General features: G+C 43.8%; 1 protein-coding gene across 1 annotated transcript; it reads left to right on the top strand.

The window, feature by feature from the left end:
- The first annotated feature begins 33,168 nt into the window (after window positions 1-33,168).
- Window positions 33,169-116,696, top strand: HS3ST3A1 (heparan sulfate-glucosamine 3-sulfotransferase 3A1). The gene is made up of 2 exons (XM_070479132.1): window positions 33,169-34,007; window positions 113,954-116,696. Exons 1-2 carry the CDS (start codon window positions 33,409-33,411, stop codon window positions 114,573-114,575), a joined length of 1,221 nt encoding a protein of 406 aa, XP_070335233.1. The 5' UTR covers window positions 33,169-33,408; the 3' UTR covers window positions 114,576-116,696.
- Window positions 116,697-144,179: the final 27,483 nt, after the last annotated feature.

The raw sequence follows: 144,179 nt of genomic DNA, 5'->3' as shown, positions 1-144,179 counted from the left end.
GAAATAAGATTTATCTTTTAGAATTAAACTTTTAATGAATTTTACAGGACTCAAGTAGAAATGAAAAGTCACAAGAAAAAGATAGAATAGTGTTTAGACCAGCACAACATGCAATCGTGTTAATGTTAATTAACATTCTTACTAAAGAACAGTGTCCTTGGATAAAGGTACAGATCAGCCACGGAAGTTCAGACCAAAGAGGGACCCAGGGATAAAACAAGAGCTGTCAGGGGAAAAGAAAAACCTCGACCAATGAATCTGGAGGAGTCTTGGTCCATTGCCAGGTTCTCCACTTTGTGGAAATGTATACCTGAGGCTATATTAGCACGATTCCATCAAACACCCAACCAGCTTCTCTTTTTCTGATTTCATGCTCAACAAACAAACCCCTGGTTGTAATTTGACTTCCACGTAGGTTTGCCTACAGGAAAACAAAGTTGCTGACAAAGCATCTGCGAGGACTCTGGTCCAAGTCTTATTTATCTTGGGAGATTAATAAAATGGCTTTCTGATTTTTTATGTTAGTCTTGTGATTGGTTACTATAAATAGATCCTCCTGGCATAATCAAGTTTCTGAATCTACCAAGGAGAGACCCCCATCGTGGATGGGAGAGTATTTATCAGGTAGTTCATGCCAACTTGTAAGATCTCATTGGAATTAACTACTCTAACTGACACATACTACTTCAGCCAGGTGATAAGACTTGGCATCAATATTGATGACATATTGATACTATGTAGGCTTTTGACAGTGTGATGGAATTGCACTTTATCTCTGTGGTCTTCCTTCCAAATAGCTAAAATCTCTGTCCAATCATGAGGAAAAGATCAAACATTCTACATAATACCTAATCCAAACTCACTGAACTGTCATGGTTGTCAAAAACAATATCTTGAGAAGCTGTCATAGCCAAGAGGACCTAAGACAACACACAACTAAATGCAATGTGATATTTTGGGTGGATGAGATCGTGGAACAGAAAAAGAATGTTAACTAAAAGCCAAAGAAATCTGCATAAAATATGTGTTTTAACATCGAAGTATTGATATTGGTTCACTAATTGTAATAAATGTACCACATCTTTCTGGTGGCCCAAGAAATCTGTTTAGATTATGCTGCATTTAGGAAAAAAGTACTTCCTATAGACCATATGTCCTATTTTAAAAATTGTTTGTTTTGGAAGTTGTGTGTAAATCTTCAGCCTTATTATAGTTAAGAAAGCCACATGAAGAATGGAGAAGGCTTACCTAGACCTCACAGGCTTTGAATAGAAAGGGACTTGAAGGGTCAAAGCTCACCCTGAATTTGTCTGATATGTTTTGGAGACTTGTAACTGAATTGCTTGGATGAAACAATCTGTGATGTGATGCTCTGCTTAGTAACTCAGACATTTGGGAAAGACATTGCTGTGGGTCCGTGTGACATGCTGTTTGCCTGGAGGAGGAAGGTGATGAAATCTAAGCTAAGATCAATGCTTGTGGACTGCAGATGTGGTTTTCTGAAAGGCAAGTAGAGATTATTTGAAATAAGAATAAAAGAATATACTTCTCTCAGAGAGAGGGAAAGGAGGCTCTCAAGATAGAAAACAAGATTATGAACTGAGAGATACTGTCTAAGGATACAGCAAAGACCTCCCCTTCATCATCCATCCACCCATCCATCCCTCTATCCATCTATCCATCCACTCATCCATCCATTTATCCACCCACCCATTCATCTGGCTTCTCTTCATTCGTTGTCTTATTTGGGGCTCTGGGCAAAATCCTATTTCATATCCCACTCTAAGTTATTGTTTCCTCTGTTGGATAAGAATAGTTATTCCCAATGCTGTCATCATATCTGCTATAAGATTTGTATGGTTGCGCTGGAGGAATTAAGAAATACTAGAGGAAAGGGAAGTACCACTCCACATTTTCCAATCCCTTGATGCCAGTATAGCAGCAGCAGAACCACCTGCAGGAGGATGACAGTCTGAGTTTCAGGTAGCAGCTGGCAGTGCAGTGAGAGTTGCCCAAGGGGCAGCAGAGAGCCGCAGAGAGGAATGCGCAACCCAGAGAAGCAGCTGCCCGTTGGAGCAAGAAACCATTTTAAGACAAATCCCCCTCTCCCAAAATATGGAGGAAGGTAAGCCCAGTACTTGGGTTACACATGGATTATGTCAGATAATATATATTCTGCACATAGTAAGCACTGGATATATGGTAGCTATTAAAATAATAATAATAAATCTAAACGAATTCCACCTGGGACTATTTATCTGCGGAGGAATCTGGAGAGAGCTATGGCAGATCTGGGGCCTCTGGGAGTGGAGTAACATTATTTAAAACATCAACAAATACTGGAAACATTGAATGCCAGAGCTGGGAAACCTGCAGAAGCATTTTAGGTCAACACTCTCATTTTACCAATGTAGAAACTGAGTCCCTGAGAAGTCAAGGGACTGGCTTGAAACCACCCAACATCTGTAGCAACTGAGCTGGACGCTGACTTCTAATTGACTGGACTTTTTAAAAATTATTTTTCAAGAAATCCTCCAAATCTAAGGTCCATAAATAAATAAAGAAAATTCTGGATAATGGCTCTCCTAGATTTAGCTTAGTGGGGAAGTTATTGGCAGACATCGTCCCAGAAAAATGGAACCATTCAGTGGGAAAGAAAGTGCATTAGGGTTTCAGTGACAGACATGAATTCTTAAAGGAATGAAAATTCTTCCCCAGAAAATGCTGTAAAGGATGCCCATTCTGTGGGTGTCCTGAAAACTCAACTTTCTGTGTTCCATGTTCATACAGTGAGGAAATCTTGCTGAGATGGCAACAAGGGTCTGTAGATCTTCTCCATTCTACAGAGGTGGGGTCCTTTGGGAGCATGCGCAAGGAAAATGGACAGAAGCCCAGCGTCACCAGGCTCGTGGCCCAGGGGATAAGGAGGGAGCCCCAGGCCAGCAGGTTCTGAGATCAGCTCCAGGGAGAGCAGTGTGTCCATCAAAATCCTCTATCTCCACTTGGAATCTTTCAACTAGGACCATCTTTTGTCAATAAACATTCATCCTGGGAAGCAACCTTACAAACAGAGAAACACCATCACTGTCTGGAAGTCGTTGACCTCAAGTTTCAGAACCAAGACTAGGACATAATTTTTTTATTTCTAGATCTTCCTGGACTTCCCCGGTGGCTCAGACGGTAAAGCGTCTGCCTACAATGCGGGAGACCTGGGTTCGATCCCTGGGCCGGGAAGATCCCCTGGAGAAGGAAATGGCAACCCAATCCAGTACTCTTGCCCGGAAAATCACATAGAGGGGGGAGCGTGGTGGGCTACAGTCCATGGGGTCGCAGAGTCGGACACGACTGAGTGACTTCACTTTCACTTTCAGATCTTCCTGGAAGGTCATGATGTTATAGCATCATTGTCAATCCCAAATGAAGGGACCAAATTGAAGATCAAGATGTTATAGCATCCCAATCCCATTACACAAAGGTCATTGTTATGTCTGTGGTCCACTGGTATATTTGCCCTTTAGGTCTGGTTCACGGAATCAATTCTTTCTGAAGTAGTGGAACTGAGTAGCTTAACATGTTCTCTCATTACTCTAAATCCTGGTCAAACTCTTAATGACCCAAACTAGCCTATCTCCTAAAGCTTATTATCCTAACCTACAAGTTCCCTTGAAAATCACGTAGGGCGGAGCTCATACAGCCTACCTGAGCTTCTAGGTATGCAAGCCTTGCCTTCCCTCATCTCCTAACTCTTTTTTTTTTTTCCTTTGGTTGTTACCACACGGGTGTTAGTTCCCTGACCAGGGGTCAAACCTGGGCCCCCTGCGTTGGAAGTCTTAACCACTAGACTGCCAGTGAAGTCCTTAGGTTTTTTTCTATTAAATGTCTTGCCAGGTCAGGGCCCCTCAACAGGGATCCTTACTTCAAGTGCTGCCTGGAAACTATTAATTGATGCCAAAGTTTTTTTTATTATTGCTGTTGTTAGTTTTGTTTTTAAGGAAAACGTCCTCCTACAACAGGTGCTAAACAGATTATACGGCCTTGGGAGGGATGTGTGTGGCATCCTTGGGCATTTTTACAACTGTAACAGCTATTTATGACATCCCCTGATTAACATCTAAGTTGGGTATGAGATCTGGTGCTAGCCAGAAATTCCCAACTTGGCAGATTTCATTGCTGCTTTAAGTTACCAAGGATTTTGAGGCTGCTGAGTGTGGAGGGGAGTCTAAGTGATGCATGTCTTTTCATCCCATCTCTGTTGTTTATTCAAAAAATATATACTGAGTTTATAGCATGTGTACAAGGCCATGAAAATGCAACATGGGGTCAGATAGTCTGGAATCCCCCCACAATGACACTCATGAGAGTCTATAAGAGTATTTGAGGCAGGCCACAGAGCCTTAGAAAAAAATAAAGTGATTGCTCGTCAAAGAACACGTGGAATTTCAAATGCAACTCACTCAGCTATTAGGCATGCTGACGTATTTACTGAGGAGTCAAAATTTTAGTTGTAAATAACATGACTCTCGCCATCTTGGAAAGTCTTATGAAACCCGTTGAATGAATGTTTGGTGAGTATCTGGACCAAAGGAAGCCATCTTAGGACATAAGAAGAACCTTATAGTGGACCCAGACAGGAAAGAGGCCATGCATGTGAAGGCCAGGTTCAGAGAGCTGCCCCATGGAAACTGTGCAGGCTCAGGGAAGTCCTGAAAGACTTATCTGGGATGGCCTTGGGAATCAAGTGAGCTATGAGGTAGGAATGAGCTAGTGATGAGACAGTTCTGAGCAGAGAAATCAATGAAAAGCAATGGAGACCAGTTTTGGTCATGGAGTGAAGAAACCCTGAGCATATTTGCTTTGTACAAAAGGAGACCATACGGTCTGAAGTTCTGCTTCGAACACCATGATGGGCTTTTCTATATGCGATATCAGGTTTGGCTACAGTATTGCAAGCTAGTCCTCCCAGGAGGCTCAGTGGTAAAGAATCTGCCTACCAATGCAGGAGACACAGCTTCGATCCTTGAGTTAGGAAGATCCCCTGGAGAAGGAAATGGCAACTGACTCTAGTATTCTTGCCTGGGAAATCCCACGGACAGAGTAGCTTATAGTCCATGGGGTCGCAAAGAGTTGGACACAACTGGGTGTATACTCTGTTTAAAAATATTTCAGTTTTATTATATTTCTCTAGGGACCAGCAGAAGCATTGATTACATGAATGACTATCTTGTGCTTTGTTCTGAACAGAGTATAACTTACAAAGTCTTTAAATTTTATTTACCATCAGTTTGGAACAGCAGCCTGAATAGCCATTTCCTTAATATGCAAAAGCTTACACAGATCAGTTCAGTCACTCAGTCATGTTCGACTCTTTGCAACCCCATGGACTGCAGCATGCCAGGCCTCCCTGTCCATCACCAACTCCTGGAGATTACAGAAACTCACGTCCGTTGAGTTGGTGATGCCATCCAACCATCTCATCCTCTGTCGTCCCCTTCTCCTCCCACCTTCAACCTTTCCCAGCATCAGGGTCTTTTCAAATGAGCCAGTTCTTCGCATCAGATGGCCAAAGTATTGGAGTTTCAGCTTCAGCATCAGTCCTTCCAATGAATATTCAGGACTGATTTCCTTTAGGATGGACTGGTTGGATCTCCTTTCAGTCCAAGGGACCCTCAAGAGTCTTCTCCAAGACCACAATTCAAAAGCATCAGTTCTTCGGCACTCAGCTTTCTTTATAGTCCAACTCTCACAACCATACATGACTACTGGAAAAAACCATAGCTTTGACTGGATGGACCTTTGTTGGCGAAGTAATGTCTCTGCTTTTTAACATGCTGTCTATGTTGGTCATAACTTTTCTTCCAAGGAGCAAGCATCTTTTAATTTCATAGCTGTAGTCACCATCTGCAGTACTCTGGAGCTCAAAAAAAAAAAAAAGCCTCTCACTGTTTCCACTGTTTTTCCATCTATTTGCCATGAAGTGATGTGTAAAGTTCACAGATGAAAACACAGTTTAAATGGATTGCTTTCCATATATCTTAGTGTATTTTTTTTATCATGTCCAATTTGACTTTTGTTGTTGTTCAGTCACTAAGTTGTGCCTGACTCTTCAACCCCATGGACTGCAGCACGGTAGGCTTCCCTGTCCTTCACTGCTCCCAGAGATCTGGCTTTAGAATGACGTTTTTCACATGATGAGGGTCGTGTGGGAATTACTTTATTTATGCAATACAGATTTAAGGGGGAAAATGTCTTTGTATTTTTTACAGCAGAATCATACAAACATCCATTGTAGAAAAGAGGTTTCCACAGATAGCCTGCATATCAGAACTTTGTCAACAAAGATCCATCTAGTCAAAGTTATGGTTTTTCCAGTAGTCATGTATGGGTGTGATAGTTGGACTATAAAGAAAGCTGACCACTAAAGAATTGATGCTTTTGAGTTGCTGGAGAAGACTCTTGAGAGTCCCTTGGACAGCAAGGAGATCCAACCAGTCCATCCTAAAGGAAATCAGTCCTGAATATTCATTGGAAGGACTGATGCTGAAGCTGAAACTCCAATACTTTGGCCACCTGATGCAAAGAACTGGCTCATTTGAAAAGACCCTGATGCTGGGAAAGGTTGAAGGTGGGAGGAGAAGGGGGATGATAGAGGATGAGATTGTTGGATGTCATAACCAACTCAATGGACATGAGTTTGAGTAAGCTCTGGGAGTTGGTGATGGACAGGGAGGCCTGGCATGCTGCAGTCCATGGGGTCGCAAAGAGTCAGATACGACTGAGTGACTGAACTGTGCTGATACCCAGACCTTGTGTTAGCAGAAGGTGCTATGGACTCAATTGTGTCTTCCCACCAAATTCATATACTAAAACCTTAACTCCCAAGGTAACCATATTTGGAGCCAGGGCCATTTTGAAATTAATTAAGGTTAAATAAGTTCATAAGTATAGAAAGCTGACCAGATAGGGTTAATGTCTTTATAAGAAGAGGAAGTCAAGACTAGAGCTCTCTCATGCTCCACATACCTGCACAGGTGAAGGAAGGACCATTTGAGGATACAGCATTAAAGTGGTTATCTTCAAGCCAAGAAGAGAAATTTCATCAGGAACTGAATCATGATGGCTTGTTCTCAGACTTGCCCCCAGATTTGTTCTCACCTGCCGAACTCTAAACAATTAATTCTGTTACTTAAGCCACCCAGGCGAAGGTATTTTGTTATGGCAGCCCAAGCTAAGACAGAAGGCATTTTAATAAATAAGAATTTCCAATTTAAGGATAATCAATAACTGATAACAGTGATTCAGAAACCTGTGCCTGTTCATAAGGGCTATAAGTGCAAATATACCATGTGATGTTGCTAACATATTTATTGGTAACATAATAATATTAATGTATATTCCTATTTACATCTTTATGAACATAAAATAGGAAATAGCTTTTCACACATAGAATATATGGAATCTTTTTGTAAAAAGAAGGAATCATTTGTGTAACTGAATGATGAGGTTCCAGTGGTTGATTTTGGAAGCATGGTTCTTTGGGGGAAATTCTTTCATTTTGTGATTTCTGCATCACTTATCTAGACCAGATCTCTTGAGTGCCATCTTAAGAGCTCTCCATAACATAAATCATGCCAAATGGGTAGTAAAAAATGGTAGAAGGTAATAGGCTGATTTGAATCATTCTTCTTTCTGACAGCTCACTATGATACCTGCTCTGTGATGGTTGTAAGTCACAGAGCTCTGGTCTGCTCATCAAAGTTCTCTGCACACACTCCCATGTAAACTAAAGTGCTCATCAAGACTCACACAGAGCAGCAGAACTCTAGCCAAAATTCAGCCTCTATACACGGGTACCCAGTGAAATCTCGGAGACAGAGTTTTGGGTGAAGTAGAAAAGAATAGCTTTACCCATAGTGGTTTAATGTCCTCAAAACTGTGTGTCCCAACCTGGAAAGGGTACTGAGAAGCTTTACATCAATAGTAACGGCTCAAAGAGGAGGACGTGATCAGCTCGTGGACATTCTTCTGACTGGTTGATGTGAGGTCAGCATCATCAACCTTCTTGTTCCAGCCAGTCTGATGTCTCTGTGTTTGTGGGCTGCACACAGTCAACTTCTTCCTCCTGGAGAGGGTTTCTCTGCAAAAGGGCTCTGTGCATGTCTTGAAGTGGAACCAGGACCTGCCTCAGGGCTTCACTATTGTTTCTTGACCACTCCTCCCGTCTCCACTTCCCCTCCCTTCCCTGATTAGCAACTGTTTAGACCTGCTCTTTGGGGAGGTGTGGAGGCTGTAATCTAGATGAGACTCACCTGGTTCACACATCTAGTTAGTGGCAGGGCCAGAATTGGACCCCAGGACTCCTTCTTCTTCTTGTTTGGTTGCTCAGTGGTGTCTGACTCTTTGCAACCCCATGGATTGCACCATGCCAGCCTTCCCAGTCCTTCATTATTTCCCAGAGTTTGCTCAGACTCATGTCCATTGAGTTGATGATGCCATCCAATCATCTCATCCTCTGCCATCCCCTTCTCCTCCTGCCCTCAATCTTTCCCAGCATCAGGGTCTTTTCCATTAAGTTGGCTCTTTGCATCAGGTGGCCGAAGGATTGGAGCTTCAGCTTCAGCATCAGTCCTTCCAATGAATATTCAGGGTTGATTTCCTCTAGGCTTGACTGGCTTGATCTCCTTGTTGTCCAAGGGACTCTCAAGACTCCTACCCTCCTGTTTACAGATCCTTCCCACATCTCACAGCCTCCTGGAAAATGCAGAGGAGGGTTTCAAAGAACCCACCTGAGTTTCAGCCATGAGACTCTTTTACTGTTGGACTCAACATGTAAGCAGAAAAGTTATGTGGTTCTTATTTTCCTCTGTTGAATTATTAATACCAAGAGCCAACCAGCATGATGTTGGAACAATGTAAACTTGGGGTCAGAGTGGATGGGGCAGGTGCAGAGAACAGAGAGGAAGAGAAAAATCACTGACTTTAGGCAACACTGCCTTGGCTTCAGGGCTTGTGGGCTTAGGACCAATTTTGGAAAGGGCATTTTATTCCTTCCAATTAGCTCTTGAGAGTCTTGGAGAAGATGCTGAAGCTAAAGCTCTAATACTTTGGCCACCTGATGCAAAGAACCAACTCATTAGAAAAGACACTGATGCTGGGAAAGACTGAAGGCAGGAGGAGAGAAGGGGATGACAAGAAGATGAGATGGTTGGATGGCATCACTGACTCAATGGACATGAGCTTGAACAAGCTCTAGGAGGTGGTGAAGGACAGGGAACCCTGGCATGTTGTAGTCCATGGGGTCGCAAAGAGTCGGACACGACTAAGCGACTGAAAACAACAACAACCTTAGCTCACTCTTGTGCCTACTGCTCCCATTGCCTCCAGGCATAAGAAGACTCCATGAATATCAACAAAACACTTGCTTTATCACTTCTTCAAGCAGAAACATTGTTTAAGATGAGAGGTCAAATTGTAATGGGATGAGGGCTTCCCTGGTGGCTCAGAGGGTAAAGCGTCTGCCTGCAATTTGGGCGATCTGGGTTCCATCCTCGGGTGGAGAAGATTCCCCTGGAAGAGGAAATGGCCACCCACTCCAGTATTCTTGCCTGGAAAATGCCATGGACAGAGGAGCCTGGCAGGCTACAGTTAATGGGATCGCAAAAGTCATACATGACTGAGCAACTTCACTTTGAGGTCTATAGATGGGATGGTAGGTATATGTGTTTAATGATTAAGCCAATTAAAGAGAAGAAGTTTCACACTGGAAAAAAAAAAGAGAGCATCCAGGTTTTTCTGAGAAATGAACATATACAGCTCTACAGGTCTTGCATTGTGAATTGATGACAGCTGAATTAACTCAGTTTCTTTCCTCCACTGCTTCACTCACTCACATTACTCGTCTCCTTGGTGGACAATTGACCTGGTGGCCCTTGTTTTAAAAAATGACATGAATTACATAATATTATTTTCTGCTTACAACTACAGCATGCCCTGAAATTAAAAAAACAAACAACAAACTTTAAAATTAGATTTCTTTATTACCAGCTGATGCTAGTATTTGCTCCACTGGACCTGGTCATAGTAGAACTCATATATATATATATATATATATATATATATACACACACACGCACACATGCACACATACACACACCCTCATACAGGCACTAGTGGTTAGATCTCTTCAGCCCTTTTTTTCTGCACTTGAGTATCACTGATTCTATAGTATTTCAGCTTTTAGTCCATTGCCAGTTGGAATATAGGCGTTAAATACCTCACTGACATCTTCCTGCTACTCATTCTGAACACTAAATACCTTCAAGGGGATTTAAAATTCTGTGGGCATCACCCTTTCCCTAACAGAGCCAGTGGCTTCATGAGTGTAACTCTCAGCCTCTACTGGACCCAGCTTTCAGCTCTAACATCAACACCAATTTCCAAAAACAACTGAAAAGACTCTTGAAGCACAGTGTTGACCTCAGTTGTCTCCAGTTCCCTCTCTCTCTGTGCAGTGAGAGTCACCAAGAATAAGATGCACCTTGGGTTAAAACAAACTGCCACAGAAATAAAGATCAGACTCTTTTACTACAATCTGAAAGTAAAACATTCCTCTACCATACAATCTGAAAGGTCCCGAAGTTTCATCATTTGAAAACAGACAAACATGTTTTTCTTTTAAGAGAAGGCAGCGGTGACCTAAGTGTTTTATATTCATTCTCACCCTGGGGAAAAATATATTCTTGGAAAGTTTTTACTTTTTTGAGCTCATTCCAAGGATGCGATGAACACGGCTCGATTCTGCGGCTGTATTTCATGAAGTGTCATTATCCTTCTGCCAGAGCAACTAATGGATGGCTGGAAGGAAAGACACAATTTGGAGGCAATTAATTCTGCTTCAAGTCCCAATTCACTGATGCTAAATAGCATTTGAAACGCGATTCAAGATTTAGAGGCCAGTGGAAGTCTGCCTGAGCTTCTCCTCTTCTGGGCTTGTTCTGCAAGGAGCCTGCCTTTTGTTCCACTTCCTCTTGGTCCTGTGCTTGGGGCAATTAGATGGGTGATGGGGCCCCGGGCTTCTTTATGCCCTGGTTTGCAGTGGGGAGGGAGCCCCAGGTGAGCCAGTGCTAAAGATCACTCCACTGGACCCATCCACTTCAGGACACATGCTGCCATCTGCTTGCAACACTGCAATAAAAACACAACATTTTGTTTCCCTCAGTGAGGCTGCTGGGTCCACTCTGCCCTGGAGATGCACCCAGCAAGCCGAAGAGGCTTCACACCAGCTGGCCAGCATTATCCTGAACCCAGGCAGAGCCAGAGGCTGGCCCGAAGATATCACTGCTGGGAATACAAAGGCATCAACTTCCGTTCATGATTTATGAACAAGCGGAAATAGTCATAAAGCAACCTCTGCTGAGAGAGCAGCCATCAGCCCACCTCTTTCCTTCTTCCTCTTCCAGGACAAAGGTGCTGCTAGCAGCCCTGGGGAGCAGGGAGTCTGCTAGGAAACCAGCTCTAGTCAAGTGGCCTCCCCTCCCATCAATGCTCTCTAGAAAAGCCACTGGGTAACCCCTCACTCGCCCTGCCTCTAGGGTCTCACGTCAGACTCGGCCACTTCCTTGTCACCACGGACTCCTCACTCAGCATCCTGTGCCTCTGTTTCCTTGACTTTGCACTGCACCTATTGTGGTTGTGCCCAGAATGATGGACTGCATTAAACCATTCACACATAGCAGAAGCAGGAAGTGTTAGTTATCATCCCCAGGTGGGGCTCCACTCTGACACAGTGAGCAAGCCAGATTGGAACAGTGGGGTCAAGCAAATCCAGGGCATAAAGTCCCAGGGATGAGCTTAAAGCCAGAGGTTGTGTTGCAGCCCCCAGTGAAATCAGTGCGAGGTGGACCCATGCCATGACAAGGGGACCCTGGCTAACACATGGTGGCCCTCAGTGCCTGGCGTGGCTCCATGCAGCTCACATATATTAACTGCTTGCCAATTTCACCACAACCCTGGGAGGTTGTAACTCTTTATACCATCTTCCTCATTTCTCTAATGAGGAGGTTGATGCCTGTGGACATTAAGAAAACTCCTTGGGTCACCTGGGATCCTGTGGCTGCCTGACTGGCTTGCAGTGCATGATCTCAACCACACCACTCTCCACCACTCAGAGTCAATGAGGCGGACCATCCTGGGGCCAGACGGTCTGAGCTGGGCTCAGCCTTCTAGAGCCTAGTTGCATTGAACTCCTTCATTTTGCAGAGGCAGGAACTGGGGGTGAAGAGATGGTTTTGGATGATGCCATGTAATAGGGCAGTCTGAATCAGAGAGGTTGCTGAGAGTTCCAATTGTGCCGCAAAATAGCCCCTGACTTCAGAGGGCTCACTAATTACTAAATCGCACCTGAGTTTAGATTCCTACACCTAGGTTCCTGCCTCCTGCCTGCCTCACAAGGTGCAGGGAAGACCCTCTGGGTGATGTGCTGGGCATGGTGAGTGCTACCTTGGCGGAGGTGGGGTAGCTGCTCTTGCCCAGTTTCATGCAGTTGAAGCGGTGGGGTCCAGAAGTCTGACCTGAAGACTAACTCCAACTCCAGGAAGCCTTCCCCTGCCGTCTGCTGTCTGGAGAACAAAAATGAAAAACAAAGCCAGAAGTCTAGTGAAGCCCCCAGCCTGGACTCCACCCAACATGGTTTCCAAACCCTCAGAGCCAGGGTGGGTCACAGAAATGGGGGCAACAAGAAGAGGAGCTGCTGATGTAACTTGGGGCAGCCACTATGGTAAACAGCAAGAAAGTTCCTCAAAAAACTAAAAATAGAACTATCATATGATCCAGCAGTCCCACTTCTGGGTATGTATCCAGACAAAACTATAATTCAAAAAGATCCATGAACCCCAATGTTCATAGCAATACTATTCACAATAGCCAAGACATGGAAGCAATTTAATGTCTGTTGACAGAGGATAGACAAAGACGCGGTACATGTATACAGCTGAATACTATTCAGCCATAAGAATGAACAAGATAATGCCATTTTTAGTAACATGGATGCAACTAAAGATTATAATACTCAGTGAAGTAAGCAGACAGAGAAAGAGAAATACCATAAATTATCACTTATCTGTGGATAGATGGATCTGAGGAAATGGCAACCCCTCCAGTATTCTTGCCTGGGAAATCTCATGGACAGAGGAGCTAGGTCATCCATAGGGTCACACAGTGCTAGACATGACTGAGACAACTTAGCATATGTATGCATGGAACAGAAATGGACTCACAGACATAGAGATCAGGCTTGTGGTTGCCAAGGGGATGAGGGTGGGAGAAGGATGGACAGGGAGTTTGGGATTAGCAGATGCAAACTAGTATATATAGGATGGGTAAACAATAAGGTCATACTGTATACCACAAGGAACTATATTCAATGTCCTGTGATAAAAGGAATATGAAATGAATACACACACACACACACCACACACACATACACACATATATATGTATAACTGAATCACTTTGCTGTACATCAGAAATTATCACAGCATTTTAAATCAACTATACTTCAATTAAAAAAAGAGAAAAGAGGGCCTGCCTATAGGAGGAGCATTGACAGGGCAGAGTCCTGAGTCCAAGCCCCGCCCCTCACCCATCGGCCTGTCTCTGTGCCAGAGAAGCCAGTGACCCTCTAGGCATGCCTTGACCTCCCCTTCCCAGATCCAGGGCTCAGGTTAAATTGGTCCTCTTCCTAGTTACTAGATGTCTATTCTCTAAGGCTCAGTTCATTTCAGAGTTCATTGCAGGGTGCCCTGCTGGAGATACACAGAAGTACACGGGGAACCTAGAAATGGGAAACCTGGAAAGTACCTGGTTACCATACGTGGTTGGGGGTGCAGTTTAAGCACACAACGTGGGAATTTTAAGGAGGATGTGGTTAATGCAGTTTGGGAAAGCAAAATGTTGAGCGCTTTGTGTACGCAAACGTGTTTCATCCTGAAAGCATTCTCAGAGATCAACATAGTTAATTTTGCAGATGAAGCTTCAGTGACAAAAGTCACGTACTCAAAAGGTCAGAGTTAGATGTTGGGATCTAACTACCGAAGCAAAAATCCAAATCCTTGCTACTATCTCACGTTGTTTCTCAGCGTTTATGGAGTATCTACTGTGGACCAGGTACTCTGCAAAACATGTTGCACACGTTAGCTTATTTAATCCTCACAGAACCCTTGGGAGACAGATAACATTAGTCTCAATTTCTAGCAAAAGGAAGCTTTAGTAACTTGCCCATGGCCACATCAGCAAGACAAAGAGCAAGATTTGAACTCGACAAGATTTGTGGAGCTCCAAAACCATGCTCCTTCAACTACACCCTCATTTTCTCCTCTCTCTCCTCTCTTTTTTTTCCCCTGTAAATTTTAAACAAAACACCCCCAGATTCCATCAGGAGTCTGATGATAGCCTGCCACTGCTGCAAGTGAGCATAGCCCTCACCATCCCCACCAGACCTTCTCTCCTTATTTCAGCGACCAAATATTACCTCGCGAGCCCTACATAGATAGCTGTCAGGTCCAATCACTTCCTGTGATGGAAGACTTCTAGGTCAAGCAGCAGGTTGGTGTTGCGACCTTTGCGTACTTAATCCATAAGCATGCCACCCCCCCCCCAATCCAAAGTGACCGCCTGCAACCCTTCCTTCTACCTGTGGCCCACATCCCATCAGTTGTCAGATCCCTGATGTTCAAAGCCAGGCTCCACCTTCCCATAGACTTCCTAAAACTCAGGGAACCCCTCAAGCTACATCTCTTTCCAATCTCTCCATTGACCTCGGATGCCAGACACATAACTTCCTAAAGAGCAGCAGGAGATAGCAGGACAAATAGCACAGCATCCTAACTGCAATAAAGAGTATGTAGAATGGGGAGTATAGAGAACTAACTGGTTTAATGATTTTCTGCCGAGATTATGGAAAGGTGACAAAAATATCCCTTCTCATTCTGAGTCCAGGAAGAAGCTTCTGAGTCTTTTCTCTGTAAAGGCAGCAAACCCTTATCTGTCAAAGGAGACTTTTTTTTCTGATACAAAATCCACAGCCTCTGCATCGTTGTCATCTTCGTGTGTGTGTGTGTGTGTGTAATTTTATTCATATGTTTATTTTTGGCTGTGCGGGATCTTCACTGCTGTGTGCAGGCTTTTCTCGGATTGTGGCGAGCGGCAGCTGCTTTCCAGTTGTGGCGCCATGGGCTTCTCATTGCAGTGGTTTTGCTCGTTGTGAATCACAGGCTCAGACCGTGAGTTCAGTAGTCACTGTGCACCGGCTTAGTTGCCTGCCCCTTGGCATGTGGGATCTCCCCGGACCAGAGATTGAATCCATGTCACCTACCTGGGCAGGGGAATTCTTTACCACCTTTTATTTTGAGCCCTCTGTTGTATTTGCATTATTAAAACTCTCTCTTTTGATCGGTCTCATTCTAGTATCTTTTTTGTCTCCTCCAACCCAAAAGGTGATGGAACAGCAGTGAAGCAGCAGTCAGGTGGAAAGGAAGGCAGGTCACTCCAGGAATCATCAGCCTGACTCTGCTCCTCAGGTGGGGAGACCGAATGTCCCAGTTTGCCTGGGGACTTTCTCAGTCTTAGAACTGAAAGTCCTACATAATGAGAAACCCCACAGTCATGGACAAATCAGGAGAGTCAGTCACTCTATCTTTCTAAGATGAGAATAAAGAGGGGTAAAGGTGTAAAATTAGTGTGAAAAAGCTAAACTTTTCCTAGAGTTTCTTTTCTTTGGAACTAAGAAGACTTTCTAAAGATGGCAATCCCCTGGAAGATGTGCTAAAAACACAGATTGATGCTTTCAAATTGTGATGTTGGAGAAGAATCTTGAATCCACTGGACTGCAAGGAGATCAAACCAGTCAATCCTAAAGGAAATCAACCCTGAATATTCTTTGGAAGGACTGATGCTAAAACTGAGGCTTTGGCCCCCTGATGTGAAGAGCTAATTCACTGGAAAATACCCTGATGCTGAGAAAGATTGAGGGCAGGAGGAGAAGGAGGCCACAGAGGATGAGATGGTTGGATGGCATCATCGACTTAACGGACATGAGTTTGAGCAAGCTTGGAGAGATGTTAAAGGACGGGGAAGCCTGGTGTGCTGCAGTCCATGGGGTTGCAAAGAGTCAGACAGGAGTTAGTGACTGAACAACAACCGCGCCTACCCCAGTTTCTGCTGTGGATGTCAGGATAGAGTGGAGTATCTGCATTCCTGGCAAGGTCCCATGTGATGCTGCGCCGTTGGTCCAGGGACCACACTTTGAGAACCACCACTCTCCAGTTTACAGATCTCCCCTCCAGAAAGTACAGGATTCCTCCGACTGTGATTACACTGGAACCATCTTGCCACTAGGTCTGACCTTGTGCTTGCCCACTGAGCCATTTTATTCTTGCTAACGTCTTTATTGTTCAGAGAGAGCGAGTGAGTGCCAGGCCAGTGACATGGTCACCACTGATTAATGAGCCTCCTGCAGCCCTTGCATCTTCGGGAGACCCTGGCATGCGGCTTTTGCCCTCAGAGCCCTGTGTTCGAGGGGGAAAGAAATGAGAGGTCTCTTTAGAAAGGCCAGAGGGTGAAGGCTGGAGGGGCCGGGTGAGGCTGCAGATCACTGGAGAAAGACCAACCTGACCCTCTCCAAACCCACAACAAAACCTTTTCTTGAGTGATTAGCCTCAGAGAAAGGTGATTTGTTAAAGCCCTGGGTTCACCGCCTTTGTGTCCTGGGCCTTGGACATCTGGCAGGAGCCAGCGAGTCCTCTGATAGCGGGCTTGAGCCCCCATTCTCACCCAGTGGACTGTGCATCATTGAAACACTGGCTACTTATTCTCATGCTAATCCGTGAACTCGAGAGCAGATGCGAGGCGTTTGGTTCTGTTCTTGCGCGCTTGTAAAGAACTAATGCAACTTTTTGAAAAGGGAAGGGCAGAGTTGGGCTGAGAGAAGGGTGAAGGTGAAGGGGGAGAGGGAAAAGGAGGGGACGGGGGTGAATTCCAGAAAGAAAGAAGAGTTTACTTGAACGACTTTCTCTCTTGGTGGGCAAAGCACCCTAGTTCATGCAAACTCCAGCCAAAGAAGTATAAGACAGGAAATGTGAATTAATATTAAAGCTGTGGGACACCTCCAACTTGCAAAGTGGACAATGTTCACAGAATGCAAAGGCAGAAAGGCATAGACCTTTCTCTCTCAATAAGCTCCCATGAGTCTTTTTCTCTCTGTCTTGTGCAAAAACTTTTATCTTCTGGGGCATGGAAACTTTTTTCCAGCCAGTAAAGATTACAGGTGGCGCAGTGGTAAAGAATCCACCAGCCAATGCCTGCCAACACAGGAAGATCCCCTGGAGGAGGGCATGGCAACCCACTCCAGTATTATTGCCTGGGAAATCCCATGGACAGAGAAGCCTGGTGGGCTACCGTCCATAGGGTCACAAAAGAGTCAGACATGACTGAGCGTGCACACACACACACACACACACACACACAGATTGCTTGACAAACTTATGGCACCCTTCATTTTATAGTTAGAATGCCATTTGAAAATTGAGATAAGTTAAAGGGAAAGCTGGTAGTTGTTCAAAGGACTATGTCTCTATTTTTATATGCATTTCCTTTTTTCTATTGATAAAAAGATATGTATAGATTTATAGAGAGAAGGACAGATAAATAACTTTCAAAGCTGTCAGGCATTTAATACTGTTATTCCTGTGTGGTTCATTTGACTAAAGGGCCTATATTATTGATTACATTGTAAATCTGTTAATGACAACATTGATTCTGTGGAATATCTAGATTTGTTTCCTACACTGTCATCAGGAAAATTCTTAAGGAGAAAGACTTATGATGCATTTGCTGATGGTGGACTGTCCCTCTTGCCCAGAATTTGTGACCTATTTAATGCAGGCCACGGACATAGGCTGACATCTGCAAAGCATGCCAACTCAAAATTGTTTACAACTCTCACCCAGATGTCCTCTCCGGGCCACCAGCTAGCATCATTCACTTTAACGGCTCTGCTGTGTCAATAGCCTCTTCGTGCTAAGTGACCAGACCGCCACCTTCCACTCTTGAATCTTTCAAGAAGTCTCTGAAGTCAGAGTTGTCCAGATTTCCCGAGGGGTGAGAAGAACCTGGATTGCTTGTTACACAAAGACCTCTCTGGGCCTCCACTAGAGACCCTTATTCGGTAGATGAGAGCAGGCAGGAGTTCTGACACACCTGCCAAGATTCCCAGGTGACTCTGAGCAGCAGAAATCTCTGGATCACATTGTCCAAAAGAGCGTGTTTGTGACAGTTGTGGGGTGAGCAGGGGTCTCGCATGTAACCTGAGCTTCACGCCCTCTGCCCCTTCTCAGCGAATGCTGTCCTCCTTTGTTGGGCAGGTGCTTGGGTGTATAGTATTTAGTTGTAATTTTTAGAATAGCACACCTGTTTCTCTCATGATCTAATTCTCCTTTAGTACACTTGTGTTTAGCCACCTGTGACTTCTGATACCTGGCATGCCTGTTTTCACTGTACTGCCATTACCTGGGGCTTCTGTCTCCTGGTACCTGATCCTCAGGTCTCTGTCTTGTAGAACGATGGGCACAGGGACATTTGATGATGAAATATATAGTGCAGTAAGTGTATGGGCTTCCCTGGGGGCTCGGAGAGTAAAGAAGCTGCCCATAATGCAGGAGACCCAGATTCAATCCTTGGGTCAGGAAGATCCCCCGGAGAAGGGTAGGGCAACCCACTCCAGCATCCTTGCCTGGGAAATCCCATGGACAGAGGAGCCTGGTGGGCTACAGTCCATGGGGTCATAAAGAGTCAGACACGACTGAGTGACTAACACACACACAGACAGTAAGTGTATAGTATTTAATTGTAATTTTTAAAATAGTGCACCTGTTTCTTTCATGATCTAATTCTTCTTTAGTACACTTGTGTTTAGCCTCCCTTCAGGGGATGCAGTGGTAAAGAATCCGCTTGCCAATGCGGGAGACACAGGTGGCGCAGTTTTGACCCCCGGGTCAGGAAGATGCCCTGGAGAAGGAAACGGCAACCCACTCCAGGATTCTTGCCTGGAGAATCCCGTGGACAGAGGAGCTTGGTGGGCTACAGTCTGTGGGGTTGCAAAGAGCTAGATACGACTGTGCATGAAAGAGCATTTTCTTTGAGTCAGTCACTCTATAAAACCTTTTATATGTATTAACTCATTTACTGCTCATGTCAACTCAGTCATCATAGATAATCATATTACTATCATCCTCCTGTCATAGATAAGGAAACTGAAGCCGGAAGAGATTAGGTAACTTGCCCAAGATCAGGCAGCTGACAGGAGGTGGACTCAGGGTTAAACCCAGGTAGTTCAACTCCAGAACTCAGCACAATATACACATCAGTTATCCTTTCATACAATCCCTTAGTTCTTCATCTGTAAAATGGGAGTGTTAGATTTGATCTGATGTAACCAAGGACTGTGAGGAAAGCTGAGCACCAAAAAATTGATGCTTTTGAACTATGGTGTTGGAGAAGACTCTTGAGAGTCCCTTGGACTGCAAGGAGATCCAACCAGTCCATCCTAAAGGAGGTCAGTCCTGGGTGTTCATTGGAAGGACTGATGCTGAAGCTGAAACTCCAATACTTTGACCACCTGATGTGAAGAGCTGACTCATTGGAAAAGACCCTGATGCTGGGAGGGATTGGGGGCAGGAGGAGAAGGGGATGACAGAGGATGAGATGGCTGGATGGCATTGATGACTCGATGGGCATGAGTTTGAGTAAACTCTGGGAGTTTGTGATGGACAGGGAGGCCTGGTGTGCTGCAATTCATGGGGTCGCAAAGAATCAGACACAACTGAGAGACTGAACTGAACTGAACCAAGTTTATTTCTATAATGGGTATATGATCAGAAATTCATCTGTGCATAAATTCCAAGGATTTTTAAATAACTTTTACTGAATGAGGAGTGTCTACATTTAGTGATTTTTAGATGTGACTCCACCATGATTCAAATGCACAGGGGGTATAATTTATACCTATTTTCTTTCTGTCAGCAGTCCTTCATTATGTCAGTTTGGTGATGTCAATTTAATGAAGTGAAAGTTCAGCAGTTCAAAACTGTGTGACTAACGACATTGCACTTTAGTCATAATTAGCACTTGATCCAAGGATGCTAGAGATACACCTGGCAAAGATAGTTCTGCAAAAGAACCAGCGAGACTGGTGGCAAATACTTGCTGCCCTGTGACGTCACGTGTGTTGGCCCAAGTGATAGAGAACATTTGGTAACAAGCCTCTGGGACACACGGTTGGCCCCCAGGTCACACAAGAGCAGTGGGGTAGAGGAGCGCACAGCCAGGCAGATCAGCTGTGCATCCTTGCCACACCTGCTCGGCATTCAGAGCCTGGTCCAGCATCGAAGATGCTGTAGGAGACCTGTAAGCTTTAGAGTGCATACAGATAAAGCATCTTGCTAGTATTTGGTGAGGGGCTGTTTGTTTGTTTTAAAATACCTATTTATTTACTTGGCTGCACTGGGTCTCAGCTGTGACACATGGGATCTTTAGTTATGGCATGTGAGCTCTTAGTTGCAGAATGTAGGATCTAGTTCCCTGACCAGGGATCTGTCCTGGGTCCCCAGCATTGGGAGGGTGGAGTCTTAGCCACTGGACCACCAGGGAAGTCTCATATAGCTAGTATTTTAGACTTGCCAATCGGTAAAGAGTCTGCCTGCAATGCAGGAGACCCGGGTTCAATCCCTGGGTCAGGAAGATCCCCTGGGGAAGGAAATGGCATCCCACTCCAGTATTCCTGCCTGGAGAATCCCATGGACAGAGGAGCCTGGAGGGCTACAGACCATGGGGTCTCAAAGAGTCAGACTCGACTGAGTGACTAAAACAAACAGTACAAAAAAGCAGCCTCTAATTGAGAGCCAATTCCTTTAAATAATTAAATAAATGAATAAACAAAATATATGGGGAGAAAAATGGATGTAAAGATGCATCTATGCATATGTGTATGGGGTTGTGACTTATAAAAATTTATTTTTTACTCTAGGCCAAGGTCAAAACCAGTTTTAAAAGTACTCTTTAGGTCTTCATGTGACCGATAATTGCACCATCTCCAAAAGCTCTGTACCAGCACATTCTATTTTTCTAGTCACTCACCTCAAATTCACTGGTTTTTACCATTTCTCACTGTTTGACGCCCACTCATACCTTCCCTTTTATCCCACTCAGCTTAGATTCTACAGTTTTCCATGGAATGGTTTTCCTACAATCCCTCCCTTAACTCCCTTTTCTTCTTTGACTTCAGAGTATTGTTTGACAACCTCCACTTCGGGGTCCCTAATCTTGATGCATTTCAGCTGTGCCCAGGCAACTGACTGAACACAACTCAAGAAAACACAACTATGCCAATTTGTTGTTCATGACCACAGTGCCAAGTGGGCTGCTGTGCTTGCTATATTTCTGGATAAACTCATTCTCCTACTCTTAGATGACACAGTTTCACACCTTTGTGTTTGTTTTCAATCTCAGGCAAATTCTCTCCACAAGGAGGCTAAGGTACCTGTCTTCATTTTGTTGTATAGCTAAAGACTCCATGATAAACACTGTATATTTTTCTGACACTTAGTAAAGGTCTCATGAAAGACTTTAAATAACTGGGTTTGGGTCCTTTGCCTGTTCATGAGCCAATTACTATGGCCAAGTTCCGACTTTTGTTCCCACCCCGCTAAATCAGGCTGGATCCACGCTTTCCAGGCCATATGGATGAAGAATGAGGGGGTGCTCACTTCCAAAGACATATTTGGGGTACCTCCAATGTAATATGAGACAGAGAGTTCTTGCTTTGCATATGAGATTCATAGCACAATGCCTAGCACCCAGCAAAGAAACACTGAAAGTGAAAGTGAAGTCGCTCAGTCGTGTCCGACTCTTTGCGACCCGTGGACTAATGTAGCCTACCAGGCTCCTCCGTCCATGGGATTCTCCAGACAAGAACACTGGAGTGGGGTACCATTTCCTTCTCCAGGGGATCTTCCCGACCCAGGGATCGAACCCAGGTCTCCTGCATTGCTCGATGCAAACAGCACATAGAAGAGCTTTGGGATGTAGACAAAGTTCTACTTAGATAAAAAGCTAAACCCTAAAAACTTGCATCACTGAACAACAAAAAAATGAAAATAAATAAAATATGCTCTCTATTCTTGCTCAAGATTCTAGGACAACAAAATACATTTAAGGAAAGAAGAAAAAAGGAAACAATAGAGTTACAAGCAAAAATCAATTAATCAGAAAATAGAAAACAGTAGTTTTGCTCGTCAGTTGTTTTCTCTTTTTTTAGATATAAAATAAATAAATGTATATAACTCTGGCAAGCATAATTAAAAGTGATGTGTGTGTGTTGAGTCATGTCCAGCTCTTTGGGATCCCCTGGACTGTAGCCCACCAGACTCCTCTGTCCATGGAAATTTCCAGTCAGGAATACTGGAGTGGGTTGGCATTCCCTACTCCAGGGGGTCTTCCTCACCCAGACATCAAACCCAGGGGTCCAGTCCGCATCACCTGCATCTCCTGCACTGGTAGGCAGGTTCTTTACCAATGGGCCACCTGAAAGGAGGCTAAACTCAGTGTACTAAATAAGAATTCAAATCGTGAAATAAACAGGTACAATATTTTAAAAATTATTGACTCGATCCATCATTTGAATACTTTGATGAAGAGAATGATTTTAGCATGTTTTTAATGTTCATTGAGCAAATATTATACAAAGGAAACATAAGCATATTGTCATAGAAAGAAATCAATTACATACAGCAAAAACCAAGAACATCCCCTTTTCCTTCTCTCTTGCACTCTTCGTAAAAATAAGCACCGTCAAGAGTCGAGAGTTCATTTTTTTTCTTCCAATGATGCATTTACATATGTATGTGTTTATGTCTTCGGTGTCATATGGGAAAATCTACCTGTGAGATAATATCATCCACACTGTTCTGGGACTTAGTTTTTCACTTAAGCAAATGAGTTGATGATAAATCTAATGCTTATATGTAGATTTATCTCATATGATTTTATAGCTTCAGCATGTTCCTTAGGAAGGTAGCCTTTTATATGACTTAACCACTTCTCTGTTGATGGACATTTAGGATGTTAGCAACTTTCCTCTTATGAACATGAAAAATGAGCGTCTCTGAATCTTCTGGCTCAAGGGCAAGTATTTCTTTGGAATAAATTCCTGGAAGATTTCTATTTCGATAGAGGGTGGCAACTTGTCTTCCTAAAGGTCGACACCTAACTCTTTTTTAATCTTCTTTTTGTTTATTCTTGAGAATATTCTGTCATCAATGTTTTTACTCTGCCAATGGGATGAGGCCACCCAGTAATTTATCTCAGGCTTTCACTGCTCCCCAGCGGTAATTTCTATTACTTATTGATCAGAAGAGTCAAAAGATAAAGCTGCTTCTTCAGTTTTCATCTCTCCAGACTTGGGAGAGACTTAATAAAATTTCTCAGGCTTATGTCCATTCACTAGAATGGTCTCTAAGGATTGAAACAAACATAGGCGCAGAATCAAACATTACTGCCCAGCTCTATTCCAATTAGTTTTCCTCTCTTTTTCTTTCTTTTCTTTCCTTCTGGTAAATTTTGTAATGGGAGAAAAGTAGCTTGTTTCTCAATTTTTATTCATTTCTTTAGGTAATGAGTAAAAGAAATCACTGTGAAGATTTTCTGGGAAAGAGATTTTCTGTGAAGAATTTTCCATCACAAGGGAGAGATGGAGTTGAATCTTTTTTATGAATACAATATTCTCTTGATCCTTACTGATGATATTAATTTTGTTACTGAAAAGTGTTTTTGCTGTTGTTGTTTGTTCTTTTTTACAATTTACCTGAAGATATCATTTCTTCTTTTCATGCAGTTGAGTATCAATCTTTCCTGGTGGTTCAAAGGTTAATCAAATGTCATCACTGATTGGCTATTTTGTAACCTATAAAAACAGTGAATTCATATCTTTCAAGTCTTGTAAGATCCTCTGTTTCTCTGCCTATGCTTTTCTATGGGCACTGATAGGGTTACCAGGTGAGGTGGGCTGACCCCTTGAGACCCAGAGCCTCTGGCGGCTTCCCCTTGCTGGACCAGATGGCAAGCAGTGTGGGTGGGAAGGGCCGAGGAGGAAGGTTGAGCATCTCTTCCTGTCTCATCACCCTGAGGAATTACTCCTCCACTTTAAACCCACCTGTGGCTATGCCTTGGGACCACAGGGCGGCATACTCATCTCACAGCATGTTGGGGAGCACTTGGCTCCCTGTGTCTACTCCATTCTCCTGGCTTGCTTTCATGCACTCAGCAACATTTCTGGTCCACTCATTACACTTTTTCCTTTCCCCTCAAAGGTAATGAGTGCTCAGATTACCACATTGATCTAAATTTTCATGAATAATTTTAAGGAATAATTACTGATTCAAGAAATGGTGGAAAATCTGAATATAGCAACCACGATTTTTTTTAAATTGTCAATGCATACCCTTCCCCATTAGGGCTCCAGATCCAAGTTGCTTTATGAATAATTTTTATATTACTCTCATATAAAGTATTTCTACTGTTGCAGAGTGTGGGAAAAAATATAGACTATTTGGAAAAATATAGATTTTTTGGGGATCATTTTAGAAATCCAAATTAATCATAATAAAAAATGACAAAATTGAATACAATAAAAGTTTAGCCTTTTGAATGAATATTAAAATTTTAGCAAAACACATACAATAGCAAAATAAAATAATAATAATAACAATACTACATTACCACGAAGGTGAATGTGCACACATTTCAACATTGACACACATTAATGTAACATGAAATACTATAGAAAACAAATAAAAAAGAACAGGTATCTCAGTATCTGTAAACTATATTAAACAAAATCCCAGTTAATATGTATTTCTACATTTGAAATGAAGTTATCTAGTTCTTTAATAAGATTAAAAAAATCCATAATGGAAAAAGAACAAACATTACATTTTAACAGTCAAAATACAGAAGTATTCCAAAAATAACATGAAACAGAAGGACATCTGATATTTTATTATTATTTTGCATTATTTTTGTATGTAGTTCTAACCAATTCAATGTGGCAAGAAAAATGAATGAGGTAGATGAGTTGGAAAGCAGATTTAAAATTTTTGTCTACTAGAGATTAAATGATTGTCAACTGAAAAAACAATGAAACTAGTAGGAGTGTCTACTACGGGTGCTAGTTGCTGAACATATGTGGAAAAGGCAATAGCTTGCTTATATACCAGGGGAAAATCCTGAAAATATCTTGAGGAAAGATTTATTTACAAAAAGATCATACATCTAACTCACATAGGAATAACCATAACAAAAGATGCAGGAATGTTATGAAGACAATGAAAAATTCATCCTGTGGCCATGCAATATAATTCAATAGAACAGAATAACTGGTGCTCTAGAATAAGGCATACCATGTTTTTGGAAGGGATTACATTTATATGTATGTGTATATATATGTCTGTGTTTGGGTGTGTGAATTTCCTCTCAAGTTCAGTAAATTGAATTAAAGTGCAGTAAAATATGAACAGCATATGGGGGATGGTAATTGATATAACAGACTGCAAATTTCTAGAAAAATAAAGATGCCAGAATAGTCAACACATTTTGAAATGCTAGTTTGGGTTTAGAGTCACAAAGTGATAGTTCACAAGTAATACTGTAATGATAGTATGTGATCCTCATGGGAATAACAGTTGCGTGTGTGTGTGTGTGTGTGTGTGTGTGTGTGTGTGTGACATAGTCGTGTCTGACTTTTTGCGACCCTTTGGACTGTAACCCACCTGTAGCCCTGCCTGTAGCCCAGGCTCCTTTGTCCATGAGATTCTCTAGGCAAGAATGCTGAAGTGGGATGCCATGACTTCCTCCAGGAGATTTTTCCAACCCAGGAATCGAACCAGCATCTCTTCTGCTGCCTGCATTGCAAGTGGATTCTTTGCCCACTGAGCCATCATAGAACAAAATAAAATGTTCCAGGACAGATTTGAATATGGATCAAGTTAAATGGGGCTTTCCAGCTGGCTCAGACGATAAAGAATCCGCCTGCAATGCAGGAGACCTGGGTTCGATCCTAGGGTTGGGAAGATCCCCTGAAGAAGGAAATGGCAATCCACTCCGTTATTCTTGCCTGGAGAATTCCATGGACAGAGAAGCCTGGCGGGCTATACTCCATGGGGTCACAAAGAGTTGGACAGGACTGAGAGACTAACACTTTTCAATTTGAATATAGGAGAAATGTCATTTCAAGTCAGCAAGGAAAGAATAGTTATTAGGAAAACTAGTTCATCATTTAAGAAGGTAAAGTTTGAAGGTTAACTTGCAATAAGTAGAGAAATTGCTTAGGTAAGAAACATACTCAGAACACCCCTTTCCTGGTGATATTTCCTGGTCTTGCTCATGATCTCTTAGGATATTTAGTATACTAGATTGAATTTTCCTGTTTATAAAGGAAAAAAAGAGATCTAATGATATACAAAGAAGAAACTACTTTTTTAAATCACTGTATAGCCATGTCTAGAAATTTTTTTTTTCCTGGGCAAATGGGTCTATAAAAACCACATTCTTATACAGTCCAGAATTTGAATTATCCCACTTCCTTTTAAAGGGTGAGAACTGTGTCAGAGGCTAAGCTCTAAAAAGCTCAGACATGAGCTTGGGCTTTTAGTGTTTAATTAGTAAAGATAAGCTTTATCTTTGCAGCCCCAGCTAATATTATGCCAGAAGCTGAAAGGCAGAATGCTAAAGAGATGGGGTGTGATCAGATGGATAAAATGACCAAGTCCATGTGCAGAAACTATCAGCAGGAATGAATCTTGCACTCAGTTGCTTAATAATATGTCTGGAAAAGGTATACTATAGTATAATATAGTGTAGTGTAGAAACAACATTTGGAACTAAGAAGTAAAATAAAAGTTGTTTGTTGAAAGAAGTACTTTGCTTCGGTATGTCAAGGCATGTTCTGATGAGTTAACTAAGCCTAGTGGTCCATACCTACTTCAGAGAGTGTGTTGTTTAGTCGCTCAGTTGTGTCCAACTCTTTGCGACCCCAAGGACCATAGCCTGCCAGGCTCCTCTGCCCAGGCAAGAATACTGGAGTGGTTTGCCATTTTCTCTTCCAAGGAATCTTCCAGACCCAGGGATTGAACCTGAAACTCCTGTATTGGTGGGTGGATTCTTTACCACTGCGCCACCAGGGAAGTCCTCAGTGTCCAGTTCAGTTCAGTCAATCAGCCGTGTCCGACTCTTTGAGACCCCATGGACTGCAGCACGCCAGGTTTCCATCCCCATCACCAACTCCCGGAGCTTGCTCAAGCTCATGTCCATCACCGAGTCAGTGATGCCATCCAACCATCTCATCCTCTGTTGTCCCCTTCCCCTCCTGCCTTCAATCTTTCCCAGCATCAGGGTCTTTTCCAATGAGTCAATTCTTCTATCAGGTGGCCAAAGTATTAAGAGTTTCAGCTTCAGCATCAGTCCTTCCAATGAATATTCAGGACTGATATCCTTTAGGACTGATCGGTTTGTAGTAGTTAAGAGAATGTAGTAGGCACAAAAAAATCTCAAGTTGGAAATCAAATATTTACAAAGTAAATTTTTCATACTTTTGAAAGCTGAACTTTCATTTTTAGTGCCTGTTTTAACAAGTGGCAAAAATGTAATCATAGTCCATTCTGGGTACCCTTGGGGTCTCCTTCTGTCTCCCCTGCTCCCATCCCCTTATCAATCCCTCTGCTCCCACTCTGTCATCTCTTGTTTGGTCTTAGAGATGCTAAGACATCACAGAGAATCTGAACTTGGGCCACTGTCACCATCCACTGGGCATCTGACGAGCTGTCCTTTGTCCTCCCTGTCCTTGGTCACCAGCGCATGCCTATCGCAGTTGCATCATGCCTTGTTCCTGACCTCCAGACTTCTCCAGACCCTGCATCCTTATCTGGATCCCACTGCCTCCTGGTTGTTGCTTCTCCCATGACGCTGGCGTTTTGAGGGTGCCCCTGGGGAGTTGTTGCTGGCGCTTCCTACTAAGGAATCCCACAGCCCTTCTCCTCCTTTGCTCTGAAGTGGGGGATTTCTTTGAGACTTGCTGTTTCTCTGGGTTTCCCTGGAGGCAGTTGGACAAGTCTCCTTTGCTCTCAGATTCCCTCGGCTCATCTAGAGGGTCTAGCTCCTGCCAGACATAATCTCTGGAGGAGGGTGGACAGGAAGCATCAGCCTGTCTCTCTCCTACTTTTCTTCTGATTCATATCTCCTTCTCCTGCAACACGGAAAGGTTAAAAATCTTCTCTAGACGTGGAGAACTAAGGGAACTCACTCAGAATCACCAATCATTCAGGTCTATTGTTTATGCCTCACATCCTTCTAAAGTTCACCTAAAAGATTAACTCAGTTTGGATCTTCTATTATAAAAAACTATGTGATTTCTTTAAACTTTTGTTTTAGATGGACCAGTTTTAAAATCTTTATTGAACTTGTTACAGTATTGCTTCTGTTGTTTTATGTTTTGTTTTTTTTGGCTGAGAGGGATCTAAGCTCCTCCATCAGGGATCGAACACACACTCCCTGCAGTGGAAAGAGAGGTTTTAACCACTGGACCACCAGGGAAGTCCCTATGATATCTTTTAAATAAAGGAAATGCCAATATTATAATGAAACAGAAAAAAATATGGACTAAGCATCCTCTACTTTAAGAAAAGAAACACAGAACAAATTTTAAAAAACCCATATAACCCACCTTGAATCAACTTTTATCTCCCTGTTGTTTATGTAAATAGGTACCATTTTTTCAAGTTACAGTTCTTAATTCTTCTGATGCTTAGCTTTTATTGTATTCAGGAGATTTTGAGAACCTGAGAGATTAGTCTACTGGAAATGTTCCTTGATCCTTTTGCATGTTAATTCACCTCTTGATAAGGTGTATTTCCAAACCTGCACCCATTTATTTCATATGTCACAGAATCGGAAAGAATTGACTCAGGACAGAAGCAAGATGCATGAGTAATTATCAACCTTTCCAATTATTTTTTTTTGCCAATTATTCTTTTTGCCAAATCAATAATTCATGAAAATGACCATTTGTCAAGACCTTAGTTAAAGTCCTATCCCTCAGGGGAGGTGCGTCCCTGGAGAAATAATAGAACAAAGAAAATTCCAGATACATGGGTGGAACGTCTCCCACCTGGTCTCAAAGTAAAGCCAGCCCTCACTATCTGCAGCTGAGGCCCCTGTCTGTTCAGAAAACATTTGTCCTCTGAGGTTTCTGACAATAGCGAGCCTTTATAAAGTTTAGGATTACATTTCTTGAGGCGTGTTCTGAGAACAATGAATGTTATTGGATAGGACGTGGGTAAGAGGAGTTCATGGTCCAAGAGGCTTGGAATACATTGGATGAAGCAAATTTAACTGGTATCTTTACTAAAAAGTCATCTCAGAGACTGTAGAATGCTAATGTCTATTGGGAATACTCAAGAGGGTACAGTCTTTTGGATTTATTCAACTGTAGAATACTTTGCTATGGAACACCCGCCAGGGTTCGGGATGTAGCTGGGGAAACTCTGGCCTCTTTCAACACTGGAAATGGCAAGAAAAGACTTGAGCATCCACTCAGAGTAGGATGCTAGGAGCAAGCCCCAGCTCCTACCTGGCCTTTAGTAAATATCATTAGTCTCTCTCCCTCATCATCCTTTCTTTTCCAAACTTCAGAGACTAATGCTGGCCACTAACAGCAGTAAGACAGCTTCCCTGGTGGCTCAGCAGTGAAGAATTCACCTGCCAATGCAGGAGAAACAGGTTCGGTTCATGGGTCAGAAAGATCCCCTGGAGAAGGAAACAGCAATCCACTCCAGTATTCTTGCCTGGGAAATCCCGTGGTTAGAAAAGCACGGTAGTCTACAGACCACAGGGTCACAAACAAGTCAGGCACGACTTATTGACTAAGCAACAACAAAAACAGTGGTAAAAGCACTTCTTAATATGGTCCTGTAATAATTTTGCTCGTTTCTCAGTCTGGAAATACCACTATGCTCAACTCCACCTGCAACAATCTTACTCCATCTTCAACAAGGTCCTTCTTTAATTCCACTTACTTTGGGAAATCTTGGCCATCTTTCAGGGCACATCCAGGAGCTGGATGTGAATCTGGTGAGTGGGTAGCACTGTCAGTCATTTGCTGGAACACGGTGCACTGTTGCATTCTAAAGAATGTGTGCATGTTTTGTCTCATCGAGATTACAAGCCCCTAAGACCTGTGTTTCCCCTCATGCAGGACATCGGCTGCTTGCTCATCCAGATCCATGTCACCCCCTGTTTCTGCTCCAGGAGGCTCATCTGGAGAGCTGACATCAACAGGCTCCCAAGCTCTCTGGCTTCCATGATGGTTTGGCCACTGTGGGGCCAAACACAAGCTGGATTTTTAAGACTTGGTATGAAAAGAAAGAACATAAATGACCTCAGTCATATTTATATTGACATGTTAAAATCACATTTCTAGGTAGGTAGGATATATTACTAAAATTAACTTCACCTGTTTCTTTTTACCATGTTTAAGGTGGCTACTAGACATTTAAAATGACCTATGGGGCTTGTATTCACGGCTTATATTTTATTTCTAAGGTACAGGGCTGCCCTAGAGCTAGATATGGTGTGAGTGGTTCTGAGAACCCTAGTCTCCTACATAGTGTGGGTGTTTAATACCCACGGAAAGGAAATACCTGTACTTGGAATGTGAAAGTCATGATATTCCGCCATGTTGGAGCTGAAGCTAGAAGGAAACTTGGCCACCACCATTTCCAGATGGGAAAACCCAACTGGGTTTGTAAACATTTATGGGATTGCACATGTTTTCAGAATAACTTTAAAATTATCTTCTCTCTCTTTTTTTTTTGGTCTTACTTCTGCAAGTCATACTGAAATACCTAGAGATAAACTAAAATATATTAAAGCTCAACTAGATAGTTGACATCCAGTATTAGGACACAATGAGGCATTAATGCTTGGCAGGACTTATTGCTCATCCTTGTAAATGCTCATTGCTTTGTGGCAGCAGAACCTAACAAACTCTTCACCAGTGGACAGAAAAGGCCGGGATTGGCACTTCATAAACAGAAAACCACGTCCAGCCCTGAGTATTTACCCAGCTGGCACACATACAGCGATTCCACCCAGGCACCCAGAGTCAGAAACCGCCAGATCACCCTGGAAAGGTTATAAAGACTTCACTTCCATGTCAGATGGAGCGCAGGAAGGCGGGCGGGCCAAGTCCCCACACTGGGCAGCAGGAGCTCCCCGCACCCCGCACCCCGGCTCCGCGGCCGCGGCCAGCCTTCGGCAGCACCCACCCGGCGCCGAAAGACGCCCGCGCGGCCTGCAAAGGTGAGTGTGAGGCGGCCAGGCTACCGCCCACATTGCGGGGCGTCCTGCTGAGGCCAGGAAACCAAGAAATCAGGAACAAATCGGATTGGAATTAAAAACCACCTCATGCAGGTTCCACGGGCCACCTCCCTCCATTAAACAGCAAGGCGATTTGTAGGCCTTTCTGACCCGCTCTCTGAGGAGGGCGGGGAGAGGATGTAGGGTCATGGGGGGCAAGCGAACCAGGAAACCGCTGCTCAGGAGAAGACATTTAACTCCACACTGGGGCGCGCGCACGCTCGCGCACGAAAGCAAGTAGGCGCGCGCACACACACACACACACACACACACACACACACACAGCACTAAAAGAATTCCCATCAAAAACTAGGTCTGTGGATTTGGAATCGGAGTTGATTTCTTAAAAAAAAAAAAAAAAAAAATCTGAATTTCTCCATTTGATTCAGTTATTGGCTCATTTCCTAAGAGGTTGGTCCTTTCCAGGTCCAGCGAAACTTTGATCATCCTAAACTAACATAGGGAAACAATGAAATGAAAAACAAAAACAACAAAACACCAAAAGCGGCTGCGAGCAGAAGGCTTCGCCCGGGAGTCCGTAGTGGACAGCAGGGTAGGTGGGAGGCGAAGCCGCAGCGAAGGAGTCCAGTTCGCCCCGGACAGCCAGGGGCGTGGCGCCCGGCGCGGTCCCGGGAACCGCCACCAACGAAGCTTCCGAAGGTTCGCGGAGGTGGGGAGCTGGCGGCTCCAGGGTCAGGACGGAGCGACCCTGGAGGGAGGGACCCCGAGCACAGGATCGGAGGGGTCGAGGCTGCGCTGGGCTGAGCGGCGTCGGAGCGGTTTGGGAGCCCCTGATGGAGCGCGTGCCTCGCGGGGTGGAAGTCAGGCCCCGGGGATCCGGCCCCCGCGCCTGCCGGTCAGAGGTCCCCGTAGCCGCCGCAGACCCGGCCCGGCTCCGAGGGGGTGAGGCAGCCGGCTGGGGTGGAGGGGGCGGGGTGGGCGGAGTAGGGGAGGGGCGTCGCCTTGGTCGCCCCCGCCCTCTCTGCGGTCATTGGGCGGCCGCCGCGGGGTCCGCGCCACCGTCTCCCCCGTGCCCCCGCCCGCCCTCCCTGCGCTCCTCTGGGGGCTGGTCCGGCCCCGGCCGCTGACGTCACCGGCAAGTTTGCTGCCCTCGGAGCTCCACGTGTGGCGGCGGCGACGGCCCGGGAGGCGGCGGGGAGGCGGGGAGCTCAGTGGCCGCGGCTGCAGACGGGTCCCGCGCAGCCCGGTTCAGCCGCGCCGCTCCCAGGTGGGGCCGAGAGCCGCCGGAGCGGCCGGGTGCGCACGGAGAGGGGCGGACGACCGGGCGCGGCCCCTCTGGCTCCCGCTCCGGCAGAGGGACTCGGGGGACCTCGCCCCAGGGCCGGGAGCGCGCACCCAGGCGGGCCGGGGACCGAGCAAGCGGCGGCTTGGAGGCGCTGTCCCCTCCGCGGTCTGGAGCTCGCGGAGCCCAGCGGCCCGGGAGCCGCGCGTCCGCTCTCCGGGACTGAGCGAGGGATGCGCGATCGCTGAGCTGGGACGCGCACTGAGAGGCTGCTCCGGCCGGGGGCTGAGACGCACTCCTTCGCCACCAGCCGCCGAGATCCCCGTTCCGGCAACTCTCGGGGACCTGGGGCGCCGAACGAGGCCCCGGGCTGAGGACTTGGGCGAGTCTAAGACGATGGTTTCTTAAGCACGGCATCACGTCCCCCTTCCCGCCCCCTCGACCGACCGGAGGCTGGGATCCCGCACACGGCTCCGGGGTCTCCTCCCGGCGGAGCCCCGGCTGCTGCCGCCCGGGCAGCTTGCACGGCCACAGGGGCGCAGGGCGATGTGGCCTCGGTCCAGCGCGCAGGAGCCCCTGGAGGATGTCCCGGCACCTGGCGGAGTCCCGGCCTAGAATGGCCCGCGCGCTGCCCGACGTCGCCTCCGGCTAGGATGGCCCCTCCGGGCCCGGCCGGCGCCCACCCCACCTCGGCCGAGCCGCTGTCCCGCAGCGTCTTCCGCAAGTTCTTGCTGATGCTCTGCTCTCTGCTCACATCCCTCTACGTCTTCTACTGCCTGGCCGAGCGCTGCCAGACCCTATCGGGCCCTGTCGTGGGGCGGTCGGGCGGCGGCGAGGAGGCGGGGACCCCGGGCCGCGGCGTCTCGGCCGGAGGCCCGGGGGAGCTGGCCGCGTGGCCGGTGGCCGCGCGAAGGAAGCGCCTCCTGCAAGTGCGGCCGCGGCCGAGGCGTCGGCCGCCCGCCCCGAGAGACGACGGCGAGGAGGCGGCCGGGGAAGAGGAGCCCGCCGGGCTGGCGGGGAGTCTCGGCGGTTCCGGGGCCGGGAGCAGCGTGGCCGAGACCCCGCCGGGGACCTTGGCCCTGCTCCTGGACGAGGGGAGCAAGCAGCTGCCGCAGGCCATCATCATCGGCGTGAAGAAGGGCGGAACGCGGGCGCTGCTGGAGTTCCTGCGCGTGCACCCCGACGTGCGCGCCGTCGGCGCAGAGCCCCACTTTTTCGACCGCAGCTACGACAAGGGCCTCGCCTGGTACCGGTGAGCGGGCGCGGGGCAGGGCGGGGACGGCCGGAGCGCGCGGTGGGGTCCCCAAGAGCCCGTGGCGACCCTCACCCAGTGCACTCCCTCCCGGATATCATCAGAGGGGACAGGGTCACCAGTCGCGGTCCTTAAGACGAGGGCTTTTCCCCACCCTGCCTCTGTCTAAATATGGCGAAATATTTAGTACTAAACCCCTGTATTTTCTATTTGCCGTATAGACTTTATTTCCACAATAAAGCGGATGGGGGCGGGTGGGATATTTTGGCCTTGGAGATATTTTTCTTTAGTTTTTCGGGTTCCTTTCCCCCCAAATAGCCCATCTCTTCATTTTCTCCTTCTCTGTGGAAGTAGAGAGAGAGAAAATGTCCCTGCTGAGTTAGAAACCTGCTCCCCAATTACTAGATAAGTAACCTAGTGCATCCTTTCCCCAAGGAAACCTGTTTCTATTTCTCCTATATCTTCTGGGCTGTTCCCTAGGGTTAATGCAGTCTTTGCCATCGCCTATTTATTTACTTATCTTAACTCTTTGCCAGAGAATTGTCCTGGGTGGTAAGTAATATAGATAATTGTTCTGAGTGGTAAGTAATACAGACACTTAAAAGTGTCAAGAACTAGACTCTAGGTTTGGGGGTATGTATGTAAGAGTGGTTTTTAAAAGGCTTTGTTAGTAATAACTTTTGTTTAGGGCAAGGAAATTCTACAAAATGCCCTCTGTATTTGTGGGAAGGAGTACCTTTTGTCTTTGGACTGGCAGAAACTTTTCTAAAGATCTTCAAACAATTCTCTTTGTAAATGAGGTAGCCGAAATTTTTGTTAAAGAAGAAAAGTGGGGGAAAAAATAGGAATCTTGGTAATGCTGTGAAAAAACCCTCCTAATGCAGTGTAGGAAACAAGGCTGATTTAGATCTTAATCTTAAATTTGCCAGTCTTCTCAAATTCAGACCACCTTTAATAACAGAATAAGCCAAACTCTAATAAATCTTAGTGTCACCTGGGTTTTGTTTGTCATAAAATATTGGTGTTTTTTCTCTTCTCGGAGCATAAGGAAAAATATGCTGGAATTTTCCATTTTCTAAAGTTTTATCTTGTTCATTAAAGGTGCCTTCTCCTTGTTATTTTAACTGAAATGATAGTACAAAAGTTACACCACCATTTAAGTATATTTCAAAAGCCCACTCAATTAGCCATTCATCCCCCAAAGAGAAATGAACGTGATTTGACAAGTTTATTTACTTGAGAGTCAAGCACAGGAAGCAAATTTACAGTAACCCAACTCAGGAGAAAACGGTTTCGTCCTAAAAGTCAAACTTGAACATTAAACATGTTTCAAACAGTAACTTTCCATTTGTTGGAAAGAAAAACAAACAGCCTTCCCGTGCTATGGGATATATATCATTTAAAATCATCAGCCACTTAAAAAAATCCCCTTGTGTTTCTGTCATTTCTGTTGTATCCTCTGGGAAGTTCTTATAAAAATGACCTGTTGAATCTGGAAACAACAGGTCCTTCTTCTTAGCACAAAGGCAGCTCTGTTTTTTCCATCAAGGACACAAGAAAGAAGTGATTAAAGACCCCCTAAAACTCTTATCTAAAGCAGTTTGCATTGAATGCGGCCCGGTCCACGGCTGTAAGTGAACACATTTCAAGCCGACTGCCCCAAAACATCTAAGACCATGTTGGACTCTGAGGTGCTGTTAAGTATGGTGAAATATTTAGTGCTAACCCCCTGTATTTTCGTTTTGCCACATAGACTTTATTTCCACAAAGTAGGATTGTTTCTTCCCGTTTCAGAGATGAGTATCTGAGGGTACAGTATATCCAGAGAGCTGGATCTTATTTTCCATGGACCTTTCTGAGCTAGTGTAAGAGAAGGAAGGTTTCAAGGTAACTAGAAACACAAGTTTTTTGGTTTTTTTTTTTTTTTAAGAAGGGAGAGGCAATTTAAAAAAGAAAAAGTCATAAACTTTCAGGCTGCTCTCTTGCTTGGAAACTGGATGCATGCTGTAAAGTAAATATCTCCTTGGATTGTTTACTTGGGTAGAGGAGTTTTATAAAGCAATTTATGGTGGTTACAAAAATAACTGCACAGTAGACTTCATGGTTTGGTGAATTTAATTTTCTAAGTGTTAGAGCAATGTCTTTGTTTTACCATTTGCAATGGTCTTTTATGGGATGCATAAATTTAAGTTTAACTCAATTACATGGAAAACTCTTATTAAAGAAGTCCAACCTATGGAGCCTGGATTATGCGATTATTTAATGAAATTTTGCCACAGTTCTCTTTCATCTTGGCTCTGAACTTGGAGTTAGATATTTGTGGAAAAGACTGAAGACTTAAACAAGAAAAAGAAAATCACACACAGCACCATCTATTAGGCACGTTTTAGCTCTTGTGTTTAGCCACTATTTTAGGTAAAGGGATTCCTTTTAGACCTTCTTGATTCAGTCCCCAAATTGTAATATAGGATTTCTAACACACACTTATGAAATGCCATCCCCCCGCCGCCCCCCTCTGACACACACAGAGGAACAGAAAGAAAACCCTAGTTATTTGAGCCCTGATGTGAGTTATTTCAAGAGGAAAAAATCTGTACAATAAATATTTTTTAGATGCTCATTGACATGGGAGAATCATACAAGTTTAGCCTTGTTTTTTCTCCCAGTGAAGTTTCTCTCCATTTGCCACAATAGTTTGTTGTGGCAGCGCCCCCTACCGTCCTGATGATGGCACAAATCTGTTGCTGATGGGAAGTTGGGAGAAAAATCTCTTGGAAATTGAGTTTGATAGTTTAAAACGCCTCTTGCTAGGATGTGTCAATACATTTCTCTCCCCGGGGAAGAAAATTAATGGTACTTTTTAAACTACATCCCAGAAATAGTGTAATCAATGGTTTCTTCGTTTGGACAAGTGTGTAGCAAAGCTTAAGAAAACAAGTTTATTCAAAATCTCAAAAAAGGAAATTATTCATATTGATTTTAAATGTCCGAATAGTACTCTCAAATCAGTGAAACACAGGGACATTTTAGTATGCCAGGGAATTTGTTAATGATAACTTAGGAAGCTTCAGTGGGGTTTTCTGGATATGAAACTCTGCCCTGATGGGGTTTAGAAAACATTCCACGTGACAATTTAGCCGACATGCTATCAGGACGACGACAAATGTCTGGCTCACACATCACGGGAAAGCAGTCCTTCACCATGCTGTCTCCACGTCCATCGGATGTGTGGCGGGTTCCTCGAGAAAAGTGGGGAATTGTTTTATTAATTTCAAAACTTTAAGATTTCTTCTGAAAGTTAAGACCAGATACCTCTGCTGTAGTTCAAGACCAGGTGAACTTGGAATTCAGTAAGAACCCCCCTTCCCCACTCTGCTTGTATGTTTGCACCAATTATAATGTATGGTTATTTTTCCCCTAAAAGATACCTTAGCTTTTATCTTACCTCCTAAGATAAAAAATACCTATTTATAAAGTATTTAAAGATACATGTGTGTGCTTATACATACTATGTATTTATATATGTATGTATATGTTTGCATTCTGTAACACTTCAGTCTTTTATTTTGGGACAAGATAGTTAAGTGTTCCTTGTCTAATCTCTTATGCTAGCATATCTCATTCCTATATTTTGATTCAGTTTTTTTAGTGAGACCAGATGATTTCCACAGAGAAAAATGTTTCCAATATTATTTTACTCTGGAGCAGTGGTCCCTAGCCTTTTTGGCACCAGGGACGGGTTTTGTAGAAGACAATTTTTCCACGGACTTGGGGTGGGGAAGGGTTTCAGAATTATTCAAGCGTATTACATTTATTGTGTACTTTATTTCTGTCATGGTTACGTCAGCTCCACCTCTGATCATCAGGCTTTAGGTCCCGGAGTTTGGGGACCCCCGTGTAGTAACCAGGAAGATCAGAGGTGACTCAGCTTGGAGTTCAGGAGATGGTTCTTTCCATGGCTTCAGAATGTGAAGCTCTCTGGCCCTTCCCGATCACGGCCTTGTTTATCAGCCACGGGAGAGGCAGGCTGAGCAGAGGCACTTTCGGTTCCTATCGGGGGTGATGGGCGTCTCAGAGCAGCTGGGAGCAGCTGCGGAGCACCCCCGTGTTCGCTTTCCCACCCTTGTGAGCCACCAGCCCTTCTGCAGGAAGGGTGGGGGTGAAATTTGAGCCACAGGAGTCTGGCCACCCATGCAAGGTCCTGGGGACTGCCGTCCAAAGAGGCCCTGTGTCCTCAGAGGGGAATGAAGGACCTTGGAAGGGATGAAAGGTGGGGTGGGGGGAAAGTGGGGAGAAGCAGCTTTGGGCCCTGAGTCCTGTGTATTTGGAGGGGGAAAGGGCATCATGTCTTTCATTCATTTGCTCCCAGGAGTCCTCAGTGACTGGACATTTCCTTCGAGTGGGAGGTTGCAAGCAGTGCCTTCAAGAAGCCTTATGCTGCCATTTTGTTTGCCCTGGGTTCATGCCCTGGTAGACCTCCCTGGCAAGACAGGGTCAACAGTCTTGTGTGTGTGTGTGTGTGTGTGTGTGTGTGTGTGCGTGCACTCAGTTTGTGCATGAACCCACCTTCGAGAGCAGGCACCCAGTAGGTGGAGAAAGTGATAGAACTGATAACAGGAATGTTACTTGGTGGTTAGGGAACTTCTGGGCAGTATCGAGTCCAGCCATTAAAAACAACAGCAGCAACAGCAACACCATGCTTGGTACAGCCTGGAGTGGGAATACCTGGTGAGTGATTATTCCCTTAGAGCGATGAGATTCATCACATGCCGATAGAGCGTGAGATGGCTGGATGGCATCACCGACTCAATGGACATGAGTTTGAGTAAACTCCGGGAGTTGGTGATGGACAGGGAGGCCTGGCGTGCTGCGATTCATGGGGTCGCAAAGAGTCGGACACGATTGAGCGACTGAACTGAGCTGAACTGACAGAGCGTATGTGAAACGCAGAGCCTTCTAGGAGCGAAAATCCTATGGTCATCTCCTGCCTTCCCTTTAAAAAAAAACCTAAAAATGCTCTGGCCCAAATATTTGTCTCATGGAAGTGTCTGTGGATGGGCCCAGAAAGAGGACATGCCAAATCTGTGTTCTGGAGGGGTCATGAGAACAAAATAAGCTTGTGCAGTTAATGACAAGAGGGAGTGACCTTACATAGGCCAGAAGCTCCCGTCTTAGGAGAGTGTCACAGAGCAAACAAACCCACTTGATATAAAGAACTAAGGCCTGCCTGTCTCCACGGGATGCGTTTGAACAACTGCGCATCACACTTACCATCACTCAGGGGTGTGATGGGTCGGAAACTTCATAGATGTAGCGCTTTTCCTTAGGGAAAAGCTTTCCCTTTCTCCACCAAGGAACAGGAACTTAGCTGATAAAGCGCGTCATTTTTACGTGTGCTTCCTAGTGATACTGGACTTGAAGCTTTGAGAAAGTTTGTTTCTCCTTAAGTGATGAATCCTTATTGTGGAAATGAGGTTTCTTATTAAGGCATATGCCTTTAATATTATAACCAGAGGAAATTGCACCTCAGTAATATTTTGGCTCCCTAGTCTTTGCATTTGTAAGAGTGTCTTTAAAATGTTTGCCAGCACTTTAAAATCTTTGCTAATTTGATACAGTTAAAATGTCTCTATGGGCATAGGGATATTGATACAGTTAATAAATAAGCCTATGTGAAATAAACTTAGGTGAAACCAGAACCTAGAAATTGAGGAAATGCCGAGTTCAGAGACCTGAAGCATATTCCCAGCTGCTTGCCTCCAGTGATGCAACTTCTGATTTTTTTATATCACTCATGTGGTCATGTCTGTTACATTTAATCTGTGATCCTTTGAAAGCTATATTACAGAAGTTCAGATTTGCTGTCAGACGGCTGTAAATGTGGGCTTCCCAGGTGGCTCAGTGGTAAAGAATCCACATGCCAATGCAGGAGACCCAGGTTCCGTCCCTGGGTTGGGAAGATCCCCTGGAGAAGGGAATGGGAATGCACTCCAGTATTGTTGCCTGAAAAATCCCGTGGACAGAGGAGCCTGGCTGTTTATAGTCAATGAAGTCCTAAACAGTGGGACATGGCTTAGTGACCGAACACGCACGCAAGGCGGTAAATGTTAAAAAAAAGAAAAGAGGGAATATTTAGTAAGAAGGAAACTTAGTACTTGGCATTAGGCTTGTGATATTCTTGCAAATTTTAAAAAAAGAAAAAAAAAGTCCTGTTCAGGGTACTCGTTGAGAGCCGCCCACTTTGAATGTGACATTTAGCGCCACCTAGTGGGAGGGAGAGTCGGCAAGGAACCCAAAGGGCTGAACTTCATGAAAACTTCATGATCAGAGTATATGTGGTCCCCCCATTTTTTTAAAACAAAAAACAAGGAGGGAAAATCATGTTGGGTAGCACTTACAGCCTCTCTGCCTGAGCCCGCTCTTTCAGGCAGGGAGGTTATCCTTTAGAGAGAAATAAAAAAGACCTGCCTTGACAATAAACCTGAACAGCAAGGTAGAAGTGATTAGGAGATTTGTATTAGAAATGTGCATGCCTGAAAGAAATACCATATGCCCCAGATTAGTTTTGTTAGTGGGTTTTGCCTCTGTTTCTGAAAACCAGCTTCACAGGAAAATACTTCCAGATGATTTTTATTTCAACATCAGTCATGCAGTCTTATTTCTTCCACCCCGTTGGACAGGCTCTTGAGGAGGGTCCCAGGATTCCTAAGGGGTGGCACCCAGAAGCCGGTTTAACCCTTGACATGCCTGAGATACACTTTGCAAGATCTATCCGTGTGGGACAGTCTTATAGGAAGGTCTTTTCAGAGTTTCCAGCAAGAGACGGCTTCCTGTGAAGCTGTCCAGGGCCTGGGGAGCGGGGTGGGCAGGTACGCAATACTATATATAAAATAGATAACCAACAATGGACCTACTGTATAGCACAGAGAACTCTACTCAGTATTTTGTAATAACCTATATGGGAAAAATATCTGAAAAATAGATATGTATATGTATCTGAATTACTTTGTTCTGGATGTGAAATTAATGCAACATTGTAAATCAACTCAACTCTAGTTTTGTTTTTTTTTTTAAGTAAGCGTGGGTGGTAAGGGGCTTATAGGAATGTTACAGTGGAGGAACCTGGCAGACCCCACCCAATCCAGGTGATGTGAGTGACATCCCCTTGTTTTCCTATTGAGATCTTGTGTATGTGTTTGAGTCAGTCATGTCCAACTCTTTTCGACCTCATAGACTGTAGTGCACCAGGCTCCTCTGTCCTTGGGAATTCTCCAGGCAAGAATACTGGAGTGGGTTGCCATTTTCTTCTCCAGGGAATCTTCCAGACCCAGGGATCGAACCGGAGTCTCCCACACTGCAGGCAGATCCCTTACCATCTGAACTACCAGGGAAGCCCCTGAGATCTTGTATCCCCTGATGTAGCGCAGGAAGGAAGGCTTCACATGCGGAGTTTTCAGCCCCCGTCTGGTCTTGAGAAAACATGAACGGATGGGGCAGCCAGAAAATACCTGAGCAGCATTCATCACAAATGTCGAGATCGAGACTAGCAAAGCTGAGACACTTGCCACCGCTGGGAGGGGACAAAAGAAACTAATTACTAATGAGTAAATAGAATCTGGTACCGTCCACTGGGTCCCGGAATAGAAAAAGGGCGTTGATGAAAAACTGAGGCTATGTGACTGGCGTCTGTGGTTTAGTTCATGGTGTCATAGCAAGGTTAGTTTCCTGGTTTGATCTTTTTCCAGGGAAGATGATAACCTTGAGGGAAGCTGTCTGGATTTCTGAGAATTTTCTGTACTGTTTCGTTTACAGTTTTGTTGTCTGGAATGATCCCAAAACCAAGGGGGGAAGAGCATCATTAACAAAGAAGGCAGAGGGGTGGGATGAGGGTTCGAGAGGGAGGGGCTATATGTGTACTTACAGCTGATTCACCGTGTTCTACAGCGGGAACTAGCCCAACACTGTAAAGCAGTTATACTCCAATTAAAAAAGAACAGAAAAACAAAAACAAAGAAGGCAGAGGGCTCGAGGGCTCATTCGGAAACCCTCTGCCAAGCGAACCCCTTTCCTCCTCTCCTCCCAGCTCCCCCCACCCCATCCCGTCCCGCCTTCCAACATGGGCTAGCCAGCTCCCCTCCGCGCCAGCACCTGTTGCTCTAGACATGCTGATCTTTCCCTCAGCTTATTTCATAATAAAGTTGGCTCGGGGCTCCCCTTCCTGCTCTCTTGTCTCTGAAACATGGGCAGAGACAGTTTTGTGTTCCTTTTCTGTTCTTTGTGGCTGGCAAGTGTCACGTCACGAAGGTATAAAGTCACTGAAGCCCTCTCAGGCTGGAAAGTAAAAGCTTTGATGTCAGTGATGGGTTTTTGAGGACACAAAGGACTGAAGTGGAAGTCAGAGGAAAGTCTGACATGGGCATCTGGCTTTGTCTGTTGTTGCTTCCAACCAAGGAGGAGGAGTTTTCAGGGGCGGGGAAGCTGGCGATGTAGGTTACAGGGATGGACGGACCCGTGCCTGTGGATGTGCATGACAATACAGTCTAGATTTTAGGGGTGAGCTTAAATATTCTTTTTTTAAAAAAATATTTATTTATTTGGCTGCACCAGCTCTTAGTTGGGGCATATAGGCTCTTTAATTGCAGCATGTAGGATCTAGTTCCTTGACCAGGGATCAACCCTGGCCCCCTGCATTGGGAGCGTGGCGTCTTAGCCACTGGACCACCAGGGAAGTCCCCTCAGTTTAAATAGTCTGTCTCCTTACTTGACCTATGCTTTCACCTTTGGTTTAGACCCTGGCTTGTGAGACCCGCTGCAGCAGCAATGCAGGTCTGGAACAATTGCAGATGTGAAGGAGAGAGAGGAAAGGAGAAAGCCCAACTTCCATAGTGCTGGAGGGCTGGACCTGGGCATTCTGGGTGGTTCTTCCTGCTGGAACGACTAAGCCTGGGATGCCAATGTTATCAGACTCCAAGTTCCCGTCCGGGCAGCACACTGGCATTTTCTGCTTCTGTTTTTAAGCACACACTTGTGCATTGGAGGCTCTGGCTTAACAGAATTATGAAAATCTGCCTCAAAACATCTCCTTTGATATTTTTAATGACTGTCAAAATAAAAATTACATTTTTACTAAAGCAAAACAAGAAAACAACTCTGGCTACATCTCGAGACTCTAAGAAGATAACAGTATTTCCTCTTAATGCTTGACTCACCTTGATTGAATCTGTTTTATGAACCTGTGTCATGCCAAGGACAAGCTACTAAATGCTTGTGTAGATAAAAATAATTTCTATGATTTAATGCTATTCTGGGCTTGTTTGGCATTTTTCCACCTTAGACGGCATACACTTTTCTTCATGCAGTTTGGAACTTTATAAATATAGCAAAATATTTGAACCTGCAACATACATTTGACGAAATGTCATTTTAGTTTCTATTTCACTTATTTTCACTCTAATTTTTGTTATTTTCTTCCTTCTGATAACTGTGAGCTTAGGTGGTTCTTCTTTTTCTGATTCCTTGAGGGGTAAAGTTAGGTTGTTTATTTGATTTTCTTGAATGCAGGCATTTATCACTATGAACCTCCCTCTTAGAACTACTTTTACTACTTCCCCTAAGGTTTTGGTGTGTTTCCTTTCCACTTTTATTTGTCTCAAGTTATTTTTAAAATTTACTTTTTGATGTCTTCTCTGACTCATTGGTTGTTCTCTGACTCATTGTGTCCTTCAATCTCTACATAATGTGAATTTTCTAGTTTCTTCTTGTCACTGATTTCTACCTTCATGCTATTGTGTTCCGAAAAGACACATATCATGATCTCAAGCTTCTTAAATGTGTTAAGACTAGATTCGTGGTCCAGCCAGTGACCCACCCGGGAAAATGTTCTGTGATGTTCACAGAGTTCATCTGTAAACATATCAGAAATCCTGAGCCATCCAATTGATTTATCACCCATCCATTAAAAAATAACAATTAGCATGGGAAAAAAAAATCCTCTTTGTTTAGTGGTCCAGATGAGCAAGTTTCCTCCCTCTAAATGGCTGCATGGGGATGCCAAAATATTGTCAGGAATATAATGAGAAGGCGACTGGCTGCTCCGAGAAGTGGGGGGCAGGGTGAGTTGGTGGTTGTACTCATTCCTTAGGATCTTCAACCGTGTGCTCTCTTTTGACTGTGGGAAACCCCCAACCACCTCGCCCTGAACATGGCTGAGTCACTGCCAAAGTCCATCTTTCTTACTCTGAAGTATTTGCACTTCAGATTGACACTTTTATTCTTTAGAAGTGTTAATACTCCCAGTCAGGCCATAGCCCAATTTTTACCCCCCAGCACTTTTCTGTTGGTCTTCATTATTATTGTTGTTAATAACTTTTATCTAATTATTCTGCCAGTTGGTCATTAGTAATACCAGGCTCCATACTATAATGGTCAGCTCATTGCCAAGTAAGACATGACTGTCTATATGCATTTCTTTGGTTCTAACAGTCAGAAACTGTAAAGAAAATTGGAATTAGAAGGTATCTTAGAGATTGTCTTCTGCCTATGAAAAAACAGGGTGCCTTGCCTAAAATTAAACCAAAGACAAGAGCTCAGAGCTTCTATTTTTCATGGTAAAATTCTGGAGACTACAACTGGGAAACCATTGCTTGCTCTGAATTACGTAAATTTTATTTTGGAGGATTTATGTCAATGGCAAAAATATTCCAGAGAATGGAACAATTGATAGCATTATTTTATCTCTTTCCAAGACTGGTGAATTAAAACACTGAATCAAATTGAGTCAGTGATCAATTCATCTTTGCATTTCTGGCTTTCATCTCAGATGTTCTTACCAATATTTTGATGCTTATAGATTTTGGAACCCAGCTAGCACTATTGGCCTATGGATCCTCGTAAGTAATTTGTTTTATGGTTGTTACCTGTTTGTAAAAGATTACTGGGAGAAATCCAAGTACAGACAGGAGAACTTTTTTCTTTTTCTCTCTTGAGCGTTTGGAGTAGGAAGTAATCAATCAAATTATAGGAATAAAATTCCTTTCCCTTTTTCAGAGTTCTCATTTGGATTAGAGCTCTCCTTTCAATAGGAAATATCAAAGTTGCCAGGCTGGTTTGAGTGACAAAGTCAAAACTGGTATGTTTGTTACGGTCATAAATCTTTGCAGATACTCATTACACTCAGGTATTTTAAAAAGGGAACTGGATTAAGCTGCAGTGAAAGTTACATTCCCAGGGCTAAGTGCTCCCCTCCCCTCGTCACCTTCCTTAACTGAAGTCATGTTTGCTCCCAGTGGATGCTTTGAAAAGTTCTGGCCCTACAAACAGGCTGCAGCGATGAAGTGATTTCGTTTTACAAACAAAGCTGTTGAGTAAACAAATCTGGCATCTGGATCTTTTTCTCAATTTTCTGCTGGACTTTAATTATTCTTGTAGTTTTCTTTCATCAAATGTTGTGGGCTTGCTTTCTTTTTTAAGAAATAAAGGCGGCTTGTTTTTTCTTTTTACTGAGGTCTTTCTCTTTCTTCTTGCTGTAGGAGGACTTGAGATTACAACAGTATCTGTTAAAAAGGCTTTCCCCAAATCCAGAGGGTCTGCTAAAATGCCCTGCTAAGGTTTAATGATGGAAAGAAAATACATTTAATGTATTTCATATTTATACAGGGAAAGGTCATGGGGAGCTAATGCTTGTGATGAAAATTCTTGGGGTTTTCAGGTGCACTTGCTCTGTGGCAAAGGGTGGCAAGCTGGAAGCAAACATTGGAGAAACCGCTTCTCGGCTCCAGTTGACAGTTGACAGGAAAGTAGACTTCTAATTGCCATGCCCTCTGATTTCTCTCAAGAATCTTGGGATATTGATTTTTTAGAAACCATAGTGAGAAATAATTAACATATTCAAAACAAAAACTAAAAAAAAACAAAATTCTGCAAAGAATGGAGTAAATCAATCTCTGACCCAGAGTGGCTGCTAGTTTTTAACCTTTGGCTTGCAGTGAAGATCCGCATCAGCAGTAAAAATCTGGTGTGTACTAAGAGTTTTTCAAACTCTGAATTGCAAGACATTGGTGTATAATAAAGCCAATTATTATTTTTTAATAGAAGGGGTTATAATAGCATAAAATAGGAGAGTGAATCCCAGGTAGTAACCCAGGCAAATATTACCTTGACAAACTTGCTTCAGGTACGAACACAGATAAGTAGATCAGGTGTGTGCAGGAAGATTGGAGATAAAATGTACTTGTCAGTAGTGGATCTCATTAGAAAAAACTTTGAAAAACCCTGGCCAGTGTATGCAGAGGTCTTGTGTGAAAAAACTACAATGAACATGCCAGGGGTGTCCCTCCAGAAACTCACCTCAGTGTGTTTCCACCTTCTATCTCCGGGCCCTGGAACTTTACCTGTCACAGGAGAGATTCACTATTTGTTTAGTGAAACAAAAATAATGCCTTAGGTCCTGGGCCAGCAGTTTTTTTCTGGAAAGGGCCGGTAGTAGATGTTTTAGATTTTGTTAGTCAGACGGGCTCCATCACAAGTATTCAAGTCTGTTTCTCAGCAGGAGAGCAGCCTTCTTGTTTTTCAGTCCCTCAGTCATGTCTGGCTCTCTGCGACCCGATGGATGGCAGCACGCCAGGCTTCCCTGTCCTCCACTGTCGCCTGGACTTTGCTCAGATTCCCGTCCATTGAGTTGGTGATGCTAGCCATCTCATCCTCTGCCGCCCTCCTTTTGCCTTCAGTCTTTCTCAGCATCACGGTCTTTTCCAATGAGTGGGCTCTTGGCATCGGGTGGCCGAAGTATTGGAACTTCCTTATGTAAATGATGGATGTGGCTACCTCCCAATACGTAAATGAATGGGCTTGGCTATGTCCCAGTAAAATTTTATTGACCAAAACAAGCCTTTGGCTCACTGGACATGCTTCTCAGACGTCTAGGACAGGCTAAAAACTTCATGTATGTCCCTGGACCTTCCCTGACTTTACTTATCAGGTAGCTCTCAGGTGAGTATCCATCATGAACACCCACGGGAGGTGTTGAGGATGCATGACATAGCTGATGGACCCCCCACAAGGTATCACTCAGAAATTACAGCTCCTCTTGGCCAGATGAGGCTAGAAGAGTCCATCCTGGGAGTGACCTGTGGGAACTTTTTGAAATATGCAGACTTGTGCAGGACGATGGCATTTCATGTAAAGGTGATTCGTGTGCTCAATGACAAACATTTTACTTTGGAAAAGACATCATATAAACACATCTAAGCAGTCTTTGGTCTTTTTCTTTTATATAAAAAAAGTTTAATAATGCATTTTGCTGTTACCTTGACTTTGTACTTGAGTATGTGTTTAATTTACATACATCTTCCTCCGCTTCTCCAGTTTTCCTTCAGTCTTCTGGATGCCTGGGCATCCTGTGATGGGGTCACTTGACCTCTGTCCTGAAATGCAGTCCCAGCCTGTGGTTTCAGCCAGTAGTCTGAGTTTGCAGGTGAGGAGTGAGATGTCAAACTAGGATCAAAGTGTCGGGAAGGATTTTTGAGGCTATTCCATGGCATGTGTAAGGAGACTAATAATATTTTGATAGAAGCCAATACAACTGAAATATTACAATTTCAATGCATAATCAACAGTAAAACATTATCAATGAGATATTTTGCATTTTTCATACAAAATCTTCCAACTCTCAGATGCAACTCTCAGATGCATTTTATTTTTTAACACTTTATTTTTTAGTTTCAAGTTTTGAATTTTTTAGTTGTGCCTCATGGCATGTGGATTTTAGTTCCCTGACCAGGGATTGAACCCCTGCCCCCTGCATTGGAAGGCAAATTTCTAACCAGTGCACCGCCAGGGAAATCCTTTTTTTTCTTTTAATTGCAGATTGTGTTCTTTGGATGGATGCTTAAGGCTTCCTGCATTAGTTTTTACACACAAGTAGCATCTGATATTCCTATTTAATTTTCTTGAACATTCTGGGGAAAGTGTAGTGGCTAATTTCCAAGGCAGTGATGCACGAGCCTATTCTAAACTCCATCACAAGGCTGGAAGGCAAAATAAACTTGCTTTAAGAATCTTATCTTATTGAAAACCCACTCAAAAATTCCCTGAAAGAATGAAGACATTTGAATACTTTGTGTTTTCTCTTACCAACACTGAAATTTAAAGTTTCAACTATGGATATTCTTTCATTGGTGGCATCTTATTTCTTCTCAATGAATGCCTAATAGCGGACATTGTAATGCTTGTGATGTTTTCCTTTTTGCTGGGAATTTTGGTGATGATGAGAAAGCATTAAAAAAAAGGGAGGGGGAGAAAAAGCTGAGAAAAGCAAACCAATGTATTCCTACTGTTTGACTCACAAATTTATTGCTTGTGGGAAAAAATTGTTTCTGTAGTGTTAATTTCTCATGTAAGTCGATGGCAGTCATTTCTGTCTAATTCATAGAGGCTCGTGGAGAAAGGACTTGGAGGACATTGCAAGTTGAAAATAGCTTAAAATAAGGATACTCGAGTATCTAAAGTTCAGAAGCTATTTTCATGGCATCTCTCTAGGTTTAATCTTGGAATATTGTAACTGATTAATCTATTTCACTGTGGTGGTCCTTTCTAGGCCACTCAGGAACTGAGATGGGGGGCCTTTAAACAGCATGGTGATGGATCAGGGGGATCAATTTGGAGAAGAGGAGAGAAGGGGAGTGTGTGAGACTTGCAGAGAGCTGTGGCAACCCACTGCAGTGTTCTCACCTGGAAAATCCCATGGACAGAGAAGTCTGGCGGGCTACAATCCCTGGGGTCGCAAAGAGTCAGACACAACTTAGCAACTACACAACAACAAGAAGAACAAACACGTTCAGTTCCTAGAGAACTGAGATTTAGTGCAAAGTCTGTGACACTCAAACAGGAACTGAATATCATAAAACTAAATCCAGTCACACGGTTCTGAGCCTACAGTGCCCTGGAGGGCTTAAGGGTATACAAATGACTGCATGGAATCTTCGCTCAGCTAATATCCTAATTAAAATGAAACCAGTCACCCCATAGCCATCTGCATTTGTGCGACAGAACCGGAGAGCGTTTCACTGTGTGGCCAGATTCCTACGTAATTGCAGCACTGGAGAAAGCAGAACACTAGAAGGGGAAGAGAAAGAGAAACACTTTGAAACAAATGCCTCAGAGGCCACGATAAAGGGGCCGAGAGACCCACGTGGAGGGGTATGAGGTGGGAAAGGTGGTTCAAGTCTGGCTGGTGGGCGCCCTTCTTGGTAGATTCCTCCACCGAGATGTGTGTCGTGGCATGATTCATGTCCAGCAGATTTGTAAGTGAAGTGAAAGTCGCACTCTGTCAGCGTGCCTGCTGGGGTGACTGTCCGAGACAGCATAGCTCAAAAAGAGGGTTTGGGGAAAATATGATAAAATGTCAAATGTGATTTCTTATAACAGATTATTGATTTCTTGGGGAGAGGGAACAGGAAAATCATGAGTGGCATGATATGATGTGTGAACAGAGGTATACAGATGTAATAGGTGATTATTATGAAGTCCTTACAAATCCGGATAGCTCAGTTGGTAAAGAATCCACCTTTAACGCAGGAGACCCCGGTTCGATTCCTGGATCAGGAAGATCCGTTGGAGAAGGGATTGGCTACCCACTCTGGTATTCTTGGGCTTCCCTTGTGGCTCAGCTGGTAAAGGATCTGCCTGCAATGTGGGAGACCTGGATTCCATCCCTGGGTTGGGAAGATCTCCTGGAGAAGGGAAAGGCTACCCACTCCAGTATTCTGGCCTAGAGAACTACAAGGGGTCACGAAGAGTTGGACACAACTGAGTGACTTTCACTTCATTTACAAATCTGTTAGACATGAATCATGCTATGACCAGTCCCCTGATTGTTATCAAACTACATGAATGGAGAGATTTATATACATGCACATATATAAATATGTATGTGTATATATATATAAATATATATTTGTGCATCCTGAAATTTCCAGATGTAGAGATGTTTGTACCTGCCCCTATAATATATATATATAGGGCTTTCCAGTTGGTGCTAGTGGTGAAGAACCTGCCTGTTAATGCAGGAGACATAAGAGATGTGGGTTTGATCCCTGGGTTGGAAAGATTCCCTGGAGGAGGGCATGGCAACCCACTCCAGTATTCTTTTTTTTTTTTTTTTCCATTTATTTTTATTAGTTGGAGGCTAATTACTTTACATCATTGCAGTGGTTTTTGTCATACTTTGAAATGAATTAGCCATGGATTTACATGTATTCCCCATCCCGGTCCCCCCTCCCACCTCCCTCTCCACCCGATCCCTCTGGGTCTTCCCAGTGCACCAGACCCGAGCACTTGTCTCATGCACCCAACCTGGGCTGGTGATGTTTCACCCTAGATAATATACATGTTTCGATGCTGTTCCCTTGAAACATCCCACCCTCGCCTTCTCCCAGAGTCCACAAGTCTGTTCTATACATCTGTGTCTCTTCTTCTGTTTTGAATATAGGGTTATCGTTACCATCTTTCTAAATTCCATATATATGTGTTAGTATACTGTAATGGTCTTTATCTTTCTGGCTTACTTCGCTCTGTATAATGGGCTCCAGTTTCATCCATCTCATTAGAATTGATTCAAATGAATTCTTTTTAATGGCTGAGTAATAGTCCATGGTGTATATGTACCACAGCTTGCTTATCCATTCATCTGCTGATGGGCATCTAGGTTGCTTCCATGTCCTGGCTATTATAAACAGTGCTGCGATGAACACTGGGGTGCACGTGTCTCTTTCAGATCTGGTTTCCTCGGTGTGTATGCCCAGAAGTGGGATTGCTGGGTCATATGGCAGTTCTATTTCCAGCTTTTTAAGAAATCTCCACACTGTTTTCCATAGTGGCTGTACTAATTTGCATTCCCACCAACAGTGTAAGAGGGTTCCCTTTTCTCCACACCCTCTCCAGCATTTATTGCTTGTAGACTTTTGGATAGCAGCCATCCTGACTGGCGTATAATGGTACCTCATTGTGGTTTTGATTTGCATTTCTCTGATAATGCCACTCCAGTATTCTTGCCTGGAGAATCCCATGGACAGGGGAGCCCGTGAGGAGTCCAGAGGGTCCCAAAGAGTCAGACACAACTGAAGCAAGTTAGTATGCTTCAGGGCTAAGATATAAGATGTATATGTATATATCTAAAAGTCCGTATTGGTATATAGTCGGTTCACAATGTGGTACTAATTTCTGCTATGCAGCAGAGTGACTCGATTATACATACATGTATTCTTTTCCACTATGGTTTATTGTGGGGCACTGAATACAGTCCCTGTGCTATACCACAGGACCTTGCTGTCCATCCATTTGGATAGACTGTATTTTGACTCTCTTCTTGCAGGCGTTTCCCCTTTGTTTATTAAAAAAAAAAAAAAAAAGCAAATCAATAATAGTTCATTTAAACAGCTCTGTTAGTACATAGACTTGAACATGGGACTTCCATGCACCTAGTCTTTTAGTCTTAGCACAGTTTTAAAGGTTCAAGTGAAATGGTTCAAAACAGGAAGTTCTTAAAAATTGCATTCTCACTAGATATGTAAACAATTTCAACAGAGTGATGTGGGCATCTGACTTCTGATTGCCTCTTATCAGAACTTATGCTAGCTCAGTTTTTGAAAGCGTGGGCAAAATCATTTTCCTTAAAGAAAGTACTTTTCATTCCTCCCCAAGGCCTTACAGGTCTGAACTGTTGAACCCAGACTTGAGTAATGATGTCCTATACTTTGCCAAACAAGTTGTTTCCCCCTTCATCACATCCATCAGAAGGGGAAGTGTCCCGCCGGACAAACTGTTTCCCAGGAAAGGCCTTTTTGTGTGTATGTGTCTATTTTCTTAAGTCAAGGTAAGTTGAAAATCAGGAAAATTTCAAGTTGGTTTCTATATTGTTTGCAGGTGACGTTCACGAATCTGAGTCTGTGGGTTGTGTTCTGTCGGCACCAAAATGCTGAGACATTAATCAAAGAGGAATCTATAATCACAGAAAAATAATGCAGACCGTTTAACAGCACCCGATCATGTAAAAAGGATGGAAACAAGGCATAGTTGCAGCTTTCTTAGACACAGCTGCAACTAAATAAAAAATATGTTGTAAATATTTTTTTGAAAACTTGAAAAATTTAGGCCCAGAACAGTGTGACTGAATTTACTTTTATTGTATTTAATTCCTGTTTGAATGTCACAGAGTTTGTACTAAAGCTTTCTCTGGAAACTGAACTTGTTTGTACTTATCCCAAAATCAATTACTAAGAAATAAGTACACGATCGTAAAATCTCATATTAGCATTGGAAATGACCTCCAAGTCATTTGGCCCAATACTTATCTGATAGACCAAAGTTTATTAATATTAAAACGGCTCCATAGCTATTCTGGTCAACAAATCATCTCCTGATATATCTTAAAAAACTGATAACGTTTGTGTGTGCTCAATCTCCCAGTCGTGACCCCATGAACTGTAGCCCATTGGCTCCATGGCGTTTTCTAGGCAAGAAGACTGGAGTGGGTTGCCAGCTCCAGCCCCAGTGGATCGTTCTGACTCGGGGATTGAACCTGTGTCTTTTGCATTGGCAGGCAAGTTCTTTACCACCGAGCCATGCCCTTTCCTTCTCCAGGGGATCTTCCCAGACCAGGGATCAAACCCCCATCTCCTGCACTGCGGGCAGGCTCTTTTCCCCGAGCCACCGTGGAAGCCTGAAAGAAACACTAGATTAATGCAGAAAACTGCACTCAGCCGAACTGAGCTGTGTAAGAACACACACGTGCACATACGTCCCTCACCTATCCACCAGCCACCTCAGCTCAGCTCCAGTTCTGACTCACATTTATCCGTGTCTGGTCAACAACTTTCTGCCGCCTTTTTGGCGAGCTTCCTTCAACACTTTACAATAACTCCCAAGCAGCAATCTTCCCAATGCCCACTTCCATGGAAAACTTCAGGGCTTTTTCAAGGTCAAGGGTCATATTTATTGTTGTATCTGTGAATTTCTTAACCAGTTCAGGTGTGAAAACTGTGCTTCCCTTATTGTTAAGTTCCTACCTTTCAAAAAAAGTGTGCCCCTGATAAAGTTCAAGAGTGTTGTACCCTTACTCCGTTTTCCACATAAGCTCTGTGGTTTTTATGGTGTGAGTCTTTCCTGGTGGCTCAGAGGTTAAAGCATCTGCCTGCAATGCGGGAGACCTGGGTTCGATCCCCTGGGCCGGGAAGATCCCCTGGAGGAGGAAATGGCAACCCACTCCAGTATTCTTGCCTGGAGAATCCCATGGACAGAGGAGCCTGGTGGGCTACAGTCCACGGGGTCGCAAAGAGTTGGACATGACTGAGGGACTTCACTTCACTGTATATAGTGGGGGGTTTGGGAATGTGTATTGTGAGTTACAGCACAGCTGATTATATCCCATCACAGAAAATGTATCAGATGTGGTACAGACAAGCTTTGTACCAATCTAATGTATTTTTTCCTCAGGCATTTTACTGTGATCGCGTATTTTTAAAATTTTGTTGATCTAATTCGACTGAGGGCATATGTACAGTTTGTTAGGAGTTTTATCATTTAGAAGTTTCCTATAAACATTTTCTAACTACATTGTTAGACCTTTGATAAATATTGTAATGACTTCTAAGCCCTCTTTTAAGAATATGTCATAATTTACTTACCATTTAGCCTTTAATCACTTTTTGCTACTGTTTCGCTGCTCCGTCATATCCAACTTTTTTGCAACCCCCCTGGACTGTAGCCTGCCAGGCTCCTCTGTCCATGGAATTTCCCAGGCAAGAATACTGGAATGAGTTGCCATGTCCTCTTCTAGGGAATCTTCCCAACCCAGGGGTCGAACCCATGTCTCCTGTGTTACAGGTGGGTTCTTTACCCAGTGAGTCATTGGTAATCACTTTTTAATTTGGGACTATTTTACACAGTACTTTGATAGGTATCTTTGTAGAGCTTTTTGTTATATTGAATCCAACTTGAATGAACTCTGAGAAATAGAATCATAAGGTCAAAGACTATGAATATTTGATACATGTTGCTGAATTGATTTCCAAAATGATGGTGTGAATTTATACTCCCAGCAGGTATACAGGTAGAAATGTGATCAAGTTTCTCTGTTTCCAGGATTCTCAAACACAGAGAGAAAATTCCATTTGAACAAGAAGACATGAGCCCTGCATCTGCAGGATCAGATGTTCAAAACTGCTCTCTCGTTGCCTCTGCTGGCTCCTGCTTTGTTCTTAGCATCCTGGCTTCTTTTGAATCTCCTTCTAAAATGTCCAGGAGTGTTGTCTAGTCCTTTCAAGTCACATCCTCGAGACAGAGGTCCAGCTGTCCATCCCCTGGGAGACCTGCTCCTGAACCCTTCAGGTGATGACCTGGGACAAGTCCATTCCCCTTGTTAGGACCTCAGTTTTGTGTTCTTAAAAACTGAGTTCAACTCAGCGTTTTCTGAACATATTTGGCCATCTTTAGAGACATGTTCTCACTGAATTCATAGAGGTAAGAAAGACATGGTAAAAGTTGAGGAGAAGGGAGATGAAGGGCAGATGAAAAACATCTATCCCTCTATGACTTAGGAGAAGACTGATTTTCAGAATAACATTTTGTTATGAAACATTTCAGGATAAAGTTAAAAGGATTTTACAGTTAGTGTCCATCTACTCACTACCTAGAGTCTATTTTTAACATTTTTTTATATTTCTAGTAATTAAAAAATTTTTTTGACTTCACCATGTGGCATGCTGGATCTTAGTTCCCCAACCAAGGATCAAATGTGTGCCCCCTGCATTAGAAAGGGAAGTCTTAACCACTGGACTGCCAGGAAAGTCTCACTGTGCTTGTTTTATCACATATTTTTCCGACAACTGTGGATTCTCTTTTGTTTTCACGATCCCTTAGGGCACGGTGACTCTCCTCAGACACCATGGGGCTCTGGGAAAGTTGGGGTAGTTTTGGCAGTTAGTCACTGAAACCATTGGGGTTGGCATATTGGTACCCAGCACCATCTTGGATGGTACCAAGCACCATCTTGGATGGTACCAAGCACCATCTTGGATGGTACCAAGCACCATCTTGGATGCCCTCTGAGGGAGATTTTCTTCCTGCAGTTTCAGAGAGAAGAGCTTATACTAAAATAATGCATCCATTGCAGACTATAAAATATAAAACTAAGGAGACTGGATTAGAAACAACACAGGATCTGTAGATCCACATGAGCAACGGTCATCAAAGCCATCTCACTATAGACATTCCAAGGTTGCCACCACACAGAGTAAGGATTTTTTCCTTTTGGACTTCCCCTCAGGACCATACAACTCACAAGAACACTGGCTTTATTGCTCTGGGAGACACACACTAGTTAGACTAGTGATGCTGCTCCTCCAAGCCACCCCCAGCCCCCACTTTCTCCCGTTAACTCCAGCTGTGGCTCTTGTTCTCATGACCCATGAGCTTGTGTGGGCTGAAGTCATGAACCCTGAGCTCCCTGGGTTTGCAGACATCTGAGGAGAGAGCTTTGATGACAACGAACTTCTCTTGCCTCTTTGTGCTGCTGAGCAACTCACCATCAAATGCCTGTGTCATCCTTTCCTTCTCTGTAAAACACAGCCAAGGATTTTTACCTGGCTCGAGTTAGAGGGTTGTTGTGATTAAAAAAAAAAAAAATACTTGGGAATCCCAAACTCCTGTAAATACATGAAAAGTACATGGGGTAAAATGATTTTAAATAACAGTTTGTGATACTGATGGAGGAGGGCGTGACAACCCACCCCACTATTTTTGCCTGGAGAATCCCATGGACAGAGGAGCCTGGCCCATGGGATCACAAAGAGTCAGACATGCCTGAAGCAACTTAGCACAGCACACATGATACTGAGATAAAAGTAAGGCAAAAAAAAAAAAAAAAAGATTGAAAGAAGATGCATTAAATACTAGCATGCTGAAATTAGGTACCAGTGATGATTTCTCTTCCTGTTTCCAAGATTGTTTAGACAGTAAGTCCCCTACAAGGGAACCTTCAAGTTGTGGGCTTTCAAAGATGGGGACATGCGTTTCCATGTCCACTCATGTCAGCTGACGTGTCTGGAGCACATTGTCAGATGCATGCATCCTCTACAAGTGGTTGAGCTTTTGTGCCCTTGACTGTGCAGCGCTGTGTAGACTACAGTAGTCCAATATCTTCATTTCAAGCCCAGGCTGTCCCAAACTTCCCAACAGAAGTGAAGTTCCCAAGAAATCTTCCCAAACAGAAGCAAGCCTAAAAGCAGTGGTGATGTAGCTGTACGGTAAAAATAAAAATGTTTTATTTTTTGTTTGTTTGATTTTAATGTATTATTTGTGTGAGAAGTATTATAAACCAGAGCTTCCCTGGTGACTCAGATGGTTAAGAATGTGCCTGCAATGCAGGAGACGGGTTCAATACCTGGGTGAGGAAAATCCCCTGAAAGAGGAAATGGCAACCCTCTCCAGTGTTCTTGCCTGGAGAATTCCATGGACAGAGGAGCCTGGTGGGCTGTAGTCCATGGGGCCACAAAGAGTTGGATGCAACTGAGTGATTAACACACACACATGTTCTAAACCTAGTAGAGTACAGTATTATATAGGCGATTGTGTTAGTTTGGTACCTAGGCTAACTTGTTTGGACTTACAAACAAATTGGACTTAAAAACATACTCTCGGAATGGAACTCATTCATACATGTAGGGGACTTCCTACCTTTATCGTGAAAAAGTGTATTAGGGCTAAGCAGGAAATCTGTTATTCTCATCATCTTAGGACAAAATGCAAGAAGTGACTTTTGTAGTAGCCAGTGGAAGAGGGAAGCCATCAGTCTTCTTGGGGAGAGACTGGAACATCCCAGAAATGAACCTCCTTTGCCTGCTGGTAGCCCCGACTGCTGATTTATACCTTCTGCAGCCTACGAGCATTTGTTTACTTTGCATCCCTGGGTAACAGCTGGAGCCTCGCAAATGTGTTGAGAATATTTGACTGTCAATAATTCTGGAAGGTGTTATCACGTTGGAGCTGTCGAGAGACTTTGATAGGTTAGATTAACTGTTAGGCTAACCCACCAGCTCCTGTCTTCTGTGTTGTGCCCCTTTCAAGGGGGGATTAGCAGTGCCCGGAATAGAATCCCCAGGTCCCAGCTTCTGTGAGCAGGAAGGTGGGAGGAGTGGGAGATGGCCAAGACCCATTTTAGGATTTGGGAGCAGAGAATGTGGAAACCAGCCAGGTGGCAAGGGCAGGCATCCTTGAGAGTCTTGAGTGTGCTCTTTGGAAGTTCTGTTTTGCCTTTTTTTTACCCCAGGGGATTGGATGTGCATCAGAATTTTACTTCCAGTCTAGTTTCCTGCATTAAAATTTCAGAAGTTGCTAGTTGTGAGAAATGAACATCTTAAAAATCTTGGCTGGTCAAGTAAGTCAGATGGAGAAGGAGAAATATCACATGACATCCCTTATATGTACAATCTAAAATGGAACGATACAAATAAACTTACTGATAAAGCAGAAATAGGCTCACAGACTTAGAGAATGAACTTACAGTTGCTGGGGGAAGGGATAGTTAGGGAGCTTGGGATGGCCATGTACACAGTGCTGTATTTAAGGATAGCCAGCAAGGACCTGCAGTGTTGCACAGGGAACTCTGCTGTGTTAGGTGGCAGCTGGATGGAGGGGGGCTTGGGGGAGAATGGATACATGTGTATGTAATGGCTGAGTCGCTTTGTTGTCCACCTGCAGTTATCCCAACACTGTTAATCAGTTATGCTCCCACAGAGAATCAAAAGTTTAAAAAATTTGAGCTGGAATATAAAGTATAGATCGTGGCTGGTTGTACAGAAAGAGGGGAATGGATGAGCTGGCAGGACCAGGAGTGGCGACTCATGAGATTCAGTCTAGAGTCCAAGCGAGCGTGTGCCTTGTGCACACGACGGCATTCCAAGGAGTCTGCTTTGGGGGACTTGTGTGCTGTGTGTCTGCCGTGTGTTCCCACAGCATACGCTTAACTTCCCTCATGAGATGTGGGACTGATATAGTCTCATAAAAACAGCCTGTAATTATTTCAGAAACACTTGCAGGGGACAAGCCAAGATGGGAAAAGACATGCTTTCCTTCCGGCCTAGCCTCCGCCCTCTCAACAATAAACACACAGGAAATGTTGCCGAAAATGTAACAACCACCACACTGGCTCAGACAGTAGAGAATCTGCCTACGGTGTGGGAGACCTGGGTTTGATCCCTGGGTTGGGAAGTTCCCCTGGAGGAGGGCATGGCAACCCACTCCAGTATTCTTGCCTGGAGAATCCCCGTGAGCCGAGGAGCCTGGCGGGCTGCAGTCCATGGGGTCGCAAAGCATCAGACACAACTGAGCGACTGAGCCCGCAACAGAAACACGTGCGCCCCGCCAGAGTCCGAAGACTGGGATTCCCGCCAGCCGGAGCGGTGCAGACTGAGACTGTGGTGCCCGTGGCGGATGCCCAGGACGGGGGACCTGCAGCCAGAAGGTGGGCGTTCTGGGATGCAGCCTGTGTTTGCCAGGAGAGACAACACAGTGACCCCTACTTCAGCCCAGTGCCTTGACACACCCCCTGCACTTTGACCTCATGGCTCACTTCCCAGGCTCAGAAAAATGTGGCAGAGAAGCTTGCCTTCTCAACAGGGGTTTGGGCAAAAGAAGGAAAAAAAAAAATCACCCACAAAAAATTCAAACCGCGGTTCTGTAAGTTGGCATGTGGTCTGAGCTTATACTTCCTGTGAATGTGAGTACTCACTGAGACGTCGGCAGGAGAGCTGGTCTCAGGACTGTTGAAACCCCTGGTGTCTTGGGCAGGGGAAAGAAAAACACTGCTCTGGATTTTCTACAACTTGGTTCCCAAGAGAATTCCTCAGTCTGAACAACCACAGTAGAGGGTGTGGACACCATTAGCAATTTCAGTCACTTGAGAAAAGAAATCAACCGTGAATGAAAGGCAGGAAATCTGGCAAACCCCAGGCAGACCTCAAAGATATAACACTCTGAAAGGTGCTTACAGCTTGTTTTAAATTATTAGAGAAATTGTAAAATATGTAAAAATTAAAAAAAATATGTAAAAATTACAATGAAAAAGTGTGACAGCAGAAAAAGATTTGGGAAAGGACCAAAGAGAATGTGGGAGGAACATTGGAGCTGAAATGAAAGACTCAGTGGCTGGGCTAAGCTGCAGATTGAAACAGAAGAGACAAACAGTAATAACCAAGAGATCAATCTGACAAGTTTACCAAACACAAGAGCCAAACGGCCAGAACATATTGATAACTAAAAGATTTGATGAAATCACCAAAGAGATAACAGGATGGGGGACTGGAAGAGGATGGTTTATAGGCAGAGAATAGACTTGCTAGGTCCAAGGTACATTTAATAAGATGTCCAGAGAACAGAACATGAAGAACTTTCAGATAAATAGAGTTAACTACACACAGGTTTTTGCTGAAACAACTATTAAATGACATATTTTATCAAGAAAGACTGAATCCATAAGGAAAGCATGATGTATTAAAAATAAAAGCCATGTGGAGCCAAGAATTGGGTAAACATGCTAGTACATTTAAATGAAACTTAATAAAAGTAATAAACGGGTTGGATTGTTAATGAGACTAAGAGGTGAAGTGGGGGCAGTGTTGACAGTGATGTTCACTTTTGATTTTCTTAAGTTAATCATCAGGCAAACCATTTACATGTAATCACTGAAAGAATAACTTCAAACTGGAGGACAGTAAAATAAAATATGTAATAAACTCAATCAACCCTAAAGAAGTAAAAAAATGAGCCAGCCCTGCCCCCTGTAGAATAGGAACAGTAGAACATACAGATAGACATAGAATCTAGAAAGCAGCAGATAAGATGGTATAAAACAAGTCCAAATTTATAAGTAATCAAGCTAAATGTAAATGGATTAAACTCAAACGTGGAAAGAGTCTCAGATTGGATAACTTTCTCAGAAAGAGAAACCTCCATCACAAAGAACCTGGATCTTTGGAGAAAATTTCTACTCCTTTCAAACTTCCTCCATACTTCTATTTTCTACACCAAGGTACTAAAAATACATGTTGCTGTGCACAGACTGAATAAAGATCAGAGTGTAGAAAAATTATCATTAACACATGTCCTGAGGTGCTGCTGATGGAAGAATGGCTTTTCTTGGATTAACATGAAAAGTTTTCTAAAATCAATCCTGAACTTTTTAGTTTCCTACAGAGCAGTGGTGATGCTGATTTTGGTCAGGGGGACTGGTCCAAATGTTTCATTGTATAAGAGTATCTTGGGCCATTCATTAACAATTAATTAACAAAAACTCTGTGCCCAGCATCAGTGCTAATAGTTACAATTTTGTGACTTTTTTAAATGGGCTTACTGTTTTATTAACATTTAATCTTCACTAAGAAGGAGCTCAAGTATATGCCTGCCACACATTCAGATTTTTGAAAGGAAGATAAAATGGACAGCTTTAAGGGTGCAATGTATTTGTCACTGCACAATATATTCAGCAATTAGACAATCTAGGGAATGGTATAATTGGACAGCAAGGAGATCAAACTAGTCAGTCCTAAAGGAAATCATCCCTGAATATTCATTGGAAGGACTGATGCTGAAGCTGAAGCTCCAATATTTTGGCCACCTGATGTGAAGAGCTAACTCATTGAAAAAGACCCTGATGCTGGGAAAGATTGAAGGCAGGAGGAGAAGGGGACGACAGGTTGAGATGGTTGGATGTCATTACCAACTCAATGGACATGAATTTGAGCAAGCTCTGGGAGGTGGTGAAGGACAGGGAAGCCTGGCTGCAGTCTATGGGGTCATAAAGAGTCAGATGCAACTTAGTGACTAAACAACAAGAAGTAACTATACACCACAAGTACAGTGAAAAGCTCTGAAATTGGAGGGAAAAAACATACCATTTAGGACTGCACAGAGGTCCTTGGCTGTTGACACAATCTCCCCTTGACTTCAGACTTGAGACAAGCTGAGGGGGTCTGTCAGTACACAGAAACTCTGAATTCAGAACAAACAGTAACAGGATATAGTGGCCAGAGCCAGTTCAGATTGTGGGGCCCGCTCCAAAGCCAGCAGGGTTGGCTGGAGGCTGAAATGTTGCAGCCGAGGTCCAAGAGAGCAGACATTTTCTAAAAATTGCTTATTTCCCAAGAAGTCCCTAAGAATTCATTTTCCCAAACAGGGAATTTTGTGATGTTTTAAATTGCCCTCTCATAGTCGATGAAAAGCATCTAAAGAGCTCAGGAACATATAGTCAAGACACGAAGGCGCTCCAGCCATGCTCTTTGAGGTCACATTTGCACAGCCAGAAAGAGAGAGAACAGAGCCCTTAGTACAGCGTGGGGACATACATACTCTGTATGTCTCAAGAAAAGGTGGTTTCATGCTTTGCTGGGCTAAATGTCTTTGTATTAGTCATTCCTAGAGGCAGAGCTGGAGAGAACCTTCTGAATTTCCAACCTATCCAGCTACTGTAGATCTGAAGGAAGCTAAATGCCCCCAGCAGCCCTCCCCTGCCAGCCTGTGCTGGACCAGCAGAATGGCTGGACATCTGTGACCTTTACGTAGTTTGTCCAGGTTCCGACTCCTAGATTACCTACACAGATCCTCCTCCAGTTGCCCTGATTCCAGCTGACATAACATCCTTGTGCATCGCAATCTGAATAGGACATGGGTACCGGCCAGCACATGGACCCTTCACGTGCCTCCAAGGTCCAAGAATTCACCGTCCTCTCCTGTAGCATACGGCCCTTCTAAGCCCTCCATTTCCCTGGGCTCCAACTGTTGTTTCTTTCAAAACGGTTGTCCCCCTGAACAGATGACCTGTGATCTAACCATCCTCAAGGTTTGGGTGGCGTGTCTGAAGGGCTCATCATTTCCTTTCCGAGTGGGGTCCATCCATCCCCAGAAAAGACTCTGATGCTGGGAACGATTGAGAGCAGGAGGAGAAGGGAGTGACAGAGGGTGCGATGGTTGGATGGCATCACCAAATCAATGGGCGTGAGTTTAAGCAAACTCCAGGAGATGGTGAAGGACAGGGAAGCCTGGCATGCTTCAGTCCATGGGGTCGCAAAGAGTTGGACTCGACTTAGCGACTGAACAACAACAGCAACATCCCCAGAGGGAGGAGGGTCTGGAACTAGTTTGGGGGTGATGGGTTCCCTCCCCGCAGGCCTTCCATCTGCAGTGTGCATCACAGGCATAGGTATTTTCCCACCTTTAGTGCAGCCCTGAGAACCTGGGGAACCTGGTTGAGATCCCCTGTTGGGTTGACTCAACTCCGTTATCCCAGCAAAGTGAGCAAACAACAGCTGGCCGATTCAGCTCCTCAGACTGTGTATCCACTGCTGATACACAATCCCCTTGTAAAAGAAGCTCAGGCCTTCCAGGCACCCGAAGTTAGAGAAAACTCATCTTTTTTATGAACTCGAATACGGTCCTGTCATAGTAAATATAAGATGGTTTATGGTCACAGGGCACGTCGGCTGGCTTCATAAACCCTGCCTCCTGGAGCTCAGCTGGGTGCCTTGATATTTGACTCTACGGATGAAGCTGGGCCCTGGTGGAAATGTTTGCCAGCGATTTCCATCAACATAGAAAAACAGGACTTACAGCCCATAAATTCTCTGCCCGGCCAGGGCTGGGGGCTGGGGGTAGGTACGGAGGGGCCTGGGGGGAGGGTGTTAAAGGACCTCCATCCGGATAGTGTTTCTCCAGTTTTTGAATCTGTCTTTCACGCTGGACATTTTTATAGGGCCATTCAATCCCAGGATGTAAGGAGATCAGAGGGGCGGGAGGGGGCGGCAATGTCAGGAATCGGATAGGGTTACTGGCCTCGCCCGCTGTTTGTCCGTGAGTGCCCGGCCGCTGCACTGGTGACAGGATGTAACAGTGCTCACAGAAGGGGCCGGGGCCTGTCCATCTGTCTGTCGGAGGCAGATGGATCTGTCAGAGCAAGTCACCCTGGACTCTTCTGGGCCAAATCTGTGTCTGACTCATCTTCTGGCACACGTGGCAGGCTGTAGGCTGCAGCCCCCCTCCCCTGGACACAGAGCCAAAGATACTGCTGGCCCGGCCCACGCAGGACAGCGCGGGAAGGCCCTGGTGGAGGAGATGGGGCAGGGGCCGGTCCATCACTGGTTCCCATTTCTAGGGTGTTTGACACCGGCTGGGTTCTGTCCGTAAAGTTGAATTTGCAGCGGGCTTTGGCAGTGTGGGTGTGTTTCTCCTGCAGTCTGGCTCCCGGTGCAGTGAGAACCCTTTCAATGCAAAGAGCTGATCCTCCAAGGAAGCTGCTGGTGGCTGAGAGCAGCACCAGCAGCGAGAGCCTCCCCTGGTCACCCCTGATCGGGGCCTCTGTGCTGGCGAAATACACAACACTGGGTGCTTCAGTGCACAAAAGGGCTGCTGTTTGCAGTTGGGCCCATCTCCCGCTAGAATTCCCCAGTGTCTCCAGCCCTGGGGGTCTGTGGCCAGTGCCTTTAGGGATTCTCCTGGTCTGGCATCTCCTTATGAAGAAGGCTCAGGAGCACGTCAGCAGCAGGGAGAGAGAAGTGCAGACCAGCATCACCTCCTGAGACAAGAAACTTCCTTCCTCTCGGCAGTAGACCAGAATACTCAGCTACAGCCTGAGTCTGGGCTGCCTTCCACGCAGGGCACTGGGTCCCCATGCTGGCTGCTTTCTGGAGCCACCTGGGGAGCTGGTAATACTGATGCCCTGGGTCTCCTGCAGAGACTCCTGTCTGAGTGGTCTCAGGTGGAGGCCAAAGCTTCTGGGACCATGTGTCTGCAGGGTGGGGGCCAGCCCTGCTTAGATGTGTTAGGACTGGAAATGAGGGAGATGGAGACATTTGTTTCTGGTCTTTTGTGCCTCTTCTACACCCACATCCCCCTTGGGCTATAAGCATTTAGGGTTTTGTGCTCTGTTGCATGATCTGCTGGAATTTGTTTGAATTTCACCAACCTGTTCTCAGCCCATTAACGTGAGGAATGCCACATTAATTCCCCTAACTTTGGTGTCTTTTTCAGTTAAAAGGAGAAAACATTGGAAAGAGTGTTTCTGCAGTTGTTTTATTGTTGTTTAGTCACTCAGTCATGTCCTATCCCTTTGTGATCCTATGGACTGTAGCCTGCCAGGCCCCTCTGTCCATGGGATTCTTCAAGCAAGAATATTGGGAAGGGTTACCATTTCCTCCTCCAGGGGATCTTCCTGGACCAAGGATTGAACCCCCATCTCCTTTGTCTCCTGCATTGCAGGTGTATTCTTTACCTGCTGAGGCATTGGGGAAGCCCTAATTACTTTTCAGTAACCTTGTCATTTTTTTTCAAGTGCTATTTTTGATCTTAGAATTTTGTAAATATTTTTATGACAGTTACTAGACTTAAGTATTTACTTGTCTGTTGTTGAAGACTTTTATTCTCTGGTGTCTCCTTTATCCAGCTATTTTTAAAAGACACAATACATCAAGCATAAAAATAACACGGGTAATTTCTCATGTACCAGACCTGACATTTTGCCATATTTGCGGCAGACACAGATACAGAAGGATATAGATGTTTTCAAAGACATAAGCTGGTCATGTAAGTTAACTCAAGTCTCCTTGAGTCCCTGTTGGATTCTAGCGTCTCCCGCCCTCCCTTGAGGCAACCACCATCCTGAATTGCTTTTTTAAATCATTCACTTGCATATTTTTACTTTTATTACCTCTTTATACTATAAATAACTGCCCAATCTTTTAAAAATTCTGTGAGATATTTGAACATGTTATTCCCATTTATCCATATAGTCATTGTAGTCCTTTAATATTTTCAGCATTTTATTATGAGTCTTTCCAATTTTTTAAAAACCTTCTCTTAAATGAGAAGATTTGTCTTTCACCAACTTCACTTAGTATGATAATCTCTAGGTTGATCCATGTTGCTGCAAATGGCATTATTTCATTCTTTTTTATGGCTGAGTAATATTCCATTATTCATTTACTCCTTGGAAGAAAAGCTATGACAAACCTAGACAGCATATTAAAAAGCAGAGATATTACTTGGCTGGCAAAGGTCTATCTAGTCAAAGCTGTCGTTTGTCCAGTAGTCATGTATGGATGTGAGAGTTGTATTATAAAGAAAGCTGAGTGCCAAAGAATTGATGCTTTTGAACTGTGGTGTTGGAGAAGACTCTTGAGAATCCCTTGGACTGCAAGGAGATCAAACTAGTCCATCCTAAAGGAAATCAGTCCTGAATATTCATTGGATGGACTGTTGCTGACGCTGAAACTCCAGTACTTTGGCCACCTGATGCAAAGAACTGACTCCTTGGAAAAGACCCTGATGCTGGGGAAGATTGAACGCAGGAGGAGAAGGGGATTACAGAGGATGAGATGGTTGGATGGCATCACCGACTCGATGGACATAAGTTTGAGCAAGCTCCAGGAGTTGGTGATGGATAGGGAAGTCTGGCGTGCTGCAGTCTGTGGGGTTGCAAAGAGTCAGACACAACTGAGCTACTGAGTTGAGCTGAATATTCCATTGTTTGTATGTACCACATCTTCTTTATCCCGCTGTCAGCAGACACTTAGGTTGCTCCTATGTCTTGGCTGTTGTGAATAGTGATGCTGTGAACACTGGGGTGCATGTATCTTATTGAATTAGGGTTTACTCTGGATATATGCTCAGGAATGGGATTGTTGAATCATATGACAACTCTTTGATCAACTTGCTCTTTCTTAGCCTGTCTTTATCCTTAGTATTTCACAATTTATCCATTTCTGTAAAGTCCACATTTAGGTTTGGTGAGTATAGGGGGCAGATATCACTTAAAATTTTCTTCAAGTTTTGTTTATTTACTGTAAATCTTTTTTTCCTCTCCAAAATGTACCTCTACTGTCCCTTTCTATTTAAAACTTTGTTCCTTTAATTTTGTGGCTTCTCTTTCTAGAACTGATGTCTGTTGTTATCTGTTGACTCATACTTGAACATTCAAGGTTTTATTCAGGCCTTTAATTTGCTCGAAAAATAGGGTGTGTGATTCACCCCAGATAAACAGGAGGTCCAGTTAATGAAAAATCCAGTCTAATTAAGTGATTCAGCAGCTGGGAGGTGGAGGGAAGAGGTGGCATTTCAGAGGACCCACCAGAAAAACATTTCCAGCCTGTCCTCTGACCCCCCGTTTGTTTCTGTGAACCTGCTGGTCTCCATGGCTGCTTTCTGCACGAGCTTTAGCTTCTTGGGAGTTTGCTGGTTTTGTCTGTTTTTATTCCATTTGGCCTAGTGGTCTCTTTGAGTCGGTGACGTGATTGTGTCTGACCTACTTCCTCCACCTCTACCTGCTCTTTCAGGGGAAATTTCTGCTGTCCTGAGGGTTCTGCGGAGTGCAGGCCCTGTTGCCACTGAGTTTCTGAGCAAGTCTGTGCTTATTCTGTGACTTCTCCTTGCTGTCTCACCCTCTCTCCTTCTAGGGAGACTTGAGGATTTCCTCCAAGGAAGCCACTACTCGCAGCTCATACCTGCACTTCACTTAGGAAAGGTGCCCAAGTGTCAGGCCCTTCACATGAGTCCATCTGCGCCCTGGCTGCAGAAGTACCCTGAGGCTGAAGGCAGAGGCCACCCTTCACTGATTTTCAGTGCTGAGCAAGGTTTCCAGATCTTTATCCTCCTTCTGTCATTTTGTCTAAGCCTGGATGAAGGATGTGAGAGGGAACCATTTTGACAACATCAGAGGTGTCTTTTACCTTCATGACGGGTTCCTTTGCTTTTATACTTAGGAAATCCTGCTCCGGGAGTTACTGCAGGTGCGGCTCGGTTTTCAGCTCCTTATAGAAAATAGAGTATCTTCCCGTGTACACTTAGGTCTTTTCCCATCTGGAATTTCCCTTCGTGTGTGGTTTAAGGTACAGAAAGGTGCTTTATCTCAAATAGTTAAGATTGTCCTAGCACCTTCTGCTGAGTAAGTATCTTTCTAATTTTCATGATTTCACTCAGAAGGGCCACATTTACATCATAGGTGGGTTGTGCCTTGTTTGAATGTGAGATCCGTTTTTTAAATTTATTTATTTATGTATTTGGCTGTGCTGTGTGTTAGTGATGTGACATGCTGGGTCAGTAGTTGTGGTGCCTGGGTTTAGTTGCCCCACAGCATATGGGACCTTCCGGGACCAGGGAGCAAAACTGTGTCCCCTGCATCGCAAGGCAGAGTCTCAACCACTGGACTACCAGGACGTCCCCTGAATATGAGCTCTTAAACTCCACATGTAAGGCAAGTTCTTAGAGACTCAAACATTCCCCTGGGAAACCCTTTGATTGGGTCTAGATTGCTGCAGGGCGACGAGCTTCCACCCCGAGGGTCCCCCAGGGGAGGGGGGCCCCTGAGGAGACTGCGGAGGTACGGCATCCCTCCTTACTTTCTCAGGAAGCCCCCCTCCTGGATATCAGGACAAATCCCCGGTAGTATTTCAGGGCATCCTCGCTCTCTGTTGCCAAACTGAATCCGTATATGTGAAATGGGTTTTTTATGTTGAATATGACAGCCCTCTAAACAAGGGTGGATCCTGCATCTCCACTGGCAATTCTTAGTCTGACACTGTAGGAACCCTGGGGTTTGGGGAAGGCCCCTGGAGCAGAGTGCATGCAGACAGCGGGCTCCACAGAGAGGTGTTTAGGCTTCCACCTGTGCTCAGGGTGCCGGGTGTTTCGGATCAGCAGGCATGTGGGTAGCAGGCTGGGGAGGAGTAGGTGTCGGCCCAGGAGAGGTAGGAAGTCTGGGAGTTCCTGGGGGACAGCTGTCACTTCTGGGCCGAAGGGTTGGTTTATTATTTGCTAAGAAGCCAGGTACCCAGAATGGCTTTAAGGGGAATTTAGGAAGAACGATTCAGCAAGACGAGGGTGCAGGAATGGGTTAGAATGATGGTAGTTTGCCTACAATATCACTTATGAACACATCACGTAGTTTAATCCAGATAAGAAGGCAGAGAGGAGCTGTGGGTGAATAGATGCTGGCGGGAGGTGACATCTGTTCCAGGTGTCTTTCCTGCCACCTACCCTGGCAGATGAGGGAAACCTCGATGAACTTCTCTTCCTGCTTGAAAAACGAAATCTTTGCCTTCTGTCTCTTTCGAAGGAAGGCTAAGCATGCTTCTAACGAGTTTGCTTCTAATGAGAGTTTGGACATGACAGTTCCTGAGTCACCAGCACTAGGTGAAGAAGGCCATGCCCTGGCCAGGGCGGCCAGTGACCCCTGCGTGCCCCGCGGGTGACCGCAGCCCAGGGACGCCAGCACCACGTGAACCTCGAGTGCTCACATGGCCTCTCTGGTCATGGCTGAGTCTGGGAAAACTTGGCGGGTTTGTCATTCCCCTTGGAGCACTTTTAGTTCTCATTTTTATTTTTTAATAAGCCTGATACATTATACATTGCTCATTTACTACTAAAATTGGAACCAGTAGAGCAATAACTGGCAATTACCTCTTTGAGTGCTGCGAGTTTCCCTGCTACTTTTCTGCAGTCAGTGAAGGCTCCAAGCTGCTCAGTCTGCTGGACTTGGGATGTGGGCTTTGCAGCTGGACCCGTGAAACTCCGAGTCTCTCTCCTGCCTGGTACACAGGCTGGCAACTCAATAGATGACACACGGGCCTCTTGTTCACAGGGCTGGCCTTTGGGCCACAGTGATGCTTGCTCATGAGTCGACTCTGCCCCATGGGAAGGAAAGAAAAAGGATTTTAAATTTACTTGATCATGAAAAACCAGGAGGTGGAAGTCCCAGGGGAACCAAAAGTCCAAATGACACCAATAAGGCCACTTCTTGAAGCAATCGAGAAGCACTCCTTGCTTCAAAAAAGATTTTTCTTGTCTGAGGTGCCTCTGGTCAGCTGATACACTCTTTTCTGAATGCTCTAGAGTTTTTTCTCAGGCACAATATTAAATAGTGTTGATTTAAAAAAAAAAAAAATCTCTTTTTATGTTCACCATTCCTAACCTCATTCCCTTACCCTTTCAAGTTATTGTTGTTCAGTTGCTAAGTTGTGTGTGATTCTTTGCCACCCCATGGACTACAGCATGCCAGGCTTCCCTGTCCTTCACCATCTCCCGGAGTTTGCTCAAACTCCTGTCCATTGAGTTGGTGACAACATCCAGCTATCTCATCCTCTGTCTTCCCTCTTTTCCCTTTGCCTTCAGTATTTCCCAGCATCAGGGTCTTTTCTAATGAGTCAGCTCTTTGCATCAGGTGGCCAAAGTAGTGGAGCTTCAGCTTCGACATCAGTCCTTCCAATGAATATTCAGGATTAATTTCCTTTAGGATTGACTGGTTTGATCTCTTTGCTGTTCAAGGGACTCTCAAGAGTCTTTTCCAGCACCACAGTTCAAAAGCATCAATTCTTCAATGCTCAGCCTTCTTTATGGTCCAACTCTCACATCCATACATGACTACTGGAAAAACCATAGCTTTGACTAGACGGATCTTTGTCACCAAAGTGGCATCTCTGCTTTTTAATATGCACCCTTTCAGGTACTTCCTTTTAAAATTGTCAACCGTCTTGGCCTAACCACCCGCATTGTTATCAGATTTTCCTTAAAATGATACCCAGGAGGAATCTTATTCCTTTGGAAACCCTTACAGATAGGAACTTCAGAGCAAGGGATGATTTAATAGTTTCCCCATAAAAATTCCAGACAGAATTCCATAGGAAAATTAGACACGAGACAAGGGTACAGAAATATGGGAGCTGGAGACACCGAGGAAAACCAGAGATTCAAAGGAAAAAGAGCTTCTCCATAAGGTAACCAGAGTTGGGGTCTTTCTGTCTCACAGATGAGACATCTCATCCATTCCACAGATCATAGGCTTACGCTTTGGGGTTTTCTTGTTTGTTTATTTTGCTTTGATTTGTTTCTAAGACTTTCTGTTGAGTGGCAAATCTGCTCCGGGCAGGACCAAGGCTCAGGCCTTCACATGTTACTCAAGTTTCTGATTTTTGGCTTGTTGCAGAAAGATTAGGTGCAGGAAGCTGTTTAGCCCAATCTGCAGCTTCCATTTCCCCTTCTCAAGTTCAAGGGCTCAGAGATGGCTGGAAGAGAGAAGGTTTTAGCCATACCTTTCTTTATCTGATGGCTAAAATGGTAAAGAATCAGCCTTCATTGCAGGACAGGCAAGTTCGATTACTGGATCTGGAAGATCCCCTGGAGAAGGCAATGGCTACCCACTGTTGCCTAGGAATCCCATGGACAGGCAAGCCTGACGGATTACAGTTAATGCGGTTGCAAAGAGTTGGTTAGGACTGAGCAATTAACACTTTCACTTTTTTCTTTGCTTTAATTTGCATTTGAGAAGTCCCCCCACCCCACCCCCGCCGGCCCCCAGACCACCGTGAAAAGTTACTAACAAATGCTAACAACTCCTGATCTGGAGTTGGTTGGATCACTCTCTCCCCAGCCAGTAGGCAGAGTTCTGGAAATACACACATTTCAGTACAGATGGGGACTCTTTTTTATAAAGAAATTTACAAATGAGCTGACAGAGCCAAAGCCAGCCACCTAAAGAAGAGGTTGAAAGAACACCCCGTCCACCCACCCTACGTCTACTTTTCACATGCCTTGAGGATTCATACCTTCACAGGGAGGTGGTATTGATCAATGTCGCAATCATATTTTGCCCTGACATACCTTGGCACTTAGATGATAAGTACCGTGGTCAGCCAAGGGAAAATTAAAGTGTTCGAAACTAAAACCAGCAATTGCCAGCCAGATAGCCATAAACCCAGGTCTAAATCAAACAAGTAAGTGCCTGTCAGCTGGACAAAAAGAGGATGAGATGGAAGATCCCCTGGAGAAGGGAATGGCTACCCACTGCAGTATTCTTGCTAGAGAATTCCATGGACTGGGGAGCCTGGGGGGTGCTACAGTCCACAGGGTCACAAAGAGTCAGACGCAGCTGAAGAGAATGAACACATATGCACGTGGTCCTTAGAACAGGGCAGAGGTGAGATCCAAGCTGGGCTTTAGGACCACTCAGTGCTGTATACTCGGTAGAAGGTGGAAGCCTGTCAGGGGAACCTGAACGCGCTGCCGGAGCAAATAAATGGTGACCCTGCCTTTATTTAAAAGATTGCTCCTTTGTTTGTGATCGATATTTTTGCATCAATTCTTATTTCTTAAAATACTGCATGAACATCTTACTTATTCTGATGACTGCAGTTTTGCTGCCCTTGAAATTTTACACCAGAGGAAAGTATCTCAGTCATCTTTCCCTGGTCCTGAATAAATCCCTCAGTTTGAATTTCTCCCTAAACCGAAACCAACCTTTCACTTAGGATTGACTCTCTTAACAGCTTTCATATATAATATTTGTTGTTTGTTGTTTTAGTTGCTAAGTCACATCTGACTCTTTTGCAACCCTATGGACTGTAGCCCGCCAGGCTCCTCTGTCCTTGAGATTCTCCAGCAAGAATACTGGAGTGGGTCGCCGTGCCCTTCTCCAGGGGATCTTCCCAACCCAGGGATAGAACCCAAGTCTCCCACACTGCAGGTGGATTCTTTACAGTCTGGGCCACTAGGAAAGCCCCTGAGATCTTGTATCCCCTGGTGTAATGCAGGTCAGGGGGCTTCATGGGCTGGCTTCTCTTCCCCCAAATCCTTGACCCCCATCTAGTCATGAGAAAACATGAACGGATGGGGTACCTGAACAGCATTCTTCACAAATATTGAGATTGAGAATAGCAAAATAAGACTGGTACACTGTCGCCGCTGGGAGGGGATAAAAGAGCAAGCAGTGAGAAGGGGGCCGTCTGCAAACCAGGAGGAGAGCTCTCAGCAGACACCGTATCTGCTGCCGCCTTGATTTTAGACCTCACGGCCTCCAGACTGTGAGAAAAGAATGTCTGTTGTTCAAGCCACTCAATCCATGTTATTGAGTTACAGGAGCCTGAACCGACTGTGACAGTATATGAGAGCAGTACAGTGACAGAGTCACTGAAGACAATAAGACTTGGACTTGTTAGTATCATTAAATAGATGTTAAAAGGTGAGGCATAGGGTCCGATGCTGAGGGAAGGGCTTGAGATGAAGGCTCTTTCTCTTCCCCTGACATGGATGGGCATGGAGGGCAGGTTTCTGTGTAAAAGACAAGGTCGAATGATTTACTAGGTCGTAGAATAACGGTGGGAAGTTTGGTCATCTCTGACTCTGGTGTATGTTCCATGAGGTTCCTAGGCAACCTGGAAAACACGAATTCCACAGCAGGGTGTTCACTAAAAGTTGCATACCATGGGGTCTTGGAGCTTCATAGTACTTTTTACAGCATCACAGAGTCTAAAAGTCCTTAACATTAAACACGTGTATCTCAACTCTCTCTGAACTTACCTGTCTATGAAATCCATGTTTTCATGCACATATATTTTCATTTATTCAACACTTATTTATTGCACATCCTTACATGGCCCTGTGCTAGAAAGGTTAATTGTTCAGAGAATGCAGTTTGAGAAATGATGACCTCGTCCAAACTTTATTTTTCGGATGAGAAAAGTAAGCCTATGAATGGTCATAAAAGGGAGGAGTTAAAGAGAGTCACTGAAGAGGAGGTCCAGTTTCCATAGGGAAGTCAGTGGGGACGTTGTCTGCAGAATGATGAAAGCTGAGAAGAGTGACATGGAACTGGCAGGACGAAAGTAGGAAGGCAGATCCATTTTTCCCCCCTGGTGATGATAAAGGAATGAGACAAGATGGAAGTACCTATATCCTAGCTTCAAGGAGAGAGTCTGTATAGTTGTTGTTCAGTTGCAAAGTTGTGTCCAACTCTTTGCAAACCCATGGACTGCAGCACACCAGGCTTCTCTGTCCTCCACTATCTCCCAGAGTTTGCTCAGATTCATGTCCATTGAGTTGGTGATGCTATGCTATGCTCATTTTATGACACAAGAGTGAGTGAAAGCACTGGTGGAAATGAAGCAGAGAAATACACACAGGGGATCCCATACAAAAGCAACCCCTAAAATCGATAAGAAGCTGGAGATAACAATTCATCTGATACTTTTTAAGTACTGGGCTGGATGCCCTGGGTAATGCAGATCAAGCAGGAGGCAGTCTCTTCTAGGACTGAGGTCTCTTCCGTGACCTCACGGACAAGGTGATGCCACCCCAGATCCAGGATCCACATTCATCCGTGTCCTGAGCACAGGTTGGCGTATTTCAGAGGCCACTCAGCCACAGAAATGTGGCCCAGTGGAGTGGGACAGGAAACATGAAAACCTCTTCTGTTAAGAGAGATGCTTAGCTCCCAAGTCTAGAGAAGGAAGAAAAGCTTTCTCAGGTCATGATGGCAAACCAAGGGGAAAGAAAAATCCAGAAATGAAAGCTCCGCTCTGATGATAAGCAAACCATGGAGTGGGTACTGGGGAAAATGCTCCCTGGAGCCAGCACAGGGTCCATGTCTCCATTCATTCATTGTCCCCTGGTCTCATTACCTGGACACTCTCTGGTGTCATTAAGATATCAGCGTGATGTAGGCATATCTGCATGGGCAGTTTAATGATGTCTGGAGAAGGCACAGTGTTTATTCATGGGTGATCTTGGGCTGTTGTCAGACTCCAGCCTGGAGATAAAGATGCCCGGTCTCAGGAATGTTAATCCTCCCGCTGGCACTTGACAAACACGGGAGCCGGCTATTACCAAACTGATTATTTCCATCATTAACAACCCATCCATCAGTCTCCTTTGCCCGACGTGGCCACATGCATTCATCTCATCATAAACAATTATCTGACAAGAGTGCCGAGAATTGCTGCTCAGGGGGGAATTGCCCAACCTGGTCCACCACGAGATGTAGCAAGCTGACCTCCTTGCCAGCACCCTCATTTCATTAATCAGATTAAGACAACAACCCGCGGAGGGAGCGTCTTGTTAAACAACAATATCCAATCAGGGTTCCTTTGTGTTGCCCGCCTCTGCGGCTGCGTTTCCTTTCAGAAGATGAGGCTTTGCAGGTCCCCTTGGAAAACCCGCATCTTTGCTCCTGTGATCATCCACCCATTTATAATAATTACTCGTGTTCCGAGGAGCAGGGCGTGCTGAAGGGCTGGAGTGATGGAGGCACCATCTGCTCCTTATCGCTCACCTGAGTCAGAGTCTCCTGACATCTCTTCTCCACGGCAACATGAGCCAAGCAGAGCCAGTGAAGAGGCTGGGGCTGTGCCAGAGAAGTGATGGATGGAAGCAGGGGAGACAGCAGCTCTGCTTCCGGGCAGACAGTCCTTTCCTCCAAAGGGTGACTCATGGCAAAGGCAGTTTTGCCCCAGTTACAAAGGTCGTCCCGGACCTAGTCACGTAGGACTGATGTTTGTTTCTGTGTGCCTACAGCTTAGACAGGTCCCATTACACCTAGGGAAAATAGAACCCTCTGTCCTAGTTCCCCTCTGCTTTTTCTTCTGGTGTCATGCAAAGTTTCAGGGTTTGGTTTGTCAAGGAGTTTAGATGATTGCCTTTTCAGTAAACACTAGTTTATATTTTTAAAGCAAACCTAGAACAAGGAATAAAAACATTCATCCATTGGTATCCACGGGGGATTGATTTCAGGACCCGCCGTGGGTACCAAATCTGAAGATGCCCGAATCCCATCTCAGCCTTCTGTATCCTCGTTTCCATATTCATGGATTCAACCAGCCGAGTATTGCATTATATTAATTGAAAAAAACTCCCTGTGAATCCACACAATTGAAGCCCATGTTGTTCAGGGTCAGCTGTATATACACACAGGCAGGGTGTGAAGATTCATCTGATACTCTTTAGGATTTATCTTTAAGAGATGAATATCTTCTTAAATATCTTACTTTTTGTGCTGGGTCTTCTGAAGTTTTTGCTCTGGATGCTGACATGAGCATACTTCAGAGATACTGCAGGTTTGGTTCCAGATCACCAAGATAAAGAATATTGCAATTAAGCAAGTCATGTGGGCCTTTTGGCATATAAAAATTATGCTTACACGGTGGTCTATTAAGTGTGCAATAACATTATTATGTCTAAAAATCAGTGTACATGCCTTAATTTAAAAATACTTTGTTGCTAAAAGTGCTCACCATTCTCTGAGCCTTCAGCAAATGATCATCTTTTTGTAGTTCTAACATCAAAGATCACTGATCACAGATCACCTTAAAAATATAATAATAATCAAAAAGTTGGAAATAGCATGGAGATTACCAAAATGTAACACAGAAACATGAAGCGGCCAAATGCTGTTGGAAAAAGGATGCCAATAGGCTTGCTCAAGGAAAGGTGGCCACGAACCTTCAATTTGTAAAAAATGCAAGGGCAATGAAGCCTCCCAGGTGTAATAAAATGCATGATATTCAGTCATGTCCAACTCTATGGTCCCATGGGCTGTATAGCCCACCAGGCTCTTCTCTCCATGGAATTTTCCAGGCAACAATACTAGAGTTGCTATTTCCTATTCCAGGGGATTTTCCTGACCCAGGGATCTAACCCATGTTTCTTGCATCTCCTATAATGAGGTATGCCTATGTTTATATATGGGTTAGAGTTAGGGTTAGGGTTTAGGGTTTAGGGTTAGGATGGCATTTTATTTGATGACACAAACAACATGTTGATGATAATTAGTTTCCATTCATATAATGCTTCAATAATAGTCTTCATTTTCACAACAATTGTACTTGCTTTAAAAAAAGATTTGGGGGGACTTCCCTGGTTTTCCAGTGACTAAGACACTGTGGTGCTAATGCAGGGGACCTGTGTTCAATCCCTGGTCGGGGAACTAGATCCACATGCCACAACTAAGACCTGATGCAGCCAAATAAATAAACATTTTTTAAAAAGAAAGACTACATTTAAAAGTTTTTTGGAAGCTGAGATTAAGAGATGCCATGCAACTTGCCTTCTATCGTGATCTGGTTAGCAGTCACCTTTGATGAGAGGTCTCCTGAGTCCTACTCTTATCACTGAAAATCATCTTAGACTCGTAGAGTCCAACATTCTACATGATGCTTCAAAATCCTGACAAATGGTTATTTTTGTGAAGGGATCTCATTTCCCTTTGTGTAGAGCTCATTCTTCTTTTGAATAACTTTAATCATTAAAACTTCTTTTTTATAGTTGAGCCCAAATCTTTTATCTTTATCGTTCTAGCAGATTCTAGATTTTCTCCTAGAAACACAGATAGAAAAATTGTGTCTCCTGGAAATAATCTTCTTTATGATGATTCCAGATCTTAAGGTTTTATGGTTCTGTGTGAGTTTGCTAGGGCTTCTCAGGTGGCTCTGTGTGTGCTAACTTGCTTCAGTCATGCCTGTCCGTGGAGATTCTCCAGGCAAGATTACTGGGGTGGGTTGTCGTGCCCTCATCCAGGGGATCTTCCCAACCCAGAGATTGAACCCGTGCCTCTGGGAAGCCCCCTGCCTCGCCATCCCCCAGCCAGGTGGCTCAGCGGTAAAGAATCCACCTGCCGATGCAGGAGACATGGGTTCCATCTCTGGGTCAGGAAGATCCCCTGGAGGAGGAAATGGCAACCCACTCCAGTATTCTTGCCTGGGAAATCCCATGCACAGGGGAGCCTGGTGGGCTATAGTCCATGGGGTTGCAGAGTCGGGCATCACTTAGCGAATAAACGACAACAAACAGCTTGTTTGCTGGGGCTGCTGTGATAGAACTCCACAGACTGGGTGGCTTAAACTGCAGAAAGGAGTTTACTTTCTCACAGTTCTGAAGGCTGCAAGTCCAGCATCAGGATAGCAGCAGGACCTCGCTGCTTGGCTTACAGACGGCCACCTTCTCACTGTGTCCTCATGTGACCTCTCCTCTATGCAGGAGCATCCAGGTGTCTCGGTCTTGTCTGATAAGGACATGAGTCCTGTTCGATTAAGGCTCACTCTCGTGACTTCATTAACCTTCTCTGAATACAGTCACTCTGGGGTTTAAAGCTTCAACACATGGGTTTTAAGGAGATACTGATCCCATAACAGGTACCATTAGGTCAAGGCTTTCATTTCTTCAGCCATGCATACAAAAAAATAGAGAAAACCAGAACTTTGCACAGATGCAAAAAGAAGACCAGACGTGCATCTTACTTATTGGAATAACCTTCAGAACTTGTGTCCACCCAGTGAGAACTATGTCAACAGCCAACAGATGGCCACCCGGCCATGATGCTTGAAGACTCAACCTAAATCAGCGTTGAAACTAATCAAGCTTATGATTCCACTAAAGGAGGAGAGTTCTCAAGGAGCATGAGTCTCTTGGAGCTGGTGCTGTTCTGTAGCACAGGATGTAAAATTGGAAGAGTTGGCCCCTCAAGTCTCGAAGAAACTGGACTCAGGCCTGAATTTCTTATAATATGTTTGGGAAGGTGGAGAGGGTAATTATACAAACTGGCTCTTCCATTCCCAGTGTGTATACCAAGAGTGAGTTGAGACAGTGATGAATTACCAAGGATGAGGTTAGAATAATTTAATAAGAAAAGGTGGAAATGTGGTCTTTAATTCCTAACCTTTTGAGCTGTGGCTAAAATCCATTAATAGAACACGGATTAAGAAGTCTAAAGTACGATTACTCAGCAGCTCTCACCAGTGAATCACTCTGGCACTTGGGCCAGAATTAACATCTGAGGATTCTTTCAAACTTTATGGCTGGGTCTTTTTTTTTTTTTTTTTCTTCTTTTTTCCCTGGCTTGACTTCTTTTGTAGTCTTGGGCTCTTTAGCACACAGATAGGAAATGTCTGGCATCCATTCAACACTCATTCAAACCACAGGGTAGAAGTATAAAGGAGGCCTTCGGGGATATTCAGGGTCAGTCTGAGTACTTCATATCATAGATTTCAGTAAAAAAAAAAAAAAAAATTCTTTTACACCATCAGTAAGGAGAATTGTATCACAATATACAAGTAGATTTAGCAAGATTTACAAATCCACATGTGTTTCTTTAAGCAGTAGATTTCAAATATTTGGTGACCTTAGAACTCTCGGTTCAACTGAAATTTTACACTGAGGCAAAATGGAACAAAGCTGGTGAAAGGAAAGTTGCTGTGCTTAAAGAAGGATGTGAGTCTTAGAGACTCATCCCCCTTTCCATTTCCCTCTTTTGGGTAGCCCCCAATGGAAATAAATGCCAAGATCTTCTAAGAAGATAAATTGAATGCATTTTCTCTGGAGGTTCTTACTCTACAGTGATTTTCTCCTGATGAACCACAGAGCATGTGTGAGTGGAAGCTGATCATTAAATAGTAAATCACACCTCTCCTTAAGTTTTGAAAAATATTTTGAAAATGATATGTGGTCGTCCAACACAAATGTAGAGATGAAAGGAATCAGATTTTCCCCACTGCAGGAGCTTTTAAAACTCTTTGGCTGTTTAAAGCAAACTGCTGAAACAAGGTATATTTTATCAATTGACCATGCATTTTTTAATCCATCATATCTACAGTGTCAAAGATGGAAGGGACCCTAGAAATTGAAATCAAATGAAATTGTTGCATAGAAGTGCTTTGTAACCTGTAAAGCCTTTTATAAGAATAAGCATTGATGACAATGATCTTTACTTCTTTTCTTTAACTAGACATATAACATTCCTTTGATGAGCACCACTGAATCCATTAATTGGAGCTCAGAGAATGGAAAAATATCTTGCCCAGTGTCAAGAAGCTAGTGACACCAATAATACTAGTACAGTATAGATTGTTGCTTGAGAATATTTTGATCAATTAGCAAAGCTTGGTAATCAGAGTCCATCAGAAATTAAAAAGAGAACATTTACTTTCTTTGTATAAAAATGCATGTCATCTGTACTAGAGATGTATCTCAAGGAGCTAATTTTTGCTGGAACTCAAAAGTCTATCTATGAACCTGGACCTGCCAGTCTAAAATGTTTCCATAGAGGGAATTGGGGCTTACTCACCTAAGCCTGGGGGGCAGGGCAGGTACCCTTTCTTTGTAGTTCTGTGGTGACTTTGTTTTGAAACTTATAAGATGGAATCTCATCTCCCATGGTTCATGGTGAGCTTTTAATATCACTGAACTACAGCCAAAGATCTCTAAGGATCCTTTAGACCCATGGAAATTATTTTTGTTCCCGGAAATTTGACCAAGAGATTCTTTCTTTTTTGTTTCTAATTTTAACTTTTTTAACACCAAAAATATTTTGTATTGGGGTATAGCAAAAAAAAAATAACAAAGATTCCTTTTTCTGCGTTGTTGGAAGTCAAGGTTTCTTTTGAACCAAACAGGGCAGCATAAAAACATTATATGTTTCGTTCTCTTTAAGTGTGATTATTGAGTAGTTGAGAAATTGTCCACAATCTGATTCCACTGTACAAATCTCCTACTTTATCCACAACTTGACTTCTGGTGATAGGACTGATCTGCAACTCAAACAAATTTGAAATTACTCAGTAATAGCAAATCTGCAGTGGTGTTTAAGGAAAAAGATGGTCTTCAGCAACAGGTCTAACCTGTGAAGTGAAATGATGGAGAATGACTGACCACAAATCCCCCCCACTGATCTTTAGTACCTTCCTCTGAGCTAGGACCTCAGTTTAGAGGAACACTGGGTGATAATCTGGAATTGTGTCCAATGATGGCCACCAACAGTTCCTCCCATCCATATTTGTGCATCCCTTTCTCCCACTGAAAGGTGGAATCTGATAATCTAATAAGTTCTTCTCCGTTGGATCTGAGCTGGCTGTGTGACTTATAGGAGTCAGTAGACAAAGGCAGAGGTGATGCTCTGCCAGTTCCAGACTCAGTTATCCATGTGGAGACCTGACAGCTTCTGCTTTTTCCCCCTTGGTACTCTGACCCACGGTGCGAGGAGGCCACTGTCTGGAGAAGGAGGTCAGCCAGTCCACCTCTTTAGCCCCCTCAGCTGAGGACCCATACTTGTGATGGAAGCTATGTTGTTACTCTAGCCCCAGCTGACATCCGAGATGAATAAAGCTACATGAGTCCAGTTGACATCACATGGAGCAGAAGAACCGCTTAGCCAAGCTCTTCCTAAAATACAAAATGCTTTGTGTTGCTTTCAGCATTACGTTGCGAGCACTCCCTTAAACCGCAGTGGATAACAGACAATAGGCCAAGAGGTTTCTGCTGGATTTGATTTGGTAGAATTTTCCCTGGCACTTTTCCTTCCTCCTGAGAGACTCTTCTGCTTTGGTATCTTTGGATGCTGCCCAGGCTCTTGGTGAAGAGAAGTGAAACATAAACAAAACACCAGGGACTCGTCAGTGGTAGACCCTGCAGGATCTCCCTTCCCCCAGAATGGGGCTGGACTGGGGGCTGGAGGACCTGGGCCACTCAGTGGGTAACCTGAATGACTGGAAGTAAACCACTGAGCTATTTCAGGGAAGGGTAAAAAATTTTTGGAAAAAATAGTGGGATTGCCCTTGTAAACACAAAGGGTGACTGAGCTGTGTAGTGCCACAGTGAGCTTTGTTCCAGAAAACAGCTGCTGGAAGTCTGACAGTTAAGGGGTAAGACATGTTGTTTCTGTTGGGTAAAAAATACTATAAATTTGATGTGTCACGTAAAATGCACAAATATGGCACTTAACAAAAAAATATTTCTTGATAGAAAACACTTTTTAAAAGAGTGGGAGGGCAAAGCAATCTGCTAAAGAATGTTTATTGCATTCTTTGAAAACCCAGTTAAGTTCAGTGAGATTGTCATCTAAGAAAACAGTGACGTCCGGATTTTCATGTTATTGAAATATCGATGGCATAAAGTGGAGGCTGATGAAATAAAAGATCCTTATTACTTTCAGTACCTTGGAATAACCTTCTACCTGTGAACCCCAGGGCGTGCTTTCCCAGTCTTCTTCTCCCCACTCTCCTCAACCCTGTCCTGTAAAAGAGGCATCTCTACCCTCAGTTGACAAGTATCTGGTGGAAATTTTATAAGGTTTTTTCAGCGAGGCATCAGTTGTCTTTAATACTTGAAAGGAAATTGAAGGGAAGGATTCAATTACTCGTGTGAAAAATGAACCTTCTCCCCAAGGTTTGGTCACCGCTGGTGTGCTTGTTTTAAAGCTGAATTATAGGTGCAATACGTTTGCCAGAGACATGGGCATTAATTTTCTCAAAGCATTCAATATGGGGAGGACACAACTGGGGGGAGTAGAGAGAACATAAGATAGTAAGAGTTTTACGTTGATTTATTCACCTTTGTGCAAAGTAGCAGGGACAGGCGGGGGACTGCTTCAGGAGCTGTGGAGGGAAGGACTACAGGGCAGCCGGCCAAACAGAAAGTCAGATTGTTGTTCTTAGATGATATAGGGTCGGTTTATTTCTCTAGCTACTTTATAAAAATACATATGCATAAAATATGCCACTGATGCAGCCATATGGGCCAAGGCCATGCTGTTTATCCAGGAAATGATTGTGTCCCTAACCTGCCTGTCTGTTAGCTCATTCCTGTCATAAAGTTAAACCAGATCTGTGCAGAGCAGAGCCTATGATTCCAGTGTGTTCAAGTCGAGCAGTGCAGAGAGATTGACTCACAGCCCACCCATCCTCTGTGGATGGATGTATGGATGGATAAATAAATGGATGGATGGGTGGGAAGAGAGGCAGATGAATGGATGGGTGGATGGATATTAGTGTGGATAGGTAGATGAATGATTAGATGGATGGGTGGATGGATGGATGGATGGATGGTGGATGGGTGGATGAGTGGATGATGGGTGGATGGATGGATGGAAGGGTGGATGCATGGATGGGAGGGTGGATGCATGGATGGAAGGGTGGGTGGATGGAAGGGTGAATGCATGGATGGAAGGGTGGATGGATGGATGGGTGGATGAGTGGATGGATGGATGGATGAGTGGGTGGATGGATGGATGGATAGGTTGATGAATGGATGGATGTGTGGGTGGGTGGTTGGGTGGGTAGGTGAATGGATGGGTGGATGGATGGATGGGTGGGTGGGTGGAAGGATGGATGTGTGGGTGGATGGTTGGATGGATAGGTGAATGGATGGGTGGATGGGTATATGGATGAGTGGGTGGGTGGTTGGGTAGATGAAGGATGGGTTCTTGGGGCACAGAGTTGATGTGCCACAGGTCTGCATAGGTGATTTGTCCCTCAGAGGTAGGGTCACTACATGCAGATGTGAGAAGCACTGGACCAGGGATCTGGGGGTGGGTCCTCCCTCGGTCATTAACTATCTCCATGCAGGACCAGGTGTGTCCTTTATGGGGCATGATACAGAGTGAAAATGGAGGAGTCCTTGTTAACAAATTATCATGAAATTTTAGCTGTAACAGCAGAGCGCTGAAAGGAGGGTGGAGCCCTTCTGAGCATGGACCCTGAGAGACTGCAGGTCTGATGCCCACAAAGCCCATCCTGACTTTGTGACTTTTAGACAAGCTTCTTCTCATATGGAGGGTTCTGTTTTCATGCCTTCCTTAAACCAACTGGTTTAATGATTGGTTTAATGATGTGGTTTAACCAACTGATATGTTTGGCAGTTTTAGCCATAGCTGGGGAGGGGGCAGTGGGGAAGGGACTGAAGTGCTATCTGGTGTTCCTGAGCATGGGAAAGCTGTGATTTCTATGGAGAAAATCAGTGGGTTAGATAAGCTTTGTTCAGGCCTGAGTTAGTGTGTGATTGGCTGCAAGTTCAGTGTTAATGAATCAACAGGATGTATTAAATGAGATGCATTTAGATAGAAACACACATAAGACAAGATGATATACTGATTAACTGATGGGAATTTTGTGATCAGAGGCTCATGGGAACCCAGGATAGCAGCATGGTTCAGTATTCACTAATTCAGGGGTCGAGAGAGGTTGTAAAGTGCCTGGAATAATGAGAATAGATTGTGTGGTTGAGAGTCCACCTGTTCATGTGAAGGGTCAAAAGGGCAATGGAATGCATCCCATCTTTAAGGAGTGTTTAATGACAGAACTGATCATTCATGACTCCTGCTCATTCCAAGTATCTTAAGTACATCATCTTTGAATTCTGAAAATTGGGCATTAAGCCATTTACAGGAACGAAGACTCGGTTGACACAGCTACAAAGTGGCCCTTGCAGATGTCATGAAAATAGCCTGTTATGTTTTCTCCCTTTTCATCCTGGGTCAAAACCAGTATGTCACTCTATTGTTTACTCATTGCAAATATTTCTTAGAAATAGTCGAAGCCACCAAGATTGTAAAACCACCAGAACCTGATTCCAGCATGCTGCTTTTCGATGTTCTTATCATTTTCTGCCTAGACGTCCCAAATCCCACCCTTTCATCTGAGGACAATGGAGGATGGTGGCCTTTCCCATCTTAAGTGTTCTGTGAGCGGAGAGGATTCCTTAATTCTCTCCTAAACTCTGTGTCTCCAGATTCCTTTTCTGCCTTGATCTCCACTCTGTTCATCTTCCATTCTGAGCCCTCAGGTTCTGGATCCTCCTGGAAGCCTCCTTCCCACCATCTTGTCTCTGCCTCCTCCCCACCAGGAATTCAGCTTGCTCCTGAAGTGTAGCCTTCTTGTCCAGATTTTGAGAACAGTGGCTTCTTCTGGAACTTGCTTCTGACCCCCGACAGCCTCAGGACCGCACATTTGCCAGTTTGAAGTCCGAACTTTCATGCGGTGCCTCTCGGTCTTCACCTTGCCCCTCTGGGGGCTAGGAGAGTCCATTTGGGTCCCTGCCCCCTGTTACAGGACAGCCCGGTCTTTTGCAAATGCGATTGTAAGTGGACACATGCACAGAGAACACTTGTGCGTGCAAGGAGATTCCCTCCACGTGCAGGAGCCCACCTTCAGCTGCCCCACTCCAGTCTTGAGAGCAATGGCCAGAGAAGTCACTCACTGGTGGGCTGGGGTACTCTGGTGCAGAGTGGCCGTCTCAACTCATCTGGCCGATTGTGTTTGCAAAGAAGCTTGAGTTTCAACTCTAATTACAGCCGCTAATTCAGGCCTGGCCTTCTGATCATTCATCTTTTAAGTGTTCAGCTTCTGAATCCCATTTGGTTCCCTGTCCTTCCCCCACCCCCTCCCCTTGATGTGGCCAGAATAGTTAACTCAGACAATTAGTAAATGCTGAATCATTGAGTCAGTGAATGAAGCGAGTGTCTGTGTGAGGTATACAACTTCCTGAGTGGGTTTAATGGAAGCCTAAAGAGATTTTTCACAGATTCATGGGTTTTCAAAGGAGAAATTTGCATATTAATAAGAAGCTGTTCAGACTGATTCGCTTAATGTGTTTGGAGTAAGTATAATTAAATGTCAAGGGAGATATATCATGAAGTAATGGAGCTGAAGCCAATTTATCAAAAATAAGGTCTAGGGAGAGACATTTCAAATAATAAACAGTTCTCCAACCTTCCTTTTTAAGGTGATTTGCTTAGTCTGGGCCAAGATTTACACATTTTTTGAGACTCGTTCAAACAAAGATGCTGGGAACAGAGTGGGGGGGTGGGATAGAAAAAATGAACATTTTTTTTTTTTTTCTATTCAAGTTTATAACATTCAAGGCAGTCTTTCCTGCCTGAAACATTTTAAGGGAATCAAACCTTTTTTAATTTTTTCTCTCAGATATTGGGATGTGGTAAGATCAGCACCTCTGAGCCACTCCTCATGTATGCAGCTGCCATTTGCAAATTCCTTGTTCTGATGAGAGGGTATGTCACGTTTAGCAGCAGCTGGTCACCCAGGAAATGCACTGATGACCAAAATTGGTTGAACATTGAAAAGGATTCTAAATGTTGAAGGCGAGCATTTACTAATAAGCATGTCTAAGGAGTTGACTGTTCTTTGAACAAACTCAATCCATGGGTCTTCACCTTAAATGTACTCTGGAGAGAAGCCATGGTAAAAAGTACACAGACACCTTTTTATGCTTTTCTCTCTAAATGTTTGAATGGACCAAGACATCCAGGGAAGTAGATGAATTCTCTTGAATTCTGGATATCACTAAGGTGACCTTGGGATTAGATGCTTGAGCAGATCAAATGGAAATGGGTCTTGATTATGTTTATCAAACTCTGAAGCCAGTGAGGTCATTCCTGGGCAGACTAGAGTGAGCACACACTCACCACCCCTCTTCAAAGAGGTTTAGAGTGGGAGAGAAGGACTTGACTCAATGCCATAAAATCACAGGATGGAAGGGAGGTCGTGCCCATCTCATCCTTGTGTGTGATGCCAACAAAATGAAAAGTTACGTTTACAAAACTTTAAGCATGTTTCCACATGCAGTGACTATGCATGATGCTGACTAGCCATTGAGAAGATTATGTAGAGAAAACCACTTGAGGATATAAGCTTTTTGAAGCACCATTTAAATTTTGGTTGGCAGCAGTTTCCTCCAAGTTTTCAAAGCAAACTCACCTTGAGTTTCATTGGGTTTGATCTGCTTTGTCCTATATCTGAACATGGTGTATTACCTAGGTTTTTTTTTTTTTTTTCTGTTTTTTCTATTTATTTTCAATTGGAGGATAATTGCTAGATGTCCATCGACAGATGAATGGATAAAGAAGTTGTGGTACATATACACAATGGAATATTACTCAGCCACAAAAAGGAATGAATTTGAGTCAGTTCTAGTGAGGTGGATGAACCTAGGGCCTTTTATACAAAGTCAGAAAGAGAAAAACAAATATCGAATATTAACACACATATATGGAATCTAGAAAATTTGTGTTGATGAACATATTCGTGGGGCAGAATAGAGACGCAGATGTAAAGAGCAGACTTGTGGACACTGAGAGAGAAGAAGAGGGTGGGATGAATGAGAGAGTAGCATTGAAACAGACACATTACCATATGTAAAACAGATTGCTAATGTGAAGTTGCTGCACTTAGGGTTTTTTAGAATTACTTAATATGACTTTGTAATAGCAATGCCCATCTTGGGTTTAAGTCCCAACACTCCCTCTTACCCTTTGGGTAACTTGGGACAAGTTGTTGAGTCTCTCTGCACTTCAGTTTTACCATCCAGAAAGGTGGAAGCCTTAGAGATAGTGTATGTGAACTATCTTATTATTATTGTGATTTTTGGCATTTGACCCGTGACCTCATGAAGCCATCATTTTTGGACCACTCATCTGTAAACATCCTTTACATTTAAAATGATTGGAGACATCGGACCTAACCAGGAGAATCCACTGGGAACTTCATGTGGCCTCTGTTTAGAGCAATGAGAAGGAGGACATTTCTTCTCCTGGTCATGTCCCTTTTCCTAATGACAGATAGATTGCAGCTCTGTTTTCAAATGTTTGTACAAAACTATGGCAAGTCTTTCTCTGTGATAGAGTCTGTGCTGACTGCATGAGGGAGGGTGGATGTCCAGAACCCACCTGCTTCACCTGCCCTCTCACTTAGCTATTGTTTTTCAGTTGATCAGTCTTTGCGACCCCATGGACTGCAGCACACCAGGACCCCCTGTCCTTCACCATCTCCTGGAGTTTGCTCATTCATGTCAGTGACACTATCTAACCATCTCATCCTCTTTCATCCCCTTCTCCTCCTGCCTTCAGTCTTTCCCAGCATCAGTCTTTTCCAAGGAGTCAGCTCTTCGAATCATGTGGCCAAAGTGTAGGAGCTTCAGCTTCAATGTCAGTCTTTCCAGTGAATATTCAGTGTTTATTGCCTTTAGGATTAACTGGTTTGACCTCCTTGCAGTCCAGGGGACTCTCAAGAGTCTTCTTCAACACCACAATTTGAAAGCATCAAATTAGTAAGCATATCACTTAGTAGGGCATCCCTAATACATTTCCAAAGAACTTTTAGCACTGTATTCAGCCAAATTTGAGTGCGTGACTCACTGGCTTACATTTTCTCTAGCTGTTTGGCTGGATTTGCATTTTTTTTTTCAGTAATGTGCCATTTTGATCACATCCCTAAAATTTCAGATGGACACAGGAATACTGCCATGGGGTCGCGGACACCAAGACAGCTGTATACAAACATTCCTTCGTTTTGCAAAATAGAAAGTTCATTCTATAGATGATTGCTTGGCAAGTCAACAAACCATAGGCCTGAAATTTATTATACCTTCAAGGTGTGCTTCCAGCTTGGAGCTTTTCTTTCAACCCTAGAAATACTAAATATAATATTTCCTGGCTCCACCATTCCCTGGACTTTCCACACCATGACCAGTTGGAAGGACCCTCCACATACCTAGCTGAGAATGAAGCCTATTTATAATAACTTTATCCTTGAGTCCAAAGGCACCAAATTCAAAAACAAAAGATGGAATTTTGTGAAAGCAATGGTTTTGTTTGCTACTATCACATTTCGATAGGAAATGCTTTTGAAATCCTTGAAGTCTGTCAGCAAAATATATTCCCTGTGATGTTACTTCTCTAGTGTTTGCTGGTGTTATGAGGGCAGGAGGATCTTGTGGTCAAATATGAGTGGGAAATGGATTCAATCAACTTAAATGGGCTTTAATGGTGGACTTTTAAGGGTGGTGTTTCTAGGATTTGCTGTGACAAGTGACATTTGTCATGCACAGTGTTTCCCCTGTGACAATGGAAACCCAAAGGACTGTGTGTTTCTTGGGTTTTCACAAATGAAGTTTGGGAAATGCTGTTTCGTGGGTTTTTTTTTTTTAATTACTTATTTTTGGTTCACTGGGTCTTCATTGCTGCGTGGGCTTTGTCTAGTTGCAGCGAGTGGGGGCTGCCCTTTGTTGCAGAGCTCGGTCTTCTCATTGTGGTGACTTCTCTTGGTGCAGAGCACAGGCTTAAGGCACGTGGGCTTCAGTAGTTGCAGCTCACAGGGGTCAGTAGTTGTAGCTCATGGGCTTTAGTTGCCCACGGCCTGTGTGATCTTCCCATGTCCCCTACATTTGCAGGTGGGTTCTTATCCACTGTGCCACCAGGGATGTCTGCTGTTCTGTTTTTTTTATTGAAACAAACTGTGATTTATAAAATGAAAACTTTGTCAGGATGGATGAACTTCATTGTTAGAATTTGATAGCAGTCTTAAGGAAGTTATTTTGGATCTCAATGGGCAGATCTTTTTTTTCTTTCCTGAATAAGTAAATGGGGATGGGAGTGTTAACTGCCAGTTTCTTTCCTGAAAACATGAGCCTGGAGGCTGAATTTTACATGATAGATTGGTGTTACGATATGATTGATTTTGCAGTAACGTGGGACAAGTAATTCATTTTCTCCCTGACAAATAGCAGGTGGTATTCGTCCAAGGAAACCACCTACATAGAAGTAAAATGTCTTTTTTTTAGAGCTGTCAGGAGTACTGTGCTATGGAATTTTCCATGTTTTATTGCTTTGTGTAGCTCATTATCCCAGGGTTACCATTTCCATAGTCTACAAACCAATAGTGTTACTGAAAGTGGGGGCCAGCTGCTCACTGCTGAAAACAAATAGAGGCCAGGCTGGTGGAAAGGAGTGTGTGTGTGTGTGCATGCTCAGTTGTGTCCGACTCTTTGTGACCGCATGGATTGTGGCGCCTCAGGCTCCTCTGTCTATGAGATTTTCCAGGCAAGAATACTAGAGTGGGTTGCCATTCCCTTTTCCAGGGGATCTTCCCGACCCAGGGATCAAACCCACATCTCTTGTGTCTCCTGCATTGGCAGGTGGATTCTTTATCACTAGTGCCACCTGGGAAGCCCCTGGTGGAAAGGAAAGTTTGCTTTATTTTGGATGCTGGCAACCTGTAGGGGAGGGCATACACCGGTCCAAAGGCCAACTGCCCACCCCCGACCCACCCAACTGGTGGGCAAGAGCTTTTATAGACACAGGGAGGGGCTCCATGCAGAAACAGCACAGTCATCTTGAACTGGGTCATCAGTGGTCTGACCAGTGTCATTTTGATTGTTTTAAATACTATTAGTCTTCAGCTTCAGGATCGGTTGGTTTCCATTTCTTTGAGGTCAGTTCTTGGAATTGTGGCAGCGTATGTCATGGCTACAGCCTGGTCATCATGCAGATGACTTCTCCCACCCAGTGGAGACTTCAGTATCTGTAAGACAGCTCACAGGATATGGCTTAGAATGCTATCTACAGCCTTTGAGGAGGAACTAAAGGCCCTCGACTTTGCTGAATGACTAAACTCTTATCATTTGCTCTCCTTTCACTGTTTTCCTTTGTTTCTGTATATTCTCACCTCTCTGATTAAACTTATTCTTTGGCTAAAGTATTTTCCCAGATCAAAGGCAGGCTGAGGACATTGGGGGCAAGGACCATAGGGTCCCACTTCATTTCAGCAGGACTGTACCTGCAAGGCTTCTGTGATGGTGGTATATCTCGGATCCTGTGTTTTCCACCTTTATGTTTCCAGTGTCCTGTCCTGCCTCCACCGCTGCAGTTGTGGAATACTCCGTTCCCACACACCACCCTTGGTCCCACATACCACCCTTGGTCCCACATCTGCATCTTTATATCTCATGCCTTTTCACCCATTTCTCTGCTGGAAATGCTGAGTTTTTTCTTTTTCTACCCACTAAACCCCCCACTTATTCTTCAGATGTGCTAAGTCACTTCAGTCATGTCCAACTCTTTGCAACCCTATGGACCGTAGCCCACCAGGCTCCTCTGTCTATGGGATTCTTCTGGCAAGAATACTGAAGTGGGTTATCATACCCTCCTCCAGGTGATCTTCCCAATCCAGGGATTGAACCCTCATCTCTTAAATTTCTTGCATTGGCAGGCAGGAAGCGCCTGGGAAGACGCTTCTAGAACCACCAGGAAAGCCCATTCTTTAGAGGAAACCTCAAATGCCACTTCCTTCATGACCATGTTTTCCCACATTGCTGGATTCACCACATCCTTTCCTGAGTTTTATGCCATATTGTTTACATCTCATTCCCCGTCATTCTTTGGGTTTTCCAGTAGGTGGATCCTGAAGAGGAATTAGATGTATAAAAGATGACTTGGAAAGAGGCTGCCTGTGGAGGAAAAGGAAAAGAACCTGGATTGGGCAGACCCAGTGTAGACCAGACAGTCTCTGCCAGCCCCAGTGGTCGACCCGTAGCCAAGATCGCTCATCAGAGGCTTACCGATTTGGGCTAAGCTTCTGTGTCACACTTTGTCCAGTCACTGACCAAGAGCTGCCCGGAGCAGAGTCTGTGCCCCCCACTGGGATGAACCCTGCGGGCTCCAGTGGCTGGGGCCTTTCTGCTGGTCACACAGCTGGGCTGAAGGTCCTTTCATGAAGGGAGATCAGCGTTAACTCATTTCTGAGCCTTCCATGTTTTTTGCTGCTGATCAGAGTTTTTTTTTTTTAATAGAATTTTACTTCTTTGTTTGTGGCTGTGCTGGGTCTTCATTGCTGCGGGGTCTTCTCTAGTTGCAGTGAGTGAGGGCTCCTCTCTAGGTGTGGTGCACAGGCTCCTCGCTGCAGTGGCTTCTCTTGTTGGGGAGCACCAGGCTCTAGGGTGCATGGGCTTCAGCAGTTGCGGCTCCCCAGCTCTAGAGCACAGGCTCAGTAATCGTAGCACACAGACTTACTTGCTCCACAGCATGTGGGATCTTCCTGGATCAGGGATCAAACCTGGCAGGCAGATTCTTCACCACTGAGCTACCAGGGCAGCCCCTGTCAATTTTTTTATTCTTTGACCTGAATACCCAGCATGTTAAAACTAGAAGTAATTTCAATGCAAGTGCACTGGGGCCTCTACATTTTACAGACAAGGAGGCAGAGATGCTGTCTTATGATTTCCTTCATTCTAGGATCCATTCTGAATTGACTCTCAAATCAGAATCTGCTGGATCAATCCAACCATTCCCATTCTTGTTCCATTCCAGTGACATTCAAGTATCCATTTTCCCAGCCATCTCACTGCCCTTCCCACCCCCCCAGGAGGCACTACCTTTTCCCTGGAGCCAAGAGAATGGATGCTGATGGGTGTCAGGGAAGAAAATGAGGGAATTATTTGTGATATCAGCGCTTGGCCCAGTGGTTCAATGACACCTTTACAGAAAATGGCATTGACACTTTAAATATCAGGCTTTTGTGACTTGAAGTCCCCAAACAATCGCAGACAATAAGGGGAGCTGAACCCACAAAAGCAGATCAGCTGCAGCAAGAGCTGGGAGTCTGAGCACAAATTTTTGTTTGATGAAGGAGGAAGATAGGCGGCAGAATGGGAGTCCATTGTAGGAATATCTGCCCGTCGTCCTGGGTATCACTCACTCTTCCTAGAAGGTGCTGGGCTCTGGGGTCTTAGATGCCCTTGGGGGGAGCTCTACACACTGGCCGTGGGTACCACCCCTTCCTCCTCTCTTGAGAGGTCCGCTCTGCTCTGGGGTGACGGTCTTGCCCTGGCTGCCAACCCCATAGCAGGTGATGTCTGTCTCCTTGGTCCTGAGGGCCCTTGATGACTCAATTCTCTCAAAGCAAACACTTTCCACATCAATAATTAAACAGATCAATTAGGGGGAATTTACCAAGTATAATCAGGCAAAATCAACTCTGTGCCCCTCGAGCATTCTATTTTTCATGCCCCATTCCCTCCCTCCCCTTCCCCTGAAGTATTGTTTTGTGGACACAGAAAGTCTCTGTTTTGTGTTTTTATAAAGCCCGGGCAGAAAAGTGGGGGAAAAAAACAAACAGGCAGTTGTAAAGGATGGACGTGAGCAGTGGTAGGTGACCCAGGCTGTTCGGTCTCCGCTGTCTCCTTACAGCTCCTGGGGCTTGAGGAGTGGAACTGGGGCAGGTTGTTTTGGGGGCGGCACATGCTGTGGGGAAGGACGTCCATTGGGAGGGGGCCCTGGTCCCCAGAACGGTGAAGCTTTCAGCCAGAAGCAGTGTGTGTTAGGCATTAGAAGGCTTCTTATCCCACAAACAGAATATAGGCCATCTTTTCAAAACGCTACAAAACATTGATAAAATGTTCATCTGCTTGGCCACAAGAAGGATAATAAGTTTCCCGAAATGTTTAATGTTAAACACAGTTTGACCACAAGGGGGAAAGTAATAGTAAAAGGACAAATAGAATGAATGAAACCACTACAAGATTAAAAACCATTTTCCTAAATCCCTGAATAAAAGAGGAAGTCAAATCAGAGGGAAAAGGTCATTTAGAAAAGGGACAAACAGTAAACTAAACACCTGTCGTATTTGTTCAGTCAGTGATACACAAAGGGTGAATTCAAATCCTCACATGTTTTAATATCAAATTAGCAAAGAATGAAATCAATATTCAGATTCAAAAATCAGAAAAAGAGCAAAATGCAAATAAAACAATGAGAATAAATATGGTAAAAAATATCAGTGAAATTAGAAAACATACAAAGAAAGTGAGAATCAGGAAGGTTGTCCGGCTCCAAGGTGGCTGTGAGTGTATGGATTGTCCACCTTTGTGATTGCGGGGCTGCCAGGCGACCGTTACCACCTTGCCCAGCATCACAAGAGGTGGGGAAAGGTGTCCAGATCTTCCCTGAAAACCACAGTCCTTTGTAATCATTACCCAAGGCACTGAAAGAGCCTGCCTCGCCTTGGGAAATTGGCAGGGGAGGCAGGCATTCTCTACTTGGGGAGCAGGTGTCCGCCGTGTTGTCAAAACCACCAGCCTTCACTGCCCTTACAGTTTGGCAGCATTTGATTTTTGACATTGTCGGTCAGGACCACTTTTTAAAAGGTTGTTTTTCCATCCCCTGTTTTGTCTCTCATCAACACCAGCCTTCTCCTTCCCTGCTTTGTTCCATCAATTGTTAGCATACTGGACTCAACCACCTGATCCTGTTTCCTTCTCAAGAGACTAACCAGGTTCTTTGTCTTTTCTTTATTTTACCCATTTTCTGCACAAATACACGGCCAGATCTTAACATCACTTTTGTCCTAGAAAGGAACAAGTATTGGGGGAAAATGGATAAAACTTCTCTTGATCTTTTGCCTTATTCTAGAGTCTTCAATGCTGAACCCTTGAGACCTAGTTCCTCCTTTCTCCCTATGAACCTTCTCACTTGTTTAACAGCTCACTTTTGACTTTACCTCTTGCCTCCACTTCCTGTCTTGACCTCCTTCTGATCCATTTTCAAACACTCAGCATTTCTAGCTCATTTCAGATGTCTGTTTTAGTTTGGGCTTTCCTGGTGGCTCAGTGGTAAAGAATCTGTCTGACGATGCAGGAGACACGGGTTTGATCCCTGGGTCAGGAAGATGCCCTGGAGAAGGAAATGGCAACCCACTCCCGTATTCTTGCCTGGAGAATTCCATGGACAGAGGAGCCTGGCGGGCTACAGTCCACAGGGTGGCAAAGAGTCAGATACGACTTAGTGTCTGAGCACACACGCACACAGGGAGCTAAGGTCCCCCTGCCGTGCAGCACGGCCAAAAAATTAATAAATAAATAAGTAAAAAGTAAAATGAGTGCTTTTCAAAAAGAAAAAAAAAAAAGAATGCCTTCTCTTATGCGATGCTGTCTAATACATTCTTATCTTGTACTTTATTGTAGTCCATTCTTTTCATTGCAGGTGGCAGTTTCTAAAGCAGTGCTTCCCAACAAGGGATGAGTTTGCTTCCCAGGGGACACTTGTCTGGAGATATGTTTGGTTATTGTCATGCCCCAGGGGCCTGGTGAGATAGTTCTGGCATCTAGTGGGTAGAGGTCTGGCAACTAGTGAGTAGAGGCTTATTGGCTGAAATTGTTTGGGGACTTCAAGTCACTGGCTCACATCCTACACAACACAGGCTTGCCCACCACAAAGAATTATCCGTCCTGAAATGTCCATAGTGCCAAGGTTGAGAAACCCCTCTCTGAAGGGTTGTGTCCACAGATCTAAAAACACTTCTCTGCCAGGGTTACCAAGAAGGGGGAACACTGCCCCTAATAACACACCAAGTTTCTTCCAAGAGGAATAATAAGAACAAGTTTTGTCTTTCTGGCTAGTCTCATTTTCCCTTCCTTTAGTGCGTGGCATCCTCTTTCTTCAAGTGTGTGTCAACTAGTGAGACTTAGGTCTCCAAGGCCACTTGGAGGTTAAAGCACTAATGAACACTCCTCCAAGTGTCCATAGAGGCTGATTCAGCACGCGGGGCGATTAACAGGGTCGGGTTAGAACTAATGAGCTCTGGCTGCCAGTTGTGGCCATTGGAGTCTAGTGGGGCTTTGAGACCCAAAAGCCCTCGACTTCATTCTGACCGGCTTGGACTTCTATTACTTGAAAACCCAGGAGGGAGAAAACTGCTGAAATGGTAGTTTCCTCCCCATCAGGCTAATTACTTCTTTTCCCAAGATCAAGACTGTATTTGGAAGGGCTGAGACATCTGAAAGCAGAGAATATCCTGCCTACTGGGGCAAGGAAGCGAGGGCTGTTGTGTGCCCCTCAAAAGAGATGGGCGATTAGCAAAGACTCTGAAAGCAGAACACGAAGTGGAGAGACTTGGAATAGAGTCTGCAGACCCACCCGGCCAAGAAGGAGGTGGTTGTGACTGGAAACGCCAAGGCCCACGCCTGGGAGGTGTGTCCTCTGCTCCTGAGTAGGAAGAAAAGATGCCAGTGGGACTGGAAGAGTTCAGCAGAATGCATGGAAGTGATGGAGAATTTGGAAGGGAGCAGGTGGTGTTGCTTTTGGGTGGCAGGTGTGAGACGGCCTCACCAAGCTGTCAGCAAACTCCGCCTAGAGGAATGTGGTTCTAGTTTTCCTATGAATAAGTGATGCATTTTATTTATCTAAATGGAAATATGTTGCCTATTCTTGAGCATTCTTGTTTGTTTATTTATTTTGGCTGCTCCAGGCCTTAGTGGTGGCACTTGGGATTTTAGATCTTCATTGAGGCATGTGGGATCTAGTTCCCTGACCCAGGGATCAAACCCAGGCCCCGTGCCATGGGAGCTTGGAGTCTTAGCCACTGAACCACTAGGGAAGTCCCCAACATTGTTAGCTGTAATCACTATGGATTGGTTTTACAGATGTGCACTGGTTAGGAAGTCTTTTAGAGATTGTTCTGGCTTAGAGCGTAGGGTCCTGGATTTTTTATCCTATTTGATTAGTAGTGCTCAGTCACTTCAGTTGTGTCAGACTTTTTGTGACCATATGGACTATAGCCCTCCAGGCTCCTCCATCCATGGGAATTCTCTAGGCAAGAATACGGGAGTGGGTTGCCATGCCCTCCTCTGGAGGATCTTCCCAACCCAGGGGTCGAACCTGCATCTCATGTCTCCTGCGTTGGCAAGCATGTTCTTTACCACTAGCGCCACCTGGGAAGCAGTGTTGGGCAAATTATTTTGTATCTCCCAGCCAGGCTTTTGTTATATTTAAATGCATGGTTAGACTGGTGTCTTATATAAAGCTCTGTTTCTCTTTGAACTTACTATGGATTGAAGAGAATTGGTTGATGTCAGAACTGTCCTGTTAAAATAATTTCTTTACATCTTCACCTAAGCTGAATTAGACATTAAAAGCATACCAGGCAAAGGGGACTTAATAACAAGTGAAAACTTTCAATTATAAGAACTAGGAGAGTGCCGACAACAATGGTATGTTAGTCAGTTTTCATAGATCCTTTGCAGGCTTCTTAGCATTTTGAAGGCAAAAGTAGGGAGATGATGGCAAGTGACTGAATTTGATTTTTATAATGGGATTATTTCATTATTTCCATTAAATGAAAGAGGAAGCTGAGACACCAAGAAATTAAGACACTTATGGAGGTCACATAATTATTAGGAAATGGAACCAGATGCTTCTAGTCCCAAACTTGACTCATTTTCACAGTATTTTTCCATCCAACCGCCTCTAAGTTCTGTGCTTCATATCAGGGGATTGTCTTCTGATATTTTGGATTTTATGGTTATTTTAAATGCCTTGAAGGCAGTTAACAGTATTTGTTGAAGCTTAATAAGAAGAACAGTCCAGCCCAATCAATGAGTTTCTAGTGACTTGCTCTTTTTCTAGACTTGATGAAGGTTAAACAATAACAAAATCTTCTCCCAGACAGTCAGCATGAAGGGAATGAAATAACTATGTACATCAGTATCTAGGTATTTACAAAAGATCTCTCTTATTTTCATCATCTGAAAGTCCAAACTAAATCAAGCTCAAGGAGTTTGAGAGATCATATTGTTGTTGTTCAATTGCTAAGTCCTATCCGACTCTTTGTGACCCCATGGACTGCAGCACGCCAGGCTTCTCTGTCCTTCAGTGTATCTTGGAGTTTGCTCACATTCCTGTCCATTGAGTTGGTGACGCTGTCTAACCATCTCATCCTCTGTCGTCCCCTTCTCCTTTTGCTTCAATCTTTCCCAGCATCAGGGTCTTTTTCCAATGCGTTGGGTCTTCACATCCGGTGGCAAAAGTATTGGAGCTTCAGCTCTAGCATCAGTCCTTCCAATGAATATTCAGGATTGATTTCCTTTAGGATTGACTGAGAGATCATATAGCAGTTGGCCATTTCTGTGGCTAAAAATAAACTCATCGCAACACCATCACATCATCAGCTTCACCATACCGAGCGCCTTCAACTTGTTTGCTCGTGTGTGCAGCATCTTGGGTAGCTCTAACAGTTTCTCATCACGGCTTTTCCCATTCCTAGGAGACACAAGCATTATCTTGATGGCCTTACCCACACCCAACAGGAGCCACACACATCTTTACCAAAAAAATAGGCTAAAATAAAGGTTAAGTGACTCCTTCACTCATGTCCAGACCATCAGTGTTGCAGACAGGCACCATTGCTGGCCATTCAAAACATTTTGCAAACCAAACCAGTGCTGTAACCACGTAGACTTCATTTTAAGACGTCCGGGGTTAGGGTCTATTTTCTTATTTACTCTGCTTTTGGCATTTTAGGACTGAGTTAGGGCTTCTCTGGTGGCTCAGTGATAAAGAATCCATCTGCTAATGAAGGAGACACGGGTTCGATCCTTAGGCTGGGAAGATCCCACATGCTGCGGAGCAACCATGCCGATGGGTCACAACTACTGAGCCTGCGCTCTAGAGTGCAGGAGCCACAACTGCTGAAGCCCACATGCCTTAGAGCGCGTGCTTCCCAACAAGAGAAGCCACCACAATGAGAAGCCCTTGCAATGAACTAGAGTGTAGCCCCTAGTCTGGAGAAAGCCCTTGCAGCAATGAAGACACAGCAGAGCCGTAAATAAATAACATTATTTTAAAATGAATAAGTTAAGGAAGATGAGTCAAAACAGAAGGAGCCATTCTATTTCTTAGAGGGTACAGCAAAACTTTTGGTGTTGGGACATGTAAGTTGATGAATAATTCCACTCACTAACCTGTTAATAGTTTGGTGAGCATCTGTCCAGATTTTTGGTAAGCCCATATTATATACCAGTACATCATGTCAGTTATTATGGCTAAAATCATGTTTCATAACATTACCACAAGACCTCAAAGACATATGGATGCTTATTTGACAAGGCTGCAGGGTTCTTCTGATCTGGGCTGGCCTGAGATTGCAGCTGGCCTTGCTCACATGTCCAAGTGTCTGTGGTCAGCTGTGAGTCGACCACATGGCTGTCTTGATCTTGCCAGGGTCTACCCACATGACTGGGGAATCAGCTGGCTGAAGGCTGGTCTCGGGTAGGCTTAGCTGGGATAATTGGGTGACTGAACTTTACTCGGTTTATCGTCCACCCTCCAGAAGGCTTGTTCAGACATGACCTCACAGTGGTGGCCAGACAAATGAGTGAAATATGCAGGAGGTTTTTCTAACCTCTTCTTGAAATAACTATACAATGTTATACATTGTATAACTATAACGTTGTATAATGTTATAACTATACAATGTTAATGCTCATTGACCAAAGCAAGCCACATGGCTAAACTCAGTATCCAATCATGGGAAAATAGATTCCATGTTCATGATGAAAAAGCTTTAGAAGTCATGGCAAAGGGCGAGGAGTGAGAGGGACCAAGAATTGGGGCCATCAACACACTCAGACCGATAATCACTGAAACATCCTTTAACACATGAGTGTTTATTTTTTTTTTTTTTACGAGTGTTTTTTTATCATGTTTTTACACATATGAGATAATATCCTATCATTTTATGGCTTCCACAATACTGAAGATGTTTCTTCATTTGAAACAGATACAGTTACATCTTTTTTACCTTGCACAGTGTTTTTTGGATAGCATATGCAGTTTTTACCCAGTCCCCTAATGATGGGCATATAAATTGTTTCCTGTTTTGGGAATTTTTGGATGGTGCTGCCATAGACACACATTTGCATAAAGTTTTCTATACTGACACTGATGTTTCAGTAAATTGAACCTATGGAATCCCTCCTGTTTTATCTTCCAGCAAGACTGAGCCACTTGTAATTCCTTGAATGTGTCACCACCTTCTGCGCCTCCATGCTTCAAACCCTGTTTCTTCTAAAATCCTGCTCCTCGGCCCACTTGACTGATAAGATCTCGTGAAACCCATGAAAAAGTGAATCTGCATGTAACATCACTGATGGTTGCCTTCACCGCCCCCCTCCAGGGTCTCAAGTTCATAGTGTATGCAACTGTACTGTTATTCAGCCTTCACTGAGACACTGCTGTCTTTGTGAAGCCTTCTCTGAATCTCCTGGGCAGAATCTGGTCCTTCGCAGAACATCTAAGCACTCCTATTACAGTCATTGTCCCAAACCCCTTTGCTATTCTGTCTTTCTGTCAAGAGGGTAAGCTCTTTGAGAGCAGGGCTGCTGTCTTTCTTAATTCTTATTGTTCCATTTCCTGGTGGGGTGCTTGACCCAAGTGGACACTTGACAAAAGTTTGCTAAATAAAAATCTCATACTTGGGGTCAAAACTAAAGGTAACCGTACAATAATAATTCAACAGATACTTGTTCATTCACTTAACAAATAGTTATTGAACATTTGCAGTGAATTGCATGTTTGAAATGGGAAGATGGCAAGAATGTCAGTGTGATTTCTTGACATCAGATGGTGTTTTGAAAGACTCCTTATATCAATGTAAAGGAAATAAAATCTAAGAAAAAAAGGCATCTCAGTAGAAAATAATAGATCAAAATACATAACCAGGAAATGTCTTTAGAAATAGCATTCCTAATAAATGTCTGGGAAAATGTTCACTGGCTTAAAACATAAGTATTAAATATTTAAAATTTTTTTCCATATATTTATTGGCATTAATTATGCAATATTCATAATATACAGTATAAATGAATGCATTAGAAGACATACTTTAATATATTGAAGTAGAACTGAGATATCTGAAATAATATATTAAAATTCAGAGATAAAGTTTAAATACTTTCATAGAAGGCCAGTTTGCCATTATGATTCAAAAACCTTTAAAATATACACACCTTCCCTTCTACTTCAAGGAAATAATTAAACATGAATGAAATGTTTAACTTTGGAAACAACCTAAGTATCCAACAATAAGGAATTCACTGAACGCTTCGTGGCAGTTCACATAATAGCACACTACACGGTCATTTAAAATTAAGTCAGTGTGTATTTAAGGTCAGAAATTTCCTATTTCAAAGGGCGCAAAAGCAGTTCAGAATGGTGTACATACATAATGATCGCATTTCACAAGTGTTATAAAAAATTGCATAGAGTAGCCTGGATGGATAGACTCTCAAGATACTTCATCTGAATGTACAAGAATTTGGGGCTTCTCTAAACTAAGTTTTCTACAATGAATCTTTTCAATTTGTATGTTAAATTTTTTTTTTAATTTAATTTTAAAAAGGCCTTGGGGACTTCCCTGGCAGTCCAGTGGCTGAGACTCTGTGTTCCCACCACAGGAGGCCCAGATTTGATTCCTGGTCAGGGAAGTAGCTCCCACATGCCAAAACTAAAGAACCTGAATGCTGCAACTAAGACTCAGTGGAAAGCTGCTGTTTTTCTCTGGGGTCGTACCCTGCAGCCTGCAGTGTTTTGTTTCCCTGAACTGATGGGAGAGAGATTCCTTCCTGCTCCATCCCACAAAGGTGGTGACAGCATGCCTGCAGCATCTCTGCCATGGAGAGCCGCCCTGTGAGTCACTTCATTTCGGAAGTCCAGTTCCCGGGGACCCTCAGGCTTGTTTGGAGTCAAAGCTTTGTCTGTCTGCCTTTTTCTCTGCGATGACCTCTCTGAGGCCTGGTACATCCTCTTTGTGTGCTTAACAGGTCCCTGGACAGAGCTGTTCATGCGTCTAAACATCCCGTGCGTCTAAACATTTCCAAAGTGATAAACCAAGCGAATAAACTGTTAAACAAAATATATTCTGTTCTTCTATTTTGATAGAAGAAATATTTGAATTTGAAATACTCCTTAATAACAACAAAACAAAAAATAATAGTGCTTAAATCTATTGTTTTTATGTGTCTGAAAGTTTAGGCAAAATACCAGAGGTAACTCGATTTAATTGTTATTGCTCAGTTGGGTCTATGGATGGACCAGCGATGTGTGGGTGAGTAATGAATGGAAACACGCACATATCATGAGCAATTACATATTCTGCAGTACAATTCATTTCTCATGCTTCATTTCAGCAAAATACTAATTACATTACCGTCAAGATTTTTATGATAATTTTGTTCTGGTGGCAATAATGACCTAGAGCGGGGGTCGGCAGACATTTTCTGAAAAGGTCAAGATCATAAATAGTTTAGACTTTGCAGGCCATCTGGTCTCTGTCACAAGTGCTCGACCTGCTGTCCAAGTTCAGAATCAGTCACAGACTCTCCGTAAGCAAAGCCTGACTCTGTGTTCACTATTCGCTACTGAGACAAATAGCTGGATTTGAGCCGTGGGCTGCCTGGTCCCTGTTGGAGCCATGATTTCCTCCTCCTGGGCGGCACAGGTGGCAACCTTGTTGATGGAGTGGATCTGTGAGCCCTCACTGATCACTCTCCCGAAGTTGGTTTTGTTCGCTCGCCTCACTTCACAATGATACCATGATTTTGGAGGTCGGTCTCGTCTCAGCAGAGTGAGACTATTTTGGAAGTTCTGTTAGTGAGACAGAACATAGGTCATTTTTTGCAGGTCAAACCCAGGGAAGCTGATAGCAGGTCCTGATGGCACATTTTAGAAAGAACATCCAGGGAGTCCAGGGCCCCAGTCCCTGAAAAATCACAGCTTCACGTTGATTTTCCTGCTTTGAACTTTAAAGGCAGGGGCTTCTATGGTGTGGCTCAGTGGTAAAGAATCCGCCTGCCAATGGAGGAAACACAGGTTCGATCCCTGGTCTGGAAAGATCCCACATGCCAAGGAGTAACTAAGCCCATGTGCCATGACTACTGAACCTGTGCTCGAGAGCCCATGTGCCACAACTCCTGAGCTCATGTGCTGCAACTACCGAAGTCCGAGTGGCCTGGAGCCCGTGCTCGAGGCTCCATGCAACAAGAGGTCATTGCAGTGAGAAGCCTGCTCACCACAGCTAGAGAAAGCCCGTGCACAGCAATGAAGACCCGGAGCAGCCTAAAATACATACACATAAATAAACTTTGCAGGCGTATTGCTGAGCACCCGCTCTGTGTCCAGAACCTAACAAACAGAAATCAAGGAAACCAAAACCAACAACAAAAAATGCATCCTTATCCAAATGTAACAAAGAGGCTTTCTAAAATGTCAAGGTTTTTCTCATCCTGCCCCCACATGTCTCGGCTGCTACTGTCCTTAGATCGTCAATTTCAAGCCACGAAAGCACATTTCTTGCCTTATCTGTAGTGGCACGTATGCGAAGGGCTGATAATTCCAGGCTGATGAGAGGATCCGTCTGCAGCTGCACAGAAGCTGACAGCCCTCAGACCAGTCGTTTATAAAATCCTGTCTGGAGCCAGAATGAGCTGAACTGGGGGCATGCGTGGCCGTGGCCATGGCTGTAGCCCTGGCTGTGGCCTCAGAGCTAGGAGAGCTGCCCCCACCCTCGGCCCCGGCCCTGCCTGCCCCATGAGGAATTCCACGTCTCCTCTGGATGGTTGATCTTGGAACATGGTTCAAAGTACCAGATAGGATGAAGAACAGCCCCTCCTTTCATCGAGGCTCGTGTTTAATGCATCATTCCTGCCTCAGAAGGACCACAAGGGAATTTCCCCTGCAGGGATGAACTGTATTGTTTAGGGAGTTGAAACCTCAGCATGGTCGAACACAGAGCTCTCTGTATTTCTAGAATTTGAGAAGAATTTTGTATCATGGAGATGACAGTGAACCAGGGCTCAGGTGAGCAGGGTCTCAGCCAAGCCTTGGGTCCATCCAGCTTTGGTTTTTTTCAGAAAACCCGTGGTTTCCTGCCTCTGTGGAACCACAAGACTGGGGCGGGGGTGGGGCTGGTGCTTTGAGACTCCCCCCAGTTATCCATCAGTGATGGTCCCCCCACAAGAGCACAGTCTACCTACCTCCTTTTTTCCAGCTCATTTTGGTTTCTTTTTGGTTTTTTACTTTATATTGGAGTATGGTTGGGGGCTTCCCAGGTGATTCCGGGGGTAAAGAATCTACCTATAATGCAGAAGAAGCAGGAGACCTGGGTTCAATCCCTGGTTCAATCCCTGGGTGAGGAAGATCCCCTGGAGGAGGGCCTGGCAACCCACTCCAGTATTCTTGCCTGGAGAATCCAGCGGACAGAGGAGCCTGGTGGGTTATAGTCCAAAGGGTTGCAAAGAGTTGGACACGACTGAAGCAACTGAGCACGCACTTGGAGTATAGCTGATTTACAATATTGTGTTCGTTTTAGGTTCAGCAAAATGACTCATATACTATTCATTCTAAATATATCTAAATACTATTCATTCATACTAAATATATCTGTTCATTTTAAATTCTTTTCCCATGTAGGTTATTACAGAATATTGAGTGTAGTCCCCTGTGCTCTATAGTAGGTCCTTGCTGATTATTTTATATATAGTAGGCTTTGCATGTTACTCCCAAACACCTAATTTATCCCTCTTCCCCCAACCTTTCCCCTTTGGTAGACATAAGTTTGTTTTCTATGTCTGTGAGTCTGCTTATGTTTTTAAAGAAGTTCATCGGTGTCATTTTTTTTTAGAGTCCACATATAAGTGATATCAAATTATATTTGTCTTTGTCTGACTTTCTTCAGCCTGTTTTTGATCTGTCTGTCTTTCTGTAATCTCTCTCTCTCTCTCTCACACACACACACACTTCTAAGAGTTTATAAATATTATTTAGGCTCTAGATGCTAATTTAATTACAGTTTATCTCTGTTTTCTATCAGGTTCAGTTCAGTTCAGTTGCTCAGTCATGCCCAACTCTTTGTGACCCCATGGACCAGGCTTCCCTGTCCATCACCATCTCCCAGAGGCTGCTCAAACTCATGTCCATCGAGTCAGTGATGCCATCCAGCCATCTAATCCTCTGTCACCCCTTCTCCTCCTGCCTTCGGTCTTTCCCAGCGTCAGGGTCTTTTCCAGTGAGTCAGTTCTTTGCAATAACTCCAATTCCAATACTGTTTTCTATAGTCATTTTTTAATAACGATTTAGAAATGTTAAGAGGTTTCTATTGTACAGTCACTAAATTGTGTCTAACTCCTTGTGACCCCATGGACTACGGCATGCCAGGCTTCCCTTCCTTCACTGTCTCCCTTAGTGTCCTCAGAGTTATGTCCATTGAGTCAGTGATGCCATTCAATCATCTCATCATTTCTCTTCTAATTGAATTTTGATGTCCCCTCTGTTTCTTGGACATTTGAGCTTTTCATTTTGCTCTGTCTGCTGTTCAATTAAAATGAGATCTCAAGGTTGCTTTTTTGCTTAAATTCTCCTAGATGCCAAGAGTTTGGAATCATTGCCTATCTGAAGATGTAATTTGGATGCTTCTTTCAATGCAATAAAACTGAGCTCAGTAGAAACAGCTCAGATTTTTCTCTTTATAATCTTCTATACATTTCGGGCCCTTATTACTCAGGTCTGTGCCAACCCCTCCCCCACCTTCATAGGTGTCAGTAGCCTAGATATTGAGCTGTTTTGTTTGCCTTTCTTTGGGAATGCCCTTGAGATACTTTCTTTACCCTCAAATTCTAGAACACTTTGTGAATACTTTTCAAAGTGTGGATCTCTACCAAGGCCAGAACTAGGATGCGGCATCAATAGTACATAGAATGCAAAAGTCAAGGAGATGCTTACTCCCAGGCTAGCACAGGTATTGAAACCTGTGTACCTGGACAGAATAATGATCATCCCTTCCCAGCTTGATGCATAAAGAACACCTGACATCCAGAGATAGACCCACTGTGGACAGAAGGAAAATCCCTATCTTTTTCCCAGGTCCTCTCTTAGACTCTGGTTGTCTTTATCAATTCTGCCACTATTATTAGGTGGTTCGTTACCTCTAGATTTTAATGGGGTTAGGGCTTTCTTTCTGGGTATTCTTTGATATTTTGAGAGGACTTTGGGAGAGGTACATCAGTTCCCAAGAGCCAGACACCATTTTAAAACAGAGTTTGGGGGACTTCCCTGGTGTCCAATGGTTAAGACTTCGTCTTCCAATGCAGGAGTGTGAGTTCGATCCCTGGTCCGGTAAGTCAGATCCCACATGCCTCGCGGCCAAAAAACCAAAATGTAAAACAGGAGCAATTTGTAACATTCAATAAAGACTTCAAAAATGGATCACATAAAAAAAAAAAAACCTTAAAAAAATAAATAAAAATAAAACAGAGTTTGGGATGCTGTAAACGAGGTTAGAAAGGATATTTTCAATCTTATGAACACATGAGTTTCCCAATTAAGTAAACTTAGAAGGAGAAAATAAGAGGGTAGAACAATGAGCCTTGTAAGATACTGGTCTATTTTTGTATTTCCTAAGAGTCCACAGATGATAAAAATTGTAGAATTGCTTGGGAAACTCTGAGATCCCACACAGACATCAAGGATTATGGATTGAATTTATGATCCCAGATAACCCTTGCCTCTTCCCCTTCAGGACTGCCCTTCTCTATGACCTGGATCCAGATGTATTTTCTGTCCTTTCATGAGGCTCCCCCACATTATCAACCAAGAATCCTTGACTTCGCTCTCCTCCCCTGCAGTGCCAAGGAACATTGTGTTGCTTTCTTGAAATAAGCTGGTTTCCTTTGTCCATAAGCCTGAGGAGGATGAGAACCATCTCTTTCTGTCTCTTTAGTTGATTGTTCAGATGTTTAGAAGGAACACTGGCTTTCAGGGCACTGGGAAATGTATCCATCTTTAAGTCTGATGCTTGGATATCTTGACGACAGTTTGCTTATCAGATCTGCACATCGATATTCGGTCAGTGTGGGAGCCGGATCCAAAACCATACATCTTCCTTTCCTACAGAAGCCAACTCAAAGAAATCAGCGAAAGGGAGTTTTCTTTCCAGCCTCAGAAGGCACGTTTGGAGTGGGGGTCCCACATAATGCCAGCAGGAAAAGAAATATTGCTATAGCCGCCCTTGGCCCGGGGGACGCAGGCCCGACAACTCTGGAGTTACTTTGCTTCCTGTGCTCCTGGCTCACGCCATCGGAGGCCCCCCTGGGAACCACCTTCACTCCATGGCCATGAAAAGAGCATGTTTTCCCTAGAATTTCCTGCTGCCGGAGGTTTCCAGAAACAGACACACAGTTCTGTTTGGTTGCAGAGACTAAAAGAAAAAAAAAAAATGTATGTGTACATGGGCCAGATTTATTTATTTCTCAAGGTAAATTACCTTTGCCTTACAACTCAGGTCCTTCCCTTACAGAAGAAAGCCTTTGAAAAACAGGCAGTGTCTGCGACCTGTTTGCAAGATTCCAGGCAGAATGATTCATGCTCTTGAGGTGGATAGGGAAGTAGTGCCTGTCATATTCCCTCGTTGTGACAGAATGTCAGTGACGGATCTGCCATCTGCCAACAGACCACTGCCCAGGTCCAGGAAGGTGGAAGGAGCATGTGCTTTGGGGCAGAATGGACCTGGATTTTCATTCTGTCCCTTTCACTCATTACTGTGTGTCTTTGGACAACAACTGTAATCTCTCTGAGCCCATTTCCTCCTCAGAAATTGCGCCAGTAATTCTAGCTTTTCACTGTTGTGAGATGCAGGAAAGAATACATCAAATCTCGATCTACAGTAAATGCTAAGTATGGGTTCCTTTGCTTCTGTCTTCATCATGTTTTTCCTAAGACACTTGGAATTGAATTCTTGACTGTCCTGTGTCTGTTATTGGTAACAGAGTCTTTTCTGTGGACTTCACTTTCTAGCAGTGACATCTTATTTTGATGTTTTGGCCACAGAGGATGAGCAGTGCAGAGATGAGTCTCCTTCGGGACTTCCCCAGTGGTCCAGTGGTTAAGACCCCATACTTCAGTGCACAGAACAAGGGTTTGATCCCTGGTCAGGGAACTAAGATCCCACATGCCACATGGTGCGGCCAACACACACACACACACACACACACACACACACACAGATACAGAGATGGGTCTCCTTTGTCCCTGTCTTCCTGAAGGCAGCAAGATTACTCAGCTGGTGGATGGGCTAGTTGGTCTTTCTGCTGCCTCCAGGCACCAGGGAGATGCCAAGACAGCCTTCATCTGAACCAGCCTCAGCATTTTGCCTTGGTATCTGTTACTGGAGCTGCACTCTTTTCAGCCTCATTGATTCTGAAATCAATTCTGTTGATGCTAAGTTGCCCTGCTTAATGATTTGCAAAAATCTTTTTATTTGATTGGTAGTCACACCTCAGAAGAGATCAGCAAGTGTGATGCTGGGTGGAACTTTCAATCTGACAGGTTACTAATGAGTTAAAGCCCTGAACATACATGTAACTTTAGAGCTGGGATGGTCTCTAAGATATGGGAGATGGTGGTCTTATTTTGCTGATGAAGAAACCCAGGCCCAGAGAACTTAAGTGATCCACTTAAGGTCACACAGCTTTTAACATCAGAATCAAAGCTGAATCCACACTTCTATTCCCAGTTTTGAGTTTCCTATGAAACTCCATTTTCTTCATGGAGATGTTTGATCCATCTGAACCATGTTTTAGGATAAAAACAATCATGTGTTGTCTTTTGTCTCCATTAGAATTCTTAGGCAGAAATCTTTTTTTTTCTCATGTGAAAGATTGTTTAGTGTCTTCTGTCTATTCATCATATAAATTAAGTGATGTATTTCTTCCATTAGTTATTTTTTTAAAAAAATAAGGAGTGTAGCAATGGTCTTATTTTTTTAACTTTTTTTTTTTTTTTAGTATAGCCAATTAACAAACAATTAACAGACAGTTTCAGGTGACCCTCAAAGGGACTCAGCCATACATACACATGCATTCTCCCCCAAACCCTCCCATCCAGGAGGCCACATAACATTGACCAGAGTTCCTTTTGCTATGCAGTTCAACTGCATTTTTGTTTTGGGAGCTGTTTGGGGGGCTTTTTTATAGTAAAATTTCTATCATTTTCCACCTGTAAAACTTTGGGATCTTCTTTGCAAACATCCCCTCTGTTCGCTCCATGAATCAGTTGTGTGGCCCCCTGTGTCCCCCCCATCAGTATTCCTCCTTTTCTCACCACCTTTTTCTTCCTTGATTTCAGCCCCTAACCCAGGTCCTCCACTCCTCAAGCTGGGATCGCACTGGAAGAGCCTCCCCAGATATGTCTAACTACCTGCAGGGCTTTCCTGATCCATCCTGACTTGTACGCTGACTCAGATTTAATCTCTCACTGACGTTAATCACACCCTCCCCTTCTCAGTCTAATTTCACGCAGCTCCCCTGTTTCAAACAGACAAATTCCTTCATCTGTGTTCAATTTGGGCCTTTCAGCCTCTTCACAGCCACCCTATGGGGTAACTTACTCACATTATCGGGTCGGCATCCATCGAACTGGCTCCATCCGAGTCACCCTCTGTATGTCCTTTTCCCATTGCTCTTGTCTGCTGACTTTTCTCTCTTCCTGTGCGACAGGGATAACCTGGCCGCGGGCACTGGAAGGGCCATCCATCACCTCCCATAGACAGCCATGGGAGCTGGCACCTGCTGCTTCTCCTGCCAAATCTCAGCTTCTTCCTCCGAAAAACTGGGAGCATAGTGTCTATCTTATCTTACAGGAGAAAACCGTTGATAAATGTTTTGCAAGCATACCACATTCTTCAGCTATCTCTGTGTCCACACTGTAGAGACACATCCTCCGTGAACTCCGAGGCGCTTACAGCACTGGGAGAATCTCATCTGGGACAGAGGCCAGGCAGCTCCTGTTCTGATAACTTACCCGGGGTGAGGGGCAAGGGGTCCCTGGTAGGATCACTGGTTCCTCGAGATGGAAGCTCAGTCCTTGTCCCTTCATGAGCTAAACTTCCACAAATTGGAGATGTAGTTGGTTTAGCAAATGCCCTTTTTTATAAATTATTTTCTTATTTTTGGCTTTGTTGGGTCTTCACTGCTGCACAGGCTTTTCTCTAGTTGCAGCGCATGGGCTTCTCATTGCAGTGGCTTCTTTTATTGTGGAGCACGGGCTCCAGGGTACAGGCTGCAATAGCTGTGGTACACAAGCTTAGTTTCTCTGCTGCATGAGGGATCTTCCCAGACCAGGGATTGAACCCTTGTCGTCTGCATTGGCAGGCAGATTCTTTACCACTGAGCCACCATGGAAGTCTCGCAAATGCCCTTCTTGAAATCCATGTGTTCCTTGGAGAATTGTAGAAAACTGGTCCATTTATTTTTATATGTGCCATAAGTTTTTATTGAAGTATAACACCATTCAGAAAAGGACTCAGATCCTAGGATCTGACTCAGTGATGTTTCACAGGGTGGTTACACTCATGTCACCAGCACCCAGATCCTGCACTGGGGTATTCCTGACTTTCCAGAAGCCCCTGTGGCCTCAGTCACTAATCCTCCCCCCCACCAAAGGTAACAGCTGAGCTGACATCTAACACTAGAGGTGGGTTTTGCCTGTTTTTGAGCTTTTTATAGGAGAAATCATCAAGTGTATATGTTTTTATAACTGGCTGTCTAATTCATTTCTATTGATAGAATTTGATGTCTTTGTCTTCTGGGTGAGTTCTTTTTTTAAAGAAATCAGGCTAAAATAGACATAACATTTGCCATCTTAGCCATTTTTAACTGACCATTTTAACTGACCATTTCCCAGGTCAGTAGCAGTAAGTCCATTTACGTTGCTAAGTGATCACTCTCCTGAACTCTTCATCTTGCAAAACTAAAATCCCCACCAAATACAAACTCCCCCTCCCCTGGCCCCAGCCCTGGCAATCACTATTCTACTTTCTGTCTCTGTGAATTCAGTTCCTCTAGGGACCTCATACAAGTGGGGTCACACAGTCGGTATCCTTCTGAGCCTGGTTATTTCACTCAGCAGAAAGGCCTCAAGGCCTGTCCGTGTTGCAGCAGGTGTCAGAATTCTGTTCCCTTTTTAAGGCTGCATAATATTCCGCAGTATGGCTAGATCATGTTTTGTCTGCCCATTCAGCCCTCAGCCCTCTGTGGACACTTGTGTTGCTTCTACTCTTTAGCTATGTTGAATTCTTATTTTCTTCTTTGGAGACAGAGAACAAAAGTGTGCCATGCACCTGGTAATAATCCTCCATTTGCTTGTGCAACTCCTTGTGAAACTCCTTCTTCTCCTTGACATCTTCAGGAGAAAACAAATAAGCATCTCTAATTTTTCTTTATATTTCTAGTTTCTACCCTTTTATCCTACCCATTTCTACTATAAAATGTCTCAAAATTATTTTCACTCCCGCAAAGTGAATGGAACAGCCAATCCTGTTTGCCTGGAAATTAAGGCATCCTAGGACCCACCCTGTCCATTGTTCACTGGAATTTCTCACCCTGCACGCCAGCTTGTCTGGTCTTTAGGCAAACCCACACGTCTTCTCATTGCACTCACCTCTCTGCTCCCCTCACTTGCCCGGTGTTTCTGAGAAGTTCCCATCATGCTTGGTGGCTCTTCCATTGTGTGTCCCAGGCTGAGCCCTTATACAGAACAGTCATAGTACATGCTTCACTTGGGCAAGGAAAGAAGATGTCTAAATTCACCTAAACACTTTGAAATACTGTATTCCAACATATATGTGCATTTTGTTTTGTGTGATAAAGGAGCTCTTTTCTGAGCATTAAAATTCAAGTTGCAATAAGAAAACGAATCTAAGAATTTAAAAGGGAGATGGCCATTTAAAGAATTCTGAGATGAGTCCTTTTACAAAGCAATAATTCTCTGCAATATAAGCCTCATCAAGGATTTACTTGCACTTGCATTTCTTCCTTTATGAAGCAAGTAGGTAGCAGGCAGCCCCTAGTTCACTCGAACTCCCCATCCCGTCCACTTTCCTCACCCTGAAGATGACAGTAACTAATGTGTTTTTCCTCTGAAATCCTATTTTAGCTGTTTCCTCTTCAAACTCCTCCTACTTTGGATAGCTCTTTTTCCTACCCTATCGAGATAATTTAAAATAGCATTTCTTTTCTTCAGGGATATGGGTAGTATTTCCTCTGGGCCGGCACAATCTATGACTTTAATCTCTGCTGACAGGCCGCTGGAGTCTGTACTTCTCCCCGGGGCCGGAGGGCAGGAAGACTGAGATTGCCCACCAGCAGCTCCCATCTGAAGGGTGTTATCTCTATTCTACTGGCAAAATGCGAGGTCGAGTGGTTAAAAGTCAGAGATGATAGGAAAGAAGGCAAGAATGCTGACTCTTTAAAAAAAATCATGGAATACTCCTCCTTATCATTTCAGTGGTGTCTGAGGTGTGCTTTTTTACAGTCCAGAATTTTTTTTCACACATTTGATCCAATTTTCTTCCCCGAGATAGTCCAACAGTTTCTGTATAGATCTCCTGGCTCATCTTATAAAAGTGTAAGTTAGCTTCCAAAGTAGGCTGGTCTAGCCGACTTCTCAGTTCCATGAAGGGGATATATGTGTGTGTGTGTGTGTGTGTGTGTGTGTGTGTGTGTGTGTGTTGTTGTTGTTGTTTAGTTGTTAAGTCCTGTCCAACTCTTTTGTGACCCTGTGGACTGTAGCCCTCCAGTCTCCTCTGTCCATGGGCTTTCCCGGGCGAGAATACTGGAGTGGGTTGCCCTTCCCCTCTCCAGGGGATCTTCCCAACCCAGGGATTGAACCCAAGTCTCCTGCATTGCAGGCAGATTCTTTACTGCTGAGCCTTGAGGGAAGCCTGTATATGTGTGTATATATGTGACGAATCCACAGATTCAGTCACTGTGAATAGATATACACACACACACATACACAGTGACAAAGTCTGTGGGTTTATGTCACACGGGGGCCCCAGCCTTACACAGGCAGTCATGACCATCTGTGTCTCCCTTGTGTCAACACAGACCTCCCTGGTCTTTGCTTTTTCTCACCCAGACCTTCAGGTATGTCTAAGAAATGGGAGATGGGGACACAGTTAAAAGTTCTGAAAAAGGAATGGCAGATTTCTTAAATCAACAAGGAAAAAAGCAACAGGAATCAGATATCTGATTATCATTTCCCCTCCAGAAGAAAAGTAAAGATAAGCTGACTAAAATATCAAAGAAAGAAAATTGTGAGGAGATCTGTATCATTAAACTAAGCCAGCATCAGTGGCTTATTGCCACGAATGTTGAAGAATTTGTGCCAGGTATAAATGCACATGGCAACAGATTGTTTGTGAAGCAGTTGACAGTAGGGGTTATGGGGGAGTTGACACAGTGGGTTAGGAAGGAAATGAAATTGGCAGTCAGTTGCTTTTTGAAGTTGGATGTAAGTTACCGTGAGATATATGTTATAGTTTTCTCTACTTTGGGGTTTTTTGAAATTTTTTGTAATATACAATTAGCAAATATACAGGAGGAATAAAATTACAGGTAATCAAACAAAAGCAGACTCATGTAACACAGTGCATTTTTTATTACAAAGGTGAAATAGAAATTAATAATAAAATTATGAATGAAACCAGCAAGTCAACCATCAGAATTTAATAAAAGTAAAAGCAGTCCTAATGCCTGGACCAAAAAGAAAAAGTATCAAGTGCAATTACTAAATATTTGTGAAGTTATGTAAATGACCAACAGTACATGTCAAACTTTGGGGAATTTGATAAGTCTATACTTAAAGGGAAAATAGTAGCTTCAAAATGTTTTTATTACTTGAGATGAGAGAAATTATAATAAATGAACTAAACATTCAGTTAATTAAATTGGAAGAACAAAGCATGAATAGAGAAAGAATAAATGTCATTAAAAAAGTAAAATGCAAATAAGTAAATTTGAAAAGTCATCTACCGAACTAAAAAGAAAGGCAGGAAGAACCCCCACAAAATTATAGTTGAGACAGAGCATAAAACTTGAACTACTCAACTGGGTGATTTTTAGAAAAATATTGACAAAATTCACCAAAGATGAAGCAGATCATTACAAAGAAACAATAACCACAGAAGAAACTGTAAATGTATTTGAAGATTCTAGTCCCTTTCTTATCCTCAACCCCCAAAAGCACCAGTATTCGATGACTTGGGGCTTCCCAGGTGGCCCTAGTGATAAAGAATCCGCCTGCCAGTGCACAAGACACAGACTTGGGTTCGACCCCTGGGTCAGAAAGATACCACGGATCCAGGATTCTTGCCTGGAAAATCCCTTAGACAGAGGAGCCTGGTGGGCTACAGTCCATGGGGTCACAAAAGAGTTGGACATGACTTAGCCACTAAACAACAACATACCAGATACATATTTCAAATCTATGATAAATAGTGGATTTAATGGCAGTACACTTTTGGAAAAATACGTAGGTTTTATTTCACCTGCTTGTACTTTTGGACTGGCTCTGAGACCCATCCTTTCTCATGCTTGAACTAGGTAGCAATCTCTCCAACAGGACTCCCAACAGGAATTTTTTTTCCCCCACATGACAAGTGATTCTAACATTTGTCAGGAAGAATAAAGAGACAAGAATCATCAAGAACGTTTTGAACAACAGAGTCAGAATTTACTTTGATGTACATGAAAATATATTACCATAACATGATAGTAAGTTAACGTGACAGTTGGGCTAATAGAGAGAGGAACCACGATATTTAAACTATTGTAAGGGTGGCATTTCAAATTATTAGATGATAAAAGATGGATTATTTGATAAGTCTTGTTTGTTATTGGAAAGTTCAGGAATTAGAAAGAGAAATATTTTGTGTACTACACAATGATACTATGTTATAATTTATTTGTTTATAAGAAAATGACAAAAAGGGCTCAGGGTATTTTAACACCATCTCACTGCTGTATAATTGTGTTTATTACAATATTCTAATTCACCTAAAAGAATTTGATCAAGGTTATTTTCTTACAGCCTTGTGGGTTGATGATTATAAAAAAATTACATAGCACTTATTTTGTGCCAGGCACTTTTCTAAGCTATCGAGGTATATTAATACCTTTAATATTACACAACATCACAACATCCATGGGAGGTCAAAATAGTATTATTATTTCCCATAAAGTACATCCACGAGGAACTAGGGGTGCAGAGTATCTGTGTAACTTCTCCAAGGTCACAGTGACATACCTAGTAAGGGGAGCAATTGGTACCTCAACTCAGGCCGCCTGGCTCTGGGTGCATACGGCTTTTGCTCTCCTAGAAAGAAGCTCACAGAGTCCATTAGGGGAAGGCACTCAGGCTCCTGGCTCTAATGTGCCTTTCTGCTCCACTCAGGGCCCTCTAAAAGCTGGATACTGCAGAAAATAAGGGAAGAGGTGACACCAGGAGAGGATCTCAGAGAATGTCGAATCTTTCTCCTACCCTAAACTAAGGTGCCTTCACATCTTAGGTGGATAGAGATCATCTGACCTCCAAGCTTCAGAGGGATGTTCCTGTATCTCTCAGCTCTGACATTTGACTTACATTTTTTCAATGTTTCTACAACTGTAATTAGATGGAGCCAGGATTGAAAGTGTTGACATTGCAACTGGATGCTCTGTGATGACCTAGAGGGGTGGGATGGGGGGACGGGTCCAATGGAGGGAGGGGGTATGTGTATATCTATAGCTGATTCACGTTGTACACCAGGAATTTACACAACATTGTATAGCAGTTAACCTCCCATTAACAATCAATTTTTTAAAAGTGTTGACTTGGAGACGTGTGGCCAAAGAACTGTGACCTCTGACCCGCTCTGGTCTGTTTGCTCGCGCAGGGACCTGATGCCGAGGACCCTGGACGGCCAGATCACCATGGAGAAGACGCCCAGCTACTTCGTGACACGCGAGGCGCCCGCGCGCATCTCGGCCATGTCCAAGGACACCAAGCTCCTGGTGGTGGTGCGCGACCCGGTGACCCGGGCCGTGTCGGACTACACGCAGACTCTCTCCAAGCGGCCCGACATCCCCAGCTTCGAGAGCCTGGCCTTCCGGAACCGCTCGGCGGGCCTGGTGGACCGCTCGTGGAGCGCCATCCAGATCGGCCTGTACGCGGAGCACCTGGAGCGCTGGCTGCGCCACTTCCCCGCCCGCCAGATGCTCTTCGTGAGCGGCGAGCGCCTGGTGCGCGACCCGGCCGGCGAGCTGGGCCGCGTGCAGGACTTCCTGGGCCTCAAGCGCATCATCTCGGACAAGCACTTCTACTTCAACCAGACCAAGGGCTTCCCCTGCCTCAAGAAGGCGGAGGGCAGCGGCCGCCCCCACTGCCTGGGCAAGACCAAGGGCAGACCCCACCCCGAGATCGACGCGCAGGTGCTGCGGCAGCTGCGGGATTTCTACCGGCCCTTCAACCGCAAGTTCTACCAGATGACGGGCCACGACTTCGGCTGGGACGGATGAACTTTTAATTTAAAAAGAAAAAAGAAAATATCAGAAGATAATATATTTTTTTACCAATCGGTAGAGAAGAAGCAGTTTAATATTTGCGCTGCCGATATTTGTTTCAGTATTTTTTTCCCCCATGAATGTTAAAAGAGATTGTTCTCCTCTCCACCCTCACTGGCGTGAACTACCAACTGTGAAGGTTTCCATTAAAAAAGGAAACCTGCACGAATCTCCATTTTCCATCTTGATTTTGTGTTTTACGTGCACAGTTATGAAGTATGAATGTCAGTTGCCATTAAAACTTTCAAGAAATTCCTGAGAGTATAGCTCACTCACTCGTTTTTTTTTAAACACAGCCCAGATAAAACTGATATCTCTCCTGATGTTTTTCTCCCTTTAATTTTGTTCCTGTGCCACTTTTTCTTAAACCCTTTCCCGATTAATAATTCTGTATGGTTACCCATCACTTCTCGGATATCACAGTGTTTTCAACTACATCTTTCTTGATCCTTATACTCGGCTGTGATTTAACAACATAGAACAGGAAGGCTATTATCCCCATTTTACAGATAAAGAAACTGAGTACCAGGGAGGTTAAGTGACGTATCTTACCGCCAGGTGGTGGGCCCTTGACAAAACTCCATCTTCCACTTATTCCCTATTTTGTGCCACTCTTCTCAGGAAGTATGGGAAAGGCACAGACATCCTTTAGAAATGCTTGGCTAGTTTGGGGAGGGTTTCCTGTTGCTTTTGAGTTCTATGCAAGCCTTATGGTGCTCAGACACCTTACACAGTTGTGCTCAAGGAAACTACTCTGTCCTGGACACAACGTCTTTTAAGAGGCAATCTTCTTGGCTTGCTAAAGCACCCCAAGAGGTGGAAATCCCGACTGAATTGAAGTGAGGGGAATACTGGATTGTTGCATGGAGAACAAGGTGGCTACTCACACTAGGAGCAGGACAAGCTGTGGTAGGGGCAGAATTTACGTATTCTTGTTTTGATTACCTTATTTTTTTTTCTTAAAGAAAAACCCACATCAGTAAGAGTTTGCAAATATCAACCTCAGTTTTTAACCTCTCTTTTAACAAAGAAAGTCTGCCTCTGTTTATGACATCTTATTTCTAAACTTGGAGTTAGTACTAAAAAAAAAAATCAACATCTTATTTACAAGGCCCTCAGTTTTTTATGGGTGGAGGGAGGGCTGTCACTTTGTCACTTTATTTTTCCCCATTTCCTCTTTATACCAATTATAATATAATATTCATTGATATTTGGAAAATACTCTAAGAAGTGCAGATATGGGTATAATGGTGATTTTTTTTTCTATTCTCCCATCTGTTTCTGCCTGTTCCCCATTTAAATAGCTCAAATAAATCAATAGTTTATTAAGAGTGTTCCTTTCCTCTCTGAGTGGGCATTAACCAGATTAGCATTAATGGGAATTAAATTGGTTTAGAGAAGAGCACATATGCACAAACTATATAAAACATTTATAATTAGTCTGTCAGCAACATTTTATTACAGGTTTAAACCCAAGAGGAAAATGTCTCCAATCTCATGAATGTTTTCCATGTCTGCAAAAATGGAAAGGATCGGACACTCCAGTGTTCTAAAACAGTATTCTTTTTTCTTCTCAGTTTTGTCAGTTGAACCTAATGTCATTTTAAAATATGAAGTTTTATTGTGCATTTGACAGAGATGCTATTATTGAGTGAACTATATTTCTTGAGAAGTCTAACATGGGATTAAAATGAAGGAAAAAAAACTTAAGTTTCTAGTTATCCTATTCTTGCTTTAAATCTCTGGATTTATTTATTAATTCTCTTTTATGGGGGTTAAGTAGACCCCAAATCCAGGTCCCCTTTCCCAGCTGATCTCCTTCCCTTCTGTGCCCTCAGCTTCCTGACACTATAGCCTGTTTTTTTGTTCTACTTGAATCATCACTACCAGCAGCAAGAAATGCGTTTTACAGTCTTCATCTTTTCTCTTATGTCTGTGCTTCCGATTCTCTCATAAGCATTTGCTTGGCCTCACCCAAAAGTGGCTCGCACAAGGAGACAAGCTAACAATTGTATTCATCAGCCTTTGTCTTTTTATGTTAAGAAATAATAAAAGAACAGAATTGAGTGCAAAGAACTTCTTGCATGTAGATTTTGTTGTTTGCTCATATGATTTTTTAAATGGATGACTACAGAGCATTCCAGGAAAACCTTCTGAGATGTCATAAGAATAGTAGAAGTTCTTTATCCTAACCAAGTGTGTGAAGATCTCAGGTCAGTGTGCCCCAGAACAGGAATTTTCCATTTCTGCCTTTATGTGATATTTCCCCTTGCTCTGTGTGGACTTGGGCTCAGATTTCTTTTGTCCATTTGGCTCCATCACATAAGAAATAGGCTGTGCTCTTGATTTGAGCCTCTTAGTCACCCTTCCTCCAAGCTCTCTGCTCCACAGTCATGCCCACTGACCTCCTGCTCTCCTCGCAGATGGAGAGAACAGCCAGAGGTCAGCTTCACACTGAATCATTTGCTTTTGAGGCCATGTCTACAGGGTATAAATTCTTCTGATTAGTAAGAAATTCTAAGAGAGAGAAATTTTAGTCTATTGACTAGAGATAATAAGCTTCTAAAGAATGGATATTTATTATTCCTGGAGTATCAATCCCACTCCAATTATCTTATTTTCAAAGATCCTCAAAGTTAGAGTAAACCTTGACAGTGATTGGGATTAAATTCCTATTTGGCACTTGAATTCTTTCTTCTGCTGATTGTGCAGGGGTTTGAAACACTGATGTGTCTATCAATTAACTCTTGATTTTTGCAGTTGTAAAGAGGATAAGTTTCTTCCAAACACTTCCATCCTGTCAGCTGAGACCTGCCAAATCTGATACCTGTGAAAATAAGCAGCATTTAACATGTGAATAAATAAAATCTATCTGTAAAGCAATAATGTAATAGTTTATATGAATGTAGCAGATTACCCTTAAAGGCATCTTTTGTCCTTAAACCGACATCTATTTCCACTCACATTCAGTCACTGTACAGATGAGAAGACTAAGGTTGAAAACAGTGGTTCTCAAAAATAGCAATTTTTCATCCCAGGTGATGTCTGGAGATATTTCGGGGTTCTAAATAAGCATGGTAGAGAATAGGGTACTCCTAGTGAATCAGCGCCAGGGATGCTGCCGAATATCTAATAATGTACATGAGAGCCTTCATCACAAATAATCATCACACCCAAAAGGTCCAATGATGCTGTGGTTCCCAGCTGAAGAAGTAAACCAGTTACAGCCAGTGTGTGTCCAAACCAGGTCTGAAAAAACAGATTCTAATTAATGCTTGACTGGTAATTCTTTCACTCAGCACTCTAGGTTTTCTCTTGAAAACATTTCTTTCTCTCTCTATAAATGACTCCATTATAGTAAGCAGATCAGAGTTTAAGGGTGTGCTTTGTCAAGAGAAGTACTAAAGAGAAACTTTGCTGAGCTGGGTTTTTACAACTGAGACACAGAAGCAGCTTGTAACAAACGAATGGCTGCATTTCTGAGAAGTGGAAACAGCTTCACATGAAAAAATGTCATTAAACATTTCTAGAGTGTTCCTCAAGTTCAAGTCTTACAGCTTCAGTCCTCCTCCATGAGAGTGCCTTGACAGTATTTCTTGTCACCTGATGCAACTAAGAATCAGGAAGTAGAGGTAAATGCCTAGGCTTCTGTTGATCAGCTAACTTCAGATGGATATGCTGTGGTTTATAATTGACCCCTAGTGGATGCAAAGAAAGATGAATTCTTACTGCTATGTTTTCTACCAGGTCTTTGTATGTGATCACCGCAGAATCAAAGAGAAGTTATGGTTCCCCAAATTAGGAAAATATGGAGTCAGTCCAGTGAAAGTCTTAGCGTAGGAACTTCCCTGGCAGTCCAATGGTTAAGAATTCACCTTCTGGAAGTTCTGTGGTGGTCCAATAGTTAAGAATCCACCTTCCAATGCAAGGGACATGGTTCAATCCCTGCTGGGGCGGGGGGGGTGGGGGTGGGAGTAAGATCCCACATGCCACAGAGCAACTAAGCCTGAACCCACAGCTGACAAACAACGCAGCCAAATAAATTTTTAAAAAAAAATTTTTTTTTTTAAAGAATTCATCTTCCAAAGTAGGGAATTTGGGTTCAATCCCTAACCAGGGAGCTAAGATCCCATATGCCTCATGGCCAAAAAGCCAAAGCATAAAACAAGCGATATTGTAGCAAATTCAGTAAAGACTTTAAAGAAAGGTCCACAGCAGAAAAAAATCTTAGAAAATAAAAACGGATGTCTTAGCATAGAAATAAAACCCCCACCTATGCTCCTGTTGCAGCCAATAACCACTGAGGATGAATGGGACTTTCAAAACCCCAAATCAAGAAGTATCAGTGTTACATGGAATTTATGGTCCTTGAAATATCTTCATCAATGTGAAAACAGATTTGCATTCAGAGTCTCGGCTACACAGGTGAGAACCATGGATAGGAAAAGCACAAACCTGTTTGTCACATCATGAAATTTTGTAACCTTTAAAACTTAAAAAAAATGAATTTGGGAAAATTATAAAGCAGTGCAACCTCAAATACAGAGTAATAAAATAATGGATTTTTATTATGTCAGTAGGAAATAAAGCTGAAAATAGAAATCGCTTCTAATATAGGAATCCATTGTGGGACATTTAAGATATTTAGTGAGTATGTTTCAGGCTATAACCCTAACTTTCTAGTTAAATTTCCTACTGTTGGCTGTGTTCATTTAATAGCTATATGCTCAACATCTTAACTCTCCTCTAATTTCACTGTCAAAAGGTAACAAGAAAGAAGGATCATGCATTCTGCTCTGAGCCCTTTTCATTCCCATCATTCTGGGTCTGATCTTTTAGGTACAAAGGGTTAGACAGGATGAAACAGCATCCTTTGCTAGCTCTGGCTGGCTGGTACGTGATGAAGCTAGATTTCTAGCTTTCTAATTCCTCAGAGGCGTCAAGGTTACTGTCTAGTCCACATATTGTTAAACTATGGTCCAGTGTTTCTTATAGTAAACATCGAGTATTTATCATCCTTGGGGGCTTCTTTTCATTGCAACGAGAAGTGATGTAGATTTTCCCTCCTGCCTCCAAGCTCCCTGCTCCCTTCCACTTTCCAAGTGCCCTTTCTCTGCCTTCACCTACCTGTGTCCACGGATCCCTGGTGTCCTCAGGGCTTCACCTACTGATCTAAGTTCTACCCTCTCTTCAAAGGCACTGTGCTAGATGCTGTCCACTCCACACTTCAGATACTTGCAGTCCACCTAAGGCAGCAGCTCTCAGCTTCAGCTCTAGGGAAAGTAGTCTGTTTATCTGATATAGACACCAGGAGAGATGAAGGTCAGATGGGTTTCAATTTCCCCAATGGTATTTACATTAGGAAAAACAGGGCCCACAGGAAGATGGATGAAACAGAGGTGAAAGTTGGGGGCACCCCTTTGACTGGACCTGGAGGTGTTCTCGGAAGGACACTTCCCAGGCCTCCAGGGCCCCACTCTTCATCCTTGACCTGAAGGGCCAGGGTCAGCGACTTAGCATTCCACTCCTGAAAGGTCGTCTGCCTCTGGTCTGGGCAGAGGCATGTCTCTCCCACCTGTTTTCCCACAAAGCCTTATCTAAGCTCGGATTTCTTTATTTCAACCCTGCGACAGCTGGTCAACCAGGGAACCGTAGGAAGTGAGAAAACTCGACAGTCATTTCACTGCAGTTTTTCAGAGGGAACAAGAGTTCTTGATGAGTTACCATCAACTGATACCTCTAGAGCCAAACCTAGTTCTTATTTCAGACCACTTGATCTTACCCTTTAAAGCTCAGATCAGTTGTTCTTTGTCACAAAGAGTCCCAGTAAATATTCTAGAATAATAATAACTTAACTTTATATAGAATGATTCAAAGCATGTTTATACTGTAGTTAGGCCTGAATAGTTTCTTTCTTTTATTTCTAAATTAAAAAAAAATGTTTAGTCTGTTATAGCTTTTCAGCATTTCCAACAAACTCCGCACGTCCCATCAACTGAATAACTTACAAATATCTTTGCATCCTTTTTTCCCCCCACCCTTCTTGCTTCCATATCATTTCTCTTCTAGGTGACCTCTTACCCTTCAACATTTTAGTGTATCCAAATCCTATACCAAAAGTCATCTTGCATCCTTATGTTTTTTAGATTCATTCCTTTCTTTTCACTGAGACTCTTAGCTGTTACTTTTCGCTTTTGGTAACCACCTGGCCCCAAAATCATATGTTATTTTTTATTTCCAAACTTGGCCTTGATTCTGCCTTCTTTGATCTGCTTCACCTTTTATTAGAATGTGTCTTTTCATTTTGGGTTTCCCTGGTGGCTCAGATGGTAAAGAATCTGCTTGCAATGCAGGAGACATGGGTTCAATACCTGGGTGGGGAAGATCTCCTGGAGGTGGGCATGGCAACCCACTCCAGTATTCTTGCCCGGAGAATCGCATGGACTGAGGAGCCTGCCAGGGTTGCAAAGAGTCAGACACAACTGAGTAACTAACACTTTTCATTTTAGGAAAAGTTCTCTTTAGAGAAAAACACCCTTCCCACCAGTATCCAAGCATCTGGCATTGAAACCTTTCTTGAGGGCACAGCTTTCTTATCCCTTCTTATCCACAAAGATGCAAAAGCACCAAGCGGCCTTGGCTTTCAACTGTAAAATGATTCTGTACTCAACACATCCAGCTCTTCTCCACCCAGCCATAAATAATGAGCTCCTCTTCAGACTGTTTGGCCCCTGCTATTTGATGAGGCCATTAATAAAAAGTTCTGTATCAACAGAATGGTAAACTCGATTAACCTGAGCCATATATAATGAATACATAGAAAAATTGGAAGCAGATCTCTTTTGACCAGCCTCATCCTGTCTCCTAACTCAAGTTACAAATCTCCCACGTGATCATAATATCCAGACTCCATCTCCCTCATCAGTACTTCAGCGTGTGTCCTTAGCTCTCTCAGCAGTCTCTTCCCTGCTTTTTCAGGCCAATTTATTCCAATGACATCTTCATTATTTAATCGACTCTAGCTCTAGTTTCTCCAGCTTTATCGTCATCATTTTTACTGTCCTCTGGGCTTCCCTGGTGGGTCGATAAATAATCCACCTGCAATGCAGGAGACTCAGGGTTCACGCCCTAGGTCGGAAAGATCCCCTGGAGAAGGAGATAGCAACCCACTTCAGTATTCCTGCCTGGAAAATTCCATGGAAAGAGGAGCCTGGTGGGCTACCGTCCATGGGGTCGCAAAGAGCCAGACATGATTGCATGACTAAACCACTACCACCATCTTTTTTTTCTAGTATTGTCACCGTGATGTCTGTTATGTGTCTAAAAGTGTGCTGTCCACCTTTGTCCGACTCTTTATCACCTTTCTAACCAGTCCTTCTCATTTCCTACATTATTAACTTTTCCCCCCATTCATTGCTTCAGGTCAGGGATATAGCCATGCTGATAAACAATAGGATTATACATTCATTAGATTTACCTAACACTTCATTAGATTCATTAGATTTACTTAACCCACGAGGTTCCTCTATCCATGGGGTTTCCCAGGCAAGACTACTGGAGTGGGTTGCCATTTCCTTCTCTAGGGAACACTTCCTACTTAAATAGACCATAAAAGGAATCCATGGTTTGTCCAATCCATCCATTTCTTAACCCTATCTTCTTTCTCTCTCTTTTTTTAAAATGATGTTGCAATTCATCAGCTCTTTCTGTGCCTTCATGATGAAACCCCAGGTCTTGTGGATAATTTTGTGAATAGTCTTGATTTGACCAGAAAGGATGAAATCTTGCATGAATCATTCAGTACCACTAAACCTCAATTTTTCTCATTTTCTTTTTAAATGCACAGGATAAACTGTACTGTCAAGTTCATTCCAACTGAAATGTCTGGAAGCATTTTATGGCTGGGGCTGTCACAACGATTTTTCTTCTGTCTCTTAAAATGATTATCATTTCCATCACTTTAACTATTTGCCATAGTCCACTGAAAACTGTCACCAATTGGACTTCTTGGAAGTCCAGGGGTTAAAACTCTGGGCTATCACTGCAAGGGGTGTGGGTTCAATCGCAGGCTAGAGAACTAAGATCCCACGTGCTGCACGGCACTGTCAAAAAATAATAAAAATAAAATACAGTTTCTAGATGTGTTCAATGATTCATCCAACTCACCAAACGTTTTTTAAAAATTGTGACCGAAATTTGCTTTTATTAATAAGCATCAGTGCTAGCTTGGCCACCAGACATTTCCCTCCTCTCTTGCTTGGCCACATGTGTCAATGTCAGAGAAGCCACGACTACCCTTGAACTGTGAGTTTCTTCCTATATTTTCTGCTGCCCTGATGTTCTCAATCCTTGCCTCTAAGGCCATATCTTTTCTGGATTCTGGGGGAAAAAAAATCTGTTAAAAAAAAAAGCCTTTAATAACAGTTTCTAAACTGAGACTCTCTTAATCCATCCATTTTTGGCCCTTTAATTTACAGACTACCTCCCACCTTGAACAGTAAAATATAGCTATGAAGAAACTTATTCATTCTTGTGTTAATCATTGCCTCCATCATCACTTTGGTCTGGTCCAGACAGACCATGTTTTTCCACTGGCATATGCTATTTTCTGTGGATTTTTTTACTCTAACTTTATCTTCCAACTGCACCATCCATTGCCTGCTCAAGAAAGAAAGAGACAGAACCTCACCCTGTGAATATTTCACTACTGAGAGAATCACCATTGATAACCTTTTAGAAATGAGAACTCTGCTCCTTGCCTCTTGCTTAGCCATAGAAATGCCTTCTGAGTCCAGTGCTTGCTCAAAGATCACCATCAAGTAACCTGAAAAGACAATATCTATTATTTCATGTCCTGACATCTAAGGTTTTAATAGTTAAATCCAATTGGCTTGAATTTGTGGGAATTTACTTAGTGTCCAAGGGATCTTTGTAACTCTCTTTTTAAAAAGGGATCTTTAAAAAATTGTTTGATAAAATACACTTAAAATCTTACCATCTTAAACCATGAAGTGTATAATCCAGTGTCATTAAACATATTCATAATGTTGTTGGGCAGCCATCACCACCATCCATCTCCAGAAATTCATCCTCCCAGACAGAAACTCTAAATCTGAAACTCTAGACAGTAACTCCCCATCTCCCCTCCCTCACCCCAGGCCGTCTCTGCTCTACCCTCTGTCTCTGTAAATCTGACTCTTCGTGGTACCTCATGACGCATGTGTGCTCACTCAGTCGTGTCCAGCTCTTTGCAACCCCATGGACTGTACCCCGCCAGGCTCCTCAGCCCATGGAATTCTTCAGGCAAGAATGCTGGAGTGGGTCGCCATTCCCTTCTCCAGGGGATCTTCCTAAACCAGGGATTGAACCCAGGTCTCCCGCCTTGCAGGCAGATTCTTTACCATCTGAGCCACAGGGAAGCCCAGTGCCTGGCACATAGCAAATAGGATGTAAGTTTCAGCGTTTCTAGTAGCTATTGTTTAGAAGCCTTACAGACTCCCTCTCTATCTTTTAGGACATGACCATTTGTATGAATAATTTTGCACAGGTGTATCCCTATCTTCCTATGCATTTCCCGGCCTCTCCGCACAGATTATGCAACTTGGGATAACTGCTCTCCATTTTAAGATTATTTCACCCTGAAACTAGAAGACTGCTCAAACACACACTGGAAACTTCTGAATCCTAAAGTTCTCGAAGCAGAGATGGAAGGAGAGAGGAGTGGCATAAACCCACCGACGGAGTTCGCGTTTGAGAGTCCACAGTCACAACCCCCTATTTTGCAGAAACAAATCATGGGCAGAGGAGAGTCCACCTGGGTTTGCTGACTCTAAATCACCCAACAGGAAGCAAACCCTCAGAGTTACTTGGTGGAGGGACCCATGGGTCTCGCCAGAGAAGGGCTGTCAGAAGCCACAAAGAACAGCCCCCATGGCCTCATGTCCCCATTCTCTCTTGTGACTTTCCATTCATCCTTAAAGCTCTTAGAGGCTCACCTGGCTCCTCAGAGAGTAGGTGAGATGGTCTTAAATGTTCCCATCAGCTCTCAATAAGGATAAATACATGTTTTGGTCAAACTTGAAAATAGGATGGCTTGGTGAACCCTAATGATGACACATTTTAACTGTGGCCATGTTAGTTTGCTCAAGCTTTTTGATGCCAAATATTAACTTTTTTTTTCATCAGCATCCCTGAAGGTGGATCTTTACATGTTCATCACAGAGTATTCCTTGGAGACCCTAAGTTTAATGGCACGTCCTCTCTAAGATCTTTGCAACCTGAGGCAGAATATTGCCTTTATTTTAAGATTTCTTATCACAGGCACAGAGATGGAACAGACTTAATGTTAATACCAGCATACACCACATCCCACTGCTGTAATCATCAGGTAAGGAGACAATATAAGTTCACATTTCTTGTTTTTATTAGAAGAGGAAGGGACCTACCTGAGGGTCCAGTGGTTAAGACTTTGCTCTTTTAATGCAGGGGTCTCTGGTTTGACCCCTGATCAGGGAGTTAAGATCCTACTTACTGCACAGTGTGGTCAAAAGGGGAAAAAGGGAAGTAGGAGAGGAAGAAAGATGGTGGTTTGCAAGTTTAAAATATATTGATTTTTCAAGTGATAACTTTAGGGGAAAAAAGCCTGATGAGAGAAGATGACTCATATACTGGCAACCTCTCCAAATATAAACTAGGTTAATCAAACTGGGAAGTTGTGTTTATCAGACTGGTTTGAGGTCATGGAATTAATTCATGATTACAGTTACAAAACCTCAACATGACGCAAATGCTCTTTAGTAGCACTTCTATAAAATGAAGATATTTACCATGAAATAGGACTTATGTGCTATGAAATAAAACTTTACAAGCCTCCCAGCTTTACAGACTAAGACTATTAGCATTTTATATATCTATCAAATTGGTTAAAGAGTTTTAGCTTCTTTGCCTTTTCTGAAATAAAAAGTTGTAATTTTTCAAGGGTATGTCTAGGCTTCCTAGGGATTTTTGTAAATATATCAAGGTTCATAAAAAACAAGCAAATTCATCGTTTGCCTTGATGGCTGGGTTTCGTTAAAGCCAATGGCACGTATTTGTTTATTTTCTTCCCCCTGGAGTGCAAAACCAACTGAAAGGAGACCATTGGTGGTGGTGGATGTTGATTCAATGTAATTTATTTTCTCATGTTTGTTGAAGTAGAAATTATATTTACATATATGCTATATTAAGAGGACACTTTATTTGAAGTTCCAAGTTGTTTGGTTGTATTATATGATGACCATTAACAAAGAAAAAAAAAGGCCTTTCAAAGATCCTTTAAAATATTTTTCTATGACTAAATCATCAAAAAGATAGCTTTTATGTGCTTTGAATTTTCTTCTCAGTATCGCAAATTTTGCCTCATCTGAGACAACTCACCTTTTTTTTTCCTCTGAAGAAATATAATTTCTTCTTCTGCTTTCAGCCCATACTTTTTGATTAGTTCTTACAAAGCTACTGAGGTCTTTTATTCAAAATGTTTCTTTTATTCAGAATTTTCTTAATTCTTTAATTTATCTACTCTAGTAATTTAAACTAGACACTATGTTTAATGTCTTAATTGCATTTAATGTATTAAGTGTAAACTTGCTGTGGTAAAGTTACAAAAAAGAATACTATAGGCAATAATAATAAATTGAAAATTTAAGCTTAAGGGAATTCCTTGGTGGTCCAGTGGTTAGGAGTCCACCCTTCCACTGCAAGGGGCATGGGTTTGATCCCTGGTCAGGGAACTAAGATCCTGAATGCTGCCAGGAACGGCAAAAAAAAAAAAAAAAAAATTAAGCTTAAAACTGGAAAATCCCATTTTAAATATATTTATTAAATTGCACCACTATACCAGGTTTTCTATCTCTTTCTAATAACATGAAATGTGTATGTCTTCTGTGATAAAGATTTAAAGAGTTTAAAACATCTGTTTTTATGTACTTTATTGGCCACTTTCTGTTCCGTGTTATTCCTGTTTAAAAAAAAAAAAGGTTTTGTTTGTGTTTTATATTGTGTGTAATAAACGGCATCCATTTCATACAATGCAGGGTCTGTTGCTGGCATTCACTGGTGCTTACTTATGGGACAGTCTGTCTTATTTTACATGGAGATTCAAGTAAAGTAATTCTGACCGAGGGCCAGTATTTGGCGAAACTCTTCTTCGGGTCTCCAGCCTCATCACTGTGGACCATCTCTCAGGGCAGTAATGTTTGACCCAGGCCTCCCAGGGTGGAGGGGATTATTGCTGGCGATGTGAGGGTACGCGACAGCACAGGGTCTCAGAGCACCCAAGTCAATGAGCCGGTTTATTCTTTCAGGTCCCTATTGAGGGGTCAATGCAGGTCCAGTGGCACCACTGTGGGGGATGGACATGACCTGCCCCCCCTGTGTTGTCCACTGCCTCCCACACTCACAGAAGATGCCATTTTCCATTCATAGTGCGATGATGTATTGAACCCTGAATCCCTGGAAAATCCTCCCAGGCACATGCTTAGAGAACCTACTACCAAGTGGCCAAAGCTGCTGCACATGATGAATCTATCTGCATCCCTGTTGTAGACCTCAGGGCATGAACTCAAGGGATCAAATGGAAAAATGAGGCTTAGAAAGAAAGATGGACAAGATCCCTGGGGCCTCAAATAGTATGAGACCTCTTTGATAGTATGTTCAGCTTCATCACATTTCAGCTTCCCAGACATACAGCTATCATACAAGAGCCCAGAGATATCTGGGTTCCCAAAGATCACAGAGTCAGATGATGGTGTTTTTAATTTGCTTCTCTTTCCTATGTTAATGGAGATATCAATGACATCAGATCCTTAGAATCGTTGTAAAGATTCTGTAAAGTTGTGTGCATCAGGTTCTGAGAGCAGGGCTTGGCGAGTGAAGGGTACTTGATAAATGTCAGCTGTCGCTGATATTCACATCACTCAGGACCAAACAGTTCCCCTCCTGGTGAGGTCTGGGGGGGCCTTTCTTGTGTGGGCTCAGGGGAACCTCACCCCTGCTCTAGGGACAAGACATGTGAAGGAAGTGACAAACTCCCTCTAAGTTAACCACATAACGTCAGAATAGCTACATCAGCGGGGTCTATAGCCTTGAGTGAATTCGAATATATTTCCCCCAGGCAACCTGATCCTGTCCCCTCACAGTGCTTTCCATTAACTTTTACTTCTCTTCCAAGAGACTTTCACAGGAAATGTGGTTTTAAAAGTGTTGGAGGAACTTGTCAGCCAGGACCTCCTTCATTACAGAGCCCAGGTGAGTAACCAGGGCAGGAAGACATCTGTTCCTTGGCACCCGGCTGCCCCATTGGGCACGCAGCACCCCCACTCCAGGGGAACAGTTCATAGCCGAGTTCCTTCTCACTGCCATCTGCCCCCATAAATCCTGCTCGTACTGCTCATTAATACCTGTGGTATCCTGGGATGCAGCGCTTGATTCATTAGCCACTGGTGAGGCTAGGAATCCGAAGGCCTGCCTTTTCTTCTCTGCTTCATTATGTTCAAGAGCAACTAAGAAAAGCCATGTCGTCATCACAGGCTTGGCCATAAATGCCCTTTCACTGGGTGAAGCTGTAGCCTTGAGGCAAAGAAAAAGGGTCAGGGTTTTCTATCACATTTTCTAGATGAAGATAATGAAGGCCACTGTCAGAGCCTTTTGGTCTGTGTCTCTCAGAGGAGCCTAGTAGGCTACAGTCAAGCGTCCTTGGTGGCTCAGTGGTAAAAAAAAAAAAAAACCCAACTGCCAATGCAGGAGATGAGGGTTCTGTTCCTGGTCTGGGAAGATCCCCTGGAGGAGGAAATGGCAACTCACTCCAGTATTCTTGCCTGGAGAATCCCAAGGACAGAGGAGCCTGGCAGGCCATAGTCCATGGGGTCACAAAGAGTAGGACATGACTGAACATGCATGCTTTGATATGGACCATTTTTAAAGAACTTTTAAAAAATAATGTTTTAATGTAGACCATTTTAAAAGCCTTCATTGAATTTGTTACAACACTGCTTCTGTTTTATTGCTTTATGTTTGGTTTTTTGGCCAAGAGGCATGGAGGATCTTAGCTGCCTGACCAGGGATCGAACCTATACTTCCTGCATTGGAAGTCTTAACCATTGGACCGCCTGGGAAGTCCCCTAGAGACCACGCTTTTGTAAAGAAAACCACCAAGAAAGTTTCATAAGTGAATCCTATTGTCTCCTCTTCCCCTGGTTGTTCATCCCTCATTCATACAGCTGTGAGGACCACCTTTCTCTGTGGCAAATACCGGGGCACTGGCAGGCTATCTGGGCCAAGTCAATTGACCTCCAGAGCTAGTGCTATACAACTCCTGTATCCTTTTCATCCATGCCAGATGTTACATCCACTGTCATCGTTTAATGCACACAGCATCCTGGTCAGAAGTTTCAATGTCAGATTGTTTCTGGAGAGTTGTTCAGTTGTTGAGTCATGTTCGAGTCTTTGTGACCCTATGGACTGTAGCACTCCAGGCTTCCCTGTCCTTTACTATCTCCTGGAGTTTGCGCAAGCTCGTGTCCATTGAGTCAATGGTGCCATCCAACCATCTCATCTTCTCTTGCCCTCTTCTCCTCCTGCCTTCAGTCTTTCTCAGCATAAACGTCTTTTATAATGTGTTAACTGTTGGCATCAGGTGGCCAAAGTATTGGAGCTTCAGCTTCAGCATCAGTCCTTCCAGTGAATATTCAGAGTTTATTTCTTTTAGGATTGACTGGTTTGATCTCCTTGATGTCCAAGGACAGATCAATGAAAAGGATCCTGTTTCTTTTATGTCCCTGACTTCACCCTACCACTACAGTAATGTACTAGAAACCTTCTTGTTCAAAAAATTTTATTAATCCACTATTTGTCTTCCCATAATTGGTCTGGATTTTTTTTTCTGATGCTATTTTTTGTGATTCCTTTCTTCCTTTCCTGCTGCCCATCTGACAGTCCATGTGTCTGGCTCATGCCTTTTGGAATATTCTACTCTTGTTCTCCTTTCTCCTAATTTCTCTGCAGGTCATCACACCCTGACCCTTTCATGACCCTGTTGCAATGCTTTTTTTCATAATCCTTCCTCCAATCACTCCATGACTTCAGCTACTCCCTTTCTCTGAGCCCTTCAGTGAGCCTCTTCTGACACCTGACAATCTCTCTCTCTCTCTTTTTTAGTACGTTTTTTTGATGTTGATCTTGCCCTTTGATTGTTAGGGATGGGGGAGATAATCTTTGCACAGGAGTCCACCCTCCCCCCGCACCCCCTCCTGTTGCCAGCATCCAAAATAAAGCAAACTCTCCTTTCCATTCACCTGGTCATTTTTATCGGCTTTTGAGAAGCAAGCAGTCAGACCCCACTTTCGGTTACAATGTTGGTACCTTAAACTCAACCATGATGAGAGTATTTACACTGTGGAAATTAGCAAACACTACAAATGTGGCCTTTCTTTTCTTTTTTCCTAAGAGAGCTAGTTTACCAAATTCCACTGAAGCAAGTTCATCTCTACTCCAAAAGACAAATATAAGACAGAATACCTGCCCACAGGGATGTTATCCCATTTCTCCTAAAACAGAAACTGTATCCTATCTCTTCAAGGCCAAGTCCATATGAGGAAGCTGAGGCTCACAGCTGACTTCTCCAAGGGAAAGAACAATGAATGGAGCCCCTCAAATCATCTAGATCAGCATCTCAGTTCCACCCAGGTCTGGCCTTAAGGTACCACATTTTCTTCTGCCCCAGAGTCAGATGAAGCTAAGCAAGATGGGCAAAAGCCAAATGGACCGTTTAACTTTTTTAAAGGATTCTGTTGTTCTAAGTTCTGTCTGACTCTTTGTGACACCGTGGATTGCAGCACGCCAGGCTCCTCCCTCTACTGTCTCCTGGAGTTTGTTCAGATTTATGTCCATTGAGTTGGTGATGCTATCTAATCATCTCATCTTCTGCTGCCCCCTTCTTTTGCCTTCAATCCTTTCCCAGCATCAGGGTCTTTTCCACTGAGTAGGCTCTTCACATCAGGTGGCCAATGTTTTAGAGCTTCAGCTTCAGCCTCAGTATCCAGCTTCCAATGAATATTCAGGGTTGATTTCCTTTAGGATGGACTGGTTTGATCTCCTTGCTGTCCAAGGGACTCTCAAGAGTCTCCTCCAGCAGCACAGTTCAAATGAAGTCAATGAATGCTTAGGATAGAAGGAGCTGCTTCCACCCCTGCCTCTCATACATTTCCACATCATGCCGGCCCTAATGGCGAGTGACAGCTGATGAAAGCTGCTATTCATGGTCATCTGAAACAGCATTTCCTCCCAGATGAAATTCGGTGTGGCATGAGTCTAAACATGCAGACCAAAGGCCGGGCGAGTGTATTCCCCAGGTCTCTAAGGGCTGGCAGAGGCAACTCACTTTGTGAAGGGGGCTTCCTGACAGGGCATCACACAGGCCCAGTGTAAACAATAGGAGTCTTTGTGCCCCAACCCCCCAGCCCTGAGCTTAGGCCCGAGAGGGTGGCCCTGGCCCTGGACTCTGCCCATCTCAGGCTCTCCTCTTTGTTTATAATCAGCAGCAGGCACTAGGGTGACTTTCGAGTTTGGTGACTCGTATTTTCCACCACCCTGTGGAACAAAGCTGGGATTTGTCCTCATTGCCTCCTAGGTGAACCACGTCCCTGAGGGAGCCATGTTGGGTGGACGACATGATGCTTCAAATGCTTCAAATAGTCAGAGATGGTTATTCTGACTCCTTGTCTGGAAGAACCAAGAGCGAATGCATGTCCAGCCAAAGGGCTTTTTGTGTGGAGTTTGGGGACATTGGGTTATTCCAGCAAACTGTAGACGGATCTTTACCAGCCTAAGGCAAGCAGGCACCCTTTGGAACAAGAAGCCAGAGCTTCTACTCTGAGTCTTGCCATCTGACACTGATGTGAAGTTACAAACATATGGTTTCCATCAAAACAGAGTTGGCTCTATTCCATCAGCCTCTGGGATCCAGGGACTTAGAAACTGGGGCGGGGTGGGGGGCGTGGCTTCTCATAGTGAGAGGTTGGGTACTTGGAAGGTGTCTGGGCATCGGGGCCAGGAGTTGAGTCCTTTTGGAAGAACCAGTGCACAAGCTCCAAGAGGCTGAGCATGGGCCAAAGTGGCAAGATCAAGAGAACATAAAAGAATGAAATGCTGCCATTTGTAGCAACGCTGACAGACCTAGAGATTGGCATACTGGCTGAAGTAAGTCAGACACAGAAAGACAAAATATGATGTCACTTATATGTGGAATCTAAAACATAAAAATGGTGCAAATGAACTGATTTACAAAACAGAGAGTCACAGAAGTAGAAAACAAATTTATTGTTACCAGGGGTAAGGCAGGAGGAAGGATAAATTGGGAGACTCGGATTGACATATACATACTACTATATATAAGATGTGTGTGTGTCAGTTGCTCAGTTGTGTCTGACTCTTTGTGACCCCACAGACTGTAGCCCACCAGGCACCCCTGTCCGTGGAATGCTCCAAGCAAGAAAACTGGAGCCGGTTGCCATTTCCTTTTCAAGGGGATCTTCCTGACCCAGGGACTGAACCTGCGTCTCCTGCATCTCCTGCATTTCAGGTAGATTCTTTACTGTCTGAGCCTCCAGGGAAGCCCCATATATAAAATAGGTAACTATTAAGGACCTACTACATAGCAGAGGACACTCCACTCAATACACTGTAATGCCCTCTATGGAAAAAAAGCGGAAAAAAGAGGATATATGTGTATGGATAACTGATTCACTTTGCTGTAAACCTGAAACTAACATAACGTTGCAAATCAACTAGACTCCAATAATTTTTTGTTTTTATTTCCCCAAAAGAAGAGTCTAGGGCTGAGAGAAAGCTGATTTAGTCCCACGGCTTCTGCCTCCATCCTGAGTCACCTATCAAGATGCTGCTTCTTCCTTGCTCCGAGGTTCACTTCAGTTCAGTTCAGTAGCTCAGTTGTGTCCAACTCTTTATGACCCCATGGACTGCAGCACGCCAGGTCTCTGTCCATCACAAACTCCTGGAGCTTGCTCAAACTCATGTCCATCAAGTTGGTGATGCTATCCATCCTCTGTCATCCTCGGCTCTGTTTAAACTACCAGAAATTTGGTTGTGGATGCCCAGCCAGGAGAGGTGAAGCATACTGTATGTCACACTGGTAAAGGCAGGCCACTGGGCCAAGAAACCAGAGTAAAGCATCAGCGTTTCTCTCTTTGGCTCTCCCGACTCCTGCCCCATCCCTGAGATCCCTGAGGAATGATTACTCGTCTGAGGCCACAAACGCAGCTTCTCAGACACCTTGTTTTCTCCAGCTAATCTTCTTTTCTCTTTTAAGATCCTATGCCACTGTTCTATTCTTTTCTATCCCCAGGAACTTAAAATTATGTATAGAAACTCAAGAAATAAGTTCTTGAATGCGTAAACTTTAGGATCTTTCAATTCCCATAGTGCTGTGTTTCAGTGCCTTGCTAAGTGCCCAGGCAGGGTGTGTGTGTGTGTGTCTATGTGTGTGTGTTGGAGGATGGCCTGTCTGGTCCTCAGTAGAGCCAGCATTCATTCACCACTCCTAACCTGTCTCTAACCTCCTTTCTCTCCTCCAATGGGAGAAGGAAATGTCTACCCCTCCAGTATTCTTGCCTGGAGAATCCCCATGGACAGAGGACCCTGGCGGGCCACAGTCCTTAGGGTCGCAGAGTCGGACACAACTAAACATGAGTGTGAGATGGTTGTCTGAACTCATTCCTCCGAAAATACTTTGAATGTAAAGTAGACATTACAAACCAGGTAACATGGGTGAGAAAACTGAAGCCAAGGAAAAGGGAATTACTCATCCAAAATGTTCTGCTAGGGAAAAGCAGCAGGGTGACTTCTGTGGAAATTCTGTTTCCCACTTGATGAGTTTAATCAGATTTCTGGTAGCTGGAATAATGGGTGCTAATAGAATAAGCATTTTAATATGGCTTTTACATGAGAACCAGGAATGAATTTGAGTGGTGAGAATTCTAATTTGGGTGTAAATGTTAAGGTTGTAGAAAATACCAGAAGGAAGCTTGAAGTCACTGGCTCCTAGGAGGTGCTAGAGTATGAGTGGGGAAATAGCAGAGATAAATTCTGTGGGTTTTTTATTCAACAGTTATTACAACTATGTTAGCACTGCTCTAGGCATAAGTGACAGGAATATAAAGATGAATAAAACACCATCAAGTAAAATTCAGATGTAGTGGAATATGAGTGTTTCGCCTATCTTTTACAGAGTTCAACTTGATTTTTACTGTTTTCTTTGCTTTATTAGGTTTCATGACACATCTATGTGGAATCTAGAAAAATGGTAAACATGATCTTATTTGCAAAGCAGAAATAGAGACAAAGACATAGAAAACAAATATGCAGATGCCAAGGGGGAAGGGGTGGTGGTGGAGTGAATTGGGGGATTGGAATTGACACATATGCAGTGTTGATACTATGTATAAAAGAGATAACTAATGAGAACCTACTATATAGCACAGGGAACTCTACTCAGGGCTCTGTCGTGACCTGAATGGGGAAGAAAATCCAAAACCAAGGATATATGTGTATGTATATGTGTAGCTTGGAGTAGGAAAATGCAGCTCACTCCAGTATTCTTGCCTGGAAAATTCCATGGGCAGAGGAGCCTGGCGGGCTACAGTCTCTGGGTTTGCAAAGAGTCAGACACAACTGAGCACAGGCAAAAACAAATAAACAATAAAATTCCAAGGAACTTTTTAAAAAATGCCTTTGAGAAATGATGTCATTTTAATCGTGTCCTCACTAGGGTTAGGGTAAGTAGTGATGCATGAGAAGACATTTGGCCCCAGAGTTTAATTAATGATTTAGTGATGCAGTAGGTTTGTCTAGGGGGAGGGAGAAGAAAAAAGGTTGCTAGTGAAGGAATGAATGAACTCTATGCATCTGTTCATGACTCTTGGGTGTCTGAAGGCAACGGGGGGAATCGGATAAAAAGGGTATGACCAGCTAGAAATCCATTATCAAACGCACAAGTTGCCACAATGCCACGTGCTTTGTGAGAGTACCATCCACCACCGTCAGGAAGAAAATTGCATGTTTTAGAGGAATAAAAGCAGTCATGCCTCATGAACACAAAAAGTTGTTCTTGGAGACAGGAGTTCTGAATAAATAATTGATGCTTCTTTTCGCTGAATGCACAATGGATTTTTTGCATCATAAATAAATGAGCAACCTTTTATTTATCCGGTGAGACCTCCTTGGGTGCACATGAAACATCATTCTTATATCATCACGTTCATTTAAGGGCTAAACAGCTGTTTGCTCTCTGCTCTGTGGGACAGGAGAAATGGTTCAAACAAATGATAATAGCAAGTATTGTCAGCCACAGGTACTGTGGGGGCCTCGATCAGATGATGTTTTATGGCATTTTCTTAAACTTCACACAAAGAAAAGTGGAACATTGTTTTCTGGGAGATGGGTTTTATATACCTGTATTGGGAGTCATCTTGTTTTGTGAAATTCTCACTTTGTATTACAAAGTGGGTTGCAAATGCGGGACTCAAGAAGGTCATCATTTCCTCCCAGGCATTCTGCTCATCGCTGAGTGCACAGTTTTGCTTTGCTTTAGCTCTGCGGGCCATGCCTCTTGTCTCCTGCATTGGCAGGTGGGTTCTTTACCACTAATGCCACCTGGGAAGCCCACTAGTTGGATAAAGTGAATAAATGGAAGTGATGGAATTTTTTCCTTGCCAATACATCCTCTTTAAGATGCAGAGACTGAAATTAAAACACCCTCTGGTGACAACCTAGAGGGGTGGGAGGGAAGTTTAAGAGGGAGAGGACGTGTGTATACCTGTGCCTGATTCATGTTGATATATGGCAGAAACCATTACAATATTCTAAAGTAATTATCCTCCAATTAAAAATAAAATAAGACTCTCCGTGAAACTTGAGGCTATCAAATAGGTTCTCCCAAGGCCTTTGGAGGACAAATAACAAGCTGGAGTTATTGTGGTCTAAAAGAAAGAGCATGTTGGAAATAGGACTAAAAGCCCTTGGAATGGCTGGAGTCTCACATGTGAGGTGATATAAATAGCTGAATCAAAGGATGTCTGTTCTAAGTTGTCCTTTTTGCTGGGTATTTTTGAGGGGAGCAGAGTGTGGGGTGGGTCCACTGGATCTGAGGGAGGGAACCAGTGTGGACCAGGAAGCATTGCATTCCTGGAATAAGTCCCACTTGGTGATGGTGGATAATACTTCTAATACACTCCAGGATAGGGAGGGATTCTTTCTTGAGTAATTAATCTGGTGCATAATATATGTTGCTGTTGTTCAGTTGCTAAATTGTGTCCAACTCTTTGTGACCTGGATCAGGAAGATCCCTTGGAGGAGGGCATGGCAACCCACTCCAGGATTCTTGCCTGGAGAATCCCAGGGACAGAGGAGCCTGGAGGGCTACAGTCCATGGGGTCGCAAAGACTTGGACACGAATGAAATGACCTAGCATGCATGCATCCAATTAAACAGGCAAGAGAATGTCCACATACTAAGAAATATTAGACATTTGTCTAATTTTAATCCTCAGTTTGAGAGGTCAGGGAGCAGTGAATTCAAAAACTTGAATACAAGGAGTCTTACCAGAGCTGAAGCTGGAATCTGCCTGGAGGGAATGGCTGGATGGAACATGGTTTTGTTTGTTGGTTTTGTGAATTTTCTCTGTTTGTTCTGTTTGGCTGCTTACAGCTCCTTCATTACAAGTAGCTGCCTTTGTATTAATACCAAGCAGCCCTTCAAGTGTGCACTTGCTGACTCCCTGACCTCAGATACTGATGATACTCTGCCACCAAGCCCTGGTGTCGACGCACCTAGAAAGAGCAGGGGTGAGCCGATGCTCCTGGGCTTGAAATTTCTGCCTTCCTCACAAGTCCCTGAACTTCAGTATCTGTGACTCTGCTAAGCTGCTTATAGTCAGTTCCCCAGGCTACACACTTATTCACTCCCCCAACAGTTACTCACTGAGTGTCAATCACATACCAGGCACCACCACCCTGAGTATTAGGGATGTATGAACCCAAAGAAAAGACCTGATCTCAGCCCCTATGAGGTTTTACCACATTCAAGGGAGACACACGACATATACACAAAATCAGGATCCTAGATTCACCATCAATTAAATGTTACCTTCTGAATTCAAAGGAGCTTCCCAGGTGGCTCAGTGGTAAAGAATCCACCTGTCAATGCAGGAGATGTGGATGTGTTCCTTGGGTCAGGAAGATCCTCTGGAGGAGGAAATGGCAACCCACTCCAGTATTCTTGCCTGGAGAATCCCATGGAAAGAGGAGCCTGGTGGGCTACAGTCTGTGGGGTTACAAAAGAGTCAGACATGACTGGGTGACTGAGCACACTCTGAAATCAGATTCTATTGATCCTAAAGACTGAGGTTCTGGATGTGGGGTGGACTCAAATTTAACTCAGGACTCTCTGAAGAACTTATTGCTTACTTACGGAAACACATTTTTTGAATTCCGTCCCCAAACTCCAAAAAATTTTTAAAAAAAGGAATTCTTAAAAGTTGGTTTACTTAGGTTGCTTTTCTTTCTCTTGGCTAGTGTAAATAATACTTCAAGGGTTGGGGGGACACGTGTGTGCACCCATGGCTGATTCATGTTGATATATGACAAAAACCTCCACAATATTGTAAAGTAATCATTCTCCAATTAAAATAAACAAATTTTAAAACAAAACAAAAATAACGCTGCAGTGAACATAGGGGAGCATATGTCTTTTTGAGTGACTGTCTTTTGTTTCCTCTGGATGAATACCCAGAGGTGGGGTGGCTGGATCATATGGTAGTTTTATGTTTAAGCTTTTTAGGAATCTCCATATGTTTTCTAAAGTGGCTACACCCTTTCTCATTCCCACCAAAAATTAAAAGAATCATTCTTGGTGAGTTTTTTAAGTGTGGATTCTAGATACAAAGCTGAGAGGAAAAAAGCATGTTTCCATTTCTGTCAGTCTTTTGAGGTCTGGGCGGGAGGGGAAGTAGGGCTTCTTGCACTGTGTCTGCTGTTTCCTTAGTAAAAACAACTGTTCTAGGTCCCCTATGCTTTCCACAGAACTGATCGGCACCACAGTGGAAAGGCTTAAAGACTTCAAGCTCTATTTGGTGTTTCAGTATAATGAAGATACAGAGTCTCATAGCCCAACCCAGGAATTTCTACTCAGAGCCCAAGACTAAAGGAGTTTTCACCTAGCAGGTAATGGAAGCCCCTGTAAACTGGCTAAGAAATTGAGACTGAACACTGTGTCATTCCGCCTCCTGGGCTTCGTCAATTCTGAATGAGTGTGAGACAGTCTCAGAGAAAATGAGACCAGTGACCGTAACAGTCATGGAGATGGATGCATGGCTTTCCTAAAACAAGGATGCAAGCAGAGAGAGAGAGATGACAAACACACAGCTTTGGATGGGAGTGTTCTTGAAGGCGGAACATTTCGAAAGGTCGTTATCATTAACACGACATCATCCTTTCCGTGAGTCTCACGACAAACAATAACTTTCTTATTCCCAAATGCAGCACTATAAAACATATTTTTGAAATTTATGACACTATATATCCAGTTGATGACGAGAGCCAAACAAAAATCACCCATGATCACAACACTTAATGCCTTTTAAATGCAGTTATGGAAATAGATGGAAAACAGCCAGCGTCTGCTCAGCACAAGGATATTCAAATCTGATACAATAATCATAAGTTTTATGTTTCTCAGAGCACCCTTCCTCATGTATCAAAAGCCACACAAAATTTAAATAATAGAGTCAATCATCTGGCAAATTTGATTTGGTGGGAAAGGTTTTTCATTAGACTCTCTGGGGAGATTTCAGCCTGATAAAACCCCCATTCTCTAGATTCAAAACCCAGACAATGTTTTGTTGACAAAACATTCGAGAAGCAGGTTATTATAAACATCAAGGAACTCATAACCAAACACTGAAGAACTTCTTGGAAGCCATAATAACCACAGAGGCAGGAGATGCCATGTGTAAAATCATTGATTTTTGGAAGCAAAATCAAATGGTGAATGCTCAGGAGGCTATTTCCATTTGGGTCTAATTGGGCAGTTTTTTGGGTATCACTGGAATCTGGGGAACAATTTCCTCCAGATAGATTTAGAAGAGACAGCACTCTTCTCTTTAGAGTTCTACACAGCATCACATCAATTTATTAAGCAAAAGTCAGCAAAGGTGGAGACTCCTTTCTATGCAGCTCTCCAACCCTTAGTAAGATTGTAAAAACACGGTCGATTCTTCAATGGAAACTGGAAGCCATGTGGAAAATCAGGCCCATGCTGTGATAGGAATGAGAAGACTGCTCTGTGTTGGGTTGTGGCACTAGTAGTAAAGAACCTGCCTGCCAATGCGTGACACAAGAGATGCCAGTTCGATCCCTGAGTCAGGAAGACTCCCTGGAGAAGGAAATGACAACCCACTCCAGTATCCTTGCCTGGAAAGTTCCATGGACAGAGGAGCCCACCAGGCTACTACTCTCTTGCAGAGAGTGGGACATTACTGAGCGACGGAGCACACACACAACACATACCGTGCAACTGGACAATACAGGCTGATCCTGAACTCAATTATGGAGTACTTCTTCCTTTGAGGAGCTGGATCTCTGTGATCTGTCTGACAGTTACATTATGAGCTAAAGCTGCAGAGAAAGTGACGGGCGACGGGGAGAGGCCCCATTCATCCACCAGAGTTTACTTTGGCAAATTACCCAGCCAGGATGGAAAAACGCCATGGGGCCGAGGGGCCGAGAGAGCATTTAGTTATTATTTCTGCCAGCAACCTCTGAGCTCCTGAAGCAATCCCAGAGGAATTCGGACACCCTGGTCGGCTCCATTGCCTTTCTGAGCCTCACCCATGTAACTGATCACTCCAGCTCACATGCTGCGGATCACAGATGAAAGAGAAGTGAAGAGAAATTTTTGTCAACGATTTTCTGGGAAGAGTGCTGGAGACCCTCAGAGCTGGAAATAAGGAACACATCGAGGCTTCACTTGAGCTGGCCAGTGGCAATCCTGCCTTAACGATGCACTCTGTGTCTTATTGTTGCTGTACAGTCCCTAAGTCGTGTCTGTTTCTTTGCAAACCCCATGGACTGTAGCCCACCAGGCTCCTCTGTGCATGGAATTCTCCAGGCAAGAAAACTGGAGTGGGTTGCCTTTCACTTCTCCAGGGGATCTTCCCAATCCAGGAATCAACCCCAGGTCTCTACATTGCAGGCAGATTCTTTATTGTCTGAACCACCCCGGAAGCCTCGGGGAGGGGGAAGGTGGAATGAATTGCGAGAGTAGGTCTGACATATATACACTACCGTGGGTCAAGTAGATCGCTAGCAGGAACCTGCCGTATAGCACAGGAAACACGGCTCAGTGCCCTGTGATGACCTAGAGGGTGGGATAGGGAGACAGTGGGAGGGAGCCTCAAAGCTAGGATGGTGCTGGAGTCACCGCACCGACTCAGCATGAAAAACATTGTCCAAAGGCCTGTAATTCAGTCCCTCTAGTGATGGGAGAACAGAGGGCAGAAGGGAACTTGCCTCTGTACTTGGTACCTCTGCCTCTATGGGTGGAGTCCGGGCCACCCAGGGCTGGGCTGCTGGCTTTTTCTCTATCCCCCATCGGATTTTCTGTTCTTCCAACAGAAACAAGAAGCTTACAACTCTGATAGAAAAAGGAAAGAGGGCAACTGGTCTTCCTCCTTTAGATCCTAAAACATATTTACAGTTGCCTTTTAAACTACACATCAGCAGCCCTTTTATTTTGTAAATGAAGTTTTATTGGAACACAGTCACAATCATGTGTGTGCCATTGCATATGGCTGCTTTCATGCAACAGTGGCAGAGATGAGCAATTTAATGCATTACGGGCTTCCCCAGTAGGTGGCTCAGTGGTAAAGAACCCATCTGCCAGTGCAGGAGACCAGGCTCAATCTCTGGGTCGGAAAGATTCCCTGAAGAAGGAAATGGCAATGCCCTTCAGTATTCTTGCCTGGAAAAAAATTCTATGGACAGGAGCCTGGCGGGCTACAGTCCAGGGTGTCTCAAATGAGTCAGGTATGACTTAGCAACTAACCAACAATGACTGTTTAGCTTCTTCCCTACTGTAGTGGCGGAGAAGGCAATGGCACCCCACTCCAGTCCTCTTGCCTGGAAAATCCCGTGGACGGAGGAGCCTGGTGGGCTGCAGTCCATGGGGTCACTAAGAGTCAGACACAACTGAGCAACTTCACTTTCACTTTTCACTTTCATGCATTGGAGAAGGAAATGACAACCCACACCAGTGTTCTTGCCTGGAGAATCCCAGGGACGGGGGAGCCTGGTGGGCTGCCGTCTATGGGGTCGCAGAGAGTCGGACACGACTGAGGTGACTTAGCAGCAGCAGGAGCAGCCACAGCTACTGTAGTGGAAAGTGAGGGGCTGCCTTGGATCTGAGCAGAAGTCCCAGCCCTGCCCCTCACTGGCCATGAGACCTTGGACAAATGACTACCTCTCAAACCATGGTTGTCTTACCTATAAAATAAGAGCAACTGTCTCTGACACAGAAATGTGTTAAGATTGTATAGAAAGGGCAAAACCTATTTTTTTATGCTTAATTTATTTATTTTTAATGGAAGGATAATTGCTTTACAATAATGGTTTGATTTCTGCCAAACATCAACATGAATCAGCCATAGGTAAACATACATCCCCTCCCTCTTGAACGTCCCTCCCACCTCCCACCTTTTCCCACCCTTCTAAGTGTTACAGAGCCCCAGTTGGAGTGAAATCTATTTTTACTCAATCAGCAGGTCAGATAAGAGATGCCCATGGTTGTCTGAGTGGCTTGGGAGGATGGCCCTGGACGAACTTTCCTAATTTTTGTCCTCTGAGTTTTCTTTGGAAGAGTGAATGTTGCTGTTTGGTCAGTGTTTGTATGTATGCCTTTTTTTTTTTCTGGGCAAATATTGATTTTTCTTGCTGGCTCACTGAACTCCCAAGAAAAACTCTCCATTTCATAAGAGATCATTTGTAAGATTGTAAATACTGGTCATATTCATAAACACCTGATGAAATAAATTTTATGAATGCTTGGGCTTGACTGATGGCATGACTGGGGTTATGATGTGGAAAGGTAAGCAGGACAGAATCACGGAAACTGAAAAGGAAAAAATGCCATTAGAAGTTTCCCAAATACAGTCCCCAAGAGAGGGATGTTGGCGTCCCATTTTTCAAGATTGCCCCTCCGTTTGGGACCCTTCAGCCTGTCATCCAATCTTTTGATCTGATGCACAAATGAGACTGGCTAGGTAAACCTCTTCTTGCAAGACCTTGAGGATGTTTGCATCGACACTAACACAGGGCATTTCTTTTTAAGACAAAGTTTTATACAATGTGTTTAAAAAGGATTTTGAATGAATTCTGAAGGTCTAGTTGACTTTTTTTGTTTGTTTGTTTCTTGTTTTTGAGAATAAACATATGAACACCAAGGGGGGAAAGAGGGAGGTGGAATGAATTGGAAGATTGGGATTGACATATATACACTATTGATACTATGTATAAAATAGATAACTAATGAGAACCTAGTCAAAGCTCTGGTCTTTCCAGAAGTCATGTATGGATGTAAGAGTTGGACCATGAGCAAGGCTGAGCACTGAAGAATTGATTCTTTTGAATTATGGTGCTGGAGAAGACTCTTGAAAGTTCCTTGGACTGCAAGGAGATCAAACCAGTCAATCCTAAAGGAAATCAACCCTGAATATTCACTGGAAGGACTGATGCTGAAGCTGAAGCTCTAATACTTTGGCCACCTGATGCAAAGAGCCGACTCTTTGGAAAAGACCCTGATGCTGGGAAAGATTGAGGGCAGGAAAAGAAGGGGGTGACAGAGAATGAGATAGTTAGATAGCATCACGGCCTCAGTGGACATGATTTTGAGCAAACTCTGAGAGACAGCGGAGAACAGGAGAGGCTGGTATGGGGCAGTCCATGGGGTTGGAAAGAATCGGACGCGCCTGAGTGACTGAACAACAGATGGAAATCTAGTGTACAGAACAGGGAACTCAGCCCAGTGTTCCGTGGTGACCTAAATGGGAAGGGAATCCAAACAAAGAGGGGGTATGTGTGTACTTATAGCTGATTCAGTTTGTTGTACAGCAGAAACTAACACAGCACTGCAAAACAACTACACTTTGGGACAATTTTTTTAAAAATGGTGCATTTATAAACATTGTCCAGATGTATTGTTGACTAGGCATTCATCACCCGGAGGTTTTCTTAAGACAGAGGAGGAGGAAGAGCCTCTCCATGTGTGACCGGAGGAAGAAGTCGGGGAGACAGGAGTGGAAAGCTCTTCCGAGTCCCGGTCTTGGGGAGAATTTCAGGGGCTTCGGAGACACAGCTAAGCACTGGCTTCTTTAACTTACCAGGAGAGAATTTCCGTACTTTGAGAACAAAGGAAACCGAGTGTATGCCACAAATCTGAGAACAAATCAAGAAATAGATCTCAAGGAAAACCCCCTGGGGGTGACTATGATCAGGTCGCTTCACCCACCAGGCGGAAAATCTGAGCAGCTCACTGATAAGATCCCCCCAGTCACCACAGAGGTTAATCCATTCCTGATGCTGTTCGGTGGAAAAGGAGATGATTATCCAATGTGTCCTGCTAAAGGCATGGTTCTTGCAGGCCTGGTCACTCACCTTACCGCCCGGCCAGGAGAGAGGCCCAGGTCCTAGGCCCAGGTCTTTCCCACCAAGCGCAGGATTCCCCCTGGGTGGGCTGAGCTGTCTTCATTCCTGCTAAGGGATGGGACTTCTGACCCGTGAGTTAACAGGAACTGCCCTTTGAATTTCTTCTGGCCTCCGTGCAATCTATTAAGGCACTTAAGCTTCTGCCTTCTACATAAAACACTCCAATTTTTAAAAACAAACTTTTAAGTCAAAAATGACAGGGTTAATTATTCTGAAAAATGCTGTTTACAGCACAAACTCCATAAAAGAGGATTCATGATTTAATACCCCATCCAAGACAGCGCTGGTTTTCATTTCTGCACAATCAGGGCCTAAATCTATGTCACTCACCCGCCCTGTGCACGCTGGAAATGGTTTTATGTTCCATCTTACTTTAAATTATACACATCAAGCTCATAACGGGACACAGTCCACTTTGTTGCCAAAACCTGCTAGGTTAGATCATCTATTAAACTCTATTTATTTTTTATGACAAACAAGAAAAATGACAAAGCAGCTACCGAATGCCCACTAATGAACACCAAATGCCCCTCGAGGCTTCCATCCTATCACACTCGTTTGTCCGGGAGTCCACTTAACTTCCTCTTTGATGCCCTACCTCTTAAAAGTAATGCAAAGAAGAAGCTGGTTTTCATAAGCTACCGGGGACGGAACTGGTTACCATCTGCCCTCGCTTTCTGATTCTGGGGTCAAAAGTTTGATTCCACTTTGACATGCAGGGTTCTGTCAAAAGGAGAGAAATTTCACATTCCAC

The sequence above is a fragment of the Odocoileus virginianus genome, chromosome 17 (assembly GCF_023699985.2).
Source record: "Odocoileus virginianus isolate 20LAN1187 ecotype Illinois chromosome 17, Ovbor_1.2, whole genome shotgun sequence".
Taxonomy (NCBI): domain Eukaryota; kingdom Metazoa; phylum Chordata; class Mammalia; order Artiodactyla; family Cervidae; genus Odocoileus; species Odocoileus virginianus.
This window is presented reverse-complemented; position numbering and strand designations above follow the sequence as displayed.

Coding starts and splice junctions, on each gene's coding strand:
- HS3ST3A1 (XM_070479132.1), top strand. CDS start 33,409: ATGGCCCCTCCGGGCCCGGCCGGCGCCCACCCCACCTCGGCCGAGCCG. Junction 34,008..113,953: donor AAGGGCCTCGCCTGGTACCG/GTGAGCGGGCGC, acceptor TTGCTCGCGCAG/GGACCTGATGCCGAGGACCC.